We start from the raw sequence: 144,179 nt of genomic DNA, 5'->3' as shown, positions 1-144,179 counted from the left end.
GAGACAAAGGTGGGAAGAAACATGGTTCAGGAATTCTACGCAAATGTGTGGCAAACAGATAGGCAGAGAATGGCTGGAATCGCCTTTTACACCTTTCGAACCATGGTCAGAGGGAAAGCTATTTACTTCCACATTGACAAAATAAGAGAGATCTTCAAGCTGCAGCAACTACAAGATGATCCGGATTCCTTTAGTAAGAGAATGGTGAGATCAGATAAGCACTTGGACCAAGTTCTGAAGGACATATGCATCCCTGGAACCAAGTGGATAACCAACACAAAGGGTGTCCCAAATCAACTCAAGAGAGGAGATCTCAAACCAGTCACTAGGGGCTGGCTGGACTTCATTGGGCGTTCCATATTGCCCATCAGTAACCGCTTTGAGGTTACCCTCAAAAGAGCAATAATGATCCATTGTATTATGCAGGGAAACGAAGTGGAGGTTCAAGATCTAATTTCGTGTGAGCTCTACACAATTGCAAACAAGAACTCCAAAGAAGCCAAATTGGCTTACCCAAGCTTAATATCTCTGCTATGCAAGGATGCTGGGGTAAAGATGGGAGTGGATGAGTATATCTCAGTCGGCACCCAATCACCAAAAAATCAATGGAAGGACAACAGGTGCAAGAAAACTCCATCAAAAGGAGGGCACATGAGTTCCTCCCAGAAATCCCTCAGATTGACTATTGGACCCGCCTAGAGGCCTCTGTCACCAAGATGCAAGAAGCTATGGATCAACTAAAAGAAGAACAGTAAGTTCAAAATAGCATGCTCTGCAAACTGCTGAGGGAACAAGAGGAGCAAGGGCGTGAGCTACAGGAGCTGAAGTGCCAGAAGCTGTCTCTCGAAGGGCCAAGCACCCTATAGACTAAAGGAGCATCCATCTCCCAAAATAAAGGTTGTTGAGTTCTAATCTTAGTCTTAACTCTGTGATAACTTTTACTATAGAAAGCTACCTTAGAAGTTATAAGAGTAGTAGTAATTAGTATCTTTATTTTTTATTTTTCTATCCCCAAATAAGTTATAATTTATCTTTCTTATCATCATTAAACATGAATAAAATAATAGATTTTTAGAATAAGGAGGCAATTTTATTTTCGAGTTTTTAATAAGAAAAATTCAAATTATTTATATGTGGTGGCAATACTTTTTGTTCTCTGAATGAATGCTTGAATAGTGCATATGTCTTTTGAATTTGATGTTTATGAATGTTAAAATTGTTGGCTCTTGAAGAATGATGAAAAAGAGAAATGTTATTGATAATCTGAAAAATCATGAAATTGATTCTTGAAGCAAGAAAAAGTAGCAAAAAAAAAAAAAGCAAAAATACCAGTAACCCTTTAAACCAAAAGGCAAGGGTAATAAAAAGGATCCAAGGCTTTGAGTATTAATGGATAGGAGGGCCCAAAGGAATAAAATCCCGGCCTAAGCGGCTAAACTAAGCTGTCCCTAACCATGTGCTTGTGGCGTGAAGGTGTCAAGTGAAAAGCTTGAGACTGAGCGGTTAAAGTCGTGATCCAAAGCAAAAAGAGTGTGCTTAAGAACCCTGGACACCTCTAATTGGGGACTCTAGCAAAGCTGAGTCACAATCTGAAAAGGTTCACCCAGTTATGTGTCTGTGGCATTTATGTATCCAGTGGTAATACTGAAAAACAAAGTGCTTAGGGCCACGGCCAAGACTCATAAAGTAGCTGTGTTCAAGAATCAACATACTAAACTAGGAGAATCAATAACACTATCTGAATTCTGAATTCCTATAGATGCCAATCATTCTGAACTTCAAAGGATGAATGGAGATGCCAAAACTATTCAGAAGCGAAAAGCTACTAGTCCTGCTCATCTAATAAGAATTTGAGCTTCATGTAAAACTTTGAGATGCTATTGCCTCTTGACCTTCTTTATATCCTGTTTTATTTATCTAGTTTCTTGAGGACAAGCAACAGTTTAAGTTTGGTGTTGTGATGAGCAGATATTTTATACGCTTTTTGGGGGTATTTTCATAGTTTTAGTAGGATTTAGCTACTTTTTAGTATAGTTTTATTAGTTTTTATGCAAAAATCACATTTCTGGACTTTACTATGAGTTTGTATGTTTTTCTGTGATTTCAGGTATTTTTTGGCTGAAGTTGAGGGATCTGAGGCAAAATCTGATTCAGAGGCTGAAAAAGGACTGCAGATGCTGTTGGATTCTGACCCTTCTTCACACGAAATGGATTTTTTTGAGCTACAGAAACCTAATTGGCACTCTCTCAATTGCGTTGGAAAGTAGACATCCAGGACTTTCTAGCAATATATAATAGTCTATACTTTGCCCGAGTTTTGACGACGCAAACTGGCATTTAAACGCCAATTTGCTGCCCTATTCTGAAGTTAAGCGCCAGAAACAGGTTACAAACAAGAGTTAAACGCCACAAACAAACTGCAACCTGGCATTTAACTCCAAGAGAAGCCTCTACACGTGTAAAGCTCATAACTCAGCCCAAACACACACTAAGTGGGCCCCAGAAGTGGATTTCTGCACTATCCATCTTAGTTTACTCAATTTCTGTAAACCCTAGCTACTAGTTTAGTATAAATACTACTTTTAGAGATTTACTATGTATCTCATGGCATTTTACACATTTTATATTGTATTTCTGACGGCATGATTCTCTAAACCCCATGGTTGGGGGTGAGGAGCTATGCTGTGTTTCGATGAATTAATGCAATTACTACTATTTTTCATTCAATCACGCTTGTTTTTATTCTAAGATATTCACTCGCACTTCACTCTGATGAATGTGATGATCCGTGACACTCATCATCATTCTTACCTATGAATGCGTGCCTGACAACCACCTCCGTTCTATCTGCACTAGCTTGAGTGTGTATCTCTTAGCCTCCTGGTTCACGATCAGAGTCTTCGTGGTATAGGTTAGAATTATTGGCAGCCATTCCTGAGATCCAGAAAGTCTAAACCTTGTCTGTGGTATTCTGAGTAGGATTTGGGAAGGGATGACTGTGATGAGCTTCAAACTCGCGAGTGTTGGGCGTAGTGACAGACGCAAAAGAATCAATGGATTCTATTCCAACATGAGTGAGAACCGACAGATGATTAGTCGTGTGGTGACAGCGCATTTGGACCATTTTCACTGAGAGAATGGATGGTAGCCATTGACAACGGTGATCCACCAACATACATCTTACCATGGAAGGAGCCTTGCGTGCGTGAAGAAGAAGACAGTAGGAAAGCAGAGATTCAGAAGACAGAGCATCTCCAAAACCTCAACCTGTTCTCCATTACTGCATAACAAGTATTATTTATTTTATGTTATTTACTCTTCATAAACTCTATCATTTTTATTACTAATTTCCTGACTAAGAGTTACAAAATAACCATAGCTTGCTTCAAGCCGACAATCTCCGTGGGATCGACCCTTACTCACGTAAGGTATTACTTGGACGACTCAGTGCACTTTCTGGTTAGTGGTACTAGTTGTGAAAAGTGTGATTTACAATTTCGTGCACCAGACACCCCACCATGGTAATATCCTTCTAGCTTTCTCTCTTTTACCTTTTGTTTCATGAATAATTGGCTATATTGCTTGGTTGGTTAGATTTATTTTGATGTTTGTTAAGTAATTTTAGTGGAATAATGTGTTTTTGGGAGTTTTATGATGATTTGGGACTTGAAAACCTATTTTGGAAGTCAAGTTTGGTGCCTTAGAACCAAAATTTTCGTTGCAGGAATAGAGACCTGTGCGTGCGCACAGCCTTGTGCGTGCGCACAACTCCCCTGTTTTCCCATTCTTGTGCGTCCGCACACCATCGTGCGCACGCACACCCCTAAACACTCCCTCTGTTCGCAGCACGTGCATGACTTGTGCGTGTGTACACCACCTTCTTTTTCCCTTCTGTGCGTCCGCACACCATGCATGCGGCCGCAAACGTCAAAAAGAAAACCTCTTGTGCGAGCGCATAGCTCTGTGCGCCCGCACAGCCTGCAGCGATCCCCCTGTTCGAGAGGGATGTAATGGGGTTAGGGTTAGGTAGGATGAAATATGGTTAAGTGGACTTAAAGAATTAGTTCTTTGATTAGCTTGAGTGTCCACCTAATCCTACATCACCTATGTACACATGATAATGCAACCTTTCTACCCATTTTCATTTTTTTCTCTATCTCACTTCACTCATGCATTTTCTTTTCAAACATGGCATATGCATCCTTTATTTACTCTTTTTATTCATACTATGTTATGCACAAGTTTTTTTTATGACTATGAATGCATATGTTTTAATTAGTGAAATGCATGAGCATTACCTAATTGCCCAAAAAATTTCCAAATTTGATGACGACCAATTTGCATAGGTTAGGAATTCGATTATCAAAATGGAATTGGCGTTGTAAGTATAGTCCTAAGCCAACAAATTAGCCATCAATCAAATGTTATCACAATACAAAACAAAATATAAACCGAGAGTATTTAGCTCCCGGGTCGTCTTCCTTAGGAGTTGCAATGAAATGTACATTTATTGGCTATGTGAGAGAGCATGGGGGATTGGGAATGGAAGCAAGAGAGCAAGAAATGTAAATAGCAAGAATTGAAAAGAAAGCAATTAAAGGACTCTTGCCAAGAAGTGGGTAATCTAGGTTTTCTATCCAAGTTGTGGACCACAAACATGGCAATTGTGTGGAATCAATCCAAATTAGTCAATCCTCCTTGAGAATTAGTCAAAGGGTGTAATTAATCTCAATCCATAAGTCCTAGTCAACTCACTAATTACTTAGTGAAAGACTAGCGTCAATGGAAACCAAACCAATTAACTATTCTCACACAATGCGGAATGGACATCCACAACTCAATTCCACCCAAACATCCAATTTCTCAACCAAGGAATTAAACGTGCAAGAAATTAAACATCAAAGCAATAACAGTTAAAGCAATTAAATGCAAGGAAAGGAAACTTCAAATGCAAGAAAACATCTTGGCAAGTAATTGAGAGCTAAGGCTACCTATCCTAGATATTGACCACAAACACATGATGATTATGAAGAGTTAATCCTACTTAGTCAACCTTACATCGAAGATAAGTCAAATAGGCATAGTTAATTTCAATCCCTAAGTCCTATGTCAACACTACGGGGGTCACATAGAGTCAAGGGAAACCAAATCAACTAACTACTCTAATATATTAAACAAGAATGGACATCAATGACTCAAGGATTACCAAAGTCAACAATTTCAAGCCAAGAGTGGAGAAAAACTAAGTGAAAACTAAGCCAAGCATTTTATCAAACACTTGGTGTGCATGAGAATAAAATAATATTAAATTGTAATAAAATAAATTCCAAAATACCAAAAGCAAGAAAATGACAATGACAACTAAAGAAAGCAATAAATGACATGGAAACAAAAATTTGCATTAATTGGAATTAAAATAACAAAAGTGTTCATAACATGAAAATTGACATAAAAGAGAAAATAACAAAAGAGATGAAGAAGATAAAGACAATAAAGCATAGAAACATAAATGAAACTACACTAAAACAAGAATTAAAGTGCTGAAATTAAAAGGAAACTAAGCTAAAAATCCTAATTCTAGAGACAGGGGGGAGCTTCTCTCTCTAGAAACTAAGAGAAAACATCATAAAAACTAAACCTAATTGTCCCCCTTCATCCTTCTTCAATTTGGCCTTAAATAGCTTCAAAAAATGAATTAGATTGGGTTTTGGGGGCCCAAAAATCGCTGCCAGTGAGTTGCAATTAATGAGGTCACGTGCAGGGACCTGTGCGGACGCACAGATGTGTGCGTTCGCACACATGCTGAATTCTGACTTATGCGTACGCACACTTAGACTTATGTCCACTATAGCAAATTGCATATCATTTTGATGCCCTGGACGTTAGCTTTCCAGTGCCATTGGAACTGCCTCATTTGGACCTCTGTAGCTCAAGTTATGACCAATTTAGTACAGAGAGGTCAGGGCTGGCAGCTTTCCAAATCCTTCATTTCTTGAATTTTTCCCTTTTGCATGCTCTTTTCACTTTCAAGCACAATTTAGGAAGAAATCTCAAAAGCATGCTATTTAGGTGAATAAATGTGGGTTTATGTGATGGAATCCACTCAAATCAAACCAAAATATATCGTAAAATATGGATTCATCAATTCCCCCACACTTAAACCAAGCATGTGCTCATGCTAAACCAACCAAAGGAGATGAATGAAGGGGGTAATTATTAATGCAACTACCTACATACATGTAACTCTACTAAATGCTATCTATATATATCTACACTATGATTCCTATTGAGTTTGGCAAAAATAAACAAAAGAATCTCAATCAATCCAAGTAGGAACTTAGGGCCAAGACAAGGAAAATATAGCAATATGATCAATGTCCAAAGATTGATTTGAAATTTTCAAAATTAAGTTCAACAACTTGCAAAAAGATACAAAATAAGCAATGAAAACATAGAATTGAGCAATTGAAACCCTCACCGGATGTGTTTACACTCTAATCGCTCAGTGTGTAGGGTTTAATCACTCAATCCTCCTTTAATCATGTTTCTCAAAGATTTGCAAGTCATCTAACAATCAACTAATACTTGATGAATGAATGCAAATATCATGAGGACTTTTGTGGGTTGTAATGGGGCTTAGGTAAGGGTAGGATTAATATGGTTTAGTGGGCTAATAGATTGGATCTTTGATTAGCTCAATTATCCCACCTAATCCTATATCATGCCATATACATAACAAAACAACCTAACTACCCATTTATTCTCTTTCTCACATTCACTCATGCATACTCTTTCCAATTCAACTACATATGCATCTCTTATTTACATTCTTATTATCATTTATCTTTCTTTTCTTTTTCTCTTTTTCTTTTTTTTTTCTTTTTTTTCTTTTCTTTTCTGATTATCAACAAAAAGAGATGCATATGTTTTAACCAATAGATGCATGAGTAGTTACCCATTTTTCCATATTTTCAATGAACACTCAAAGCTAACTAACTACTAATATTTCTCACAAATTTCCCCCACACTTGATTAACACACACACTCAAACCCAAGCTAATCAAGGATACAATCAATAGACATAATGGTTTTTCACTTAGGGTGAATGATGTGCTTATAATGAGAACAAACGGGAATTAAAGGCTCAAAAAGTGGTTTACAAAGATAGATGCAAGGGTTGGCCATATGGGTTAGTGAGCTATGCAAAGATGGCCTCAATCATACTAAATGTAATCCAAAACAACAAATATAGGACATATAGACTAAAGCAAATCTAAGATTACAATCATAAAAGGAGTTTATCACACAAGAACAAAAAATTGTGGTTAAAAATGTGCAACCACACAATTAAAGATCAAATCTCACATGGTATTTGTTCAAGCTCTTTTCTATGTTCCATAAAAAGATACTTCAAGCAAGTTCAAAAACAAGTTTCAAATCTAATCAATGGAATGCCCTAAAAAGGGGTTTCTTGAAAATTCTTTGTTGTTTTACCAAAACTTATTTACTATATGTATGTATGTATGTATGTTGTGATGGATGCAATTTGAAAATCTTTCCTAGTTCTATTCCTAATTTTCAACAAGCAAAAATTAACATGAACAATTAGGACAAAATTGAACCAGGTGCTATACTATTCACGTCATCCAATCATAATTTCTATCTATAAAATATATACTAAGAAAAAGATGCAAAACGCAATAGATATAAACTATGAATAGCCTAAGACATATATACTAGAAGGAAATGCAATGCAATAATCAAAATCACTCCCAATATATACAAGAAACCTACTAAAAGAAGTAAAAATTAAGTGCAAGGTGTTTGGAAAAAGAAAGTTTACACCCCAAAATGGCGAATCCTCTTCCACACTTAAGCGTTGCACGGTCCTCCGTGTACAAACAAAATCCGGGGAGAATGTCTCTCAAGAGCTCCACCTTCGGTTGGCGGATGTGGGGACTTGGATTGTGTGGAGATTGCCAAGTCCATGTATGCTCGGCATCTCCCTCCTCGGTGTCCTCCTCCTCTCCCGGCTCCTTGCCTTTATGTCTCATCCTCAAAAAGAAGAGCAAAGTATAGTTAGGACTCATAGGGCAAGTAGCACAAAAGGGTAAAGGAGAGAGTAAATAAGCATCTAATTGAGAAATTTTGTATAGTGGCATGAAATACACACGACGACCGGCTAATGTGGCATCCACACAATGAAAAAGTAAGCATGAGTTCCTCAACTAAATGGCCTAAGATGCAACTAAGAGATGAGTGTCATTCAAGCACATGCAACTTAGGCAACTACAACAAGAGTGAATTGAATGTAGAAATTATTGGATATTGAAGTTGTGCAACTGAAAGCTCAAGAGTGATACAAAATATCACAATAAACAACAACCAATCCATTAATGAAAAGAAAACTACTTATTCATCATGAAAAACAAGGAAAAAGTCACATGGTATAGGTACTTGTTACAAAAAGTGATACACTTGATAGCAATCAAGTTAGGTCACTCAAACAAATGCAAAGCATTAAAAAGAAACAAGTACCGAACATGTGATCCATATGATATGAAAATCAAGATGAACAAGTAATTTCAACTCAATTCACCAAAGTGAAAGTGCACAATTCAAGATGCCAAACAAGGATAAAGTTTAATGCATATAGTAGCTACAACATATGAATCAAACTCATAATTCATCTAGGCATTTAAACAAGGCTTTTATGCTCAGTGCACATATTTATCAAACTTGAAACCAAATTCAAGCAAGAAGCAACCCAATCAATGTTAAACAAACACTTGCAACTTATTTATTTGTCAAACAACTAAACTAAAGCTAATATAATTACCAAAATAAAAGTGAAATGCAAACAAAACAAAGTAAAACAAGTAGAGAGGAGGGAAAAAGCAAGAGAAGAGAGGGGTGGAAGAGAGAAGAAGAGAAGAAGTAGAGAGAAGAGGAGAAAAGAAGTATAAGGGTGAGAAAACAGGGGTGTGCGTACGCACAGGTAAGTGTGCGTACGCACACTAGGCGAATCAGGGGAGTGTGCATCCGCACCAGGTGTGCGAACGCTATCAGCAGAGAGGGAATCAAGATGCGTGCGTACGCACCTAGGTGTGCGCACGCACAGAGGTGAAGAAATGGAGGGTGAGCGGATGCACAAGTGTGTGTGAGCAATCTGAACAGAGAGGAGATCAAGAAGTGTGTGTGCGCACAAGCGTGTGCGCATGCACAGAACACACTTTTTTTTTGAAAAATAATTAAAGGATCATGTGTGCGTGCGCACACAGGTCCGTGCGCATGCACAGGAGCATAAGGGGGCAGGGGTTCACGCGCACATGCTGTGCCAGCACTGCGGACAGAAGGCAAAATCATACGTGTGCATGCGCACAGATCGGTGCGCACGCACAGGTTGCAGAAAGTAGAAGTTGTGTACGCATGCACGGGTGGGTGCGTACGCATAGATGCCTTGTTTTTCAAAAAATTTTCTTTCAAAATCTAAGGCTCCAAACCTTAGTTCAACCAAAACTCAACACCAAAACATGCAAGAACCCATAAATTCATGATCCAAACCAAAATTAACATAACTAACTCAAAATTAAATTAATTCTAAGCTAACCAAGCATAACAAAAAGCAAATAAGTCAAAATATATACAAAAAGAGAAGAGTTAGAACAATGTTACTAAACACTTTTATTTAATGTCTTTAAGTTAGACAATTGGGAGAGCCCTTGCTATGGTGGCTTGCGCTTGACTTCCCCACCAAATGCTTGAATGTCCAATGTACTCTGGGATCCCAATCCTAACCATCAACAAAGATAATCAAAAAGCAAGCTATTTACATATTAACATATTTACAATAGCCAACAATTTTACACCATTGCAACTCCCCAGCAACGACGCCAAATTTGACGACGACCAATTTGCATAGGTTAGGAATTCGATTATCAAAATGGAATTAGCGTTGTAAGTATAGTCCTAACCCAACAAATTAGCCATCAATCAAATGTTATCACAATACAAAACAAAATATAAACCGAGAGTATTTAGCTCCCGGGTCGTCTTCCTTAGGAGTTTCAATGAAATATACATTTATTGGCTATGTGAGAGAACATGGGGGATTGGGAATGGAAGCAAGAGAGCAAGAAATGTAAATAGCAAGAATTGAAACAAGCATGCAAGGAATTGAAAAGAAAGCAATTAAAGGACTCTTTGCAAGAAGTGGGTAATCTAGGTTTTCTATCCTAGTTGTGGACCACAAACATGGCAATTGTGTGAAATCAATCCAAATTAGTCAATCCTCCTTGAGAATTAGTCAAAGGGTGTAATTGATCTCAATCCATAAGTCCTAGTCAACTCACTAATTACTTAGTGAAAGACTAGCGTCAATGGAAACCAAACCAATTAACTATTCTCACACAATGCGGAATGGACATCCACAACTCAATTCCACCCAAACATCCAATTTCTCAACTAAGGAATTAAACATGCAAGAAATTAAACATCAAAGCAATAACAGTTAAAGCAATTAAATGCAAGGAAAGGAAACTTCAAATGTAAGAAAACATCTTGGCAAGTAATTGAGAGCTAAGGCTACCTATCCTAGACATTGACCACAAACACATGATGATTATGAAGAGTTAATCATACTTAGTCAACCTTACATCAAAGATAAGTCAAATAGGCATAGTTAATTTCAATCCCTAAGTCATATGTCAACACTAAGGGGGTCACATAGAGTCAAGGGAAACCAAATCAACTTTTTGCTATTTTCATTTGAGTCATCCCTAACTTCCTTGTTTGAATTTGAGTTATCTGTTGCTTTAATTTGTGAATTCTCGTTATTTAGAAATTGATCCTCATGTCACTTACTCTAATCCATTTTTATTCCCTAATTTTAACTTCCTAAACTCTTTTTTTTTAAATTCTAACCAAACCTAACCCTTCAAAACATCTCTTCTGGTTTTTCACTTTCTTTTTAACATTCTAACCAAGGCAAGATGATACTTTTTCTAATCAACTTGAATGGAAGTACATTTTGGATTGTTACTTTTTTTCTCAGTATTTTAACTCTTATAAAATCCTTAAATGCAAATTTACTTAACTCAATTTCCTCTTCTATTGCTCCTTTGCCACTTTGTGTTTCTTTTGATTATTTGCCTATTTGTTTTCCTATTTTTATTATATCCTAATTTTCTATTTTTCAGGATGTCTGCCAGCTAAAGAAAAGGAAAAGCAAAGGCAACTACTGGCAAACGTAAAAGAGGAGAATCCTCCATGTCCATCCTGGATATCATGCACGATAACTCCTGGCGGGAGAAACACTTTACCCCGCAGGAGAAGGCTGACCAGCTACTCCCTGCCACTGATCCCCTTAGATTTGCAAACCGATATTGTGAGCTGAAGTATTCGGTGTTTGCAACCTCCAGGAACTTGTACCTGGAGAGGACTTTGAAAATCCCAGAAGAACTCCAGCAATACACCTCTGAGCAAATCAAACAAAGAGGCTGGTTCTTCCTGGAGAGAAACCTGACTGAGGTCAATGTATCTTGGGTAAGGAAATTCTACTGTAATTACTTCAACACTTCCCTAGATGCAGTGAACCTTAGGGGGAAGCAGATTCTGGTCACTGAAGAGGCCATAGAGGATGTTCTGAAGCTTCTGCCTAAATCTGATCAGCTGGATGGCTATCAAAGAGCTGAGGAGGATATGCGCTTCCTGAAATTTGATTGGGATGCAGTCAAGGCCAGGATAGCCCTTGACCCGACCGTTCCATGGATCATGGGTCAGAACACCACCATGCCAAAGGAAATCAAGCGGATTTACTTAAATGATGAGGCTCGGCTATGGCACCAGATCCTGAGTAATTTTGTCATGCCAAGTACCCATGAGATAGAGATACCTGCCGCTATGATCACCCTCCTATGGTGTGTGATGGATGGTAAGGACATGTACCTTCCACGCTTTATCCGGTACTATATGGCCAGGGTCCATGTCTGAGGCACTCTACCCTTTCCTTATCTGATTACACAGCTAGGCCGTCGAGCTGACGTGCCTTGGGAGGATGCTGATGAGAAGCCACCTGCTGCAGAATGCAAGAAGATTATCCCTTACAGCAGGAACTTTCTGGCTTTGGGCTACAGACCTCCATTCCTCACTGCTACTACTGAGACAGCCACACCATCTGCCGGCTCCTCTTCTTCCACAGCAACCCCAGCTACCCCTGCTACCACCACTGCACCTCCACTTGCCTCAGAGCCCATCTATCACCTAGTGCACCACCTATTTCGACGGCTTGACCAGATGGAGCGTCGTAACAAGCGACGCTATGAGCACCTGAAGTTGATGATACGATCTGGCGACATCCCCTCCGAGCCTGACACACTATTCGAGGCATCTGAAGAGGAGGCGGATGATCACGAGGCAGAGACCCATCCACAGAGCGATGCTGCGCAGGCAGGCACAGAGCAGGCCGCATCACATCAGGAGGCTCCGTCTCAGATTCAGGCTGTAGACCCCGAGATCCCTATCCAGTCAGCACCTCCTCTGCAATAGGCAGATCCTCAGACCACCACCACAGAGACTCCAGCTACCCACCCTTCCAGTGATGACACCCCTTCACACCCTGCTTGAGTGAGCATCAGGGACGATGCTTCATTTTAAGTGTGGAGAGGTCACCATCTCTGGCGTATTTTTTGGTGAACCGCTACAGACTCTTTCATTTTATTTTGCTATTTTTTTGTATTTTTCTCTTTATTTTTATTTTTATTCTCCCAGTACTTATACATTGCTATTGTCATGTATTTATACTCTATTTTCTGTATTTCGCACTTTAGTTCATATTTTAGCCATTTAGTTTAGTTGCAATTCTAACTTATTAGTTATAGAAATTGTGGATTAATTAGTATAGTTTACCCTTTTTAGCATAAGATAGCTTAGTTTAATTTGAAAATATAAAAAAGAAGTAAACTAGAGACTTGAACATAATAGAAACAACCCACACCTTGTATATATAGCATTCCATGTTAGCTAGTTAACAACATTTCATCAAGGAGAAACACAAACTTTAAAGCCATTCAAAATAAATTTTACATTGAGAATAATGGGAACTTTTAATTTTACTTGCATGACATACATAATTGATAAATGATTTTTGAGCTAGAGAATACACAGCCTGTGAGTTTTGAGTTTAATTGTATAGTTACATTCAAACCATAATTTTATTCCTGTGTGTTCCGCCCTTCTTACTTATTCTGATGTTCTTTACTTTGTTTTAATCTATATGTCCGATTATAGAATAGAAATACATACCAAGAGAGTGATTGAGGCCATTGTTTGATTTTAGCTCACTTATCCCAAATTAGCCTACCTTTTACATCACCTTTGTCAATCCCCTTGAACCTTTAAACCCCCTCTTATTCTATAAACCACAATACTAGCCTTAAGCAGAAAAACAAAATAAAAATCCCAAGTTGAATCCTTGGTTAGCTTAAGATAGAAAGTGTGTAATTGTTTAAGTATGGGAAACCTATTGGGAACATGGATGATAAAAACAAAAGGTAGAAAAGTTGAAAAGAATAAAATTATTCAAATAAAAATTTTGGGAAGCATGCTCATGTAAAATCAAATAATTGAATTACCATGTGCAATAAAAAAAAATGTTATTTTTCAGTATTTGAATAAAGGGGATACAAAAAAAATTCCCCAAATGCAAATTAAATGCACATGGGACAAAAGTTAAAGTATGAGCATGTAACATCAAAAGTGGGAAAAAGTGGAAAAATAGGTAAAGAAGTTTTGCTTTACAAAGTATGTATGCTAGGTGAGGTCTTAGACTAATCAAGGATTCGCTTAATTAGCTCACTTAGCCTTATACATATACCCTTACCTTTACCTTGGCCTCATTACAACCTTAATTAAAGACCTCATGACTTTGGTATGTCTATACTCTATAATTGTTGATTGGTTAGATGAAGAACAAAGTTATAGAAAGGAAGGATAAAAAGAAGAATAGAGTGATTAACCCAATAAATACTGAGTGACTAGAGAGTAAACACAAAATCCAGTGAGGGTTCAATAGCTCATTAACATATATCTCTGCTTGAATTATTAATTGTCTTGCAAGTTTATAAAATGTTTTTCTCTCCCATCTCAACTATAAAATGCTTTATCATTATCTAAGGTTTGGCTATATATATATATATATATATATATATATATATATGACTCCTTGAGAATGTGAATTAATTCAACTACATGTAAGCTTTATATACAAGTGAATAACAATTAAGAATTGCATGATGCATGTAGGTAGTTGCATTTAGAGTAGATTGCATTGCATGAGATTCCACCACTTTAACCTTAACTTACTCTTTATCTTGGACATAGCATGAGGACATGCTATTGTTTAAGTGTGGGGAGGATGATAAACCCATATTTTATGATATATCTTGTGCTTAATCTGAGTGATTTATTCAATCCTTCACCTACTTATTCATATTAATTGCATGGTTTTACTTTCCCTTCCTTATTATGTGATGTATGTGAAAAACATGTTTCCTATGCTTAAAAATAATTATTTTGATTACCCTTTATTTCCATTCGATGCCGTGATTTGTGTGTTGAGTAGTTTCAGATCTTCTAAGGCAGGAATGACTTAAAGGATGGAAATGAAACATACAAAAATGGAAGGAAAGCACAAAACAGAGTTTTTGAAGAAACTGGCATCCACGCGATCGCATGGGCGACGCGGCCGCATGCCAGCGCGAATCAACAGCGACGCGACCGCATGACTAACGCGATCGCGTGCCACAAGCAAAACACATATGACGAGGTCGCATGACTGAAGCGACCGCCTGACAAGGAAAACTCCAAATGACGCGACCGCGTGACCCACGCGGACGCGTGACAAAGGCCACGCACCAGAAATTGCAGAAAACGCTCCCAGCAATTTCTGAAGCCCTTTTTGGCCCAAATCCAAGTCCAGAAGGCATAGACCAGAGGTTATGAAGTGGGGGAACGCATCCATTCAAAGAAGAGTCTCCAATTAGTTAGTTTTCCATGATTTAGATTTAGTTTTGAGAGGGAGATTCTCTCCTCTCTCTTTAGGATTAGGATTTAGATTTAGGATTTTATTCGCTTTCCAGATTATCTCTTTACCAGGTTCAATATTTCTTTTTATTTTGTTCTCAATTTAATTATGAATTCTTCTATGTTACAGATTACTCTTTGAATTAATGTTATTTGAGGTATTTCAGTTTAATATTGCTTTCTTTTATTTATGTTACTTTTATCCCCAATCTGATGACATTTTTATTCCAGTAGATTTACTTTTTCCCTTTTGGTCTTGGTTAAGAAATTAGTAACTCAGGAGTTATCAAACTCAACATGATTGATAATCGTTATCTTTACTAATTGAATTGAACTTCAATAATCCCAATCTTTCCTTAGGGATTAACTAGGATTTGAGGATCTAACCAATTAGTCACTCGACTTTCCTTTGCTCTAGCAAAGGTTAACTAAGTCGAATTAAGATTTAATTTTCATCATCATTGATAAGGAAAACTAGGATAGGACTTCTAATTTCTCATACCTTGCCAAAAGTGTGTTTTACAATTATTTATTTAATTTACAATCCTTTACTTACTTTAATTGCAATTTAAATCACTTGTTCCTCATCTTCAAAATCCCAATTTACAATCTTCATAACCAATAATAAGAACATACTTCCCTGCAGTTCCTTGAGAAGACGACCCGAGGTTTAAATACTCGGTTATCAATTTTAAAGGGGTTTGTTACTTGTGACAACCAAAACGTTTGTATAAAAGGACTTTTGTTAGTTTAGAAACTATGCTTGCAACGAGGATTTATCTGCAAATTTCTAGACCATGCAAAAGTTCTCTCATCAAGGACGAATGGTAGCCATTGACAACGGTGATCCACCAACATACAACTTGCCATGGACGGGAGCATGCATGATTGGATGAAGACAATAGGAAAGCAGAGGCTCAGAAGCAACAAAGCATCTCCAAACGCTTATCTGAAATTCCTACTAATGAATTACATAAGTATCTTATTTTATTTTATGTTTTATTTATCTTTTAATTATCAAAACCTCATAACCATTTGAATCCGCCTGACTAGGATTTACAGAATAACCATAGCTTTCTTCAAGCCGACAATCTCTGTGGGATCGACCCTTACTCGCGTAAGGTTTTATTACTTGGATGACCCAGTGCACTTGCTGGTTAGTTGTACCGGAGTTGTGAAAAGTGTGATCACAATTCCGTGCACCAGTGTGCATGAGAATAAAATAATATTAAATTGCAATAAAATAAATTCCAAAATACCAAAAGCAAAATAATGACAATGACAACTAAAGAAAGCAATAAATGACATGGAAACATAAATTTGCATTAATTGGAATTAAAATAACAAAAGTGTTCATAACATGAAAATTGACATAAAAGAGAAAATAATAAAAGAGATGAAGAAGATAAAGACAATAAAGCATAGAAACATAAATGAAACTAAACTAAAACAAGAATTAAAGTGCTAAAATTAAAAGGAAACTAAGCTAAAAACTCTAATTCTAGAGAGAGGGGGGAGTTTCTCTCTCTAGAAACTAAGAAAAAACATCATAAAAACAAAACCTAATTGTCCCCCTCATCCTTATTCAATTTGGCCTTAAATAGCTTCAAAAAATGAGTTAGATTGGGTTTTGGGGCCCAAAAATCGCTGCCAGCAAGTTGCAATTAATGAGGTCACGTGCAAGGACCTGTGCGGGCGCACAGATGTGTGCGTCCGCACACATGCTGAATTTTGAATTGTGCGTACGCACACTTAGACTTATGTTCATTATAGTAAATTGCATATCATTTTGAAGTCCCGGATGTTAGCTTTTTAATGCCGCTGAAACCGCCTCATTTGGACTCCTGTATCTCAAGTTATGACTAGTACAGAGAGGTCAGGGCTGGCAACTTTCCAAATCCTTAATTTCTTGAATTCTTCCCTTTTGCATGCTCTTTTCCTCACTTCTTCAACCCATACTTGCCTTGGAAACCTGAAAATTACTTAACAAATACATCAAGGCACTGAATGGGATTAAAGTGAATAAAATTGACTAAATTAAGCACAAAAGAGCATGTTTTCACTTTCAAGCACAATTTAGGAAGAAATCTCAAAAGCATTGTATTTAGGTGAATAAATGTGGGTTTATGTGATGGAATCCACTCAAATCAAACCAAAATATATCGTAAAATATGGATTCATCAATGATGCTGCTATCCAAAATAATCTTAACATTCTGATCCGAGGGGGAATTTGAACTGCTGCACCTCCCTTCTTGATATTCTTGACAAAACTCCTTTGAGCACTATCCAAAAATCTTTGGAGGATTTCCTAGGGAGGATTACCATGTATCAGAAGGATAAGAGGAGGCTGCAGGAGGAAAACAGTAAGCTGAAGGAAGAGCTTAGCCAGGACCGGGAGAGGGAGAGGAAGCTGAAGGGCTAGTGTGTCATGGCGGAGGGTTTGAAGGAGAAGGCCGAACAGAATTACGTTCGCCTTTTTGCAGATAAAATTGAATTGAATGAGGAGCTGGACAAGCTTAAGGAAGGATACCAGGACGTGGAGGAGTCTGTGGCAGAAGGTACTGAGGTTTTGTTTGAGGTGCTAAAGGAACAAGTTCGAGTTCTGGCTCCCGACTTGGATCTGTCTCCTTTGCATCCTGACAAAGCTGTTGCTGATGGTGCCATTGTTTTTCCTCCTTATCCTACTACTGATTCCGAGCTGAAGACAGTGGGGCAGTGTGTAATATAGTCCCCTCCCTGTGAGGCTGATATGCCTTCTTCTTCGGCTACTCCCAAGGTGATTCCAGCTCCTAACGCCGAAGAGTTCCCTCCAACCCCTCCGACTTCCACAGCTGGAGTTCTGACCTCCCATCTTGGTGATGATTCAAACCCCCTCCGTGGTCCTAAATGATTGAAGCTATTAAGGCCCGGCTTGTGGGTCCTTTTCATAAACTCTTTATATTTGTTTGTTAATATCTGTATTGATGGCTCCTGACATTTGATCCTTTTCCATAGGGTCTTAACAACAATTTTCTTCATTTCTGTCCTTTTTTTGGGTAAGGCCTTTTAACAAAGTAGTTTATTTTTATCGTGCATGTTTTTTCTTGCTGCTTGATTAGACTCAACTCACTTTAAATTTTCTTGAAAACTTTTTTGAGAGAGCTCGTACATTTTCTAAGGGTAAACACTTTTACTGCTATGTAAAGTTTTCCGAGAGAAACTGGCTTTGAATAATTTCAGCAAAGGTTTTTCTTTTGTAGAAAACTTTTGTTTTCGATCCTTGAAAGGGAAACAAAAAACGTTTACATAGGGCGACAAACAAGTTCCTACGCAGGTTCTTTGGAGAAAAGCATCAGTGTAGCAACTCGTCCACCTGCACATCTCAGCATGCACCGAGGACGGTGCAATCTTTAAGTGTGGGGAGGTCGATACCGACTTCTGTGGGTTAGTTATTTTCCTCTCAACACCAGTGTTTTATTTTCTTTGTTAGTTCATTGTTGCATTTGCATGTTTGATTGCATGATTGTTTGATTTTGTGCATATTTTACCACCACTTGGTTAAAGTAATATTTTCTTTTTCAAGAAACTTTTTATAACATTTCACTAATTTGATTTAAAATTTTTGATAAACTTGTTTGAAGAAATATTATACTGGAACATGGTTTAGAGCTCGAACACACAAAATCAGTGAGATTTTAAGCCTATTTGATTGGTTGTATTTTATCAACCAATATTTTATTTTTGATGTGTGTTTTTCTCTCTAAAATTGTGATATTTATCTTGCTTAATTCTATATTTCCATGATTTGATGTATGCATGCACTTATATGATTGAGGCCTTTGTTTCACTAAGCTTACATACCCATATGGCCTTACCTTTCATTATCCCACACAACCCAATTTTGAGCCTATTTTACCCCTTTATTCTTTACTTTAACTCATCACTAACTCTAAGTGAAAAAGAATAATGTCCTTAATTTGAATCCTTAGTTAGCTTAGACTAGTGAGAGTGTTCATGATTTAAGTGTGGGGAAGTTGGGTTTGGAAACATTTGGTTTAAGAATTGGGTGTTATATATCTTTATGAAAATGTGAAAGAAATGTTTAGGACATGTTCATGCATTCAATAATTTAATCATATGCATTGAGAAAACAAAAGAAAAAGAAAAAAAATATAGATATATAAAATAAGGAAAAGAAAAATAAATAAAAAAAGAAAAAAAAAGAGAAAATAATAAAAGGGTACAAAATGCCCCAAAGTAAATGGTGAAAGCAATGCATTTGTACTATACTCGAAATTAGGATGCATGAATATGTGGAAAACATGGTTAATGGATAGTTAGGTTTTGTATTTTGATTGCATGGATTGTCCTAAGTTAGGTGGGAAAAGTTTAAGTTAATTAAGGATTCAGATTTTAGTCCACTTGGCCAAATACAATCCTACCTTGACCCTAACCCCATTACAACCCTTAAAAGACCTCTTGATATGTGTATTTATGCATTAAATTTTTGTTGATTGGTAGAAGAAAAGCAAGCCTTAGAAGCAAGGTTAGTAGAAAATTGAGAGAGTCGAACCTTAAACACTTGAGTGATTAGAGTGTATACACTTCCAGTGAGGGTTCGATGCTCGATTCTTTGTTCTCGGCTTTCATGAGCTATTTTCTTCTGCAAGTTTACTTGTACTTTATTCTGTAATTTGAATTAGTGAAATCCAGTTCATGTTTGTTCTTAAAAGATTTGTTTACTTTTAACTAAGTAGGTAGAAATATTTTTGCATTTAGCTACATTCATATAGATAGGTTGCATTTCATAAGTTTCACCATTTCCCTTCACTCTTTTATAGCTTCTCTTGAGCTTAGCATGAGGACATGCTATTGTTTAAGTGTGGGGAGGTTGATAAACCACTATTTTATAATTTATCTTGTGCTCAATTGAGTGTTTTTATCAATTCTTCACCCACTTATTCATATAATTTGCATGATTTTACAATTCCTTCCTTATTCTGTGATATATGTGAAAACATGTTTCCTACGCCTTAAAACTGTTAATTTTAATTATCCTTTATTACCATTCGATGTCGTGATCTATGTGTTAAGTATTTTCAGGCTTCATAGGGCAGGAATGGCTTAGAGGACAGAAAGGAAACATGCAAAAATGGAAGGAACGCACAAAATGAAGTTTTGAAGGAAATGGCAGCGACGCACACGCATGGACAACGCGGACGCGTGCCTCGCGCAGAACACAAGCGACCCGCACGCATGGACGACGCGAACGCGCGCCTAGCAAAAAGCATGAGCGACGCGTACGCGCGTCAAGGAAAATCTCCAAATGATGCGCACGCGTGACCTACGCGTATGCGTGACAGACGCCACGTGCAGAAAATTACAGAAATTGCCCCCGGCGATTTCTGGGCTCCTTTTCGGCCTAAATCTAAGCCCAGAGACACAAAATAGTGATGCACAGAAACTTGTCTCTTAACAAATCTTCCTCGGCAAGTATACCGAATTGTCATCAAGTAAAAACTCACAGTAGAGTGAGGTCGAATCCCACAGGGATTAATTGGTCAAGCAACTTTAATTGGAAGAATGTTCTAGTTGAGCTAAGCAGAAAGTGAGTTGAGAATTGCAGGAAATTAAATGGCGGAAAAGTAAATAGCATAAAATAAATGACAGGAAGTAAATTGCAGAATCTTAAATGGGGAAGGGAAGTTTAGCATGAAAGTAAATGGCATAAAGTAAAGAGAATGGGTAAGATCAGAAATGGGGAATACATTGGGCTTAGGAGATGTTGCATTCTCCGGATCAAGTTCATTTTCATCTCTTCTTTAATCAATGCATTCATTGATCTCCTTGGCAATCTTAAGTGATTGAATTCCAATTCCTTGGTAATTCAATCTCTCAAATCAGATTAATAGCCAATTCCTTGGTCTAATTGCTCATGAGAAGAGATGAAGTGTGGTCACTGATTATACCACATGTATTTCCAAATCAAAGTATTGGGAGAATTATTTGTCACCATATCCGCCCAAACCCCAATTTGGTCCAACATGAGAAAACATTTCTAGCATGATCTCTTCATCCCTTTTCCAAGGTTCAGAAGAGATCCAAGTATGAATAGCTTCTTTTCCAAGATAACTACTCAATTGGATGAAGATTGAAAGCTTTCTAGTAAAATCAAGAGAAAAGAAAGAAGAAGAATAATGAAAACTATTATTGATCCATCAAATTACAACAGAGCTCCCTAACCTAATGTAAGGGGTTTAGTTGTTCATAGCTCTGGGAATGGAAAGCAAAGATGGAGAGTACATTCTGAAAGTTAAACTAGAAGTGCAGAGAAAGTAAAATACAGAGAGTAATTCTAATAATGCCAAAAGCTCCTTTCTAGTTCAATGCTCTCCCTATTTATACTATTCTTCTGATCTTCTAGTTGGCTCTTCAAGTCTTGGATATGGGCCTTTGGATCTTGAGTTGAAGCAGTTATCTTCTTCAGTGGGCTTAGCTTTACTTGCAGAGAAAGTGTGAAGTAGGCAGGGACTTTAGCTTAGGGCGTTAGTGGTGTTAACGTTAAGTGAAAATGTGGGGTTGAGAACGTTAGTGACAATCACCTTTTTCACTAACGTACCTAACCCAAAGTGGTCCACGTTAACTTCAACGTTAGTGGCACTAACGTGACCACTAACGTTGACCATTGGCCCTTCGCAAATGTTACTGGGGTTTACCTTTTTCAATAACGTTGAGAGTACCCCTTTCTCCCTACGTTAGAGTTCACGTTAGAATAGTTAACGTGGCCTTTAACGTAGGCTTGCTAAATCTTCGAGAGCGTTAGTGACACTTATCTTTGTCACTAATGCTTCAGAACGCCCCTACTTCCCACGTTAGGGTTCACGTTAACTAGGTTAACGTGACTTCTAACGTGGTATTGATAGCCATCTCCAACGTTAGTGACAAAGGTGAGTGTCACTAACGTTGGCTGATAAACTCCGATTTTGTGGTTTATCTTGTGCTTATTTTGGCGGATTTTATCACCTTTTCTCACATTTATTCAATAAAATAGCATGGTTTTGTATTCACTTCCCAATATTGCTCTATGATGTAAAACGTGCTTATTTTGCCTTAAAATTGCCATATTTTAATCCTCTTCTATTGCCATTTGATGCCGTGATGTATTTGTTGAGTAATTTCAGGAATTATAGGGTAGGAATGACTTGGAAGAGAGGGAGAAAGCATGTACAAAAGGGAGGAACATGAAGAATTGAGATCTTTGGAAAAGCAGCATCGGCGCGCTCGCGCACTCCACGCGCACGCGTGGATGGGATTGGCTGGAAGCTGCGCGCGAGGATGGACACATCCGCGCGAATCAGGAGAATCTTATCGACGCGCATGCGCACTTGGCGCGCACGCGTAGATCGTAAGAGCAATCGGCGCGCGCGCACGCATGGCGCGCACGCGTGGAAGGCTGCACGTGTCCTCATTATAGGAAATCGTGCCTGGCGATTTCTGAGGCTCATTAGGCCCAATTTTGAGCTGCTTCTGCATGGAAAAAGACCCAAGGATGCTAGGGAGAAAGGGGGGGGGATCAATCATTTTACACTAGGACACAATTTTTAGTAGTTTTTGGGGTTCTTTGGTTATTCTAGAGAGAGAAACCCTTGTTCCTCTCTAGATCTAATTTTAATTTGATCTTCCCTTGTTGATTTGTGACTTGAATCTTGTTAATTACTAGTTTTAATTGTTCAATTTGAATTTCTTGTTACAATTTTGCTTATATCTTGTGATAGTATAGTCTATGAATTCTTATCAATTCTCATTTTATACCCATTTCATGAATGTTGTGAATCTTGACTTGTTGATGTTACATTGATGATTTCCATGCTTAGCTTTGTTGTTTGGATGATTACATGTTGATAATTGTTAGTGGGTATTTGTAGAACTCAATTTAATTACTATTTTAAACATATCTTTTATTAGTTCTTACCAAGTGTTTGATGAATTGTTTACTTTGATTATGGAGTAGTTCTTTTTCACTCTTGGCCTAAGTCAAGGGAATTGGGTAAACTTGAGTCATTGGGTCTAATGGATTTGATGATTCGGGAGCCCTAGGTGGTCAATTTGATACTCATTGACGCCAGCCCACTACTAATCTAATTAGTAGGTAGGTTGGGACTTATGGGTTGATGTGATCAGGGCCATTTGACGTACTTCAAGTCTAGGAGTAGATATCACGTACTTAAGACTTGAGAGTAGACTTAATGAGCTTGGTTCCTTATAATTATCAAGGTATAGTTGTTAGACAAGGATGGTGACCCCAATTCCCGAGCCTAGCCAAGAGTTACCTTTATTATTCATACTTGAAAATCAACTTTCTCAACCAATTGCTTTAGTTGTAGTTTCTTGTTTGGGACATAATAGAATTAAGTGGAATGTTGTTTATTCATTTAAGGTGCTTATGTTTTGTCTAGTTGATTGAATTAATTGTTGCATTTTGAGATTACTTGTTTGTTAGGATTCCCATTTATTTTCATGTTTATAACTCACAACCCCGGATTTCTAACCAATGTCGAAGCACATGATTGCCCATTCTTCGTGAGACGACCCGAGGTTGAATACTTCGGTTATTTCTATTGGGGTTGAACTTGTAACAACCAAATCCCTCTTTTAAATTTGACCCCAGAGGATTGTTGTTGGTAGAGCTATACTTACAACGCGGTTTCTTTTCTTGAAGAGAATCTTTACCAATACATCTTTGGGGTGCCTCTGTGGAAGGGGTGTGTCAAATTTTTGGCGCCGTTGCCGGGGAATGGTTGCAACATATGCCTTGATATTGATTATGTGAATATGTGAATATTGTAGATAGTTTACTTCTTTAATTACTTAGCCATAGTTTAGATTTCCTTTACATTTATGCTATGACTTTCAAGTTTGATGACTCGGTCTCAACCGAACTCTAGCTTGGCCAATTTTGATCCCGAGATCGAAAGGACTTTATTACACACTCGGCAAGCTAGGAGGCGGTTGGACTATACACCTAGTACTTCGGCCTCTCTTGAGGAAAACACCGAATCACTAGACGTTACCGAGAGCAACTTGGAGTCTGCTACTTCCTATTCTTCTGTTGGTATTACTGATACATCTTTGCATCCTACAGGTGAGCCACATATGGCGGAGCCACGCCGGATCACTTTGCATGAGCAAGGAGCTCCGGATATCATACTTCAACCGTTGCAAGCAAGGTATCCTAACCTTGATCCGAACTTTGAGTTGAAGAGTAGCTTGATAAATCTACTTCCTAAGTTTTATGGGTTGCCGGGTCAAGACCCCATCCGACATTTGAAGGATTTTCAAGTTGCTTGTTCTACGGCTCGAAGGCATGGAGCCGATGAGGTAGCTATCATGGTTTTTGCCTTCCCATTCTCTCTTGAAGCACAAGCAAAAACATGGTTCTATTCGCTACCAGATGAGATTGTGACTAATTGGGATTTCTTGAGAAGAGAGTTTCTTGATAAATTCTTTCCATCGGAGAAGACCGACTACATCCGGAAGGAGATTTCGGGCATAATGCAAAGAGACCAAGAGAGTTTGTACGAGTATTGGTCTCGGTTTAAGAGGTTATTAGAGTCGTGTCCACACCATGGAATGACCACTAACTTGCTCATCAGCTACTTTACCGGAGGTCTTTGTACGGAGGATAGAAGATTGCTCACCGCTTCTAGTGGTGGCTCCCTTTCGAAAAACAAGACGGAGGGAGAAGCTTGGGATTTGATAAAGAATGTTGCCGAATCCACACAACACACAAGAGTGAGGAGTAACCCCCTTAAGGGTGTGATAGAACCATCCCCTTCCGAATCAAGCTTAACCAAGTCACTTGGGGATATGACCACCATCCTTACACAAATTCAAAAGGGATCAAAAGGAATACTACTCCATCAAAGCCATCCAAGCCCCACCTCCAGTTGCGTAACTTGAAGGCCCTCCTAGAATTTGTGGTTTGTGCTCTAGCACCACACATTACACCGACCAATGCCATCAAATTCAAGAGGAACATGCTCTTGTGGTAGCCAATGTGAATTGCAACAACCGTCTACCCTACCCTTCTCAAGGTCAAAACAATTACCATCAAGGTGGTAGTCAACATCAAGGGTGGAGAGATAATGCACAAGGAAGCAATCAAAACCAAAGATGGAACAACTTTCCTTCTCATCACAACAACAACCAATCTTCATCCCAATATCACCATAACAACACCAACTACCAAGCCAACCAAAGCCACTCCAACCAAACCCAAAACAACTACACCAAGTACCAAGCACCACATCATAGACAACAAAATCAAAACCCAACTCCTCCATCTTCCAACATCCAAGTTGAAGAGCTTAGAGCCGCTATGGAAAAGCGAGATGAAAGCAACAAGGCTCAATTTGATGCCTTGAGCACTCAATTGGCTAACCTCACCAATTTGCTTTCAAAGATGAACATGTCAAACCACCCACCAAATTCCAATAACAACACCAACCAACCCTCAAGTTCTTCTAACCTTCCATCCCAACCCAAACCAAACCCAAAAGGCGGTCTCAACGCCATCACTCTAAGGTAGGGGACTACATTAGAGGAAATACTTCCAAGGGGAATGGAGGAGATTCATGAGAGAGAGGTAGTTGTTGAAGCTCCACATGAAGAAGAGGTGATAGATAAGAGACTTGAGGAAGAAGGAGTGAACCTCAAGGAGCCCAAGAGGAAAGCTATAGTGGATGAGTCTGTTCTTATTCCATTCCCTTCCATGGTGAAGAAAGCAAAGAAGACACCGGAATTTGATTTGAACATACTTCATGTGTTCAAAAAGGTTGAGGTAACTATACCGCTCCTTGACGCTATTCAACAAATTCCAAAGTATGCAAAATTTTTGAAGGACTTGTGCACACACAAAGATAGGATAGGAGAATTGGAGACATTTTCCTTGGGTAGTTCAATCTCTTCCTTGATGGAACTTATTCCGAGAAAATGTGGTGACCCGAGACCATGCTTAGTGTCTTGTTGTATTGGTGGATACACTTTTCATGATTGTATGTGTGACTTAGGAGCTTGTGTCAGCATCATGCCGCTTTCTATCTATGTGCGGTTGAATTTAGCTCCATTGAAGAAGTCGGTGGCAAGGTTTGCCTTAGCCGATAAAAGTGTGATCACAGTGATGGGAATAGCGGAAGATGTACTTGTGGCAATTAAGGATTTGGTCTTTCCGGTCAACTTCTACATCCTTGAAATGCCCCCAACAGAAAATAGAAGCTCATCCTCCGTTCTACTTGGTAGACCCTTCCTCAAAACCTCCAAATTCAAGCTAGATGTCTTCACCGGTATATACTCCTTTGGGGTTGGAGACAAGACTATCAAGTTCAATTTAGAGGAAGCCATGAAACATCCTCCCGAAGAACATTCTATGCTCCGATGCGATGTAATTGATGAAGTGGTAGCAGAAGTGCAAGAGAAAAATCATGACAAGTTATGCTATCCCACTGTTGAGGAGAAGAATGACCAAGAGGATGAACAAGAAGAAGAAATTGTCAAGAATGAGTCCCATGAGCTTGATGAAAAGGAACCTCATCTTGAGGTAACAAGTGAACTGAAGCCCCTTCCCTCTCACCTGAAATATGCGTTCCTAGAGGAAAACTCAGGGTTTCCAGTCATCATTGCCAGTGAGCTCTCAAGTGAAGAAGAGGAAAAGCTCCTAGACGTTCTAAGAAAGTACAAGAAAGCAATAGGATGGAGCCTAGCGGATATTGTGGGAATTGACCCCCGCAAGTGCATGCATAGGATATTCCTCCAAGATGGAGCCAAGCCGGTTAGGAAACCGCAAAGGAGGCTCAACCCAACCATCCTTGATGTAGTAAAGAAAGAGGTCACTTGATTACTGGATGCGGACATCATATACCCAATTTCCGACAGTGAGTGGGTGAGCCCGGTCCAGGTTGTTCCCAAGAAGTCAGGCATCACAACGGTCAAGAAGGACGATGATGAAATGGTTACTAAAAGGGTACAAAATACGTGGCGAGTATGTATTGACTACAGAAGATTGAATGCCGTCACACGAAAGGACCATTACCCCCTACCTTTCATTGATCAGATGCTAGACCGCTTGGCAGATAAATCTCACTACTGTTTTCTTGATGGATTTACTGGGTATTTTCAGATACATATTGCTCCTGAAGATCAGGAGAAGACCACGTTTACATGTCCGTTTGGCACCTTTGCCTATAAAAGGATGCCATTTGGACTATGTAACGCACCTGCTACCTTTCAGCGGTGCATGACGAGCGTCTTCTCCGATCTAATGGAGAATTGTCTAGAAGTTTTTATGGACGACTTCAGCGTTTATGGTGTCTCATTCGATTGTTGTTTAGAGAGCTTGGCCAAGGTCCTAGCTAGATGTGTTGATGATGAGCGGATATTTTATACGCTTTTTGGGGTTAATTTCATATAGTTTTTAGTATGTTTTAGTGAGTTTTTAGTTTGTTTCCATTAGATTTTAGGAAAAATTCATATTTCTGGACTTTACTATGAGTTGTGTGTTTTTCTGTAATTTCAGGTATTTTTCTGGCTAAAATTGAGGGAGCTGAGCAAAAATCTGATTCAGGCTGAAAAAGGACTGCTGATGCTGTTGGATTTTGACCTCCCTGCACTCAAAGTAGATTTTCTGGAGCTACAGAACTTGAAATGGCGCGCTTCCAATTGCGTTGGAAAGTAGACATCCAGAGCTTTCCAGCAATATATAATAGTCCATACTTTGCTCAAGGATAGATGACGTAAACTGGCATTCAACGCCAGTTCTCTGCCCAATTCTGGCGTCCAGCGCCAGAAAAGGATTAAAAGTTGGAGTTCAACGCCAGAAATGGACCCAAACCTGGCGTTGAACGCCCAAAATAGCCTTATGCACGTGAATTATTTAAGTCTCAGCCCCAGCACACACCAAGTGGGCCCCAGAAGTGGATCTCTGCACCATCTGTCATAGTCTACTCACTTTTTGTAAACCTAGGCTACTAGTTTAGTATTTAAACAACTTTTAGAAACTTATTTTAAATCTCATGACATTTTAGATCTGAACTTTATACTCTTTGATGGCATGAGTCTCTAAACTCCATTGTTGGGGGTGAGGAGCTCTGTTGTGTCTCAATGAATTAATGCAAGTATTTCTGTTTTCTATTCAAACATGCGTGTTCCTATCTAAGATATCCATTCATGCCTAACTATGGAGAAGGTGATGATCAGTGACACTCATCACCTTTCTCAATCCACGAATGTGTGTCTGACAATCACCTCCGTTCTACATCAGATTGAATGAATATCTCTTAGATTCCTTAATCAGAATCTCCGTGGTATAAGCTAGATTGATGGCGGCATTCATGAGAATCCGGAAAGTCTAAACTTTGTCTGTGGTATTCCGAGTAGGATTCAGGGATTGAATGACTGTGACGAGCTTCAAACTCGCGAGTGCTGGGCGTAGTGACAGACGCAAAAGGAGGGTGAATCCTATTCCAGCATGATCGGGAACCTCAGTTGATTAGCCGTGCTGTGACAGAGCATTTGGACCATTTTCACAAGAGGAGGGGATGTAACCATTGACAACGGTGATGCCCCAACACACAGCTTGCCATAGAAGGACGTGCGTGCGTGAATCAGAGGAAAGAGGAAAGCAGAGATTCAGAAGACAAAGCATCTCCAAAACTCCAACATATTCTCCATTATTGCATAACAAGTAATCTTTAACCCATGCTCTCTTGTTTATTCGCAATTCAACTGATAAACACAATTGACTTCCTGACTAAGAATTGCAAGATAACCATAGATTGCTTCAAACCAATAATCTCCGTGGGATTCGACCTTACTCACGTAAGGTATTACTTGGATGACCCAGTGCACTTGCTGGTTAGTGGTACGAGTTGTGAAAAGTGTGATTCACAATTCGTGCACCAAGTTTTTGGCGCCGTTGCCGGGGATTGTTTGAGTTTGAACAACTGACGGCTTATTTTGTTGCTTAGATTAGGAAAATTTTTCTTTTTGGTTTAGAGTCTCTTATTATTGTTCTTGGTTAAAAATATCCTTTTTCAAAACAAGTGTTACATTTATTACCCAATTGGCTAGAGCGTTGGTCTAAGTCCGTGGCAGTTTGGTACACTCTTTTTAAAATCTTTTTCAAAAATAATATTTTCTCTATTAAATTTTGTGCCAAACTTTAAGTTTGGTGTTTTCTTGTTGATTTCCCTTTGATTTTCAAAAATTTTAGTTGGTTTTCTAAAAATTTTAAGTTTGGTGTTCCTTGGTGTTTTCTCTCCAAAATTTTCGAAAACTAAGAGCATTAGATAAAAAAAAAATTTTAAATCTTGTGCTATTTTATTGTTTTTCTCTTTCCTCACTAAATTCAAAAATATCTTTTCTCTCTATTTATAAAACAAATTTTCGAAAATTAATTTCTAAAAATTCAGATTTTTTTTCAAAATTTAAAATCTTTTCCAAATCATACCTTTTTCAAAACCTCCTAACCACTTTCTCTCTCCTCAATTTTTTTCGAAAATATTCACCTATTTTTTTCTCTTTATTTTTTTTATTTTATTTATTTTCTAAATAAGTAAATAAATAAATAAATAAAAATAAATTTTTTATTTGACATCATCTCCCTTTCTCCATCATGGATCTAAGCGGAAATGAACAGTCCAGGAGGACTCTGGGGTCATATTCTAACCCCTCTACTGCTTCATATGGGAGTAGCATCTGCATACCTTCCATTGGAGTTAGTAGCTTTGAGTTGAATCCTCAGCTCATTATCATGGTGCAGCAAAGTTTCCAGTATTCCGGTCTTCCATAGGAAGAACCTACAGAGTTTCTGGCACAGTTTCTACAGATTGCTGACACAGTACATGATAAAGAAATAGATCAGGATGTCTACAGAATATTACTGTTTCCATTTGCTGTAAAAGATCAAGCTAAGAGGTGGTTGAATAACCAACCTAAGGCCAGCATAAGGACATGGAAACAGCTGACAGAAAAATTCCTGAATCAATACTTTCTCCCAAAACGGATGACACAGCTAAGGCTGGACATCCAAGGCTTTAAACAAGGAGATAGTGAATCTCTTTATGATGCCTGGGAGAGATACAGAGAGATGCTACGAAAATGCCCTTCTGAAATGTTTTCAGAATGGGTTCAGTTAGACATCTTCTATTATGGGCTTGCTGAAGGAGCTCAGATGTCTCTAGATTACTCAGCTGGTGGATCTATCCACATGAAAAAGACAATTGAAGAGGCTCAAGAGCTCATTGATACAGTTGCCAGGAATTAGCATCTGCACCTAAGCAGTGACCCTTCCATGAAAGAAGAGGTTAAAACAGCAACTGCTGAACTCAGTCCTGTAAAACAAGCTGCTGAATTCAATCAGCAATTGGACTTTCTAACAAAGCAGTTAGCCGAATTCAAAGAGAGACTACAAGAGACCAGGATGGCTAATATACATATGGAAGAACAGTTTAAGCAAACAAAGCAGCAGCTGTCAAGGCAAATAACAGAAGAATGCCAAGCAGTTCAATTAAGAAGTGGGAAAACATTAAATACCCCACCTCAAGGCAGCAAAAAGCTAAGAAATGAGCAAACCACCCAAAATTCACCTGAGGACAGTAAGAGCCCAGAGAAAAGTAATTCTGGAACTAAAACGCCAGAAATTTGGTGGAAGGCTGGCGCTGAACGCCTAGACCATGCTCAGGACTGGCGTTCAACGCCAGAAACACAGCAGGACTGGCATTCAACGCCAGAAATAGGCAAAGATCTGGCGTTGAATGCCCAAAATGGGCAAGATCTGGCGCTGAACGCCCAAAATGGGCACAGTTCTGGCGTTCAGACGCCAGGAACAGACAAGGAGTTGGCATCTAACGTCACTCCAGTTTCTAACTCTGGCACTCAATTGCCAGTGAGGGATCAGACACACACAAATGCTGATAGCAACCCCTCTAAAAAGGCTTCTTCAACCACTTCTGTAGGCAATAAACCTATAGCAACTAAGGTTGAAGAATATAAAGCCAAGATACCTTATCCTCAAAAACTCCAGAAAGAGGAGCAGGATAAGCAATTTGCTCGCTTTGCAGATTACCTCAGGACTCTTGAAATAAAGATTCCATTTGCAGAAGCACTTGAGCAAATACTTTCTTATGCCAAGTTCATGAAAGAGATCTTGAGTCATAAAAAGGATTGGAGAGAAACAGAAAGAGTTCTCCTCACTGAAGAATGCAGTGCAGTCATTCTGAAGAGCTTCCCTGAAAAGCTTAAAGACCTTGGGAGTTTTCTGATACCATGCATATTAGAAGGTCAATGCACCAAGACAGCTTTATGCGATCTTGGGGCAAGCATCAACCTAATACCTGCATCCACTATCAGAAAGCTTGGCTTAACTGAAGAAGTTAAACCAACCCGAATATGTCTCCAACTTGCTGATGGCTCTACTAAATACCCATCAGGCGTGATTGAAGACATGATTGTCAGAGTTGGGCCATTCGCCTTTCCCACTGACTTTGTTGTGCTGGAAATGGAAGAGCACAAGAGTGCTACTCTCATTCTAGGAAGACCCTTCCTAGCAACTGGACGATCCCTCATTGACGTCCAACAGGGGGAAATAACCCTGAGAGTCAATGATGATGAGTTTAAGTTGAACGCTGTTAAAGCCATGCAGCATCCTGACACATCAAAAGACTGCATGAAAGTTGATCTTATTGACTCTTTGGTAGAAGAGATCAACATGGCTGAGAGTCTCGAATCAGAGTTAGAAAACATCTTTAAAGATGTTCAGCCTGATTTAGAGGATTCAGAGGACATGAAAGAGCCTCTGAAATTTCTTTTGGAAGAAGAAAAACCTCCTAAACCCGAGCTCAAGCCATTACCACCATCCTTGAAATATGCATTTCTGGGAGAAGGTGACACTTTTCCAGTGATCATAAGCTCTGCCTTAAATTCACAGGAAGAGGAAGCACTTATTCAAGTGCTAAGGACACACAAGACAGCTCTTGGGTGGTCCATAGGTGACCTTAAGGGCATAAGCCCAGCTAGATGCATGCACAAAATCTTATTGGAGGATAATGCTAAACCAGTGGTTCAACCACAGAGACGGCTAAATCCAGCCATGAAGGAAGTGGTGCAGAAAGAGGTCACCAAATTACTAGAGGCTGGGATTATTTATCCTATTTCTGATAGCCCCTGGGTGAGCCCTGTCCAAGTCGTCCCAAAAAAGGGAGGCACGACAGTGATTCATAATGAAAAAAATAAACTGGTTCCTACAAGAACAGTTACAGGGTGGCGCATGTGTATTGACTACAGAAGGCTCAATACAGCCACCAGAAAGGATCATTTTCCTTTACCATTCATAGACCAGATGCTAGAAAGACTAGCAGGTCATGATTATTACTGCTTTTTGGACGGCTACTCAGGCTATAACTAGATTGCAGTAGATCCTCATGATCAAGAGAAAACAGCATTCACATGTCCATCTGGAGTGTTTGCTTATAGAAGGATGCCATTTGGGCTGTGTAATGCACCTGCAACCTTCCAGAAATGCATGCTCTCTATTTTCTCTGATATGGTGGAAAAATTTCTGGAAGTCTTCATGAATGACTTCTCAGTATATGGAGACTCATTCAGCTCCTGTCTTGATCACCTGAAACTTGTTCTGAAAAGATGCCAAGAGACCAACCTAGTTTTAAACTGGGAAAAATGTCACTTCATGGTGACTGAAGGGATTGTTCTTGGGCATAAAATCTCAAACAAGGGAATAGAGGTGGATCAAGAAAAAATAGAGGTAATTGAAAAATTACCACCACTTGCCAATGTTAAGGCAATCAGAAGCTTTCTGGGGCATGCAGGATTCTATAGGAGGTTTATAAAGGATTTTTCAAAAATCGCAAAACCTCTAAGCAATCTGCTAGCTGCTGACACGCCATTTGTGTTTAACACAGAGTGCCTGCAGGCGTTTGAAATGCTGAAAGCTAAGCTGGTCACAGCACCAATTATTTCTGCACCAGACTGGACATTACCATTTGAGCTAATGTGGGATGCCAGTGATCACGCCATTGGTGCAGTGTTGGGACAGAGGCATGACAAGCTTCTGCACGTCATTTATTACGCTAGTCGCGTTCTAAATGATGCTCAGAAGAATTACACAACCACAGAAAAAGAATTACTTGCAGTGGTTTACGCCATTGACAAGTTCAGATCATACTTAGTAGGATCAAAAGTGATTGTGTATACTGATCATGCTGCTCTTAAATATTTACTCACAAAGCAGGATTCAAAACCCAGGCTCATCAGATGGGTGTTGCTTCTACAAGAGATAGAAAAGGGACAGAGAACCAAGTGGCCGATCATCTGTCCCGGATAGAGCCAGTAGAAGGGACGCCCCTCCCCTCTCTTGAGATCTCTGAGACTTTTCCGGATGAGCATTTATTTGCCATTCAGGAAACAGCATGGTTTGCCGATATTGCAAACTATAAAGCTGCAAGGTTCATACCCAAAGAGTACAACAGGATACGAAAAAAGAAATTAATTACTGATGCAAAGTACTACTAGTGGGATGAACCCTATCTCTTTAAGAGATATGCAGACGGAATAATCCGTAGGTGTGTGCCAAGAGAAGAAGCACAGAGGATCCTATGGCATTGCCATGGATCTCAATATGGAGGCCATTTCGGAGGTGAGCGAACAGCCACCAAGGTCCTCCAATGTGGCTTCTATTGGCCCACACTCTATAAAGATTCCCGAGAGTTTGTACGTAACTGTGACAGTTGCCAAAGAGCTGGTAATCTGCCTCATGGTTACGCCATGCCTCAACAAGGAATCTTGGAAATTGAGTTGTTTGATGTATGGGGAATTGACTTCATGGGACCTTTCCCACCATCATACTCAAACACTTATATTCTGGTGGCAGTTGAATATGTATCAAAATGGGTTGAGGCCATTGCCACACCCACCAATGATACTAAAACAGTGCTGAAGTTCCTCCAGAAACATATCTTTAGTAGGTTTGGTGTCCCTAGAGTACTAATCAGTGATGGGGGCACTCACTTCTGCAATAAACAACTTTACTCTGCCATGGTTCGGTATGGAATTCGCCATAAGGTGGCTACTCCATATCATCCATAAGCTAATGGGCAAGCTGAAGTCTCTAACAGAGAATTAAAGAGAATCCTAGAACGGACAGTAAGTACCCGGAGAAAGGATTGGGCACGGAGCTTGGATGATGCTCTGTGGGCTTACAGAACTGCATTCAAGACCCCTATAGGGACCTCTCCATACCAACTTGTGTATGGTAAGGCATGTCACCTGCCCGTGGAACTGGAACATAAAGCCTACTAGGCAACCAGATTCCTAAACTTTGATGCCAAATTAGCAGGAGAAAAAAGATTGCTCCAGCTAAATGAGCTAGAGGAATTCAGATTCACAGCTTTCGAAAATGCCAAGCTTTATAAAGAGAAATAAAAAAAGTGGCATGACAGAAAGATGTCATCTAGAATCTTTGAACCAGGACAAAAGGTTCTGTTGTTCAACTCTAGGCTCAGGCTATTCCCCGGGAAACTGAAATCCCGGTGGAGGGGACCATATGTGATTACAAGTGTATCACCATATGGTTATGTGGAGCTTCAGGATATTGATTCTGATAAGAAGTTCATTGTCAATGGACAGAGAATCAAGCACTATCTTGAAGGCAACGTTGAGCAAGAGTGCTCAAGGCTGAAGCTAGATTAAAAGCTCGGCAAGGTCCAGCTAAAGACAATAAAGAAGCACTTGCTGGGAGGCAACCCAGCCATGGGCATCAATCCTCTAAGAATTTTGCCCTATTTTTATTTTTATTTGTTTATATAGAGTTCATTGATAACAAGGTAAAGAATCAATTGCATAAGTTCACAGGGTTACAGAAGGAATCTGCACACAAAACAGAGAAAAAGAGCTCACTGGCAAGAAAACACCAGTAAGAGCCTATTTTGGGCGTTCAGCGCCCAAAAGGGGCAGCCAGTGGGCGCTAAACACCAGTAAGGATAGCAATCTGGCGTTCAACGCCAGAAAAGGGCAACAACTGGGCGTTGAACGCCCAGGAGAGCAGCATTTGGGCGTTGAACGCCCAAAACAGGTAGTGTTTGGGCGTTCAAACGCCAGGATAGTGGGGAGGAGGTAAAAATCATTCTTCTTCATATTTTTTCATTCTAATTTTAAAATTCCATGTTTTTAATTCATGATTTCTTGCATAAACATGTTAAGAATCTTGATTTCGAAAATCCCTCTTTAAAAATATCAAATGTATCTTAATCCATAAGCACCAAGCCTCTTTGCAAATTCAATCCAACTCTTTTCAAATCTTTTTTTTAAAACAAATCTATCTTTTCAACTCATCAATATCTTTTTCAAAATCTCCACTTTATCTTTTTCAAAATCTAGATCTATCTTTTTCAAAAATCTTTCATATCTTTTCAATTTTAAACTATATCCTCTCTTATCATATCTTCTATCTTATCTTTTCCAAATCAATCTCTTTTTTTATCATATCTTTATCTCTTTTTTCGAAAACCCACCCTCCCTCCCTTTAAATTTGGGTTCGGCCTCCCTCCCTTTCCATCAACAATTGCACCTAGCTCTCCTTCTATCCCTCTCCTTTCTTTTCTTTTGCTTGAGGACAAGCAAACCTCTAAGTTTGGTGTGTTTATCCGTGATCACTAAGATCATGGCTCCTAAAGGAAAACAACCCACTCCAAGAGGCAAGAAAGAGAGCGTTCCAAAACCACTTTGGAATCAAGGGAAGTTCTTATCTAAAAAACATTCAGACCATTATAACAAAATAATGGGTCTGAGATCAGTGATCCCGGAAGTTAGATTCGATCTGAAAGAAGATGAATATCCGGAGATCCAGGAGCAAATTCGAATCAGGAACTGGGAAGTCCTAGCTAATCCAGAAACGAAAGTAGGGAGGAACATGGTTCAGGAGTTCTATGCTAATATGTGGCAAAATGACAAGCAAAAACTATCTGGGACTGCTTTCTATGACTATCGGACCATGGTCAGAGGAAAGGTTGTTCATACCCACCCTGACAGGATCAGGGAGATCTTAAAGCTACCTCAGCTGAAAGATGATCCAGACTCCTTCAACAGGAGAATAATGAGAACAGACAAGGGCCCGGATAAGATTCTAGAGGACATATGTATCCCTGGAGCCAGGTGGACCACCAACACAAAGGGTGTCCCAAATCAACTCAAGAGAGAAGATCTCAAACCAGTCGCCAGAGGATGGCTGGACTTCATTGTGCATTCTCTGTTGCCCACTAGCAACCGTTCTGAAGTCACTGTTAAAAGAGCAGTGATGATCCATTGCATCATGATGGGAAAAGAAGTGGAAGTTCATCAGCTAATCTCAGCTGAACTCTACAAAATTGCTAACAAAAATTCTAAAGAAGCCAGGTTGGCTTATCCAAGCGTGATTTCTCTGCTCTGCAAGGACGCTGGAGTAAGGATGGGAATAACTGAGTATATCTCAGTTGAGAAACCAATCACCAAAGCATCAATAGAAAAACAACAAGCACAGGATGATCCCACCAAGAAGAAAACACAGGAATTTCTCTCAGAAATCCCTCAATCTGAATACTGGGAGTATCTTGAGACATCTGTTACCAAGATACGGGAAGCTATGGAACAAATAATAAAAGAACAGAAGAAACACAGTCAAATTCTTACCTATATGTTTAAAGAACAAGAGGAGCAAGGGCGTGACTTAAGGGAATTGAAGCGCCAGAAGTTATCTCTTGAAGGACCAAGCACCCCACGGATCAGAGGAACATCCACTTCCCAGAACAAAGGTTGTTAAATTCCAATTTCTGCTTTAGCTCTGTGATAGTGTCATTATAGAAGTTCACCTTAGGAGTCATATAGTAGTAATTAGTATCTATTTTGATTTTATCTCCAATTAAGCCATAGTTTATTTTTCTCATCATCAGCAAACATGAATAAAATAGTAGATCTTTTGAATAAGAGGCAATAAAATTTCGAGTTTTAATAAGAGAAATTCTAATTAGTTACATGTGGTGGCAATACTTTCTGTCTTTTGAATGAATGCTTGAATAGTGCATATGTCTTTTGAATTTGTTGTTTAAGACTGTTAAATATGTTGGCTCTTGAAAGAATGATGAACATGAGATATGTTATTGATAATCTGAAAAATCATAAAAATAATTCTTGAAGCAAGAAAAAGCAGCAAAAAAAAAGCCAATAACCCTTAAAACCAAAAGGCAAGGGTAATAAAAAGGATCCCAAGGCTTTGAGCATCAGTGGATAGGAGGGCCTAAGGGAATAGAATCCTGGCCTAAGCGGCTAAACCAAGCTGTCCCTAACCATGTGCTTGTGGCGTGAAGGTGTCAAGTGAAAACTTGAGACTGAGCGGTTAAAGTCAAGGTCCAAAGCAGAAAGAAGAGTGTGCTTAAGAACTCTGGACACCTCTAATTGGGGACTTTAGCAAAGCTGAGTCACAATCTAAAAGGTTCACCCAATTATGTGTCTGTGGCATTTATGTATCCGGTGGTAATACTGGAAAACAAAGTGCTTAGGGCCACGGCCAAGACTCATAAAATAGCTGTGTTCAATGATCATCATACTGAAATAGGAGAATCAATAACACTATCTAAATTCTAAGTTCCTATAGATGCCAATCACTCTGAGCTTCAATGGATAAAGTGAGATGCCAAAACTGTTCAGAAGCAAAAAGCTACTAGTCCCGCTCATCTAATTAGAATCTGAGCTTCACTCAAAACTCTGAGATATTATTGCTTCTCAACCTATTAGTCTTCTATTTTATTTGTCTAGTTGCTTAAGGACAAGCAACAGTTTAAGTTTGGTGTTGTGATGAGCGGATATTTTATACGCTTTTTGGGGTTAATTTCATATAGTTTTTAGTATGTTTTAGTGATTTTTTAGTTTGTTTCCATTAGTTTTTAGGAAAAATTCATATTTCTGGACTTTACTATGAGTTGTGTATTTTTCTGTAATTTCAGGTATTTTTCTGGCTGAAATTGAGGGAGCTGAGCAAAAATCTGATTCAGGCTGAAAAAGGACTGCTGATGCTGTTGGATTCTGACCTCCCTGCACTAAAAGTGGATTTTCTGGAGCTACAGAACTCAAAATGGCGCGCTTCCAATTGCGTTGGAAAGTAGACATCCAGAGCTTTCCAGCAATATATAATAGTCCATACTTCGCTTAAGGATAGATGACTTAAAATGGCGTTCAACGCCAGTTCTCTACCCAATTCTGGCGTCCAGCGCCAGAAAAGGATTAAAAGTTGGAGTTCAACGCCAGAAATGGATCCAAACCTGGCGTTGAATGCCCAAAACAGCCTTATGCACGTGAATTGTTTAAGTCTCAGCCCCAGCACACACCAAGTGGGCCCCAGAAGTGGATCTCTGCACCATCTGTCATAGTCTACTCACTTTTTGTAAACCTAGGCTACTAGTTTAGTATTTAAACAACTTTTAGAAACTTATTTTAAATCTCATGACATTTTAGATCTGAACTTTATACTCTTTGACGGCATGAGTCTCTAAACTCCATTGTTGGGGGTGAGGAGCTCTGCTGTGTCTCAATGAATTAATGCAAGTATTTCTGTTTTCTATTCAAACATGCGTGTTCCTATCTAAGATATCCATTCGCGCCTAACTATGGAGAAGGTGATGATCAGTGACACTCATCACCTTTCTCAATCCACGAACGTGTGTCTGACAATCACCTCCGTTCTACATCAGATTGAATGAATATCTCTTAGATTCCTTAATCAGAATCTCCGTGGTATAAGCTAGATTGATGGCGGCATTCATGAGAATCCGGAAAGTCTAAACCTTGTCTGTGGTATTCCGAGTAGGATTCAGGGATTGAATGACTGTGACGAGCTTCAAACTCGCAAGTGCTGGGCATAGTGACAGACGCAAAAGGAGGGTGAATCCTATTCCAGCATGATCGGGAACCTCAGATGATTAGCCGTGCTGTGACAGAGCATTTGGACCATTTTCACAAGAGGAGGGGATGTAACCATTGACAACGGTGATGCCCCAACACACAGCTTGCCATAGAAGGACGTGCATGCGTGAATCAGAGGACAGAGGAAAGCAGAGATTCAGAAGACAAAGCATCTCCAAAACTCCAACATATTCTCCATTACTGCATAACAAGTAATCTTTAACCTATGCTCTCTTGTTTATTCGCAATTCAACTGATAAACACAATTGACTTCCTGACTAAGAATTGCAAGATAACCATAGATTGCTTCAAACTAACAATCTCCATGGGATTCGACCCTTACTCACGTAAGGTATTACTTGGACGACCCAGTGCACTTGCTGGTTAGTGGTACGAGTTGTGAAAAGTGTGATTCACAATTCGTGCACTAGTTGACACTAACCTTGTCTTAAATTTTGAAAAATGTCACTTTATGGTACGACAAGGCATAGTGTTAGGACATGTAGTCTCTAGTGAAGGCATTTCTGTGGACCCGGCCAAGGTCGATGTTATTACTACTTTACCTCACCCCTCATCCGTGAGGGAGGTCCGCTCGTTTTTGGGACATGCAGGATTTTACAGGCGCTTTATCAAGGACTTCAGCAAGATTGCTTTGCCATTGTCGCGCCTACTCCAAAAAGATGTGGATTTTGAGTTCGACAGTAAGTATGTGAAAGAATTTGAAGAGTTAAGGAAAGTTCTCACCATAGCACCGATTGTGCGAGGCCCCAATTGGACGTTGCCATTCGAGATAATGTGCGATGCGTTAAACTATGCTGTAGGTGCCGCGCTTGCACAGCGCGAGGGTAAACTTCCTTATGTTATTGCTTACTCTTCTAAGACACTAGATGCAGCACAATCCAACTATACCACTACCGAAAAAGAACTCTTAGCCATTGTTCATGCTTTAGATAAATTCAGATCTTATTTGCTAGGTTCAAAGATAGTGGTATACACGGATCATGCAGCTTTAAAGTACTTATTGACAAAGAATGAGTCAAAGCCTAGATTCATACGTTGAATCTTGCTTTTGCAAGAATTTGACATTGAGATTAGGGACCGGAGTGGATCTCAAAACCTGGTTGCGGATCATTTAAGCCGCATTGAGAATTTAAAAACTGATCCATTTCCGATCAATGACTCATTCCCATTGGATAGTTTGCATGCTGTGTCGGATAGCCTTCCTTGGTTTGCCCCAATGGCAAACTACTTGGTTGCAAGAATCTTCCCTCCCAACCTTTCAAAAAACCAAAGGGACAAGTTGAGGAGTGATTCCAAATACAATATTTGGGATGACCCTCACTTGTGGAAGAGAGGTGTGGACCAAGTAATCCAAAGGTGTGTCCCAGAATCCGAATTCCAACGAATTCTTGAAGCTTGCCATTCATCCGAATGTGGTGGCCACTTTGGCCCACAAAGGACTGCTAAAAAAGTGTTAGATTGTGGATTCTGGTGGCCAACCTTATTCAAGGATGCTAACCGGTTATGTGTGTCTTGCCATCAGTGTCAGAAGTCAGGAAACGCATCCCAAAGGGATGAAATGCCTCAGCAACCTATGTTGTTCTGCGAGATATTTGATGTATGGGGCATTGACTTTATGGGACCGTGTCCCAACTCTAGTGGGTATCTGTATATTCTGTTGGCGGTTGACTACGTGTCAAAGTGGGTAGAGGCCGTGCCTACCCGCCTTGATGACGCCAATACCGTTGTTTCTTTCATATAGAATCATATTGTGTGCCGTTATGGGTCGCCACGAGCAATCGTGAGCGACCAAGGATCCCACTTTTGTAACAGGAAAGTAGAAGCATTGCTCAAGTGCTATGGAGTGACGCATAAGGTTGCTACTGCTTATCATCCGTAAACAAATGGGCAAGCGGAAGTGTCCAACCGGGAAATCAAGAGAATCTTGGAAAAAGTGGTCAATCCACAAAGAAAAGATTGGAGCCTCCGGTTAGGGGATGCACTATGGGCATATTGGACGGCCTACAAGACCCCGATAGGGATGAGCCCTTTCCGGATCGTCTATGGTAAGGTGTGCCACCTTCCGGTGGAGATTGAGCATCGAGCCTATTGGGCGGTAAAGCAGTGCAACATGGATCTAGCCAAGGCGGGTGAAGCTAGGAAGCTACAACTAGAGGAGCTTGAATGCTTGAGGAATGAGTCATATGAGAATGCCCGAATCTACAAAGAAAAGACTAAAGCATTCCATGACCATCACATTCGGAGGAAGGACTTTCAAGAGGGAGATGACATCCTCCTCTACAACTCAAGGCTCCGATTTATGCCTGGCAAGCTCCGCTCTAGATGGGAAGGACCTTTCAAGGTGAAGGAGATGAAGCCCTACGGAGTTGTAGAATTGTTTGATCCCAAAAGTGAAGCGACTTTCAAGGTGAATGGACATAGAGTGAAGAAATACCATGGTTGCAAGCCTCTAAGGGAGCTAGAGGTGTACATATTGGAGGATGCACCAAGAAGAGAGGAAGCTTAAGAAAAGGACCGTCCAACTTAAGGACGTTAAAGAAAAGTGCTTGGTGGGAGGCACCCCACCATGGTAAGATCTTCCTTGTTTATACCATCTTCTTAGTATTTTTGGTTTCTTGTGAATTTTAGGATCTTTTGTTGATTGATTGAGTGCATAGGGATGTTAGTTTTCCTGATTTTATTGGGTAGAAAAAAAATGTTCTTGTAGATAGGGTGTGTAAAAGTGAAGAAGACAACAATTTGTCTTTGAAAAAGAGCACCGACGCGCCAGCGCAGAGTGCGCGCGCGCGCCGGTAGCAATTCCCAACTCTTGGGCCAATTACCCGAGAGTTATGCCCACTTCATGCCCAAGTCGCTCCAGGCACTCACGCGTCCGCGTACATGCCGCCTGCGCGCACTCTGGAAATTTACCCATCGACGCGCTAGCGCACGGTGCGCGCGCGCGCCAATGGCGAGTATGACTTCTCTGGTACAAAAACCAGAGAGTTGTGCCACAATTGGGCCAACCTTGTGCCAGAACATACGCGTCCGTGCGTAGTGCGCATCCGCGCCAGTGGCGAAACACCTCAAGCACGCGTCTGCGCAGGGTGCGCGCCCGCGCGCCTACCTCACTGACTCACTCTGGTACAAAAACCAGAGACTTGTGCTAACTTTGTGCCACTTTTGTGCCTGAGGCACAACCTCTCTTGCGCACGCGCGCCACTGACGCACCCGTACTATCTGCTATCACTCTCACCGACGCGCCAGCGCACCTTGCGCGCGCGCGCCGGTTGCGCGAGTCAATTTAAGACCTTCGCACCTTGCCTTGTTTTTTTTTCTTTCTTTCAACCCCTTCTCTTCTTTAGTTTCTTTCTCCTCTCAACCCATCGCTTCCCTTCTCTTCTTCTTCTTCCACAACCCACCACCATTGTCTCCGGCCACTCACCGGTGACAACCACCCTTTTCCGGTGGCGCTACACTTCTCCTATTTTCTCTCTCATCTTCACAAAAGAAGATTCAACCTTGCTTTTTCTTACTCATCAAGGTTTAGCTTCTTCCATTTCTTTACTTCCATTTTTTTCCTTACATTATTTCTTCTAATTAGATACTTCTTATTGCGTTACTTAGTTTCCCTTTTATTTAATGATGATGTTTCTTGTTTTTGTTTGCTTACTCTTCCTTTATTTCTCCATGGATATTGAACTTGAGCTTAATTTGCATTACTAGATCTTTTGTCACTCTTTTACCATTGTGTGATGTTTATGTGATGATTGATGTTCCATTTTGGGCTTTGCATTGGTTTAGTATCTCATAATTGCTCATTGCTTGATTATTGCACGCCAAATGTTCGAGGAAATGCACACATCCCATTTTGGCTCAATTTAGCCATGTACTTTTCAATTGTTGCTCCTTCCTCATTCACTTGCTTTCTCTTAAATGCATTGAGCCTAACTTGTGTGCTTGTAGTTGATACTTACCAGTTAAACATTCTTGAATGTGACTTGCTCTTTATTATGGATGCTTGAGACCACTCTTCTCATGCCATTGCATGCATCACTTCCTCTTGCATCCCATGCCAAGTGTTATGACCCTTGCTTTTACACCTACCACGGGCATTACAATTCACTTGCATGTCTTTTGTCAAATTGATTCTTGGGTGTAATGTTTTTCTTCTTTCTCTCCCTTTTTAGGATGGCCACCAAGAAGGCAAGGAGATAGCTCCAAAAAAACCGGCCGCAAAGAGGGCACCCCAAAAATCAAATTCTAAGGCGCGTTCTTCAATAGGAGCCAAAGCCCTATCAAAGAAAGGGAAGACACCCGCTCCTATTGATGAGAATGACAAGGGCAAACCGGCAAGAGACTCTTCAAGGTTCCCCAACCGCTTCTGTGAACTTAAGTTCCCTTCCATAGCCGTAAGGAACTATCACCCTGAGCATCTACTAGCTCCTCCGGACAAGATTGCTCCTTATATTCTACCCCGCATTGAACACCGAGGATGGGAGTTTCTCTTGAGGAAACCAAAGGAAATCAACCTCTCTTGGGTGGAAGAATTTTATACTAACTACCACCTTTCCTCTCTTCAATCGGTATACATGCGCCGGAAGCAAGTCCCAGTTTCAGAAGAGGCTATTCAGCAAGTGCTTAATGTTCTACCAGTGCCAAGTGACATGGATGGCTACCAAGAAGTCTTATGTCAGTGAGAGGAGTATGGATTCAATTGGGACTCGATCCTCCGAGTCATTGCTGAGCCAGAAGCTTCTTGGATCCAAGGTCGACTGCGGATGAGGCCCAAGAGTATTGACGCTCGCTTCCTCACTGTAGAAGCTAGAGCTTGGGCCCAAATCCTATCCCACTATGTGTTGCCTAGCACCCACAAGTCGTCCATCACGGCGGACCTTTCCTTGCTTATGTGGTGTGTTCTCACGGAGAAGCCGGTGAACATTCCACCTCTTGTCAAGCAAGTAATGAGTCAAGTTCACGACCGGGGTAATTTGCCATTTCCAGCGTTGGTGTCTGACTTAATTGCTGCTACGGGTGTTTCTTGGGAAGCCAAAGATAAGAGGATTATGATTCCGGCTAAGGGCGATGTAGTCCCAAGTGGAAAATACTTACACCTTCCCATGAACAAACCAAGCCTCGACATGGCCCCGCCACTTCTTTTTCCTTCTAGCTCATCATCACCACCACTGCGATCCACACATCAAAGGATAGAAGATCTTCACCGAAAGCTTGATAGATATGAGTGGCGCAACCACCGCCGCTATACTTACATCAAGACACTTCTGGGTTTTGTTGCCCCTAGCATGGAGGAACCCGAAATATTCACATCCACCTCGAACCCAACTGATGGGAGTTCTGATGAAGGGGATAGTGAAGGCTCCGGTCCCGACCGTCCCTTGCATATCATTCGTAGCACGGAGGACCGTGCCAAATTCTAAAGTGTGGGGAGGTCGTCTGACCGATCTCCATGGGTAACACTCTCTTCTCCTCAATACCCATGGATTTATTTTTCTCTGTTTATATATTGCATGTGTAGTTAGTCTTGCTTGTAAATACTCTTTGCATGATGGTTAGTTTCTATAGAGTTACCTGGTCAAAACAATAACTTTCTTTCTAAGAAACTGTGTTCTGGGTGACCTACCAAAAAAAAAAATTTTTTTTTGCAGTAAACTTGCTTTAAGAATGTATTTTAGAACATAGTAATTGAGTCAAGAACACAAGCATGAAAATTTTGAGCCTATGGCATGGTTACATCTTTTAACCATTATTTCCATTCTTGTGTGCATATCCCTCTCTCTATGAGTGTGATCCTTGCTTTGTCTAATTCTATATGTCCATTGCTTTATGTATGAATGCATTTACATGATTGAGGCCATCATTTTAAAAGTCACTTTTCCCAAATAGCCTTAACTCTTATATCTACCATTGCTAACCAATTTTGAGCCTTTGATAAATCCTCTTGTTCTTAAATAGAACTCATCAACAACCCTAAGTGAAAAACCATGAATGTCCCTGAATTTGAATCCTTGATTGGCTTAGGTGAGTTAGGATGTGTATCATTCAAATAGGAGGGTATACTTGGGAAATTCGGGTAGATATATAAGCATGTAATTGTAGTGTAATTGAAGATTCTAGGATTTTGGGAATATACTCCTGTGTTAAATGATTACACCGTATGCATTGATACTTTGGTTCACAAAGAAATCCCAAGAAAAGGGGATACATATATATATATATATATATATATATATATATATATATATGCTTAAAAAAAGAGAGAGAGAGAAAAGAAAAAAAATAATAATAAAAAGAGAGAGAAAGCAATGAAGGGGACAAAGACGCCCCAAGATAAAGTAATAAAAACAACGCATACGGATGTGAATTGAAAAAGATGCACGAGTATGCAAAAAGGGTAAAACTAAAGGGTAGCTAGGAATATATTGTAGTTGTATAGGTTGTTCTATGTGTCTAGTGGATCCTAGGTTGATCAAGGACTCAAATTTTGAACCCACTTGGCCATATACATCCTTACCTTCACCCTAGCCCCGTTACAACCCATGAATAAGACCTCATGATACTTGTAAGCATGTATTAAGTAATTGTTGATTGATTAGATGAAAGACAAATCTTGGAAAGCATGATTAGGAGGAGATTGAGTGACGAACCCTAGACACTTGAGCGAATAGAGCGGATACACTTCCGGTGAGGGTTCGATGCTCAATGCTTGTTCCCGGCTTTCACAAGCGTTCGTTCAGCAAGTTGTATGCACTCTTTAGTGATATTCAATTTGGTAGAACTCATGAATTGCATACCATTTTCACCTTATATGCTCACATGTATTCTTGAAGGATAGAATCACTTTTGACCAAGTATATAGATGATTTTACATTAGTTGCACACATCCACTTAGTTAGTTTGCATTTCATAAACCCTTTTTCACCATGATCCTTGGTCTTTTCTTTTTATTTTAAGCATGAGGACATGCTTGGTTTAAGTGTGGGGAGATTTGATAAACCCCGATTTTGTGGTTTATCTTGTGCTTATTTTGAGGGATTTTATCACCTTTTCTCACATTTATTCAATAAAATAGCATGGTTATGTGTTCACTTCCCAATATTGCTCTATGATGTAAAACGTGCTTATTTTGCCTTAAAATTGCCATATTTTAATCCTCTTCTATTGCCATTCGATGTCGTGATGTATTTGTTGAGTAATTTTAGGAATTATAGGGTAGGAATGACTTGGAAGAGAGGGAGAAAGCATGTACAAAAGGGAGGAACATGAAGAATTGAGATCTTTGGAAAAGCAGCATCGGCACGCTCGCGCACTCCACGCGCACGCGTGGATGGGATTGGCTGGAAGCGGCGCGCGAGGATGGACGCATCCGCGTGAATCAGGAGAATATTATCAACGCGCACATGCACTTGGCGCGCACGCATAGATCGTAAGAGCAATCGGCGCGCGCGCACGCGTGGAAGGCTGCACGTGACCTCATTAAAGGAAATCGTGCCTGGCGATTTCTGAGGCTCATTAGGCCCAATTTCAAGCTGCTTCTGCATGGAAAAAGACCCAAGGATGCTAGGGGAAAGGGGGAATCACTCATTTTACACTAGGACACAATTTTTAGTAGTTTTTGGGGTTCTTTGGTTATTCTAGAGAGAGAAACCCTTGTTCCTTTCTAGATCTAGTTTTAATTTGATCTTCCCTTGTTGATTTGTGACTTGAATCTTGTTAATTACTAGTTTTAATTGTTCAATTTGAATTCCTTGTTACAATTTTGCTTATATCTTGTGATAGTATAGTCTATGAATTCTTATCAATTCTCATTTTATACCCATTTCATGAATGTTGTGAATCTTGACTTGTTGATGTTACATTGATGATTTCCATGCTTAGCTTTGTTGTTTGGATGATTACATGTTGATAATTGTTAGTGGGTATTTGTAGAACTCAATTTAATTGCTATTTTGAACATGTCTTTTATTAGTGCTTACCAAGTGTTTGATGAATTGTTTACTTTGATTATGGAGTAGTTCTTTTTCACTCTTGGCCTAAGTCAAGGGAATTGGGTAAACTTGAGTCATTGGATCTAATGGATTTGATGATTCGGGAGCTCTAGGTGGTCAATTTGATACTCATTGACGCCAACCCACTACTAATCTAATTAGTAGGTAGGTTGGGACTTATGGGTTGATGTGATCAGGGCCATTTGACGTACTTCAAGTCTAGGAGTAGATATCACGTACTTAAGACTTGAGAGTAGACTTAATGAGCTTGGTTCCTTATAATTGTCAAGGTATAGTTGTTAGACAAGGATGGTGACCCCAATTCCTGAGCCTAGCCAAGAGTTACCTTTATTATTCATACTTGAAAATCAACTTTCTCAACCAATTACTTTAGTTGTAGTTTCTTGTTTGGGACATAATGGAATTAAGTGGAATGTTGTTTATTCATTTAAGGTGCTTATGTTTTGTCTAGTTGATTGAATTAATTATTGCATTTTGAGATTACTTGTTTGTTAGGATTCCCATTTATTTTCATGCTTATAACTCACAACCCCGGATTTCTAACCAATGTCGAAGCACATGATTGCCCATTCTTCGTGAGACGACCCGAGGTTGAATACTTCGGTTATTTCTATTGGGGTTGAACTTGTAACAACCAAGTCCCTCTTTTAAATTTGACCCCCGAGGATTATTGTTGGTAGAGCTATACTTACAACGCGGTTTCTTTTCTTGAAGAGAATCTTTACCAATACATCTTTGGGGTGCCTCTATGGAAGGGGTGTGTCATTGGCTCATCATCACTCTTCTCCATGTTAGCTTCCACGTTAATGTAATTAACGTGGCAACTAACGTGGCTCATAGTGGCTCAATCCAACGTTAGTGACAAAGGTGAGTGTCACTAACATTGGTGATTCTTGCTCCCTCCACGTTAGAGTCCACGTTAACTAGGTTAACGTGGCTTTTAATGTAGCCAATATGGGCTTAGTCCAATGTTAGTGACAAAGGTGAGTGTCACTAACGTTGGCATCATCTTCTTCTTCCACGTTAGAGCTCACGTTAACTAAGTTAACGTGGCTCTTAACGTGGCCAATTGCCCCTTTTAGAACGTTAGTGGCACTTACTTTTACCACTAACGTTGGAGTTCTACTTCTCTTCCACGTTAGCTTCCACGTTAACATAGTTAACGTGGCAACTGACGTGGGCTATGATGGCTCACGAAGGCGTTATTGGCAATCACTTTTCTCATTAACGTTGCAAGCTAGCCTTTATTCCACGTTAGTGGTCACGTTAGCTAGACTAAGGTCGCTACTAACGTGGTTCTTCCTTGCTTCCTTTGTCCTGAAATCAAGCAATAAAGTGCATCAAAGCTCTAATCTAAGTTATGAGACATGCATCATTCAATTTGTCCTTTAATTCATGCATAATTCTCATGAAATCATGTAAAATTCACAATGTTTGCTTGAATTAAGATGTGAGTGATTATTTACCCAAAACTTGCTTATTTCCTAAGAAAATGCATGAAACTACCTTAAAACCATAAAGAAAAGGTCAGTGAAACTGGCCAAAATGCCCTGGCATCACAACACCAAACTTAAAGCTTTCTTGTCCCTAAGCAAGTACTGGAACAAGAGAATGATGAATGAATCATTATTGTGGAAGTCATGTTCTTGGTTTTATGAGGTTTCATGCATAGCAACTTAGGTTCATTCCTTTACTGGCTTCCAGACCTTTATCATGCCTTGGAATACTCACTTGATTGCACCCTTTGAGACTTTTTTTTATTGATCCCTTTGTCTTTCCAAGGTTTATTTCATCCTTAGGCTAAGTGTTCTGTGAGGGGGCGACTCTTTAAGATAAGCTTTCAACCAACACTCCTGAACCAGTTGGTTCAAGGTGCTAGGTGTTGAAACACCTCTAAGGACTTACTCCATCAAGTCTCTCTCCCCCATACATGCACACTACAGGCACATGGTTTGTTATTTTCTTTCCTTGAGGTCTTGGTGTCCAGCACCTCTTTGGGTTACTAAATGTTCTGTAGCAAGGTTGCTCTTGATAGTGGATTTTCAGTTGATAATCCCGGGTTAGTTAACCCAAGTTACCAAGTGATGAAGCACTCCTAAGAACTTATTCATCCAAGCAGATCCTTGGTACAAGAGCACCACAGACACATCCCTCAAGTTGCAAGCCCTTGGTGCCTAGCCTTATTCTTTATTAACTTTTCTTTCTTTTTCAACTCTTATTGTTCTTTTCCCTTTTCTTATTAGGATCTTATTATTTAGCTAGTCTCATGGGGTGTGTTTCAAGTATGTGATTCAGGACAGATATTTGCCTTCCCACCTTGTTGGTGAACCAACTTAGCTAAGTGATTACTACACCACAAATTTAAGGACCTACTCCACAACTTGAACATCACTCTGGTCTTTCATAAATCTCTTTTTATTGGACTTAAAAGGACAAGCATACAATAAGCAAGATGAAAAGGAAGGCAGGCAATTTGACTAGCAAGCATAGACCTAGGTAAAAGCAAACTTAAAGACAGAATTGAAAATTCCTAAGCTACTATGGAAGCATGTTCTATTTCATACATGATTTTCCTTATTTAAAACTTGAAAAAGATGGGACAGTGAGGGAACTCCACCACCTTTTACTCATGGGGTTGTTTGCGCTCTCCTTCTTGTTTGTCCTCTTTGTGTCCACTTGTGCTTCCTTGCATACGGGCCAGTCTAGCTTTTTCCCAATCTTCAAGTGCCTTCCTTACTGATTCATGACTCTTTTCTACCCTCTCTCTTTCGTCTCGTGCTAATTCATCCTTCACTTCTTCATAGCTTATGATTCCCAGATGTAGTATAGGCAGTTGTCCGACTAAGTATCTGAGCCTGGCTTGAGTGTTCACCTGGTGTCCAGTCTGGCTCATGTAAACTCCTTCTGAAAATGCCCTGTGTTCGTCGAAGAGTTCTGCCTGTTCTAATTGTTTCCGATGCATTTCATGTATGTGTGCACCTTGATGTGCTTGGATGTTGATTAGCTTTTGGATGGCTTCTTGTTGTTGATCCTGCCTTTGTTCCAACCTGTGGAAGGATTCTCCCCATTGTTTTCCTTGCTCCAGTTGCTGCTCCATCAATTGTCTTTGCCACTCCCCTTGTTGATTCATCCATCTAGATAGTGACTCTTCTTGACGGTTTATCAACTGTAGGTGAAGCTCTTTCTGTGCCCCTTGATTTTCCAAGTATTGTCTAGATAAACCATCAATGGCTTCCTGTAGTTGGTGCATGTCCAAAGGGGCTTGCTCCTCTAGGTTCTGTCCTTCTACCACTTGGTGCACTGGCCTCTTTCTTATCCTTCGTTGGGGTAGGGGAGATGCAACAGCATGCATACGCCAGACAATAATTGGGATACCAACTTTTATCCATTCGGGATTTTCATCTTCGAACACCACCCCTGCCTTGTCACACAGGCGGAAAATGGTGCTGGGATAGCCTAACCTTCCCCCAGAATCACTTTTCTCAGCCATCTTCCTAATGCCTTGGGCTATGAGTTCATGCACCTTGATCTCTCCCCCTTTAAGTATACATTGCACCATTGTTGCTCTCTTAAGATTCACCTTTGAATTGTTTCCGGCAGGGAGGATGGATCTCCTTACAATTTCGAACCACCCCTTTGCTTTAGGGGTGAGTTCACCTCTTTTTATGAATTTGGGCTTTCCATTGGGATCTCTCACCCAATCCGCTCCTTGTACGCAGATATCTTTCATAATTTGGTCATAATTAGGACTACCATCTATTCGAGATTGATAGCTTTCTTCCTCGAATGGTATGGTTCGTAGCTTCAACACCCTCATGATGCTCATGGGACTAAAATCCACAGTTACTCCTCTCACAAAGCTTATATAAGATTCCTCTTTCCTATCATACCTCACTGCGTTTGCGTAAAACTCTCTTACGAGCGTTGTATTTATCCTCGCGGTGACTGGATCGGTGAGGAGCTCCCATCTTCTCTTTTCTACCTTCTCTGTGATTTCGGGGCACTCAGTTTTCTTGACTTGAAAGCCTAGCTCATATATGATCTCCTTATCAGCCATCCATCCAAATTGAAGTGCATGGTAAAAAGTTCTAAACTTCTTTTCATCAAAGGGGTGTTGCTCCATAGGCTCCTTCCCCTTTCTTCTTTTAGAGCTTGATGATGCCATGAGTAAGAGTTGATGTGTGAAAATGTTGAGGGGTTGTGGATAAGTGGTGGAATTTGGTTAGGTTTGGATAGGATGTAGCTTAAAGAATTGTACTTCGAGAGTGAGAAGTTTGAAGAAATGGTTGCTGGAATGTGAAGGGAAGTACGGACTAGGAATCACTTATATAGGAAAGTGATGAGTGAATGAAAGGTGTGGATTGATGGGGTGGTTGTGTGATGGACGGATGGGGTTTAGCATGGGATGAGCACAAGGATCATCAACTTTATGATGGTGTTGGTTCAGTTTCTAAGCTTGTTCTTCTTCCAATGTTGCATGGCAACAATTCCCAATGCAATCCCGTTGGAGACACATGTATAGTCTTCTCTTTTTGTGGTGGCCGAACCCTTCAATTGTCCCATCAATTCTCCTACAAAATAAAAGAAATGTGATTAAAAGAAAACTTGTGGAAAGTGGCGGAAAAATTTAGAAAGAAGAGAATAACTACTTTTTAAAGTTTTTGTTTCTAACTACTAAGTGCTGTTCATGAGTGCAAACCAACTGACTAACTGAATATCCATGTATGCAACGTTGGCGACACCAAACTTAGTTTGGTGCTATGTGGTGTAAAAGATTTGTTCAAGGCTCTAAGAGTGACATGATATGGGTTACATTTATGTTCTCTTAGTGTGCCCTGAACACCAAACTTGTTCTTCACTATATGTTGCACAAAAGGGCTCATTCAAGTGCATGTCGAAGTTGATTTGAAATTCATGAACCTTGCTTTATTAACTACTTTAAAAGCATGTAAAACATGGGTTGCCTCCCATGAAGCGCTTCTTTAGCGTCAATAGCTTGACGTTATGCCTTTGTCATGGTGGTTGGTAATGCTTCAGATCTTCCCCTCTTGCAGTAAACCTATATCCATTGGCTTCATCAATGATCTCTATATGTTCTAGGGAGAGAACTTTGTTGATGGTGAAAACCTTAGGTAACTAAGATGGGATGGTGGGGAGATGAGGTGGGATATCTAGGAAGTAAGCTAGATCACTTTATCCCCTGGAGAGAAATCTTCTGTAGGAATTTTTTTGTTCCTCCATCTCCTTAGTATCTTCTTCTTTGTTTCTTGTGCTGTTATCCTGCTCTTTGTGGTCTCTTTTCCTAGGGGGATTTTGTTGTTGGTCCCATATGATTCTAGTGGTTTTGGCTCCACTTGAGTTTCCTTTAGCTGTGACAGCTACTGATTATTTTGTTCATCACCCAAAGCAATTCCTGAGTGTACAGCTTGTGCCTCAATGCTTGTTTCTCCCACCATTGCTCTGTCATGCTCTGTCCTTAGTTCCTTGCCTTCCTGACTTGCTTCTTGTGAGGGTTTGAAGACATTGAAGGTGAGTTGTTCATCATGTACCCTCAGTATTAGCTCTCCTCGCTCCACATCTATGAGCGCTCTGGCTGTAGCTAAGAATGGTCTTCCCAATATGATTGGGTGAAGATGACTTTCTTCCATTTCCAGTATCACAAAGTCTGTGGGAATGAAGTAGTTCCCAACCTTCACCAGCACGTTTTCAACCACTCCTATTGCTTGTTTTTGAGTTTTGTCTGCCAGCATGATGACTACGTCTGTGGGCATCAGCTCATTGATTTGCAGCCTCTTCATAAGGGATAAAGGCATTAAGTTGATGCTTGCTCCCAGATCACAGAGTCCTTTATCAAACATTGTTTCTCCTATGGCACAGGGGATGTGAAAACTCCCTGGGTCCTTCCTTTTTGTAGGTAGCTCTGGTTGAATGAGAGCACTGCACTCCTTATTCATCACTATGTTTTGTCCTCCCTTGAGTGAGCTTTTCCTGGTCAGCAACTCCTTCATGTACTTAATGTATGAGGGCATTTGTTGGAGGGCCTTGATGAATGGTATGTTTACATGGAGAGATGCAAATATGTCAAGAAACCTTGAGCATATTCTCTTCTCAACACCACCATTGAGTAATTGGGGAAAGGGTGCATAGAGTCTCAGCAGCTCCTTCTGTGTAATTGTGGTTTCTTGATGCTTCTCTTCCTGCTTTCCTGCTGATGTATCTTCAGGTTGTTCTGATGGTTTGTTCGGCTCTTTCTCAGTCTCCTTATCACTTATAGTAACCATCTTGCAATCTTCTCATCTGACTTTCTTTGCTTCACCTCTTGGATTTTTCTCTGTGTCACTTGGGAAGCTATCAGTAGGTTTGGGAATCTTCTCAGATAGGTATCCCACTTGAAATTCCAGCCTCTTGATGGTGTCTCCCTGATTCTTGATATTGGCTCGCACCTCCTCTTTGAACACCTTGTTATCTTGAATCTCCTTGCATACGCCTTCAAGTAGAGTCTCAATCCTTGATAGTCTTTCTTCCAATGATGGAGAGTTGAGATTGGAAGGATGAGAAGGGCCATTTTGACTTTGGTATGGATGTTGAGAGGTGTTGTTGGGTGGGTGTTGGTATGACCTCTGTGTGGAGTGTTGTTGAGTTGCATTGTTGTTGGGGTTATTGCATCTCTGATCTTGGCCTTGGTCTTGTTGATTTTCCCACCCAAAGTTTGGGTGGTTCCTCTAACCAGGATTATACATTTTGGAGTATGGGTCATGATTCTGCCTAGGTGAATTCCTAATGTAGTTGGCTTGTTCCTGATCACCCTCTACTTCTTCATTCACTCCTTCTTGGGTTGCTGCTGAAGTGGTGATTGCTGCTACTTGATTCCTCTCCATCTTCTTGGTGAGGTCAGCTAATTACTTGGTAATCATCTTGTTTTGAGCTAGCAGTGCATCCACATTGTTCAGCTCCATCACTCCTCTAGTGTTGCCTCTTTCAGAAGCATAGAAGTAGTCATTCTCTGCTACAGTCTCAATGACATCTATGACTTCTTCAATGGTCTTCTTCTTGTTCAGAGATCCCACGGATGAGTGGTCTACTACCTTCTTTGATTCATACGAAAGGCCTTCATAGAAAATGTGCAACTGCACCCATTCATTGAACATATCTGGCGGGCATCTTCTTGTCAAGTCTTTAAACCTCTCCCACGCTTCATATAGAGTCTCACCATCCTGCTGCCTGAATGTTTGTACCTCAGCTCTCAACCTGTTGATCCGTTGAGGAGGATAGAATCTTGCCAAGAACTTGTTCACCACATCTTCCCAGGTTGCTAAACTCTCCTTTGGAAAGGATTTCAGCCATTTAGATGCTTTTTCCTTGAGCGAGAAGGGAAATAGAAGTAGTCTATAGGTGTCAGGATGAACACCATTAGACTTCACAGTATCGCATATCCTCAGGAAGGTGGTTAGATGTTGATTGGGGTCTTCTTGGACACTTCCTCCGAATGAACAATTGTTCTGAATAAGGGTGATGAGTTGTGGCTTTAGTTCAAAGTTGTTGGCATGTATGGTTGGTGATAAACCACTATTTTATGGTTTATATTGTGTGGTTTTATCATGATCCTTACCCACTTATTCATTAAATTAGCATGCATTTAGATTTCCTCCCTGAATTTATTACATGTTTGAAAACTGCTTCCTAGAGACTTTAATTATTTATTTTTAATTCTCTTTTATTCCATTCGATGCCGTGATCTGTGTGTTAAGTGTTTCAGACTTTATAGGGCATGAATGAGTTGGAGAGTGGAAAGGAAGCTAGAAAAAATGGAAGGAACACAAGAATTTGAGGAGATAACCAACGAGAAATGACGCGGTCGTATGGCTCACGCGACCGCGCGAAGGAGAGCAAATCGCAGCGACGCGGCCGCATGGCTTGCGCGGCCGCGCGGATTGAAAAGCGCAAGCGACGTGGTAGCGTGGACGACGCGAACGCGTGGAGAGGAAAAAGCGCAAGCAACGCGTCCGCATGGATAACGCGATCGCGTGACATGTGCGATCTGCATAATCTGCAGAATTCGCTGGGGGCAATTTTGGACCTTATTTCGGCCCAGTTTTCGGCCCGGAACAGCAGACTAGAGTCAGAGAATATGCAGAAACAACACAGACATTCATTCAGTAGTTTGAGATCTAGTTTTACTCTCTTAGATTTTTCTCTCTAAGTTTTTAGGATTCTAATTTTGAATTGATCTGAGCATTAGAACATTGAGAAGAGTTATTTCCTCATCCAGACTTCATCATTCTAGTTTGTTTTCTTAACTTGGTTTTATTCTTCCATGTTCTTTGTTTTGTTCAATTTTGTCATTCAGATACTTTTATGATTATTTAATGTAAGGATTATTTCTTTTTAATTCAATTTCAATTCCAATAATCATGTCTTCTTTTAATTCCCTTTCATGTGCTATGGATTCTTTATTTACAATGCGTGAGTAGTTTCCTTACTTGATGGGGAGTTGATTAAAAGGAACTCTTGAGTTGGAAGGATTGAAAAAAAATTTGTAGTTGGGTTAAATGTTGGATTGCTATCCTGTCACCAACGCCAATCCCTTTGAACTAAGTGGGTTACAACTTGTGAACAGATCTGGCATTCCAACTTGTTTGACTTTCCCTTACCTAGTAAAGGATAACCAAACAGAGTAACCGTTAATTATAAATCAATCTTAAAAATCACTCCATCAATGATAGAGATTCTAACAAATCAATTCTCAGTCAAGGCTTTTATTTATATTATTTAAAATCCCTCAATTTAAATTCCAATTTACTTAGCTCAACTTCTTGGAACATTTGATTAATAAAACAGCACACTTTTCTGCAACTCGTTGGGAGACGACCTGGGACTTAAAACTCCCAGTAATTTTAATTTAAACTCTCTGTGACATATTTCTAAATTGATAGGCAGATTTTCGGTGAGTTAAGAACTATACTTGCAACGTAACCATTTTAATAAATTTTTAATTCACCAGCTTCTGCGTCCCATCAATTTTTGGCGCCGTTGCCGGGGAGTTGCAATAGAGTGCTAATTTTATTAATTAGAATTTATTTATTTTGCATTTTTTATTAATTAGAATTTATTTATTTGCATGTTTCTTCCGTCAAATGACACGTTCACTTCCTGATCCGCGCTTGCTAATATTCGATCCTGAAATTGAAAGAACAATTTCACGAATAAAGCGAGAACAGCGTAGGTTAGCCCGCTCTGAGGGCGGATCTGAAAGTGAATCTGAGGAAGAAACCAGCCCCCGTTCTACTGATTTGGTTGTTTTATGTACAGAAAACATGGCAGCTAGAAGAGTCACCATTCAGGAGGAAGGAGCTCCTGATTTTACAATGCAACCGTTTCAAGCGCATCATCCAGCGGTAGCTACGGATTTTGAAATAAATACCGCACTGTTAAATTTGATGCCCAAGTTTCATGGCCTACCTGCTCAAGAGCCTATCAAGCACTTGAGAGATTTCCAGGCAGCCTGTTCTACTGTCAGGCGTGATGGCACTGATGAAACTTCAATTCTGCTGAAAGCTTTTCCGTTCTCTCTTGAGGGAAAAGCAAGAGAGTGGTACTACACTCAACCTATAGCAAATGTATCCAACTAGGATACACTCAGAAAGGAGTTTCTGGAGAAATTCTTTCCATCTGAAGTTACTGATAAACTGAGGAAGGATATCTCTACAATTGTTCAGGATGACAATAAAACTCTCTTTGAATACTGGGAGTGCTTCAATAATCTTCTGGAGGCATGCCCCCACCACATGATTGACAAGATCGTGCTACTCAGCTATATCACACAAGATATGAGGCCCCAAGATAAGACCACATTGGAAAGTGCCAGCAATGGGTCTATGAAGAAGTACAAGACCACTGATGAAGCTTGGCAATTGATCAGTGATTTAGCTGAATCTACTCAGAACCACAGACAGAAGCAAGGCCGTTCAAAAGCCGTTGCAGAAGTATCTTCTGGCAGAGAAACTGCTGCTCTAACTCAAAGCATCTGTGAGATGACCAACCTGCTGAAGCAAATGCAGTTGAATCAACAAGCTCAGCAAACCCAACCGCAGCAAAACCAACAACTAGTCCCACAAAGAATTTGCGGAATTTGTGCTGATTACAGCCATTACACTGATGAATGCCCGTAGCTCTAACAAGAAGACAACATGGTGGCATCCACTCACAACTTCTATGACCGCCCCAACCAAGGGTACAATCAAAGTGGAAATAATAACCATGGATGGCAGGACAATTCAAACCAGAATTGGAGGGACAACAATAATAGGGGAGGCAGAGATAATCAGGAAAATCAGAGGTGGAATAATAACAACAACAGACAACAAAATCAACCTTACCGAGCACCTCACCTGAGGCAAAACCAAGGACCACCGAACAATCAGCAGCAAACCTCTCAATTTACTCATTCTTCTGTATCTTCTAATGAAGATTTATTACAAGCTTTTGAGAAAAGACAACTGGCCATGGAAAGTACCATCGTGAACACTATTAACGCCAGTCTGAATGGTCTCACCTCTACTCTGCAAGCTTTTATGACACAGCTTGGTTCAACACAAAATTCCAGCAACCAACCTTCAAGCACCACTGGAATCCCCTCCCAACCGTTACCCAATCCAAAGGGAGGCATTAATGCTATCACCCTGAGGTCCGGAACCACACTGCAGGAGAGGAATCAGGAGGAACCAAGCTCACCAGAATACGCCTCAGCTGAAGAGGTGGTAGAAGTCGAAGATGTTGAAAAGGAAGAGGATATACAGGACATAGCTGAAGAAGAGATAGCTCAACCACAGGAAGAAGCACCAAAAGGCGTAGGCACCACAGAATCCACTGTTCCCATTCCATTTCCACAACTTGCAAGGAAGTCCAGGAAGCAGCTGAAACCTGATCCTAAAATGGTAGAAATATTCAAAAAGGTTGAGGTAACTGTTCCCCTTTTTGATGTTATTCAGCAGGTACCTAAATATGCAAAGTTTCTAAAAGACTTATGTATCCATAAAGACAAAATTAATGAATTAGAAACTATTCCTTTAGGTAGTTCTATATCTGCTTTAATGGGAGGATTACCTGAAAAATGTAGTGATCCAGGTCCTTGCATAGTTAGTTGTACTATTAGTGGTGTAGTAATTTATGATTGCATGTGTGATTTAGGAGCATGTGTCAGTATAATGCCTTTGTCTATATATGATGTTTTAAGGCTCCCTCCCTTAAAAAGGTCGGCAGCTCGTTTTGTGTTAGCAAATAAAAGCATTATTACAGTAGCTGGAGTTGCTGAAGATGTTTTGGTGAATATTAAAGGGCTCACATTTCTCACTGATTTTTATATCTTGGAGATGCCTCGTAATGATTCAGATAAGCCATCATCGATCCTACTTGGAAGACCATTCCTGAAGACATCAAAACTCAAATTGTATGCTTTTTCAGGAACATACTCTTTTGAAATAGATGGCCGCATAGTGATCTTCAATCTGAATGGAGTCATTGACAACCCCCCAGAAGATCGTTCTATCTTCCAGTGTGATGTCATAGACGAAAGTGTGGCTGAAGTTCAAAAAGAAGAGTTTGAAGAGAGGCACACTGGACAAGGTCCAAGTGTGGGGGCCCTCTTAACTGACAATGAGGACACTTCGCCATTTTCACAAGCCCCAGATAATCCAGAGCCTACCCATGATCAAAAGTTAGAATTGAAACCCCTCCCTCCACATCTCAAATATGCTTATCTTGAGGATGAGCAGAAGCTTCCGGTTATTATTGCAAGAGAACTGACTTCTCAACAAGAAGAGCAGTTACTTGATGTGCTAAGGAAGCATAAGAAGGCAATTGGGTGGAGTTTGGCAGACATAGTGGGAATTAACCCTCAAGTATGCGAGCACAAAATATTTTTGGAAGAGGGAGCAAGACCTGTCCGTCAACCCCAAAGGAGATTGAATCCCACCATCTTGGAAGTTGTCAAAAAGGAGGTGACCAGACTATTGGAGGCCGGTATCATATATCCCATTTCAGACAGTGAATGGGTAAGCCCAGTACAAGTGGTGCCCAAGAAGTCCGGAGTCACTACAGTGAAGAATGAGCATGGAGAGCTCATAGCAACTAGAGTTCAGAATGCTTGGAGAGTCTGCATTGATTACAGGCGCCTCAACCAAGCTACTCGTAAGGATCACTACCCACTTCCATTCATTGATCAAATGCTGGATTGCCTGTCAGGTAAGTCACATTATTACTTTTTAGATGGTTACACATGTTATTTCCAGATTCATATAGCTCCTGAGGATCAGGAAAAGACTACTTTTATGTGTCCTTTTGGGACTTATGCTTATAAGAGAATGCCCTTTGGCTTGTGCAATGCACCAGCCACCTTCCAAAGGTGCATGATGAGTCTTTTCTCTAATCTTATTGAAGACTGTATGGAAGTTTTTATGGACGATTTTAGCGTTTATGGTGATTCTTTTAACCTTTGCTTAGATGGATTATCTAGAGTATTAGATAGATGTGTTAATACAAACCTTGTATTGAATTTCAAAAAATGCCACTTTATGGTAAAGCAAGGGATTGTATTAGGACATGTGGTATCTAATAATGGCATTTCTGTAGACCCAGCAAAGGTGAATGTTATTTCTAGTTTACCTTACCCCTCTTCTGTGAGGGAAGTCCGTTCGTTCCTTGGCCATGCAGGTTTCTACAGGAGATTTATTAAGGACTTTAGTAAGGTAGCACTTCCCTTATCTAGATTACTGCAGAAGGACATTGAGTTCGAGTTCAGTGAGGATTGCAAACAAGCATTCGATAAGCTGAAGATTGCTCTAACTCAAGCCCCAATTGTGAGAGGACCCGACTGGAGCCAGCCGTTTGAAATCATGTGCGATGCTTCCAACCATGCAGTAGGAGCAGCGCTGGCTCAGCGTGAAGGTAAGGATCCTTTTGTTATTGCCTATGCGTCTAAGACTTTAGACACTGCCCAGTCTAATTATACTACTACTAAGAAAGAGCTACTTGCTATTGTTTTTGCTCTGGATAAATTCCGGGCTTATTTACTTGGTACTAGAGTAGTAGTGTATTCGGACCATGCAGCTCTAAAGTATCTATTAGCTAAAAAGGAATCCAAACCAAGACTTATATGTTGGATACTGCTGTTACAAGAATTTGATTTAGAAATAAAGGATAGGAGTGGTAATCAAAATTTAGTAGCAGACCACTTGAGTCGCCTTGAACATATTAAGGATGATTCTACTCCTATAGATGATAATTTTCCTTTTAATAACCTACAAGCAGTATCTGAGGTAGTCCCTTGGTATGCACCTATTGCTAATTATTTAGTTAGCCACACATTTCCTCCACATCTTTCTAAACATCAAAGAGACAAGCTGAAAAGTGAGTCTAAATATTATATATGGGATGACCCATATTTATGGAGATGTGGCGCTGACCAGATAATTAGACGTTGTGTGCCTTAATCAGAATTCCAGTCTATTTTAGAGGCCTGTCACTCATCTGAGAGTGGAGGACATTTTGGCCCTCAACGAACAGCTAGAAAGATCTTATACTGTGGATTTTGGTGGCCTACTCTTTTTAGAGACGCTGCTGAGTTTTGTAAATCTTGTCACCCATGCCAGAAATTTGGTAACATATCCAAGAGGGATGAGATGCCTCAACAATATATGCTTTTCTGTGAAATTTTTGATGTTTGGGGCATTGACTTCATGGGTCCATTTCCAAATTCTAGTGGATATTTTTATATATTGTTAGCTGTGGATTATGTTTCCAAATGGGTGGAAGCAATTCCTACCCGCACTGATGATGCTAACACTATTGTTTCCTTTGTGAGAAACCATATTATATGCCGCTTTGGATCACCACGAGCAATCGTGAGCGATCAAGGCACCCATTTTTGTAACAAGAGACTAACAGGATTGATGAAGAAGCATGGAATAATCCATAAAGTTGCAACAGCTTACCATCCCCAAACTAATGGGCAAGCCGAGGTGTCAAACAGAGAAATTAAGCGTATCTTGCAAAAGATAGTAAAGCCTCATAGAAAAGACTAGAGTACCAGACTACAAGATGCACTGTGGTTATACAGAAAAGCATACAAGACACCCATTGGGATGAGTCCCTTCCGCTTGGTTTATGGAAAAGCTTGTCATCTCCCAGATGAAATAGAACACAGAGCCTTCTGGGCAGTTAAGGAGTGCAACATGGGAATTGAGAATGCTGGAGCTGAAAGAAAGTTGCAACTGCAGGAACTGGAGAACCCTCGCCTGGAGGCTTATGAGAACTCCAGAATATACAAGGAAAAGATGAAAGCTGTGCATGATCAAAACATCAAGAAGAGAGAGTTCCAACCTGGAGATTTTGTTCTCCTTTACAAATCTCGACTGAGGCTCATGCCCAGTAAGTTGAGATCAAAATGGGAAGGTCCATACAGAATAGAGAAGGCTGAACCGTACAGAGTTTATCACCTAAGCCATCCTTCAAGATCTGAACTTATTAAGGTTAATGGACACCGCCTAAAGCTATACCATGGTGAGAAGGTGCAGAAAAATAAGGAGCTTGAGATCTTCCACTTAGAAGACCCCCACATCGTAGCAGATTGAGCTATTGGAGCGTCCAACTTACGGATGTAAAAGTAAAGTGCTTGGTGGGAGACAACCCACCGCGGTATGATCGTTCTTTTCTTCACTTTTAGTTTTTCTTCTTTAATAACTCTTCTCTTTATTAGTGCCTTCATGCTCTTTCAATTACATGTCTTTATCTTTCCTTAAAAAAAAAATATTTTCGCCGAGTGACGCGATCGCACCAGCGACACGTCCGCGTGGCAGGGGGAGTAAAGAAAAATAAAAAATGAACAGAAAGTTACGCAGGAGCAGCGCTGGAGTCGTGCCAATGGCACAAATTACCCCACGCGACCGCATCACTGACCCGACCGCGTCGCATGGAATCATGGCCTCCCACGCGACCGCGTGCCCTGAGCTTTCAACGTAAAAGGGTGCACAGTCGCATTCTGTGCGAGAGTGATGCTGGATTGGTGCTGGAAGCACAACCCTTGTCACGCGACCGCGTTGCTGACGCGGCCGCGTCACCCATTTTATCACGCACACTCATGCGATCGCGTGACCCACGCGATCGCGTCACCCAATTTTGGCAATTAAAATGAATCGAACAGAGAGTTGTGCTGGAGCGAGGCTGAACTCGTGCCAGCAGCGCAACATCGGTCACACGACCGCGTGACCGACGCGATCGCATCACCTTACCTGGAGCGCAACCACGCAAACGCGTGCCTTCCGCGGCCGCGTCGCATGCACTGCACAGCTCAACCTAAATTGCCAAATTATCTTATCTTTCTTTCCTCCAAATCCTATTTTTTCTTTTCCCTCCTTATCTCTTCCTTCTTCCTTCCCATTTCTATCTCACCTTTCACTCTCTATCTCTCTCACCACCATTAACAAGGTTTTACCTTCTTCTTCCTTCTTCTCTCTTCCATCATTCCTCTTATATTATATATATTTTTATTTTATTTTTCTTTTCCTTTTTACTTGGTGTTATCTATTTATGTGAGTCATTATTTATCTTTATATGCTTATGGTTTGTTATAAATTTGTTTGACAATCATATATATTAATTTTTTTAAGGGATTGCTTGCATGTTCAAATTCATACTTTCAAGAGCTTATTCTACATGCATGCTATGTGTTTGTGAAAAAGCCCATATGGCATTATGCACTTCTTCACATTATTTTACTCTAATATGCAATGCTTGCTTTTCACAAATTCTCTTTCATATTTTATTAATTAAATTTAATTGTCAATACAAATGTAACGGCTAGTTTGTTACAAATGGTAATCTAAATTGGACATTGAATGTTTGATATATGCTACTCATGCCTTTGCCTGCATGCCAATAAACCTCTTGCATTCCATTGTCCTACATGCACTTGCTATATTTCCATTGATGAGCTTTTCACATGTAATCCGGACCATGTGTTAATGCCATTTATCTTTATTGTGCATTGACTATCACTTACAATACCCTCTTCTTTGCTCTATCTCTTTGAATTTAATTTCCTTTCTCTTCCCTTCTTTCAGGATGGCCACCAAGAAAGGAAAAGAGAAAGCTACTTCCAAACCACCAACAAGAAGAGGAACTAAAAGAGCATTAGTGGCAGAGCCTTCTTCAACCACAGTCAAGCCCTCAACAAAAAGAGTTAAGCGGATAATAAAGGTTGACGAAAAGGAGAAAGCCTTTCCAGCAAGGGATGCTACGCGATTTCTGAATCGCTACTGTGAGCAGATGTTCCCTATCCTAGCAGAAAGGAACTATAACAATGAATACCTTCTTATCCTCCCATCCAATATTGCCTCCTTTGTTGAGCCGCAAATTGAACGAAGACAATGGGGTTTCTTACGGAGACAGCCGAGGCAGGTCAATCTCTCTTGGGTAGTTGAGTTCTACTCCAACTTCTACATACCGACCCTGCAGTCTGTTTATGTCCGGCAGAAGCAAGTACCCATTACAGAAGAGGCCATCCAGCAAGCTCTGAGTCTTCCCCCTTTTCTAGCAGGAATGGACGCTTTTCAAGAAGCCACCCTTTAGCGCCAGAGATACCAATTTGATTGGGATTCCGTTCTCGGAGTCATCGCATTACCTGGCAGCCGTTGGTTCTATGGATACCACCGTACCTGCCCTAAGGGAATCTTGGCTTCCGTACTTACCTTGGAGGCTCGCGTATGGGCACAGATCATGTCCCATTACGTCTTTCCGAGCACTCATGAGTCCTCCTTCACTGCAAACATGGCTGTTCTACTATGGTGTATCCTTACAGACCAGCCTCTGAATCTCTCAAGACACATCCGGAATGCTATGGAGCATGTACAAATCGCGGGCAACCTACCATTTCCCGCCCTGGTCTCAGATCTTGTTTCAGCAGCCGGGGTCTCCTACAGAGCTGGGGACACCAAAGCCATGCTTCCACGGGATGATCAATATGTCCCTAACGGGAAATACCTCAGACTTTCAGCAGCCACTACAAGCCAGCCTACTGAGCCAGTTGAAGATATTCCTTCTTCAATACCACAAGCATCTACAACTGAGAAATTGCTCCAGCAGATACTTGAAAAGTTGGATCGGCATGAATAGAAAGCTAAGATGAGAGAGCGCCGATTCACATACCTCAAGGAACTGATCATGGGCAAATTCAAGGACTCAGACACTCCGGACTCCACTTCTTTTACCAGCACCGGGAGCCATGATAGTCCCGACTGTGGAGATACTGCTACCAGCCCACCCCTGTTCCTGACAGATGGCACCGAGGACGGTGCAAAGCCTTAAGTGTGGGGAGGTCGGTCAGTACCTGACTTCCGGAGGTAATTTATCTTCTCTGTGCACCAATAATTAGGATATTTTAGTTAGATTTTCTTTCCTTTATAAAATAGAATAAATTGCATAGGTTAGAATAGTTGCATGCATGTTCTACTTGATTAAAAAGACAATAAGTTTCTTTTAAAAATCTATCTTTGGAATAAAATTTCACTAATTTTTCAAAACTTTTATGATAAATTTGCTTGAGTTGTATTTGGAACATGATGTTTGAGCTAAAGAACACACAACCTGTGAAAGATTTGAGCCTTTATGTATGGTTACATTATTTAACCATAATTATTTTATTTTTGTGTGTTTACTTCTCTATGATTGTAATCTATATTTTGTTTTATCTTATATGTCCAATATTTATTATATTTACATGCTTGCACATGATTGAGGCCATTATTTGTTAAACTCACTTATCCAAATCAAGCCTACCCTTTTCAATTACCTTTGTTAACCACTTTGAGCCTTTAAAACCCCATTTGTTCTATATTTTACCACATTACTAACCTTAAGCTGAAAAATAATTGCATATCCCAAATTGAATCTTTGGTTAGCTTAAGAGAGAATTGTGTGTGCTAGTTAAGTATGGGAAATTGTGGGAACAAAAGTTGTTAAGGGGATGTGTCATGAAAATTTAAAGGGAATTTGGATACCTATTCATGTGAAACTATAAGAATAAAAAATCTATGTGCGTTGATAAGCTTTATTTATTTCAATTCAAAAAAAAAAAAAAGATGATAAACAAATAAATAAGGGGACAAAATTACCCCAATGTTAAATTCAGAATTCAAAGATCAATGCACATATGATAGAATTAAAATACAAAGTTGAAACATGAGTATGGGTTGAAAAAAGGAATTATGGGTAGCTAGGCATGAATTTAAAAGTATATAGAATATATGTATATTAGGTGAGAGCTTAGGTTAATTAAAGATTCAATTTATAAAGCTCACTTAGCCATATGTACACCCTTATCTGCACCTTGGCCCCATTACAACCCTGAAAAGACCTCATGATGTTTGCATTGGTATATTAACTGTTGTTGATTGGTTAGGAGAAAAACAAAAGTTAAAAAACATGACTAGAGAAGAATAGAGTGATCACCCTATACACTAGAGATTAGAGCGTACATACATTATCAGTTAGGGTTCAATACTTGAATTTTCATGTTCCCTGCTTTCATGAGCTATCTTCTTGCGCTTTTATCCATTTTATTGTATAATGATAGAATTAGTGGAATTTGATTTGTAATTGTTTTGAAGGGATTATTTACTTTTGATCAAGTGGACAAGAATCATATAGTTGCATTTATTTATATGTATATAGGTTTGCATTGCATTTCATGAGTTTCTACATGTTCATACTTATTTCCTTATCTCCTTCAATTAAGCATGAGGACATGCTAATGTTTAAGTGTGGGGAGGTTGATAAACCACTATTTTATGGTTTATATTGTGTTTAATTGTGTGGTTTTATCATGATCCTTACCCACTTATTCATTAAATTAGCATGCATTTAGATTTCCTCCCTGAATTTATTACATGTTTGAAAACTGCTTCCTAGAGACTTTAATTATTTATTTTTAATTCTCCTTTATTCCATTCGATGCCGTGATCTATGTGTTAAGTGTTTCAGACTTTATAGGGCATGAATGAGTTGGAGAGTGGAAAGGAAGCTAGCAAAAATGGAAGGAACACAAGAATTTGAGGAGATAACCAACGAGAAATGACGCGGTCGCGTGAGCTAGCAAAAATGGAAGGAACACAAGAATTTGAGGAGATAACCAACGAGAAATGACGCGGTCGCATGGCTCACGCGACCGCGCAAAGGAGAGCAAATCGCAGCGACGCGGCCGCATGGCTTACGCGGCCGCGCGGATTGGAAAGTGCAAGCGACGCGGTAGCGTGGACGACGCGAACGCGTGGAGAGGAAAAAGCGCAAGCGACGCATCTGCATGGATGACGTGATCGCGTGACATGTGTGATCTGCATAATCTGCAGAATTCACTGGGGGCGATTTTGGACCTTATTTCGGCCCAGTTTTCGGCCCAGAACAGCAGACTAGAGTCAGAGAATATGCAGAAACAACACAGATATTCATTCAGTAGTTTGAGATCTAGTTTTACTCTCTTAGGTTTTTCTCTCTAAGTTTTTAGGATTCTAATTTTGAATTGATCTGAGCATTAGAACATTGAGAAGAGTTATTTCCTCGTCAAGACTTCATCATTCTAGTTTGTTTTCTTAACTTGGTTTTATTCTTCCATGTTCTTTGTTTTGTTCAATTTTGTCATTCAGATACTTTTATGATTATTTAATGCAAGGATTATTTCTTTTAATTCAATTTCAATTCCAATAATCATGTCTTCTTTTAATTCCCTTTCATGTGCTATGGATTCTTTATTTACAATGCGTGAGTAGTTTCCTTACTTGATGGGGAGTTGATTAAAAGGAAATCTTGAGTTGGAAGGATTGAAAAAAAATTTGTAGTTGGGTTAAATGTTGGATTGCTATGCTGTCACCAACGCCAATCCCTTTGAACTAAGTGGGTTGCAACTTGTGAACAGATCTGGCATTCCAACTTGTTTGACTTTCCCTTACCTAGTAAAGGATAACCAAACAGAGTAACCGTTAATTATAAATCAATCTTAAAAATCACTCCATCAATGATAGAGATTCTAACAAATCAATTCCCAGTCAAGGCTTTTATTTATATTATTTAAAATCCCTTAATTTAAATTCCAATATACTTAGCTCAACTTCTTGGAACATCTGATTAATAAAACAGCACACTTTTCTGCAACTCGTTGGGAGACGACCTGGGACTTAAAACTCCCAGTAATTTTAATTTAAACTCTCTGTGACATATTTCTAAATTGATAGGAAGATTTTCGGTGAGTTAAGAACTATACTTGCAACGTAACCATTTTAATAAATTTTTAATTCACCAGCTTCTGCGTCCCATCAGTTGGCCTTTGGATGCTACTTCCACAGTTTTCTGGGTTTGGGTTGATGTAAGAACCCAGAACTCTTCTATCTTGTCCAACCTGATGCACTGGACCTTCTCTGCCATGGTTGTGAGCCTCTTTTTCATGATGGTTCTCCATATTCTCCTCCATGTCTGGTTCAAAATACTCTTCCTCTTCCTCAGCACCAACTACTCTCTTTCCTCTTGCTTCCCTCCTTAATCTAAGGAAGGTCCTCTCAGGTTCAGAATCAAAGGAAGTTGAAGCCCCGCTTCTTCTACCTGTCATACAACCAACAAGGCAAAAGCAAGAAAGATAGATGCAGACAGTAATTTCTACAGAAATGCTGTTAGTGTGAGTGATGCAATATATCAAACAGTTAGTGGGTTAGTGACTGAATTGTAAACAACTAAGAAAATGGGTAGGGGAAAGGGGAGAAAATAGCTACACTGAAAGTAAATTACTCAACTGAACTTAAATCAAACAAAATAAAAACAAATGCTCAATCTAGTTATCCACCAATTTAATCATTATTGATACAAAATCAATCCCCGGCAACGGCGCCATAAACTTGATGCACGGAAACTTGTCCCTTAACAAATCTCCCTCGGCAAGTATACCGAATTGTCATCAAGTAAAAATTCACAGTAGAGTGAGGTCGAATCCCACAGGGATTGATTGGTCAAGCAACTTTAATTGGAAGAATGTTCTAGTTGAGCTAAGCAGAAAGTGAGTTGAGAATTGCAGGAAATTAAATGGCGAAAAAGTAAATAGCAGAAAATAAATGACGGGAAGTAAATTGCAGAATCTTAAATGGGGAAGGAAAGTTTAGCATGAAAGTAAATGGCATAAAGTAAAGAGAATGGGTAAGATCAGAAATGGGGAATTCATTGGGCTTAGGAGATGTTGCATTCTCCGGATCAAGTTCATTTTCATCTTTTCCTCAATCAATGCATTCATTGATCTTCTTGGCAATCTTAAGTGATTGAATTCCAATTCCTTGGTAATTCAATCTCTCAAATCAGATCAACAGCCAATTCCTTGGTCTAATTGCTCATGAGAAGAGATGAAGTGTGGTCACTGATTATACCACATATATTTCCAAATCAAAGTATTGGGAGAATTATATGTCACCATATCCGCCCAAACCCCAATTTGGTCCAACATGAGAAAATATTTCTAGCATGATCTCTTCATCCCTTTTCCAAGGTTCAGAAGAGATCCAAGTATGAATAGCTTCTTTTTCAAGATAACTACTCAATTGGATGAAGATTGAAAGCTTTCTAGTAAAATCAAGAGAAAAGAAAGAAGAAGAATAATGAAAACTATTATTGATCCATCAAATTACAACAGAGCTCCCTAACCCAATGAAAGGGGTTTAGTTGTTCATAGCTCTGGGAATGGAAAGCAAAGATGGAGAGTACATTCTGAAAGTTAAACTAGAAGTGCAGAGAAAGTAAAATACAGAGAGTAATTCTAATAATGCCAAAAGCTCCTTTCTAGTTCAAAGCTCTCCCTATTTATACTATTCTTCTGATCTTCTAGTTGGCTCTTCAAGTCTTGGATATGGGCCTTTGGATCTTGAGTTGAAGCAGTTATCTTCTTCAGTGGGCTCAGCTTTACTTGCAGAGAAAGTGTGAAGTAGGCAGGGACTTTAGCTTAGGGCGTTAGTGGTGTTAACGTTAAGTGAAAATGTGGGGTTGAGAACGTTAGTGACAATCACCTTTTTCACTAACGTTCCTAACCCAAAGTGGTCCATGTTAAATTCAACGTTAGTGGCACTAACGTGACCACTAACGTTGACCCTTGGCCCTTTGCAAACGTTACTGGGGTTTACCTTTTTCAATAACGTTAAGAGTACCCCTTTCTCCCTACGTTAGAGTTCACGTTAGAATAGTTAACGTGGCCTTTAACGTAGGCTTGCCAAATCTTCGAGAGCGTTAGTGACACTTACCTTTGTCACTAACGCTTCAGAACGCCCCTACTTCCCACGTTAGAGTTCACGTTAACTAGGTTAACGTGACTTCTAACGTGGTATTGATAGCCATCTCCAACGTTAGTGACAAAGGTGAGTGTCACTAACGTTGGTGATTCTTGCTCCCTCCACGTTAGAGTCCACGTTAACTAGGTTAACGTGGCTTTTAACGTAGCCAATATGGGCTTAGTCCAACGTTAGTGACAAAGGTGAGTGTCACTAACGTTGGCATCTTCTTCTTCCATGTTAGAGCTCACGTTAACTAAGTTAACGTGGCTCTTAACGTGGCCAATTGCCCCTTTTGGAACGTTAGTGGCACTTACTTTTACCACTAACGTTGGAGTTCTACTTCTCTTCCACGTTAGCTTCCCCGTTAACATAGTTAACGTGGCAACTGACGTGGGCTATGATGGCTCACGAAGGCGTTATTGGCAATCACTTTTCTCATTAATGTTGCAAGCTAGCCTTCATTCCACGTTAGTGGTCACGTTAGCTAGACTGACATGGCTACTAACATGGTTCTTCCTTGCTTCCTTTGTCCTGAAATCAAGCAATAAAGTGCATCAAAGCTCTAATCCAAGTTATGAGACATCCATCATTCAATTTGTCCTTTAATTCATGCATAATTCTCATGAAATCATGTAAAATTCACAATGTTTACTTGAATCAAGATGTAAGTGACTATTTACCAAAAACTTGCTTATTTCCTAAGAAAATGCATGAAACTACCTTAAAACCATAAATAAAAGGTCAGTGAAATTGGCCAAAATGCCCTGGCATCAAATAGAGGCTATAAAGTGGGGGAATAAAATTATTCATTGAAGCCAACATTCATACTCATAATTTTAGGTTTTAGATGTAGTTCTCTTGAGAGAGAGGCTCTCTCCTCTCTCTTAGGTTTTAGGATTTAGGATTTCTTCTTTCAATTTGTTCTCAATTCCAGGTTCAATGTTCCTTTAATTTAGTTTATCTTCTACTTTTATTTATTCTAGTACTTTGGTTTATCTATTTCTCTTGGTAATTACTTATTTAGCCAAATTGGCTTATGAACTCTTCATGTTAGATTTTAATTTCTATTTAATGCAATTTGAGGTATTTCAGATTTATGATTGCTTTCTTCTATTTATGATATAAATAATTTAGATTTTTCCCCCTTTGCTTTGGTTAAGTAATTGGTGATACTTGAGTTATCAAACTCAGCTGTTGATTGAAAATTAGAATTTACTGATTGATTTGGATCCCTCTAAAGCCAGTCTTTCCACAGGAGTTGACTAGGACTTGAGGAATCAAATTAATTAGTCCACTTGACTTTCCTTTATTTAGTAAGGGTTAACTAAGTGGGAGCAATAAATAATTCTCATCACACCTGATAAGGATAACTGGGATGGGATTTCCAGTTCTTATACCTTGCAATGGTGTTCATGATAATTAATTTACTTTATTGCCAGTTTATTTTCCTGTTCCCTATTTCAAAAACCCAAAAATATATATTTTTCCATAACCAATAATAAATCATACTTCCCTGTAATTCCTTGAGAGACGACCCGATGTCTCAATACTTCGGTTATCAATTTTATTGGGTTTGCTTAAGTGACAACCAAAACTTTTGTACGAAAGGATTTTAGTTTGTTTAGAAACTATACTTACAACGGGAATTTAATTGTGAAATTCTTTACTAGCAGAAATCTGATCGTCAAAAATGGCGCCGTTGCCGGGGAATTACAATTGTTTGCCTTATTATTGGTTATTGTAAATATTTTCTTTTGCTTAATTGTTTTTATTTTTGTTTTTAATTTTTATTAGCTACTATGAGTTCTCACCCCTCTGGATTTAAGTTTAGTTCCAATGTTGTTGTAAGGAATGGAAGATATAATAGGAACATGCATCAAGGTCAAAACAATCAAAGATGGAAGGAGCCACGAGGATCTGATCAACCCTTTCGGCAACAACACTTTCCAAGATACCATGGACAACGACCATTCTACGATGCATACCAAGACAATAGTTATGGTGGACTGGTGCACGAAATTGTGATCATCAATGGCGCCATCAACATGGTACGCTCAATTGTAATCTCAACTTGTTATCACAACTTCGCACAACTAACCAGCAAGTGCACTGGGTTGTTCAAGTAATAAACCTTACGCGAGTAAGGGTCGATCCCACGGAGATTGTTGGTATGAAGCAAGCTATGGTCATCTTGTAAATCTCAGTCAGGCGGATATAGAATGGTTATGGAGTTTTCGAATATTAATAATAAAATAGGGATAGAAATACTTATGTAAATCCTTGGTGAGAATTTCAGATAAATGCATGGAGATGCTTTCGTCCCTCTAAACCTCTGCTTTTCCTGCTGTCTTCATCCAATCAGTCTTACTCCTTTCTATGGCTGGCTTTATGTAAGGACATCACCGTTGTCAATGGCTACTTTTGATCCTCTCTGGAAAATGGTCCGATGCGCTGTCACTGCATGGCTAATCGTCTGGAGGCGTCACCCTTGCCAATGGCTGCATCCTATCCTCTTGTGAAAATGGTCCAAATGCTCTGTCACAGCACAGCTAATCATCTGAGGTTCTCGATCATACTGGAATAGGATTCACCCTCCTTTTGCGTCTGTCACTACGCCCAGTACTCGCGAGTTTGAAGCTCGTCACAGTCATTCAATCCCAGAGTCCTACTCGGAATACCACAGACAAGGTTTAGACTTTCTGGACTCTCATGAATGGTGCCATCAATCTAGCTTACACCACGAAGATTCTGATTAAGAGATCCAAGAGATACTCATTCAATCTGAGGTAGAACGGAAGTGGTTGTCAGGCACGCGTTCATAGGGAATGATGATGATTGTCACATTCATCACATTCAGGTTGAAGTGCGAATGAATATCTTAGAAGCGGAACAAGTTGAATTGAATAGAAAACAGTAGTACTTTGCATTAATCTTTGAGGAACAGCAGAGCTCCACACCTTAATCTATGGAGTGCAGAAACTCTACCGTTGAAAATACATAAGTGAAAGGTCCAGGCATGGCCGAATGGCCAGCCCCCAAACATGATCAATAGGATCAAAATATAATCCAAAGATGATCCAAAGATGTCTAATACAATAGTAAAAAGTCCTATTTATAATAAACTAGCTACTAGGGTTTACAGAAGTAAGTAATTGATGCATAAATCCACTTCCAGGTCCTATTAGGTATGTGCTTGGGATGAGCTTGAATGTTACACGTGCAGAGGCTCTTTCTGGAGTTGAACGCCAGGTTGTAACGTATTTCTGGCGTTCAACTCTGGTTTGTGACTTGTTTCTGGCGTTTAACTCCAGACGACAGCGTAGAACTGGCGTTCAACACCCTTTTACGTCGTCTAAACTCGTTCAAAGTATAGACTATTATATATTGATGGAAAGCCCTGGATGTCTACTTTCTCACGCAATTAGAAGCGCGCCATTTTAAGTTCTGTAGCTCCAGAAAATCCACTTTGAGTGCAAGGAGGTCAGAATTCAACAGCATCAGCAGTCCTTCTTCAACCTCTGAATCTGATTTTTGCTCAAGTCCCTCAATTTCAGCCAGAAAATACCTGAAATCACAGAAAAACACACAAACTCATAGTAAAGTCCAGAAATGTGAATTTAGCATAAAAACTAATAAAAACATCCCTAAAAGTAACTAGATTCTACTAAAAACATACTAAAAACAATGCCAAAAAGCGTATAAATTATCCGCTCATCACAACACCAAACTTAAATTGTTGCTTGTCCCCAAGCAACTGAAAATCAAATAGGATAAAAAGAAGAGAATATACTATAAATTCCAAACTATCAATGAAACATAGCTCCAATCAGATGAGCGGGACTTGTAGCTTTTTGCCTCTTGAATAGTTTTGGCATCTCACTTTATCCATTGAAGTTCAGAATGATTGGCTTCTATAGGAACTCAGAGTTCAGATAGTGTTATTGATTCTCCTAGTTCAGTATGATGATTCTTAAACACAGCTATTTTATGAGTCTTGGCCGTGGCCCTAAGCACTTTGTTTTCCAGTATTACCACCGGATACATAAATGCCACAGAAACATAATTGGGTGAACCTTTTCAGATTGTGACTCAGCTTTGCTAAAGTCCTCAATTAGAGGTGTCCAGGGTTCTTAAGCACACTCTTCTTTTGCTTTGGACCTTGACTTTAACCGCTCAGTCTCAAGTTTTCACTTGACACCTTCACGCCACAAGCACATAGTTAGGGATAGCTTGGTTTAGCCGCTTAGACCAGGATTTTATTCCTTTAGGCCCTCCTATCCACTGATGCTCAAAGCCTTGGGATCCTTTTTATTTGCCCTTGCCTTTTGGTTTTAAGGGTTATTGGCTTTTTGCTCTTGCCTTTTGGTTTTAAGAGCTTTTGGCTTTTTCTGCTTGCTTTTTCTTTTTCTTTCTATTTTTTTTTTCTGCAAGCTTTGTTCTTTGCTGCTTTTTCTTGCTTCAAGAATCTTTTTTATAATTTTTCAGATTATCAAATAACATGTCTCCTTGTCATCATTCTTTCAAGAGCCAACATATTTAACATTCTTAAACAACAACTTCAAAAGACATATGCACTGTTCAAGCATTCATTCAGAAAACAAAAAGTATTGTCAACACATCAATATAATTAAACTAAGTTCAAGGATAAATTCAAAACTCATGTACTTCTTGTTCTTTTGAATTAAAACAGTTTTCATTTAAGAGAGGTGATGGATTCATAGGACATTCATAACTTTAAGACAAAGTTACTAAATACTAATGATCATGAAGCACTTAACATAGAGAAAACGAAAAACAGAGAAAGTAAGAACAAGGAATGAGTCCACCTTAGTGATGGTGGCGTTTCCTTCTTGAGGAACCAATGATGTCCTTGAGCTCTTCTATGTCTCTTCCTTGTCTTTGTTGCTCCTCCCTCATTGCTTTTTGATCTTCTCTTATTTCATGAAGGATGATAGAGTGCTCTTGATGTTCCACCCTTAATTGTCCCATGTTGGAACTTAATTCTCCTAGGGAGGTGTTGATTTGCTCCCAATAGTTTTGTGGAGGAAAATGCATTTGAGGCATCTCCGGGATCTCATGGTGATGAGCTTCCTGCGCCTCTTGAGCTCCATGAATGGGCTCTCTTGCTTGCTCCATCCTTTTCTTAGTGATGGGCTTCTCTTCCTCAATGGGAATGTCTCCTTCTATGAAAGCTCCAGCTGAGTAACATAGATGGCAAATAAGATGAGGAAAAGCTAGCCTTGCCATGGGGGAGGACTTTTTGGCTATTTTGTAGAGTTCAAGGGAGATGACTTCATGAACTTCTACTTCCTCTCCAATCCTGATGCTATGAATCATGATGGCCCGATCCACAGTAACTTCGGATCGGTTGCTAGTGGGGATGATGGAGCGTTGTATGAACTCTAACCATCCTCTAGCTACAGGCTTGAGGTCCAGTCTTTTTAGTTGAACCGGCTTGCCTTTGGAGTCAATCTTCCATTGAGCTCCTTCTACACATATGTCCATGAGGACTTGGTCCAACCTTTGATTAAAGTTGACCCTTCTAGTGTAGGGGCGTGCATCTCCTTGCATCATAGGCAAGTTAAACGCCAACCTCACATTTTCCAGGCTAAAATCTAAGTATTTCCCCCGAACCATGGTGAGATAATTCTTTGGGTCTGGGTTCTTACTTTGATCATGGTTCCTAGTGATCCATGCATTGGCATAGAACTCTTGAACCATTAGGATGCCGACTTGTTGGATGGGTTTTGTTAGAACTTCCCAACCTCTTCTTTGGATTTCATGTCGGATCTCCGGATACTTATTCTTCTTGAGCTTGAAAGGGACCTCGGGGATCACCTTCTTCTTGGCCACAACATCATAGAAGTGGTCTTGATGAGCTTTGGAGATGAATCTTTCCATCTCCCATGACTCGGAGGTGGAAGCTTTTGTCTTCCCTTTCCCTTTTCTAGAGGATTCTCCGGTCTTGGGTGCCATCAATGGTAATGGAAAAACAAAAAGCTTATGCTTTTACCACACCAAACTTAGAAAATTGCTCGCCCTCGAGCAAGAAAAGGAAGAGTAGATGAAGAAGAAGAAGAAATAGAGGAGAGGGAGAATGGGTTGTGTTTCGGCTAAGAAGAGAAGAAAGGGTTGTGTTGTGTGAAAATGAAGAAAAATGGAGGGCTTTATATAGGGAAGGGAGGGGGGTAAGGTTCGGCCATAAGGGTGGGTTTTGGGTGGGAAATTGATTTTGAATTTTGAAGGTAGGTGGAGTTTATAAGGTAAGTTTATGGGGAAGAGTGGATGGATGTGAGTGGTGAAGTGGTGATAGGGAAGAGAGATTGAGGTGATTGGTGAAGAGTTTTGGAGAAGAGTGTTTATGGGATTGTGTGAAAGAGGGGTGAGAAGAAGTGAGTGGAGGTAGGTGGGGATCCTGTGGGGTCCACAGATCCTGAGGTGATCCTGTGGGGTCCACAGATCCTGAGGTGTTCAAGGATTTACAACCTTGCACCAAATTAGGCATGAAAAATGCCCTTGCACACAACTCTGGGCGTTCAGCGCCAGATTGGTGCTTGTTCTGGGTGTTGAACACCCATTTATTGCCCATTTCTGGCGTTGAACGCCAGAACCATGCTTGTTCTGGGCGTTCAGCGCCAGCTCTTCTCCAGGGTGCAATTCTGGCGTTCAAACACCCAGATGCTGCCCATTTTGGGCGTTCAGCGCCAGAACCATGCTCTGTTCTGGCGTTGAACGCCAGCCAGATGCTTCTTACTGGCGTTTAAACGCCAGTAAGGTCTTCCTCCAGGGTGTGATTTTTCTTTCGCTGTTTTTGATTCCGTTTTCAATTTTTATATTTATTTTGTGACTCCACATGATCATGAACCTAATAAAACATGAAAGAACAAGAAAAATAGAATTAGATAAAAATTGGGTTGCCTCCCAACAAGCGCTTCTTTAATGTCAATAGCTTGACAGTGGGCTCTCATGGAGCCTCACAGATGTTCAGAGTATTGTTGAGACTCCCCAACACCAAACTTGGAGTTTGGATATGGGAGTTCAACACCAAACTTAGAGTTTGGTTGTGGCCTCCCAACACCAAACTTAAAGTTTGACTGTGGGGGCTCTGGCTGACTCTGCAGTGAGAGAAGCTTTTTATGCTTCGTCTCCAATGGTACAGAGAGAGATCCTTGGGTTTTAAACACAAGGTTGTCCTCATTTAATTGAAGGATCAGTTCTCCTCTTTCCACATCAATCACAGCTCTTGCTGTGGCTAGGAAGGGTCTTCCAAGGATGATGAATTCATCATCATCCTTCCCAGTATCTAGGACTATGAAATCAGTAGGGATGTAAAGGCCTTCAACCTTTACTAACACGTCCTCTACTTGTCCATAAGCCTGTTTTCTTGAATTGTCTGCCATCTCTAATGAGATTTTAGTGGCTTGCACCCCATAGATTCCCAGTTTCTCTATTACAGAGAGGGGCATGAGGTTTATCCCTGAACCAAGGTCACACAGAGCCTTCTCAAAGGTCATGGTGCCTATGGTACAAGGTATTAAGAACTTTCCAGGATCCTGTTTCTTCTGAGGCAATCTCAGTTGATCTAGATCACTTAGTTCATTGGTGAACAAGGGAGGTTCATCTTCCCAAGTCTCAATACCAAATAATTTGGCATTCAGCTTCATGATTGCACCAAGAAACTTGGCAGCTTGCTCTTCAGTAACATCCTCATCCTCTTCAGAAGAGGAATACTCATCAGAGCTCATGAATGGCATAAGGAGGTTTAATGGAATCTCTATGGTCTCTAGATGAGTCTCAGATTCCTTTGGTTCCTCAAAGGGAAGCTCCTTATTGATCACTGGACGTCCTAGGAGGTCTTCCTCCTTGGGATTCACGTCCTCTCCTTCCTTCACAGGTTCGGCCATGGTGATTAATTCAATGGCCTTGCACTCTCCTTTTGGATTTTCTTCTGTATTGCTTGGGAGAGTACTAGGAGGGATTTCAGTGATCCTTTTACTTAGCTGGCCCACTTGTGCCTCCAAATTTCTAATGGATGACCTTGTTTCATTCATAAAACTCACACTGGCCTTAGATAGATCAGAGACTAAGTTTGCTAAATTAGAGGTATTTTGTTCAGAGTTCTCTGTCTGTTGCTGAGTGGATGATGGAAAAGGTTTACTATTGTTAAACCTATTTCTTCCACAATTATTAAAGCCTTGTTGAGGATTTTGATTCTTCCATGAGAAATTTGGATGATTTCTCCATGATGGGTTATAGGTGTTTCCATAAGGTTCACCCATATAATTTACCTCTGCTATTGCAGGGTTTTCAGGATCATAAGCTTCTTCTTCAGAAGATGCCTCTTGAGTACTGTTGGATGCGGCTTGCATTCCATTCAGACTCTGAGAAATCATATTGACTTGCTGAGTCAATATTTTGTTCTGAGCCAATATGGCATTCAGAGTATCAATTTCAAGAACTCCCTTCTTCATAGGCGTCCTATTACTCACAGGATTCCTCTCAGAAGTGTACATGAACTGGTTATTAGCAACCATGTTAATGAGTTCTTGAGCTTCTGCAGGCGTTTTCTTTAGGTGAATGGATCCACCTGCAGAAGTATCCAATGTCATCTTAGCCAATTCAGATAGACCATCATAGAATATATCCAGGATGGTCCATTCTGAAAGCATGTCAGAAGGACACTTTTTGGTCAGTTGCTTGTATCTTTCCCAGGCTTCATAGAGGGATTCACCTTCTTTCTGTCTGAAGGTTTGAACATCCACTCTAAGCTTGCTCAGCTTTTGAGGAGGAAAGAACTTGGCTAAGAAAGCCGTGACCAGCTTGTCCCAAGAGTTCAGGCTATCTCTGGGTTGAGAGTCCAACCACACTCTAGCTCTGTCTCTTACAGCAAAAGGGAAAAGCATGAGCCTGTAGACTTCAGGATCTACTCTATTAGTCTTAACAGTATCACATATCTGCAAGAATTCAGTTAATAACTGAAAAGGATCTTCAGATGGAAGTCCATGAAACTTGCAGTTCTGCTGCATCAGAGAAACTAATTGAGGTTTCAGCTCAAAGTTGTTTGCTCCAATGGCAGGAATGGAGATGCTTCTTCCATGTAAATTGGAATTAGGTGCAGTAAAGTCACCAAGCATTCTCCTTGCATTATTGTTGTTGGGTTCGGCTGCCATCTCCTTTACTTGTTCGAAATTTTCAATAAGGTTGTCTCTGGATTGTTGTAATTTAGCTTCTCTTAGTTTCCTCTTCAGAGTCCTTTCAGGTTCTGGATCAACTTCAACAAGAATGCCTTTTTCCTTATTCCTGCTCATAAGAAAGAGAAGATAACAAGAAAAGAAGAGGAATCCTCTATGTCACAATAAAGAGGTTCCTTATTGTTAGTAGAAGAAGAAAAGGAATAGGGGTGAAGAAGAATGAAGAATCCAAACACAAGGGTAAGGATAGGAGCAGTGATGTGAGATGAAGAGAAGTGTTAGTAGATGAATAAATAATTAGAAGGAGATGAGGGAGAAGGATTTTCGAAAATTATTTTTGAAAAAGGGTTAGTGATTTTCGAAAATAGTTTTTGAAAAAAGGTTAGTTTTCGAAAATTAAAATAAAAAATTAAAATAATTAGTTAATTAAAAAGAAATTTTGAAAAAGAGGGAAGATATTTTCGAAAATTAGAGAGAGAGAGAGAGAGTTAGTTAGGTAGTTTTGAAAAAGATAAGAAATAAACAAAAAGTTAGTTAGTTAGTTGAAACAAAATTTGAAAAGATAAGAAGTTAGGAAGTTAGAAAAGATATTTTGAAATCAAATTTTTGAAAAAGATAAGATAAGAGGATATTTTTGAAAAGATATGATTGAAATTAGTTTTGAAAAAGATTTGATTTTTAAAATCACAATTAATGACTTGATTCACAAGAAATCACAGGATATGATTCTAAAACTTAAAGTTTGAATCTTTCTTAACAAGCAAGTAACAAACTTGAAATTTTTTAATCAAAACATTAATTGTTGATATTATTTTCGAAAATTAATAGATAAAGATAAGAAAAAGGTTTTTGAAAAATATTTTTATAATTTTCGAAAATAAATAAGAAAAAATGAAAAAGATTTGATTTTTGAAAAAGATTTTGAAAAAAGATGAGATTTTTAAATTGAAAATTTGATTTGACTCATAAAAACAACTAGATTTTAAAAATTTTTGAAAAAGTCAAATCTAATTTTCGAATTTATGAGAGAGAAAAAGGGAAAGAAATTTTTTTTTTATTTTTGAAGTTTTTATGATGAGAGAGAGAAACAAGAAAAATGATGCAAGGCATGAAAGTTATGGATCAAAACAATGAATGCATGCAAGAATGCTATGAATGTCAAGATGAACACCAAGAACACTATGAAGATCATGATGAACATCAAGAACATATTTTTGAAAATTTTTATATGCAAAGAAGACATGCAAGACACCAAACTTAGAAATCTTTCATGTTTAGACACTATGAATGCAAAAATGCACATGAAAAACAAGAAAAGATGCAAAACAAGAAAACATCAAGATCAAACAAGAAGACTTACCAAGAACAACTTGAAGATCATGAAGAACACCATGAATGCATGAATTTTTCGAAAAATGCAAGATGAACATGCAATTGACACCAAACTTTAAATCTGACTCAAGACTCAAACAAGAAATACAAAATATTTTTTTGATTTTTATGATTTTATGATTTTTTTGTATTTTCTTTTAATTTTTTCGAAAATCATTTTGAAAAAGAAAAATAAGGATTCCAAAATTTTTAATATGAATTCCAGGAATCTTATGCACTTTAGTCTAAAGCTCCAATCAAAGGGTCAGGCATGGCTTAATAGCCAGCCAAGCTTTAGTATGTAACTCAGACATGACACGCCTGACATTCCCTACCCAGAAGGATTAGACATGGCTTTACAGCTAGCCAAGCTTCAACATGCTTCATGAAACACTAGAATTCATTCTTAAAAATTCTGAAGAAAAATATGTTTTTGAAAACATTTTTATTTTAAAATTTTTTTCGATAACAAAGGAGAAATTTTTGAAAGATTTTTTTTTTAAAAAATTTTTTGAAAATAAAACAAAAAGAAAATTACCTAATCTGAGCAACAATATGAACCGTCAGTTGTCTAAACTCGAACAATCCCCGGCAACGGCGCCAAAAACTTGGTGCAGGAAATTGTGATCATCAATGGCGCCATCAACATGGTACGCTCAATTGTAATCTCAACTTGTTATCACAACTTCGCACAACTAACCAGCAAGTGCATTGGGTCGTCCAAGTAATAAACCTTACGCGAGTAAGGGTCGATCCCACGGAGATTGTTGGTATGAAGCAAGCTATGGTCATCTTGTAAATCTCAGTTAGGCGGATATAGAATGGTTATGGAGTTTTCGAATATTAATAATAAAATAAGGATAGAAATACTTACGTAAATCCTTGGTGAGAATTTCAGATAAATGCATGGAGATGCTTTCGTCCCTCTAAACTTCTGCTTCTCCTGCTGTCTTCATCCAATCAGTCTTACTCCTTTCTATGGCTGGCTTTATGTAAGGACATCACCGTTGTCAATGGCTACTTTTGATCCTCTCTGGAAAATGGTCCGATGCGCTGTCACTGCATGGCTAATCGTCTGGAGGCGTCACCCTTGCCAATGGCTGCATCCTATCCTCCTGTGAAAATAGTCCAAAGGCTCTGTCACAGCACGGCTAATCATCTGAGGTTCTCGATCATACTGGAATAGGAATCACCCTCTTTTTGCGTCTGTCACTACGCCCAGTACTCGCGAGTTTGAAGCTCGTCACAGTCATTCAATCCCAGAGTCCTACTCGGAATACCACAGACAAGGTTTAGACTTTCCAGACTCTCATGAATGCCGCCATCAATCTAGCTTACACCACGAAGATTCTGATTAAGAGATCCAAGAGATACTCATTCAATCTGAGGTAGAACGGAAGTGGTTGTCAGGCACGCGTTCATAGGGAATGATGATGATTGTCACGTTCATCACATTCAGGTTGAAGTGCGAATGAATATCTTAGAAGCGGAACAAGTTGAATTGAATAGAAAACAGTAGTACTTTGCATTAATCTTTGAGGAACAGCAGAGCTCCACACCTTAATCTATGGAGTGCAGAAACTCTACCGTTGAAAATACATAAGTGAAAGGTCCAGGCATGGCCGAATGGCCAGCCCCCAAATGTGATCAATAGGATCAAAATATAATCCAAAGATGTCTAATACAATAGTAAAAAGTCCTATTTATAATAAACTAGCTACTAGGGTTTACAGAAGTAAGTAATTGATGCATAAATCCACTTCCGGGGCCCACTATGTATGTGCTTGGGCTGAGCTTGAATGTTACACGTGCAGAGGCTCTTTCTGGAGTTGAACGCAAGGTTGTAACGTATTTCTGGCGTTCAACTCTGGTTTGTGACTTGTTTCTGGCGTTTAACTCCAGACAGCAGCGTAGAACTGGCGTTCAACGCCCTTTTACATCATCTAAACTCGTTCAAAGTATGGACTATTATACATTGCTGGAAAGCACTGGATGTCTACTTTTCAACGCAATTAGAAGCGCGCCATTTTGAGTTCTGTAGCGCCAGAATATCCACTTTGAGTGCAAGGAGGTCAGAATCCAACAGCATCAGCAGTCCTTCTTCAACCTCTGAATCTGATTTTTGCTCAAGTCCCTCAATTTCAGCCAGAAAATACCTAAAATCACAGAAAAACACACAAACTCATAGTAAAGTTCAGAAATGTTAATTTAGCATAAAAACTAATAAAAACATCCCTAAAAGTAACTAGATTCTACTAAAAACATACTAAAAACAATGCCAAAAAGCGTATAAATTATCCGCTCATCACAACACCAAACTTAAATTGTTGCTTGTCCCCAAGCAACTGAAAATCAAATCAGATAAAAAGAAGAGAATATACTATAAATTCCAAACTATCAATGAAACATAGCTCCAATCAGATGAGCGGGACTTGTAGCTTTTTGCCTCTTGAATAGTTTTGGCATCTCACTTTATCCATTGAAGTTCAGAATGATTGGCTTCTATAGGAACTCAGAGTTCAGATAGTGTTATTGATTCTCCTAGTTCAGTATGATGATTCTTAAACACAGCTATTTTATGAGTCTTGGCCGTGGCCCTAAGCACTTTGTTTTCCAGTATTACCACCGGATACATAAATGCCACAGAAACATAATTGGGTGAACCTTTTCAGATTGTGACTCAGCTTTGCTAAAGTCCCCAATTAGAGGTGTCTAGGGTTCTTAAGCACACTCTTCTTTTGCTTTGGACCTTGACTTTAACCGCTCAGTCTCAAGTTTTCACTTGACACCTTCACGCCACAAGCACATAGTTAGGGATAGCTTGGTTTAGCCGCTTAGACCAGGATTTTATTCCTTTAGGCCCTCCTATCCACTGATGCTCAAAGCCTTGGGATCCTTTTTATTTGCCCTTGCCTTTTGGTTTTAAGGGTTATTGGCTTTTTGCTCTTGCCTTTTGGTTTTAAGAGCTTTTGGCTTTTTCTGCTTGCTTTTTCTTTTTCTTTCTATTTTTTTTTTCTGCAAGCTTTGTTCTTTGCTGCTTTTTCTTGCTTCAAGAATTATTTTTATGATTTTTCAGATTATCAAATAACATGTCTCCTTGTCATCATTCTTTCAAGAGCCAACATATTTAACATTCTTAAACAACAACTTCAAAAGACATATGCACTGTTCAAGCATTCATTCAGAAAACAAAAAGTATTGTCAACACATCAATATAATTAAACTAAGTTCAAGGATAAATTCAAAACTCATGTACTTCTTGTTCTTTTGAATTAAAACAGTTTTCATTTAAGAGAGGTGATGGATTCATAGGACATTCATAACTTTAAGAGAAAGTTACTAAATACTAATGATCATGAAGCACTTAACATAGAGAAAACGAAAAACAGAGAAAGTAAGAACAAGGAATGAGTCCACCTTAGTGATGGTGGCGTTTCCTTCTTGAGGAACCAATGATGTCCTTGAGCTCTTCTATGTCTCTTCCTTGTCTTTGTTGCTCCTCCCTCATTGCTTTTTGATCTTCTCTTATTTCATGAAGGATGATAGAGTGCTCTTGATGTTCCACCCTTAATTGTCCCATGTTGGAACTTAATTCTCCTAGGGAGGTGTTGATTTGCTCCCAATAGTTTTGTGGAGGAAAATGCATTTGAGGCATCTCCGGGATCTCATGGTGATGAGCTTCCTGCGCCTCTTGAGCTCCATGAATGGGCTCTCTTGCTTGCTCCATCCTTTTCTTAGTGATGGGCTTCTCTTCCTCAATGGGAATGTCTCCTTCTATGAAAGCTCCAGCTGATTAACATAGATGGCAAATAAGATGAGGAAAAGCTAGCCTTGCCATGGGGGAGGACTTTTTGGCTATTTTGTAGAGTTCAAGGGAGATGACTTCATGAACTTCTACTTCCTCTCCAATCCTGATGCTATGAATCATGATGGCCCGATCCACAGTAACTTCGGATCGGTTGCTAGTGGGGATGATGGAGCGTTGTATGAACTCTAACCATCCTCTAGCTACAGGCTTGAGGTCCAGTCTTTTTAGTTGAACCGGCTTGCCTTTGGAGTCAATCTTCCATTGAGCTCCTTCTACACATATGTCCATGAGGACTTGGTCCAACCTTTGATTAAAGTTGACCCTTCTAGTGTAGGGGCGTGCATCTCCTTGCATCATAGGCAAGTTAAACGCCAACCTCACATTTTCCAGGCTAAAATCTAAGTATTTCCCCCGAACCATGGTGAGATAATTCTTTGGGTCTGGGTTCTTACTTTGATCATGGTTCCTAGTGATCCATGCATTGGCATAGAACTCTTGAACCATTAGGATGCCGACTTGTTGGATGGGTTTTGTTAGAACTTCCCAACCTCTTCTTTGGATTTCATGTCGGATCTCCGGATACTTATTCTTCTTGAGCTTGAAAGGGACCTCGGGGATCACCTTCTTCTTGGCCACAACATCATAGAAGTGGTCTTGATGAGCTTTGGAGATGAATCTTTCCATCTCCCATGACTCGGAGGTGGAAGCTTTTGTCTTCCCTTTCCCTTTTCTAGAGGATTCTCCGGTCTTGGGTGCCATCAATGGTAATGGAAAAACAAAAAGCTTATGCTTTTACCACACCAAACTTAGAAAATTGCTCGCCCTCGAGCAAGAAAAGGAAGAGTAGATGAAGAAGAAGAAGAAATAGAGGAGAGGGAGAAGGGGTTGTGTTTCGGCTAAGAAGAGAAGAGAGGGTTGTGTTGTGTGAAAATGAAGAAAAATGGAGGGCTTTATATAGGGAAGGGGGGTAAGGTTCGGCCATAAGGGTGGGTTTTGGGTGGGAAATTGATTTTGAATTTTGAAGGTAGGTGGAGTTTATGAGGTAGGTTTATGGGGAAGAGTGGATGGATGTGAGTGGTGAAGTGGTGATAGGGAAGAGAGATTGAGGTGATTGGTGAAGAGTTTTGGAGAAGAGTGTTTATGGGATTGTGTGAAAGAGGGGTGAGAAGAAGTGAGTGGAGGTAGGTGGGGATCCTGTGGGGTCCACAGATCCTGAGGTGATTCTGTGGGGTCCACAGATCCTGAGGTGTTCAAGGATTTACAACCTTGCACCAAATTAGGCATGCAAAATGCCCTTGCACACAACTCTGGCGTTCAGCGCCAGATTGGTGCTTGTTCTGGGCGTTGAACGCCCATTTGTTGCCCATTTCTGGCGTTGAACGCCAGAACCATGCTTGTTCTGGGCGTTCAGCGCCAGCTCTTCTCCAGGGTGCAATTCTGGCGTTCAAACGCCCAGATGCTGCCCATTTTGGGCGTTCAGCGCCAGAACATGCTCTGTTCTGGCGTTGAACGCCAGCCAGATGCTTTTTACTGGCGTTTAAACGCCAGTAAGGTCTTCCTCCAGGGTGTGATTTTTCATCTGCTGTTTTTGATTCCGTTTTCAATTTTTATATTTATTTTGTGACTCCACATGATCATGAACCTAATAAAACATGAAAGAACAAGAAAAATAGAATTAGATAAAAATTGGGTTGCCTCCCAACAAGCGCTTCTTTAATGTCAATAGCTTGACAGTGGGCTCTCATGGAGCCTCACAGATGTTCAGAGTATTGTTGAGACTCCCCAACACCAAACTTAGAGTTTGGATATAGGAGTTCAACACCAAACTTAGAGTTTGGTTGTGGCCTCCCAACACCAAACTTAAAGTTTGACTGTGGGGGCTCTGGTTGAATCTGCAGCGAGAGAAGCTTTTTATGCTTCCTCTCCATTGGTACAGAGAGAGATCCTTGGGTTTTAAACACAAGGTTGTCCTCATTTAATTGAAGGATCAGTTCTCCTCTGTCCACATCAATCACAGCTCTTGCTGTGGCTAGGAAGGGTCTTCCAAGGATGATGAATTCATCCTCATCCTTCCCAGTATCTGGGACTATTAAATCAGCAGGGATGTAAAGGCCTTCAACCTTTACTAACACGTCCTCTACTTGTCCATAAGCCTGTTTTCTTGAATTGTCTGCCATCTCTAATGAGATTTTAGTGGCTTGCACCCCATAGATTCCCAATTTCTCTATTACAGAGAGGGGCATGAGGTTTATCCCTGAACCAAGGTCACACAGAGCCTTCTCAAAGGTCATGGTGCCTATGGTTCAAGGTATTAAGAACTTTCCAGGATCCTGTTTCTTCTTAGGCAATCTCAGTTGATCCAGATCACTTAGTTCATTGGTGAACAAGGGAGGTTCATCTTCCCAAGTCTCAATACCAAATAATTTGGCATTCAGCTTCATGATTGCACCAAGAAACTTGGCAGCTTACTCTTCAGTAACATCCTCATCCTCTTCAGAAGAGGAATACTCATCAGAGCTCATGAATGGAATAAGGAGGTTTAATGGAATCTCTATGGTCTCTAGATGAGTCTCAGATTCCTTTGGTTCCTCAAAGGGAAGCTCCTTATTGATCACTAGACGTCTTAGGAGGTCTTCCTCCTTGGGATTCACGTCCTCTCCTTCCTTGACAGGTTCAGCCATGGTGATTAATTCAATGGCCTTGCACTCTCCTTTTGGATTTTCTTCTGTATTGCTTGGGAGAGTACTAGGAGGGATTTCAGTGATCCTTTTACTTAGCTGGCCCACTTGTGCCTCCAAATTTCTAATGGATGACCTTGTTTCATTCATGAAACTCACAATGGCCTTAGATAGATCAGAGACTAAGTTTGCTAAATTAGAGGTATTTTGTTCAGAGTTCTCTGTCTGTTGCTGAGTGTATGATGGAAAAGGTTTGGTGTTGTTAAACCTATTTCTTCCACCATTATTAAAGCCTTGTTGAGGCTTTTGATTCTTCCATGAGAAATTTGGATGATTTCTCCATGATGGGTTATAGGTGTTTCCATAAGGTTCACCCATATAATTTACCTCTGCTATTGCAGGGTTTTCAGGATCATAAGCTTTTTCTTCAGAAGATGCCTCTTGAGTACTGTTGGATGCGGCTTGCATTCCATTCAGACTCTGAGAAATCATATTGACTTGCTGAGTCAATATTTTGTTCTGAGCCAATATGGCATTCAGAGTATCAATTTCAAGAACTCCCTTCTTCATAGGCGTCCCATTACTCACAGGATTCCTTTCAGAAGTGTACATGAACTGGTTATTAGCAACCATGTCAATGAGTTCTTGAGCTTCTGCAGGCGTTTTCTTTAGGTGAATGGATCCACCTGCAGAAGTATCCAATGACATCTTAGCCAATTCAGATAGACCATCATAGAATATATCCAGGATGGTCCATTCTGAAAGCATGTCAAAAGGACACTTTTTGGTCAGTTGCTTGTATCTTTCCCAGGCTTCATAGAGGGATTCACCTTCTTTCTGTCTGAAGGTTTGAACATCCACTCTAAGCTTGCTCAGCTTTTGAGGAGGAAAGAACTTAGCTAAGAAAGCCGTGACCAGCTTGTCCCAAGAGTTCAGGCTATCTCTGGGTTGAGAGTCCAACCACACTCTAGCTCTGTCTCTTATAGCAAAAGGGAAAAGCATGAGCCTGTAGACTTCAGGATCTACTCTATTAGTCTTAACAGTATCACATATCTGCAAGAATTCAGTTAATAACTGAAAAGGATCTTCAGATGGAAGTCCATAAAACTTGCAGTTCTGCTGCATCAGAGAAACTAATTGAGGTTTCAGCTCAAAGTTGTTTGCTCCAATGGCAGGAATGGAGATGCTTCTTCCATGTAAATTGGAATTAGGTGCAGTAAAGTCACCAAGCATTCTCCTTGCATTATTGTTGTTGGGTTCGGCTGCCATCTCCTTTACTTGTTCGAAATTTTCAATAAGGTTGTCTCTGGATTGTTGTAATTTAGCTTCTCTTAGTTTCCTCTGCAGAGTCCTTTCAGGTTCTGGATCAACTTCAACAAGAATGCCTTTTTCCTTATTCCTGCTCATAAGAAAGAGAAGATAACAAGAAAAGAAGAGGAATCCTCTATGTCACAATAAAGAGGTTCCTTATTGTTAGTAGAAGAAGAAAAGGAATAGGGGTGAAGAAGAATGAAGAATCCAAACACAAGGGTAAGGATAGGAGCAGTGATGTGAGATGAAGAGAAGTGTTAGTAGATGAATAAATAATTAGAAGGAGATGAGGGAGAAGGATTTTCGAAAATTATTTTTGAAAAAGGGTTAGTGATTTTCGAAAATAGTTTTTGAAAAAAGGTTAGTTTTCGAAAATTAAAATAAAAAATTAAAATAATTAGTTAATTAAAAAGAAATTTTGAAAAAGAGGGAAGATATTTTCGAAAATTAGAGAGAGAGAGAGAGTTAGTTAGGTAGTTTTGAAAAAGATAAGAAACAAACAAAAAGTTAGTTAGTTAGTTGAAATAAATTTTGAAAAGATAAGAAGTTAGGAAGTTAGAAAAGATATTTTGAAATCAAATTTTTGAAAAAGATAAGATAAGAGGATATTTTTGAAAAGATACGATTGAAATTAGTTTTGAAAAAGATTTGATTTTTAAAATCACAATTAATGACTTGATTCACAATAAATCACAGGATATGATTCTAGAACTTAAAGTTTGAATCTTTCTTAACAAGCAAGTAACAAACTTGAAATTTTTTAATCAAAACATTAATTGGTGATATTATTTTCGAAAATTAAGAGATAATGATAAGAAAAAGGTTTTTGAAAAATATTTTTATAATTTTCGAAAGTAAATAAGAAAAAATGAAAAAGATTTGATTTTTGAAAAAGATTTTGAAAAAAGATGAGATTTTTAAATTGAAAATTTGATTTGACTCATAAAAACAACCAGATTTTAAAAATTTTTGAAAAAGTCAAATCTAATTTTCGAATTTATGAGAGAGAAAAAAGGAAAGATATTTTTTTTTGAATTTTTTTATGATGAGAGAGAGAAACAAGAAAAATGATGCAATGCATGAAAGTTATGGATCAAAACAATGAATGCATGCAAGAATACTATGAATGTCAAGATGAACACCAAGAACACTATGAAGATCATGATGAACATCAAGAACATATTTTTGAAAATTTTTATATGCAAAGAAGACATGCAAGACACCAAACTTAGAAATCTTTCATGTTTAGACACTATGAATGCAAAAATGCACATGAAAAACAAGAAAAGATGCAAAACAAGAAAACATCAAGATCAAACAAGAAGACTTACCAAGAACAACTTGAAGATCATGAAGAACACCATGAATGCATGAATTTTTCGAAAAATGCAAGACGAACATGCAATTGACACCAAACTTTAAATCTGACTCAAGACTCAAACAAGAAATACAAAATATTTTTTTGATTTTTATGATTTTATGATTTTTTTGTATTTTCTTTTAATTTTTTCGAAAATCATTTTGAAAAAGAAAAATAAGGATTCCAAAATTTTTAATATGAATTCTAGGAATCTTATGCTCTTTAGTCTAAAGCTTCAATCAAAGGGTCAGGCATGGCTGAATAGCCAGCCAAGCATTAGTATGTAACTCAAACATGACACGCCTGACATTCCCTACCCAGAAGGATTAGACATGGCTTTACAGCCAGCCAGGCTTCAACATGCTTCATGAAACACTAGAATTCATTCTTAAAAATTCTGAAGAAAAATATATTTTTGAAAATATTTTTATTTTAAAATTTTTTACGATAACAAAGGAGAAATTTTTGAAAGATTTTTTTTTAAATTTTTTGAAAATAAAACAAAAAGAAAATTACCTAATCTGAGCAACAATATGAACCGTCAATTGTCTAAACTCGAACAATCCCCGGCAACGACACCAAAAACATGGTGTACGAAATTGTGATAATCAATGGCGCCATCAACATGGTACGCTCAATTGTAATCTCAACTTGTTATCACAACTTTGCACAACTAACCAGCAAGTGCACTGGGTCGTCCAAGTAATAAACCTTACGCGAGTAAGGGTCGATCCCACTGAGATTGTTGGTATGAAGCAAGCTTTGGTCATCTTGTAAATCTCAGTCAGGCGGATATAGAATGGTTATGGAGTTTTCGAATATTAATAATAAAATAGGGATAGAAATACTTACGTAAATCCTTGGTGAGAATTTCTGATAAATGCATGGAGATGCTTTCGTCCCTCTAAACTTCTGCTTTTCCTGCTGTCTTCATCCAATCAGTCTTACTCCTTTCTATGGCTGGCTTTATGTAAGGACATCACCGTTGTCAATGGCTACTTTTGATCCTCTCAGGAAAATGGTCCGATGCGCTGTCACTGCATGGCTAATCGTCTGGAGGCGTCACCCTTGCCAATGGCTGCATCCTATCCTCTTGTGAAAATGGTCCAAATGCTCTGTCACAGCACGGCTAATCATCTGAGGTTCTCGATCATACTGGAATAGGATTCACCCTCCTTTTGCGTCTGTCACTACGCCCAGTACTCGCGAGTTTGAAGCTCGTCACAGTCATTCAATCCCAGAGTCCTACTCGGAATACCACAGACAAGGTTTAGACTTTCCAGACTCTCATGAATGCCGCCATCAATCTAGCTTACACCATGAAGATTCTGATTAAGAGATCCAAGAGATACTCATTCAATATGAGGTAGAACGGAGGTGGTTGTCAGGCACGCGTTCATAGGGAATGATGATGATTGTCACGTTCATCACATTCAGGTTGAAGTGCGAATGAATATCTTAGAAGCGGAACAAGTTGAATTAAATAGAAAACAGTAGTACTTTGCATTAATCTTTGAGGAACAGCAGAGCTCCACACCTTAATCTATGGAGTGCAGAAACTCTACCGTTGAAAATACATAAGTGAAAGGTCCTGGCATGGCCGAATGGCCAGCCCCCAAATGTGATCAATAGGATCAAAATATAATCCAAAGATGATCCAAAGATGTCTAATACAATAGTAAAAAGTCCTATTTATAATAAACTAGCTACTAGGGTTTACAGAAGTAAGTAATTGATGCATTAATCCACTTCCGCGGCCCACTTGGTGTGTGCTTGGGCTGAACTTGAATGTTACACGTGCAGAGGCTCTTTCTGGAGTTGAACGCCAGGTTGTAACGTATTTCTGGCGTTCAACTCTGGTTTGTGACTTGTTTCTGGCGTTTAACTCCAGACAGCAGCGTAGAACTGGTGTTCAACGCCCTTTTACGTCATCTAAACTCGTTCAAAGTATAGACTATTATACATTGCTGGAAAGCCCTGGATGTCTACTTTCCAATGCAATTAGAAGCGCGCCATTTTGAGTTCTGTAGCTCCAGAAAATCCACTTTGAGTGCAGGGAGGTCAGAATCCAACAGCATCAGCAGTCCTTCTTCAACCTCTGAATCTAATTTTTGCTCAAGTCCCTCAATTTCAGCCAGAAAATACCTGAAATCACAGAAAAACACACAAACTCATAGTAAAGTCCAGAAATGTAAATTTAGCATAAAAACTAATAAAAACATCCCTAAAAGTAACTAGATTCTACTAAAAACATACTAAAAACAATGCCAAAAGCGTATAAATTATCCGCTCATCATGGACCCTTTCGTGACAAACCACCTCCATCAAATTACTATGGTCAAGAGCCATTCCGAGATGCGTACCAAGATGATAGATATGGTGGACCCCCTTGTAGCTACCAACAAGCCCCATCATATGCCCATAAACCACCTCCTCAACATAGCTTTGAACCACCATACTCACAAGCTAACTACAACCATTCACCACCATATGACCCTAACCTTTATCCACCCCAATTCCAATCCAATTACTCCCAAGAACCACCACTTCCATATGCACCATGTCCATATCCATCGACCCAAGAATCACAAGCTCGTCTCAAGGAAACAGTAGATCAATTTCATGCAACCCTTCATCAGTTGGAGTAAGCGATAAATCAATTGGCTTCCCGACGTTCGGACACTCAAGGAACTCCCATGGCTTCATGCGGAGAATCTAATGAAGATCGCAGCCTGAAGGAGATACTAGAAACTCCAAAGGACAGTAAGGGGCATGACTTTGTACTGGAACAAGTAGAGGAAGCTACAATTATCGAAGAAGAAGAATTGGTTGAAGACTTAGGAGACGCTGAATCTCCATAAGAATCAAGAATTGTAGATAATTTTGCCAAGAAATTTGCAATCGATGCTAAGGAGGATAGTGCACAACACCCAAAGCATGTATCTTATGAAGAACTGGACGGAACAGATCAAGAAGCAAGTTTCCTTGATAATGATGATCATGAATCAAGCTCTCCTGATGATGAAGTTGCATCCGAATTTGAACTCCTTGAGCTTGACGAATCTTCCCCAAGTGAATATGAAGATGATGTGGAGGTAGATTTTTCTCAACCTCCAACTTATGACTTGAGTGATGAGGAAGAATTCGAAGACTTTGATCAAGACGTGGTTGCAGTTGAAGAGGTTTGCAAGGAAGTGGCAGAATTCACAAAAGAGTACAAGGAAGTGAAGTTTGAAAGACCACTGGAAACACCTCTCCCAAGGCCATTACCACCCAATACAAACTTCAAGTGGGTAAAATCCTTAGCCTTTATCTTTACCTTTCCACTTGAATACGGTTTGCTTGAAACCGATGGCCAGCTTAGAGCTCTTTGTGGCTTTAAGAGTAAGCGGGAGATGGTTAGTAATAGGAGTTGGCACCCAAGGTTTAATACGATTCCATGCTCCAATTGGAAGTGCAAGGATTGGTATAGAGCTCGATTGAATGGGTCGCGGAAGATGTTTGGGTATCTCAGTGAGAGTTCAAATTACTTATCACCTGGTTGGAACAAAGATGGTCAACAAGAAGACGGGTACAAAAGCAAGGTTTGGGATCCTGGAATTCATTTTGATAATCAACACCCCTGGGACCTAAACACCTGCTTTGACTTGCTCTAAGGCTTTACGTGCCTAGTTTGGGACCTCGGAGGCTATTGGAATTGCAAACGTTGGTGGAGATTCTTGGATGAGTTCAAGCACAAGCCACCATAACAAGGGACTCACTAAATGTCCAACTTAAGGACTTTAACTAAAAGTGCTAGGTGGGAGACAACCCACCATGGTATATTCTTTCTTTTTTATACTTAGTTTTATTTTATTTTATTTTCATTCGTGTTCATTCATAATTTCTGCATAGTCATCTGCATTCTACATTTTGCATTCTGCATACTTCAAAAAAAAATATTTCGCACGCGACGCGCAAGCATCGCTGACGCGTACACGTCATATGTGCATGCGAAACAAAGAAGAACTAAACAGAGAGTTGCGCGGGAGCGTGGCTGGAGGCGTGCCTTAGGCACAAACACACCTACGTGAACGCGTCCCTGACGCGTCCACGTCAAATTGCAAAATCAACCTTCCACGCGTACGCGTGCCCTACAAATCGGCGTAAAAATGTGTTTAGACAGAAAGTTGTGATGGTGCGGTGCTGGAATGGTGCTAGGAGCACAAGCAACATCACGCGTGCGCGTCCCTGATGCGAACGCGTCATTTTCCCTTCCAGGGCCATCCACGCGTGCGCGTCCCTCACGCGCACGCGTCGGTTCAAATTTTGGCAATGTGCGCATTAAAACAGAGAGTTGTGCGTGCGCGAGGCTGCTCTCGCACCAATAGCACAATTCAGACCACGCGAACGCGTCCCTGACGCGTCCGTGTCACTTGAAAATAGCCCAATCCACGCGAACGCATGCCCCACGCGTCCGCGTCGCATGCGACAATCCAAATCAGTGCCAGAATTCCTATCTTTTCTTCTCCAATCCTACTTATCTTTCTATTATCATTCTTTCTTCTTTCTTCTATCTTTTCTTAGTCTTTCTTCTTCCTTTCTTACTTTCTTCTTCTTCATCTCTTTAACTTCTCATCCTTCTTCACTTTCATTCTATTTTACTTAATTTATTTGCATACTTCCATCCATTGCATTTTAATTTTGTGCATATTTTTATTTTTTTTTCTAAATTTATTATTTTTTCATTGGTGTTAAATTTTCTTTTTCAACCGTTGTCTCTTTTCTGGTATTATTTTGGTGCTTAGTGACTTGTTTTACATTGTTGGATGATATTATTTATCTGTCACTGCCAATCTTTTATGTTACCTGTATCCCTTTTGCATTGACATGAATTTATATTTTCTTACATTACCCACACTCTCTTCCCCATTGTTGCAAATTTTTGCACTCTTGATTTGCCATGTGCTTCTACTGTTTTCTCACTTGCATGTTGTAGCTACCATGTAATTGAGACTCTCATCATTTGGCATTAACCCAACCATATTTTAAATTATTTCCTATCTTTGTTTTTGGGTTACTTTTCTTCTTTTTCCTCATCTTTCAGGATGGCCACCGAGGAAGGGAAACAGAAAACGTTTACATGGGGCGACAAACAAGTTCCTACGCACTTTCTTTGGAGAAAAGCATCAGTGTAGCAACCCGTCCACCTGCACATCTCAACATGCACCGAGGACGGTTGATGAGCGGTTAATTTATACGCTTTTTAGCATTGTTTTTAGGTAGTTTTTAGTATGATTTAGTTAGTTTTTAGTATATAATTATTAATTTTTAAATAAAAATCACATTTCTAGACTTTACTATGAGTTTGTGTGTTTTTCTATGATTTCAAGTATTTTCTGGCTGAAATTGAGGGACCTGAGCAAAAATCTGATTCAGAGGCTGAAAAAGGATTGCAGAAGTTGTTGGATTCTGACCTCCCTGCACTCGAAGTGGATTTTCTGGAGCTATGGAAGCCTAATTGGCACGCTCTCAATTGCGTTGGAAAGTAGACATCTTGGGCTTTCCAGCAATATATAATAGTTTATACTTTGCTCGAGATTTGATGGCCCAAACTGGCGTCCAAAGCCAGCCTAAAACTTTCTGGCGTAAAATGCCAAAACTGGCACCAAAATTGGAGTTAAATGCCCAAACTGGCACCCAAGCTGGCGTTTAACTCCAGGAACAGCCTATGCACGTGTAAAGCTCAATGCTCAGCCCATAGCATCATGATTGGAGAGGAAGTAGAAGTTCATGAGGTCATATCTCTAGAACTCTACAAAGTGGCTGACAAAACCTCCACTTTGGCAAGGTTAGCCTTCCCTCATCTCATCTGTCACCTATACAATTTAGCTGGAGTTGTCATAGAAGAAGACATCCTCATTGAAGAGGACAAGCCCATCACTAAAAAGAGGATGGAGCAAATAAGAGAGCCAACTTATGGACCTCAACAAGAGCATGAGGAAGTCCCTCATCAAGAAATCCCTGAGATGCCTCAAGGGATGCACTTTCCTCCATAAAACTATTGGGAGCAAATCAACACCTCCTTAGGAGAATTAAGTTCCAACATGGGACAACTAAGGGTGGAACACCAAGAGCATTCTATCCTCCTCAATGAAATTAGAGAAGATCAAACAGCCATGAGGGAAGAGCAACAAAGGCAAGAAAGAGACATTGAGGAGCTCAAGCACTCCATAAGATCTTCAAAAGGAAAAACTAGCCGCCATCAGTAAGGTGAACCCGTTCTTTAATTTCCTTGCTCTTTATTTTCTGTTTTTCGTTTACTATGCTCTATGTTTATTCATGTTTGTGTCTTTATTACATGATCATTAGTATTTAGTGTCTATGCTTTAAAGCTATGAATGTCCTATGAATCCTTCACCTCTCTTAAATGGAAAAAAATGTTTCCTGAAAAAGAAAAAGAAGTACATGAATTTCGAATTTTAAAATAGTTTAATTATTTTTATATGGTGGCAATACTTTTTGTTTTTCTGAATGAATGCTTGAACAGTGCATATTTTTTATAGTGAAGTTTATGAATGTTAAAATTGTTGGCTCTTGAAAGAATGATGAAAAGGAGAAATGTTATTGATAATCTGAAAAATCATAAAATTAATTCTTGAAGCAAGAAAAAGCAGTGAAAAAGAAGAAGCTTGCGAAAAAAAAAGTGGCGAAAAAAATAAAGAAATAAAAAGAAAGAAAAAGAAAAAGCAAGTAGAAAAAGCCAGTAGCCCTTTAAACAAAAAGGCAAGGGTCAAAAAAGGATCCAAGGCTTTGGAAATTAATGGATAGGAGGGCCACAGGAATAAAATCCTGGCCTAAGCGGCTAAACCAAGCCGTCCCTAACCATGTGCTTGTAGCGTGAAGGTGTCAAGTGAAAAGCTTGAGACTGAGCGGTTAAAGTCGTGGTCCAAAGCAAAAAGAGTGTGCTTAAGAGCTCTAGACACCTCTAATTGGGGACTCTAGCAAAGCTAAGTCACAATCTGAGAAGGTTCACCCATTTATGTGTCTATGGCATTTATGTATCCAGTGGTAATACTGGAAAACAAAATGCTTAGGGTCATGGCCAAGACTCATAAAGTAGCTGTGTTCAAGAATTAACATACTAAAATAGGAGAATCAATAACACTATCTGAATTCTGAGTTTCTATAGATGCCAATCATTCTGAACTTCAAAGGATAAAGTGAGATGCCAAAACTGTTCAGAAGCAAAAAGCTAATGGCCCTGCTCATCTAATTAAGACTGATCTTCATAGACGTTTTCGGAATTTATTGTATATTCTCTTCTTTTTATCCAATTTTGTTTTTAGTTGCTTGGGGACAAGCAATAATTTAAGTTTGGTGTTGTGATGAGCAGATAATTTATACGCTTTTTAACATTGTTTTTAGGTAGTTTTTAGTATGATTTAGTTAGTTTTTAGTGTATAATTATTAGTTTTTAAATAAAAATCTCATTTCTGGACTTTACATTGAGTTTGTGTGTTTTTCTGTGATTTTAGATATTTTCTGGCTGAAATTGAGGGACCTGAGCAAAAATCTGATTCAGAGGCTGAAAAAGGACTGCAGAAGCTGTTGGATTCTGACCTCCTTGCACTCAAAGTGGATTTTCTGGAGCTACAGAAGCCCAATTGGCACGCTCTCAATTGCGTTGGAAAGTAGACATCCTGGGCTTTCCAGAAATATATAATAGTCTATACTTTGCTCGAGATTTGATGGCCCAAACTGGCGTTCAAAGTCAGCCTAAAATTTCTGGCGTAAAACGCCCAAACTGGCACCAAAGCTGGCGTTTAACTCCAGGAACAGCCTATGCACGAAAAAGCTTCAATGCTCAGCCCAAGCACACACCAAGTGGGCTCCGAAAGTGGATTTCTGCATCATTTACTTATTTCTGTAAACCCTAGGCTACTAGTTCATTATAAATAGGACCTTTTACTATTGTATTTTCATCTTTTAATATTTTATCTTTTGGAACTTGTATGTTCACGTTTGGAGAGGCTGGCCTCACGGCCATGCCTAGACCTTTCACTTATGTATTTTCAACGGTGGAGTTTCTACACTCCATAGATTTAGGTGTGGAGCTCTGCTGTTCTTCATGAATTAATACAAGTACTATTGTTTTTCTCTTCAATTCACGCCTACTTCTTCTCTAAGATATCCACTCGCACTTCAACCTAATGAATGTGATGATCCGTGACACTCATCATCATTCTCACCTATGAGCGCGTGCCTGACAACCACGTCCATTCTATCTGCAATAGCTTGAGTGTGTATCTCTTGGGTTTCTAATCTAAGATTAGAACCTTCGTGGTATAGGCTAGAATTATTAGCAGCCATTCCTGGGATCCGGAAAGTCTAAATCTTGTCTGTGGTATTCCGAGTAGGATCTGAGAAGGGATGATTGTGACGAGCTTCAAACCTACGAATGTGGGGCACAAGTGGGACAATGGTCCTATTCCGATGCTAGCAGGAACCGACAGATGATTATCCGTGCGGTGACAGTGCATATGGAATTATTTTCATCCGAGAGGATCATACAGCTTGCCATGGAAGGAGGTAACGCATGGTTGGAAGAAGGCAATAAGAAAGCAGAGGTTCAGAAGAAACAAAGCATCTCCATACGCTTATCTGAAATTCCCACCAATGAATTACATAAGTATTTCTATTTTATTTTGTGTTTTATTTATATTTTAAGTATCAAAACCTTATAACCATTTGAATCTGTCTGACTGAGATTTACAAGGATGACCATAGCTTGCTTCAAGCCGACAATCTCCGTGGGATCGACCCTTACTCACGTAAGGTTTATTACTTGGACGACCCATTGCACTTGCTGGTTAGTTGTGTGAAGTTGTGAAAAAGAGTTGAGATTACAATTGTGCGTACCAAGTTGTTGGAGCCATTGAGATCACAATTTCGTGCACCAACGGTGCAATCTTTAAGTGTGGGGAGGTCGATATCGACTTCTGTGGGTTAGTTATTTTCCTCTCAACACCAATATTTTATTTTCTTTGTTAGTTCATTGTTGCATTTGCATGTTTGATTGCATGATTTTTTGATTTTGTGCATATTTTACCACCACTTGGTTAAAGTAATATTTTCTTTTTCAAGAAACTTTTTATAACATTTCACTAATTTAATTTAAAATTTTTGATAAACTTATTTGAAGAAATATTATACTGGAACATGGCTTAGAGCTTGAACACACAAAACCAGTGAGATTTTAAGCCTATTTGATTGGTTGCATTTTATCAACCAATATTTTATTTTTGATGTGTGTTTTTCTCTCTAAAATTGTGATCTTTGTCTTGCTTAATTCTATATTTCCATGGTGTGATGTATGCATGCACTTATATGATTGAGGCCTTTGTTTTACTAAGCTTACATACCCATATGGCCTTACCTTTCATTATCCCTTGCAACCCAATTTTGAGCCTATTTTACCCCTTTATTCTTTACTTTATCTCATCACTAACTCTAAACGGAAAATAATAATGTCCTTAATTTGAATCCTTAGTTAGCTTAGACTAGTGAGAGTGTTCATGATTTAAGTGTGGGGAAGTTGGGTTTGGAAATATTTGGTTTAAGAATTGGGTGTTATATATCTTTATGAAAATATGAAAGAAATATTTAGGACATGTTCATGCATTCAATAATTTAATCATATGCATTGAGAAAAATAAAAGAAAAAGAAAAAAATATAGATATATAAAAAAAAGGAAAAGAAAAATAAATAAGAAAAAGAAAAGAAACAGAGCAAATAATAAAAGGGGACAAAATGCCCCAAAGTAAATGGTGAAAGCAATGCATTTGTACTATACTCGAAATTAGGATGCATGAATATGTGAAAAACATGGTTAATGGATAGTTAGGTTTTGTATTTTGATTGCATGGATTGTCCTAAGTTAGGTGGGAAAAGTTTAAGTTAATTAAGGATTCAGATTTTAGTCCACTTGACCAAATACAATCCTACCTTGACCCTAACCCCATTACAACCCTTAAAAGACCTCTTGATATGTGTATTTATGCATTAAATTTTTGTTGATTGGTAGAAGAAAAGCAAGCCTTAGAAAGCAAGGTTAGTAGAAAATTGAGAGAGTCGAACCTTAAACACTTAAGTGATTAGAGTGTATACACTTCCGGTGAGGGTTCGATGCTCGATTCTTTGTTCCCGGCTTTCTTGAGCTATTTTCTTCTGCAAGTTTACTTGTACTTTATTCTGTAATTTGAATTAGTGAAATCCAGTTCATGTTTGTTCTTGAAAGATTTGTTTACTTTTAACTAAGTAGGTAGAAACATTTTTGCATTTAGCTGCATTCATATAGATAGGTTGCATTTCATAAGTTTCACCATTCCCCTTCACTCCTTTATAGCTTCTCTTGAGCTTAGCATGAGGACATGCTATTGTTTAAGTGTGGGGAGGTTGATAAACCACTATTTTATGATTTATCTTGTGCTCAAATGAGTGTTTTTATCAATTCTTCACCCACTTATTCATATAATTTGCATGATTTTACAATTCCTTCCTTATTCTGTGATATATGTGAAAACATGTTTCCTACGCCTTAAAACTGTTAATTTTAATTATCCTTTATTACCATTTGATGATGTGATCTGTGTGTTAAGGATTTTCAGGCTTCATAGGACAGGAATGGCTTAGAGGACAGAAAGAAAACATGCAAAAATGGAAGGAACGCACAAAATGGAGTTTTGAAGGAAATGGCAGCGACGCGCACGCATGGACAACGCGGACGCGTGCCTCGCGCAGAACACAAGCGACCTGCACGCATGGACGACGCGAACGCGCGCCTAGCAAAAATCACGAGCGACGCATACGCGTGACTGATGCGTACGCGCGATAAGAAAAATCTCCAAATGACGCGCACGCGTGACCTACGCATATGCGTGATAGACGCCACGTGCAGAAAATTGCAAAAGTCGCCCCCGGCAATTTCTGGGCTCATTTTCGGCCCAAATCCAAGCCCAGAGACACAGAATAGAGGCTATAAAGTGGGGGAATTAAATCATTCATTGAAGCCAACATTCATACTCATAATTTTAGGTTTTAGATGTAGTTCTCTTGAGAGAGAGGCTCTCTCCTCTCTCTTAGGTTTTAGGATTTAGGATTTCTTCTTTCAATTTCTTCTCAATTCCAAGTTCAATGTTCTTTTAATTTAGTTTATCTTCTACTTTTATTTATTCTAGTACTTTGGTTTATCTATTTCTCTTGGTAATTACTTATTTAGCCAAATTGGCTTATGAACTCTTCATGTTAGATTTTAATTTCTATTTAATACAATTTGAGGTATTTCAGATTTATGATTGCTTTCTTCTATTTATGATATAAATAATTTAGATTTTTCCCGCCTTGTTTTGGTTAAGTAATTGGTGACACTTGAGTTATAAAACTCAGCTGTTGATTGAAAATTGGAATTTGCTGATTGATTTGGATCCCTCTAAAGCCAATCTTTCCACAGGAGTTGCACTACACCAGAAGTGGAAGTTTGCGGCGAGTAAATAGAAGCGGTTTAAAAACACCACTGTTAAATGGCAATGTTGCGGCAATTGTGCGTCAGTTTGGAGATGTGCAGCAAAATCACTGAAACTGGCAGCGGTTGAATGTCAACCCGATGCTAAACCAACTGGCTTTATCAATTAAACCCCAACCCTCATGTGTTTTCTCTAAAGTGTTTTGTCTTCTTTCTCTCAATCACTCTTGCATTGCAAGCTCATCAGCCGCAGCATCATTGTGCCCTTCTTGATCCTCTATCACCCTTCATTCCTCCACCCATGTACACCCTTGCCATCATGCCTTAGTTCATCTATGCCTCTCCATTGTCTTGATCGGTGCCTCCTTCCGTCTATCCTATTGTGCGCTGTGAGATTTTTAGCCCCCTGCACCCTTTGCCCTCCTTTCCTCTCTCTTTCCCTCTCTCGCAGCCACCAATCCGTCATCGTCTTGTGGGCTGTAGATCACACTTTGCGTAGTCGTGATCCTCCGCGTCGGGGTCTTTCGCACAGTCACAGTTGTAGTCATCGCTCCCTCCATGCAGTTTGCAGCCGCCATCATCTTCCGCGTAGTTCATACCCGCTGACGGTACCATCCTTGACTCTGTTTATGTTCTCATAATCTTAGATATAGTTCTAACTCATTATCTTGTATATTTTGATGTTTTTATGGAATATGCACACAAACTGTTTGCTAGTTTTCCTCAATGAATAGAGGAGGAGATTTAGTTTTTATTTTCATAGATTTTAATAAGCAATTATGTGACACTTCCTCTTTCAAAGTTATAGTTCGATTGTTCTATTTTAATTTGAAATGAGTGTATGTCGAATGGTACCATTGATGGTGTGGTTATGAGTTTATCAAAAGATTGATCATGCTTAGTTCATCCACTATTGTGCTTAATGTGATCTTTTTTCCTGACACTGATAATGTTGAAGTGATGCATTCCTGTGTAACTGCTTATGAATAATTACTTTTGTCTTATGAATATTACTTATGGGTGGGAATGACAAGAGACTTGCTTGAAATAATTAAAGCCGTTCATATTAACATGATTATTTATTAACATATTTTCATAGTGATCTGTCGCTTAGTGACATAATGCTGCCACTGTTATGCTCGACGGCGAGGCCAAGAGATACAGTCAACAGTATGGCAAGTAAGTTTTTTTTTCAATTTTATTTTTAACTTTACCTCAAATTTTAGGTTTAAATTTCTGGGACAGGTAAATTTCATGAGCAATTTTTAAGTGATAGAAATTCGAAGGGAGATTCTGGAACACGTTACTTGAAGAAGCAATTCGAGTCATGATAAGCATAAGAAACGGTGCATATGGGTATCGAATAGGGCATAATATGGTCTAGCTCTAGCATATCTATAAAACAAATTTTTTTTGCGTGGATTATGTCAAAAATCATGCGAAATGGAGTAAAGAAGTTGCTTATGATAAACATATGTTATTTTCAGAAAGAATAGAAGCTTAGTATTCGTCAAATTCTCTATGATTTGCACCTTTGTGTAAAATTTTAAATATTAGAGTATGATTGTGAGCTAGGAAGTAGCAAATGTTGTGTAAGTAGTATCTGATGACTGATGATGAGCTAGGTAGAGTATGTGACAAGATTTTGGGTTGTATTTGTTGGATACTTGTTGACATTGTAGATAGTAATTTAATGCTCTAATTGTAGGTCAATTTTTTGACAAGTTTCACGTGTTGTCGGATTTTGATGAAGGTAAACGTAGCTGTAGAAGAAAGTTAGAGCGCCATAACAATAGGAGGCAAAGAAAGCCAGCAGATTCAAGAGCTGAAGCTTCTCATGAACCTCTACCTGTTGCACAAAATGAGGATTCAAATAATGATGGGGAAACAGGAAAAGGTTTAGGTATTACTATGCCAATGGTTTTGTGACCTTTTCACCCCACTTCTTTTTTTCCACTATTTCATTAAATCCCGTGTCTATATGTTAGAAGAATGCTCATTGGCTGCTCATAATAATAATAATAGAATGCTTGTTGGCTGGGTTTGCATAATGCAGATTCTTCAAATTTGAGTTGTGAAATAAATGAAAAAGAAGCGTCACTGGATCTTGAAGATGAACCAGTTGCCAATCTGAACTCAGCTCCTGATATGCAGAATATTACAAATGACAGTGTTATGACTTTTCTTACTTCTGGGGAAACACAAGTGAATAGTGGAAAAGATGCTTCCAACCTCTCTAACTCTCCTTCATATTGTGACAATAAGAGTGCTTATTCATCTTTGGTTGGTTGCCACACCTGTTTGTTGGTTGTCTTAATTATTACTTTGGTATAAGAAATTATTTTTGTTGTTTGCTAATTGGAAGTTCATTTGTAGTGCCAAACAGGTCGGATTTCTTTCAAGCTTTATGATTGGAACCCTGCAGAATTTCCTAGAAGGCTACGCCACCAAGTATTTTAAGCTTTATTATTACAGTTTAGTATTTAAAAGTGTTAACCTAACATGCCATTTAAGTTTTCGTAACTGATTAACAAGTAGTTAAATGCATTTATAGATATTCCAATGGTTGGCGAGTATGCCTGTTGAGCTTGAGGGATATATCCGCCCAAGGTGTACCATCCTGACAATTTTTCTTGCCATGCCAAAGAATATGTGGATATATGTAAGAATTCAACTCGACGTTCATCATGTTATATGTTCTAAGCTCATATTTTTAGTAGTTTGTAGACCAAATGCGTTGCTTTTTGTTAATGGTAAACTGCTCTCATATTAAACTATATTGGTCTGTTTACTCATTCTTGTGGTTGCTCTTCTTTTCCAAATTGAGTTGGTTCTGATCCTCACATGTACTCTAATTTGTTTAAGATATCTTTTCCCTTTTTTCTTTTGAAAAGAGGGCCTCATATCTCACATAGTTAACCTGACCAAGTTGGGGCAAGACTTGATTATTGTTGATGTGTTTGTGTTTCCTTACTTTTCCCCCCAGAATTTAATTTATTCTCTTTTATGCACCAGTTATAGGAAGACCCTATGTACTATGTGCGCGATCTTGTTGCTCCTGGAAAGTTCCTATCTGCTAGAGGCAATGCACTAATTTATCTGAATGATATGTTCTTCCGCGTTATGAAAGGTTAGTCGTGATTCCATTGTTCAATCATCAGTGAAGAATCTTCAGTTAAATGCATATATGTTTGCATGCATATTTTTTGCATTATATGTGAGGTTAGATCAGAGTGTATTCAAGTTTATCTAGTTTATTTTATACTATGATTTTTGTTTCACCTTGTGACAATATTAATGACTATGTTTGATGTGTATTCCATCTTTGCCAATAGAAGTAATGGGATTTTCTATTTCTTTTGAGATGTAACATTTAAGTGTTTTCTTAAAAAAAATCATATCTAATTTGTGAATCTTTAAATTTGTTTGAATTCATCAGCATATTTCATGGTTTCAGATGGAACTTCTATGACAAAATTCAAGGTAAATATGCAGGCACCAAGGCTTCACTATGTTCATCCCACATACTTTGAGGCTGGAAAACCTCTGGAGTTTGTTGCTTGCGGAAGTAACTTAATGCAGCCTAAGTTTCGGTATATTAAAGTTACCTTGTCTAAACATACATTGAAATAGTTGCTTACTGAATAATTTACACAATAGACATTATGCTTTTGTGTACTTAGCAATGTTGGGGTATGCACCAATGACAGAAGAGAGACGTGGAATTTTATGGTTTGGTAGAGAGAGGTTGAAGTATCCTTTGTGCTCACCAAATGTAAAGCCCAGGTGATTTGTGTTTTGAGAAGAATTCAGGCATTGCATAACCTGAAATTGACTGTATACATTGTCTTCATAGTGTTTATAATTGTTTGTTGTGGAGTGGCGGGTGCATGTGAAAGTGCTGTTTCAGCGTTGTTACTGTGGTTTTAATGTTTCATCTTTGTACTTGGTAGTTTATTTTCTTTTTCACTGGCCAATATCCTTCTGGTTTTAATGAGGTTGTCATCATGCCAGGCTTCTTGTATCTTTTTCTGGAAAGTATCTGAAGTGTGAATATTGTGTTCCATCTCCACATAACTGGACTGGGAACAATATGTCATGTGCTTTTGAGAATCAGTTATACAAGATATATGTCCCTCATACAGAGGAAACTCTCTTTGGGCCTGCATTTATTAAGGTGGGAATTCTCTTATTTTTGTGTTTCCTTTACTATGTGATGATGACGTGGATTTTTTTTCCTGACCATGATGCTTTTTGGCCGGTTGAATGTGATTTCTTTTCTTTCTGATTCACTAACTTGTGCCTTTTTATACAAACAAATTTGGTTGGATTATAATATTTCAACATTTGTGCATAAAAAACGTCAATATTTGTGATTGTTTCGGTTGCTGTTTGTCTTGCAGTATGTGTAGCCGTCCTTTACCGGGGGAGGGTTAGTGAGTTAGCTGTATCCATTAAAAGGTGCTTGTTTAACTCTTAGTAGATGTTGACAAGTTTTTGTACTTGCTCTTCTATTTGGTACATATTGTTGTAACACTAAATAACCAGGGTCCAGGGATGTTGATGTTATTACTTATTAGTGATAGAGTGGGTGGTTCATTAATGGAGGAAAAATTAGTTTACAACTACTTTGATACTTCTTCATTATCAGTATAGTTTTCCCCCTCCTATATGATTATTGTATGCATTCTTCAGTATCTGAGTTTCTAGTTCTGCAGGTAAAAGAAGAGGCACAACAACTTGCTCAAATTTTTTAAACAGTTGGGTCTTTCAAGGTGAAGCGAAAATATGGTAAAGGAAAACTAATTTTTGGAAGGTGAGGCTTGTTCTGTGCAATTTTGAACTATTGATTTATGCTATATATGGATTATGCTTCTAAATTTGCTTGTTATTCAGTGTTACAGCTCAAGATCTTGTTGACATTATCAAGGCGCAGCTTCAAAGGTACTATCTGTCTGATGTACACAAGTCTTTCTCTTTTAGAATTGGGAGTACTAACTAGTCTTAGGTAACATTTTATTCTACTTTAAATGTGAATGATTATTCTTTTCTTCTTCCTTTGAAGCACTAAAATATTAAGGAATAAGTGTGTTTATGAATAATTGTCATGTGATCTTTTGTGATTTTCATAGGGAGGTGGACAAGAGAATTGTCGAACTTCTAGAGATACATGAAACCGGAGAATATATCGCAGAGTTAAAGCTTTATCCGGAAGTTACAGTGAGAATAAGGTTGAATGTCTTTGCTAACTAAAGCACGAGTATGAAGTTCTATATGCTAATAATGCACATTTGGAGCTACCGGCTTGCATTAGTTCAAGGTGAATAACCACTGTATGAATCTTCAAACATCAAGCTTTATGTGACTTTTTCCCAAAGTTCATATTTCCTCTTTGAATGTGTATTCAAGTTTTAGGACCTTTGTTTGGAATGTACTATTTTCATGAAAGTTATGTAATTATTATAGAGTAGTCTCCTTTTAAGGTTATGAAAGCTAGAATTTGTAAAAATCATATTCTAGTTTAAAACTGTCAGTTTTTTTAAGCTCATGTATGATAATTGCGGCGGTTCAAAATCGTCGCATTTTTTAAAAAAACCCACCCAAATCTGCGGCGGTTTTAAAACCGCCACATATTTTTTTTAAATCCACTTACCAAAATAGCGGCGGTTTCACAACCGCTGCAAAATCAATTATCTGATTTGCAGCGGTTGTGCCAGCGGTTTTCCAAAATTGCTGCAAAATCAAATCTCCACCCCTTAACAGGCAACGCTTGTGGAACCACTGGAATTTCATTTTGCGGCGGTTAAAAACCGCCGTAAATCCCTAAAAAAACCGCCACTATTCGGCGTGTCTCTTGTAGTGTTGACTAGGACTTGAGGAATCAAATTAATTAGTCCACTTGACTTTCCTTTATTTAGTAAGGGTTAACTAAGTGGGAGCAATAAACAATTCTCATCACACCTGATAAGGATAACTGAGATGGGATTTCCAGTTCTTATACCTTGCAATGGTGTTCATGATAATTAATTTACTTTATTGCCATTTTATTTTCCTATTCCCTATTTCAAAAACCCAAAAATATACCTTTTTCCATAACCAATAATAAATCATACTTCCCTGCAATTCCTTGAGAGACGACCCGAGGTCTCAATACTTCGGTTATCAATTTTATTGGGTTTGCTTAAGTGACAACCAAAACTTTTGTATGAAAGGATTTTAGTTGGTTTAGAAACTATACTTACAACGGAAATTTAATTGTGAAATTCTTTACTAGCAGAAATCCGATCGTCAGTGCTCTACCAAGGTGAACTGGTGCTTGATCTTCATACTTGCTACCAGATTTCTAAATGTAGAGTCGGTAAATTGAGTACCATTGTCGGTGGTAATGGAGTGGAGAACTCCAAACCTTGCAATGATATTTCTATAAAGGAACTTCTGACTCCTTTGAGCTGTAATAGTGGTCAAGGGTTCTGCTTCGATCCACCTCGTGAAATAATCCACTCCTACTATGAGGAAGGACTACAAATGCTGTTGGATTCTGACTTTCCTGCACTCAAAGTGGATTTTCTGGAGCTACAGAACTACAAATGGTGCGCTCTCAATTGCTTTGGAAAGTAGACATCCAAGGCTTTCCAGAAATATATAATAGTCCGTATTTTGCCCGAGTTTAGACGATGCAAATTGGCGTTCAACGCCAGTTCCATGTTGCATTCTGGAGTTAAACGCCAGAAACAGGTTACAAACTGGCGTTCAACTCCAAGAGAAGCCTCTACACGTATAAAGCTCAATGCTCAGCCCAAGCACACACCAAGTGGGCCCCGGAAGTGGATTTCTGCATCATTTACTCATTTCTGTAAACCCTAGTAGCTAGTTTAGTATAAATAGGACTTTTTACTATTGTATTTACATCTTTAGTTACATCTTTGGACGTTTAGTTCTGAGATCATGGAGGCTGGCCTCTCGGCCATGCCTAGACCTTGTTCTTATGTATTTTCAACGGTAGAGTTTCTACACACCATAGATTAAGGTGTGGAGCTCTGCTGTTCCTCAAGTATTAATACAAAGTACTATTGTTTTTCTATTCAATTCAAGCTTATTCCTATTCTAAGATGTTCATTCGCACCTAAGAACATGATGAATGTGATGATTATGTGACGCTCATCATTATTCTCACTTACAAACGCGTGCCTGACAAACACTTCCGTTCTACATGCAAACAAGCTAGAATGAATATCTCTTAGATATCTAATACAGAGGACTGAGTCCAAGATATTAGAATCTTCATGGTATAAGTTAGAACCCATGGACGGCCATTCCTGAGATCCGGAAAGTCTAAACCTTGTCTGTGGTATTCCGAGTAGGATCTGGGATGGGATGGCTGTGACGAGCTTCAAACTCGCGAGTGCTGGGCGTAGTGACAGACGCAAAAGGATAGTAAATCCTATTCCAGCATGATCGAGAACCGACAGATGATTAGCCATGCAATGACAGCGCATTGGACCATTTTCACAGAGAGGACGGGATGTAGCCATTGACAACGGTGATGCCCAACATACAGCTTACCATGGAAAGGAGTAGGAATGATTGGATGAAGACAGGAGGAAAGTAGAGGTTCAGGAGGAACGAAAGCATCTCTATACGCTTATTTAAAATTCTCACCAATGAATTACATAAGTATCTCTATCCTAGTTTATATTTTATTTATATTTTTATTATCAATTCACCATAACCATTTGAATCTGCTTGACTGAGATTTACAAGGTGACAATTGCTTGCTTCAGGCCGACAATCTCCGTGGGATCGACCCTTACTCACGTAAGGTTTATTACTTGGACGACCCAGTGCACTTGCTGGTTAGTTATGAGAAGTTGTGACAAAGTGTGATTCACGTTTGAGAGCACCAAGTCTTTGGCACCATTGTTGATGATCGCAATTTCGTGCACCAAGTTTTTGGTGCCGTTGCCGGGGATTGTTCGAGTTTGGACAACTGACGGTTCATCTTGTTGCTCAGATTAGGTAATTTTATTTTATTTTTAAGCTTTTTTATTTCTTATTTTCAAAAATAATACAAAAAAATTTTCTTCTTTTTCGTTTTTCCCAAAATAATTTTCGAAAAAACCAAAAAAATTTAATAAAATCATAAAAACCAAAAATTTGATGTTTCTTGTTTGAGTCTAGTGTCAAATTTTAAGTTTGGTGTCAATTGCATATTTTTTTAATTTTTCCTTAAAAAATTTTTTTTTCGAAAATTCATGCATGTAGTTCTTCATGATCTTCAAGTTGTTCTTGATAAGTCTTCTTGTTTGATCTTTAAAATTTCTTGTTTTGTGTCTTTTCTTATTTTTCATATGCATTCTTGAATTCTTAGTGTCTAAATATTAAAAATTTCTAAGTTTGGTGTCTTGCATGTTTTCTTTTATTGAAAATTTTTCAAAAATACATACTTGATGTTCATCATGATCTTTAAAGTGTTCTTGGTGTTCATCTTGACATTCATAGTGTTCTTGCATGCATCATTTAATTTGATCCAAAATTTTCATGCATTAAGTCTTTTTGGTGTTTTTCTCTCTCATCATTAAAATTCAAAAATAAAAAAAATTTATGTTTTCCTTTTCTACTCATAATTTTCGAAACTTTGAGTTGACTTTTTCAAAAATTTTTAAAATCTAGTTGTTTCTTATGAGTCAAATCAAATTTTCAATTTAAAAATTCTATCTTTTTCAAATCTTTTTCATTTTTCTTTTATGATTTTCGAAAATTTCAAATTGATTTTCAAAAATATTTTTCTTATTTTATTTCATAATTTCAAAATCTTTACTAACAATCAATGTGATTGATTCAAAAAATTTTCAAGTTGTTACTTGCCTATTAAGAAAGGTTCAATCTTTAAATTTGAAAATCATATCTTTTTGTTTCTTGTTAGTCAAGTAATCAACTTTAATTTTCAAAATCAAATCTTTTTAAAGTTCTTTTTCAAATCTTTTTTAAAATAAATTTCAATCATATCTTTTTCAAAATTAATTTCAAAATCTTTTCTAACTTCTTATCTTTTCAAAATTTGATTTTCAAATCTTTTTCAATTAACCACTTAACTTTTTGTTTGATTCTTATCTTTTTCAAAACTACCTAACTAATTTTCTCCCTCTAATTTTTGAAAATCACCTTCCTCCTTTTCAAAATTCCTTTTTAATTAACTAATTGTTTTAAATTTTAATTTAATTTCATTTTTTTAATTTTCAAATTTTATTTTAAATTTAATTTAAAAACAAAAATATTTTTCTTTTCTTTTCAATGATGTTCGAAAATTCTTCCCTCTCATCTCCTTCTAATTATTTATTTATTTACTAACACTTCTCTTCATCTTAAAATTTGAACCCTCTCTTTCTCTTGATGTTCGAATTCCTCTTCTTCTATTCTTTTCTTCTTCTACCCACATAAAGGAATCTCTATACTGTGACATAGAGGATTCCATATTTTCTTTTGTGTTCTCTTCTTTTTCATATGAGCAGGAACAAGGATAAGAACATTCTTGTTGAAGTCGGTCCTGAACCTGAAAGGACTCTGAAAAGGAAGCTAAGGGAAGCTAAAGCACAACTCTCTGGAGAAAATCTGACAGAAATTTTTGAAAAAGAAGGAGATATGGCCGAAAATAATAACAATGCAAGGAAGATGCTTGGTGACTTTACTACACCAAATTCCAATTTACATGGAAGAAGCATCTCAATCCCTGCCATTGGAGCAAACAATTTTGAGCTAAAGCCTCAATTAGTTTCTCTGATGCAACAGAACTGCAAGTTTCATGGACTTCCATCAGAAGATCCTTTTCAGTTCTTAACTAAATTCTTGCAAATCTGTGATACTGTTAAGACCAATGGGGTTGATCCCGAGGTCTACAGGCTTATGCTTTTCCCATTTGCTGTAAGAGACAGAGCTAGAATATGGTTGGACTCTCAACCTAAAGATAGCCTGAACTCTTGGGATAAGCTGGTCACGGCTTTCTTAGCCAAGTTCTTTCCTCCTCAAAAGCTTAGCAAGCTTAGAGTGGATGTTCAAACCTTCAAACAGAAAGAAGGTGAATCCCTCTATGAAGCTTGGGAGAGATACAAGCAACTGACCAAAAAGTGTCCTTCTGACATGCTTTCAGAATGGACCATCCTGGATAAATTCTATGATGGTTTGTCTGAATTATCTAAGATGTCATTGGACCATTCTGCAGGTGGATCCATTCACCTCAAGAACTCATTGACATGGTTGCAAATAACCAGTTCATGTACACTTCTGAAAGGAATCATGTGAATAATGGAACGCCTCAAAGGAAGGGAGTTCTTGAAATTGATACTCTGAATGCCATATTGGCTCAGAATAAAATATTAACTCAGCAAGTCAATATGATCTCTCAGAGTCTGAATGGATTGAAGGAATCATCCAACAGTACTATAGAGCCATCTTCTGAAGAAGAAGCTTATGATCCTGAGAACCCTGCAATAGTAGAGGTGAATTACATGGGTGAACCCTATGGAAACACCTATAATCCCTCATGGAAAAATCATCCAAATTTCTCATGGAAGGATAAACAAAAGCCTCAACAAGGCTTTAATAATGGTGGAAGAAACAGGTTTAGCAATAGCAAACCTTTTCCATTATCCACTCAGCAACAGACAGAGAATTCTGAGTAGAACCCATCTAGCTTAGCAAATATAGTCTCTGATCTATCTAAGGCCACTGTGAGTTTTATGAATGAAACAAGGTCCTCCATTAGAAATTTGGAGGCACAAGTGGGCCAGCTGAGTAAAAGAGTCACTGAAACTCCTCCTAGTATTCTCCCAAGCAATACAGAAGAGAATTCCTAAAGAGAGTGCAAGGCCATTACGTTACTTAGTGTGGCTGAACCCAAAGAGGGGGAGGAGGACGTGAATCCTAGTGAGGAAGACCTCCTGGGACGCTTAGTGACTTATAAGGAGTTTTCCTTTGAGGAACCAAAGGAATCTGAGGCTTATCTAGAGACCATAGAGATTCTATTGAGCCTCCTTCTGCCCTTCATGAGCTCTGATGAGTATTCTTCTTCTGAAGAGAATGAAGACGTTATTGAAGAGCAAGTTTCTAAGTACCTTGGTGTAATCATGAAGCTGAATGCCAGATTATTTAGTAATGAGACTTGGGAAGATGAACCTCCCTTGCTCACCAATGAACTGAATGCATTGGATAGTCAGAAATTACCCCAAAAGAAACAGGATCCTGGCAAATTCTTAATACGCTGCACCATAGGCACCATGACCTTTGAGAAGGCTCTGTGTGACCTGGGGTCAGGAATAAACTTAATGCCACTCTCTGTAATGGAGAAACTTGGGATCTTTGAGGTGCAAGCTGCCAGAATCTCATTAGAGATGGCAGAAAATTCAAGAAAATAGGCTTATGGACAAGTAGAGGACGTGTTAGTAAAGGTTGAAGGCCTTTACATCCTTGCTGATTTCATAATCCTAGACACTGGGAAGGATGAGGATGAATCCATCATCCTTGGAAGACCCTTCCTAGCCACAGCAAGAGCTGTGATTGATGTGGACAGAGGAGAATTGATCCTTCAACTGAATGAGGACAACCTTGTGTTTAAAACTCAAGGATCTCCTTCTGTAACCATGGAGAAGAAGCATGAAAAGCTTCTCTCACTGCAGAGTCAACCAAAGCCCCCACAGTCAAACTCTAAGTTTGGTGTTGGGAGGCCATAACCAAACTCTAAGTTTGGTGTTGAACCCCCACATTCAAACTTTAAGTTTGGTGTTAGGAGGTTCTAACAATGCTCTGAACATCTGTGAGGCTCTATGAGAGCTCACTGTCAAGCTATTGACATTAAAGAAGCGCTTATTGGGAGGCAACCAAATGTTATCTATTTATATTTATTTATTTTCTATTGTTATTTTATGTTTTCTTTAGGTTGATGATCATGTGAAGTCACAAAAACTACTGAAAAATAAAAAACATAATGAAAAATAGAATGAAAAATAGCACACCCTGGAGGAAGAGCAGTCTGGCATTAAACGCCAGAAACAAGCATCTGTCTGGCGTTTAACGCCAGAAACAAGCACCAAGCTGGCGTTTAACGCCAGAAACAAGCATCTGCCTGGCGTTAAATGCCAGAAACAGGCTACATTTGGGCGTTTAACGCCAGAAACAAGCAGCAGTCTGGCGTTAAACGCCAGGATTGCACAGTAAGGGCATTTTACACGCCTAATTGGAGCAGGGATGTTAAGTCCTTGACCCCACTTGATCTGTGGACCCCACAGGATCCCCTCAGGATCTGTGGACCCCACAGGATCCCTACCTTTTCTTCTCTCCTCTTCACACCTTTTTATAACCCTCTTTCCTAAATACCATTCACCAATCACCTCAATCACTCTTTCCCATCACCCCCTCATCATTCACATCCATCCTCTCTTCCCCATAAACCCCTCTCCTCCATTCTTTTTCTTTTTCTTCTTCTTTTTCTCTTCTTTTGCTCAGGGACGAGCAAACATTTTAAGTTTGGTGTGGTAAAAATTATTGCTTTTTGTTTTTCCATAACAATTAATGGCACCTAAGGCCAGAGAATCCTCAAAAAAGAGGAAAGAGAAGGCAATTGCTTCTACCTCTGAGCCATGGAAGATGGAGAGATTCATCTCAAAGGTCCATCAAGACTACTTTTATGAAGTTGTGGCCAAGAAGAAAGTGATCCCTGAGGTTCCTTTCAAGCTCAGAAAGAATGAGTATCCGGAGATCCGACTTGAGATCCAAAGAAGAGGTTGGGAAATTCTCACCAACCCCATTCAACAAGTCGGGATCTTAATGGTTCAAGAGTTCTATGCAAACGCATGGATCACTAGGAACCATGATCAAAGTGTGAACCCAAATCCAAAGCATTGGCTTACCATGGTTCGGGAGAAATGCTTAGATTTTAGTCCGGAAAATGTAAGGCTGGCGTTCAACTTGCCAATGATGGAAGAAAACGCACACCCCTACACTAGAAGGGTCAACTTTGATCAAAGGTTGGACCAAGTCCTCATGGACATATGTGTAGAAGGAGCTCAATGTAAGGTTGACTCAAGAGGCAAGCCGGTTTAATTAAGAAGGTTGGACCTTAAGCCTGTAGCTAGAGGATGGTTGGAGTTCATTCAACGCTCAATCATTTCTACTAGCAACCGGTCTGAAGTTACTATAGACCGGGCCATCATGATCCATAGTATCATGATTGGGGAGGAAGTAGAGGTTCATGAGATTATACCTCAAGAACTCTACAAGGTGGCTGACAAGTCCTCCACTTTGGCAAGGTTAGCCTTTCTTCACCTCATTTGTCACCTCTACAATTCGGCTGGAATTGACATAGAGGGAGACATCCTCATTGAAGAGGACAAGCCCATCACTAAGAAGAAGATGGAGCAAACAAGAGATCATGGACCTCAATAAGAGCATGAGGAAATTCCTCACCATGAAATCCCTGAGATGCCTTAGGGGATGCACTTCCTTCCACAAAACTATTGGGAGCAAATCAACACTTCCCTAGGAGAATTAAGTTCCAACATGGGACAACTAAGGATGGAGCACCAAGAGCACTCCATCATCCTCCATGAGATTAGAGAAGATCAAAGAGCTATGAGGGAGGAGCAACAAAGGCAAGGAAGAGACATAGAGGAGCTCAAAAGCACCATTGGTTCTTCAAGAAAAGGAAGACGCCACCCTCACTAAGGTGGACTCATTCCTTAATCTCCTTGTCTATTTATTTTACTATTTTTCGATTTTTGAGCTTTATGTTTTATTTATGTTTGTGTCTTTACTACATGATCACTAGTGTCTAAGTGTCTATGCCTTAAAGTTATGAATGTCCTATGAATTCATCACCTCTCTTAAATGAAAAAATGTTCAAAAAAAAAAAACAAAAGAACAAGAAGTACATGGTTTCAAATTCATTCTTGAAACTAATTTAATTATTTTGATGTGGTGACGATACTTTTTGTTTTCTGAATGAATGCTTGAACAGTGCATATGTCTTTTGATATTGTGGTTTATGAATGTTAAATATGTTGGCTCTTGAAAGAATAATGAAAAGGAGAAATGTTATTGATAATCTAAAAAATCATAAAAATTGATTCTTGAAGCAAGAAAAAGCAGTGAATAGAGAAAAGCTTGCGAAAAAAAAGGAACAAAAAGAAAAAGCAAGCAGAAAAAGGCAAAAGCTCTTTAAACCAAAAGGCAAGAGCAAAAAGCCAATAGCCCTTAAAACCAAAAGGCAAGGGTAGTAAAAAAGATCCAAAGCTTTGAGCATCAGTGGATAGGAGGGCCTAAAGGAATAAAATCATGGCCTAAGCGGCTAAACCAAGCTGTCCCTAACCATGTGCTTGTGAAGTGAAGGTGTCAATTGAAAAGCTTGAGACTGAGCGGTTAAAGTCGTGGTCCAAAGCAAAAAGAGTGTGCTTAAGAGCTCTAGACACCTCTAATTGGGGACTTTAGCAAAGCTGAGTCACAATCTGAAAAGGTTCACCCAGTTATGTGTCTGTGGCATTTATGTATCCGGTGGTAATACTGGAAAACAAAGTGCTTAGGGCCACGGCCAAGACTCATAAAGTAGCTGTGTTCAAGAATCAACATACTGAACTAGGAGAATCAATAACACTATCTGAATTCTAAGTTCCTATAAATGCCAATCATTCTGAACTTCAATGGATAAAGTGAGATGCCAAAACTATTCAAGAGGCAAAAAGCTACTAGTCCCACTCATCTGATTGGAGCTAAGTTTCATTGATATTTTGGAATTCATAGTATATTCTCTTCTTTTTATCCTATTTAATTTTCAGTTGCATGGGGACAAGCAACAATTTAAGTTTGGTGTTGTGATGAGCGGATAATTTATACGCTTTTTGGCATTGTTTTTACATAGTTTTTAGTATAATTTAGTTAGTTTTTAGTATATTTTTATTAGTTTTTAAATAAAAATCACATTTCTAGACTTTACTATGATTTTGTGTGTTTTTCTGTGATTTCAGGTATTTTCTGGCTGAAATTGAGGGACTTGAGCAAAAATCAGATTCAGAGGTTGAGGAAGGACTGCAGATGTTGTTGGATTCTGACCTCCCTGCACTCAAAGTGTATTTTCTGGAACTACAAAACTCCAAATGGCGCGCTCTCAAATTCTTTGGAAAGTAGACATCCAGGGCTTTCCATCAATATATAATAGTCCATAATTTGCCCGAGTTTAGATGACGCAAACTGTCGTTCAACGCTAGTTCCATGTTGCATTCTGGAGTTAAACGCCAGAAACAGGTTGCAAAGTGGAGTTAAACGCCAGAAACAGGTTACAAACTGGCGTTCAACTCCAAGAGAAGCCTCTACACGTGTAAAGCTCAATACTCAGCCCAAGCACACACCAAGTGGGCCCCGGAAGTGGATTTCTGCATCATTTACTCATCTCTGTAAACCCTAGTAACTAGTTTAGTATAAATAGGAGTTTTTACTATTGTATTTACATCTTTAGTTTCATCTTTGGACGTTTAGTTCTGAGATCATGGAGGCTGGCCTCTCGGCCATGCCTAGACCTTATTCTTATGTATTTTCAACGGTAGAGTTTCTACACACCATAGATTAAGGTGTGGAGCTCTGCTGTTCCTCAAGTATTAATGCAAAGTACTATTGTTTTTCTATTCAATTCAAGCTTATTCCTATTCTAAGATGTTCATTCGCACCCAAGAACATGATGAATGTGATGATTATGTGACGCTCATCATCATTCTCACTTACGAACGCGTGCCTGACAAACACTTCCGTTCTACATGCAAACAAGCTAGAATGAATATCTCTTAGATATCTAATACAGAGGACCGAGTCCGAGATATTAGAATCTTCGTGGTATAAGTTAGAACCCATGAACGGCCATTCCTGAGATCCGGAAAGTCTAAACCTTGTCTGTGGTATTCCGAGTAGGATCTGGGAAGGGATGGTTGTGACGAGCTTCAAACTCGCGAGTGCTGGGCGTAGTGACAGACGCAAAAGGATAGTAAATCCTATTCCAGTATGATCGAGAACCGACAGATGATTAGCCATGCAGTGACAACGCATTAGACCATTTTCACAGAGAGGACGGGATGTAGCCATTGACAATGGTGATGCCCAACATACAGCTTGCCATGGAAAGGAGTAGGAATGATTGGATGAAGACAGGAGGAAAGCAGAGGTTCAGGAGGAACGAAAGCATCTCTATACGCTTATCTGAAATTCTCACCACTGAATTACATAAGTATCTCTATCCTAGTTTACATTTTATTTATATTTTTATTATCAATTCATCATAACCATTTGAATCCATCTGAATGAGATTTACAAGGTGACCATAGCTTACTTCAGGCCGACAATCTCCGTGGGATCGACCCTTACTCACATAAGGTTTATTACTTGGACGACCCAGTGCACTTGCTGGTTAGTTGTGCGAAGTTGTGACAAAGTGTGATTGACGTTTGAGAGCACAAAGTCTTTGGCGCCATTGTTGATGATCGTAATTTCGTGCACCACTGACACTTCTTCACAAAGTCGGTGGCATTTTTCTGTAAGGTCAGCCAGAAGAACTCCCAGCTCGGATAACTTTCCTGGCTAAAGGCCTTGCTCCTAGATGATTTCTGCAGATGCCGTTATGTACTTCATCTAGGACTTCTTCCGTCTTAGAAGTCGGGACGCACTTCAGCAATGGTGTCGATATTCCCCTTCTATAGAGGATATTTTTCACCATTGTATAATTTTGTGCTTCCCTTTGGATCTTTTTGGCCTCTTTTTGCTCCTTAGGTAAGATGTCAAATTTTAAATATTCGACTAAGGGAGCCATCCATCCAAGGTCTAGGCTGGAAACTTCTAAGGCGTCTTGTCTAATTTTATTCTTCACAACTGAGGGCTCTTGGAGAGTTTCTTGAATCAGGATTTTATTGTTTCCTCCTGGCTTGGTACTTACTAACTTGGAAAGAGTGTTCTGCTCTGCTATTAAGCTCCCGAGGTATATGTCAGACCTCGGTTTTTGGGAAGCGCTTGAGATGTTCCTTAGTTTTTTCTAAGTACCTTTTCATATTTGGATCTTTAGCCTGATAGTCTCCATTGATTTGAGAAGTTACTACTTGAAAGTCACTGAAGACTACTACTTTGGTCGCGCCGACTTCTTCAACTAGCTTCAGCCCGGCAATTAAGGCTTCATATTCTGTATGATTATTGGAGGCTGAGAACTCAAACTTCAGAGAGACCTCTATTTGAGTTCCTTCCTGATTGGCCAATATGATTCCCGCACCACTTTCGACTTTATTGGATGAACCGTTGGTGCACGAAATTGTGATCATACTTTTCACAACTCTGCACAACTAACCAGCAAGTGCACTGGGTCGTCCAAGTAATACCTTACGTGAGTAAGGGTCGATCCCACGGAGATTGTCGGCTTGAAGCAAGCTATGGTCATCTTGTAAATCTTAGTCAGGCAGATTCAAATGGTTATGAGGTTTTGATAATTAAAAGATAAATAAAATATAAAATAAAATAAAGATACTTATGTAATTCATTGGTGGGAATTTCAGATAAGCGTTTGGAGATGCTTTGTTGCTTCTGAACCTCTGCTTTCCTATTGCCTTCTTCCAATCACACGTGCTCCCATCCATGGCAAGCTGTATGATCCTTTTGGATAAAAAATATCAGGTATGGTTTCTGCACGGCTAATCAACTGTCAGATTTCTCGTCTCGGATGAAAAATACCAGGTACAGCTACCGCACGGCTAATCATCTATCGATTCTCACTAGCGTCAGAATAAGATCTCTCTATCCTTTTGCACACTGTCACTGCGCCCAACATTCGCAAGTTTGAAGCTCATCATAGTCATTGATAAACAACTATTTTATGGTTTATCTTGTGTGTAAAACCTATGCACAATTACTCAAGAGGGGGGGTGAATTGAGTATTGCAACAACAATGAATCTTTTTGCGAAAGTTAAAGACAATATACAAAAGTGTTATTGTACTAGTATTTTTCCAAGAGCTTAACTCAATTGCTAAGCATTTATAAGGAGCTTTTACTTTCCAATAGACACCAACTCAATTAAATTGATCAAGCTTTTCACCAATCGGACTTAAGCTATTTCTTAAGTACTTACGAAGCTACTTTTCAATCACAATTTATTTGCTCAAAGGTAAAAGACAATAATATAGAAGAGATGAGTTTGGAGAGATGCAAACGCTATTTAGAGTGGTTCGGCACAATCCTTGTCCTACGTCCACTTTCTTTCTCAATCGCTATTGAGAAGTTCCACTATTGCCAAGCTTCAAGGTGCTCGCGCAAAACCTTTTACAATCCGAGTCCTTAGTTTCTAACACCTCACGGTATATGATCACCACTCGTATACTAACCCACTCCACTTAGAGACTCCTTCTCTAAGATTTGCCTTGAGTACTTAGTATACTTCTTTGGTATCCTCACCGACTATAGTGTTTATAACTCTTGACTCAACCTTGGAGATCACACTCCAATTTACAAAGTGTTACAAGAAAACAATTCTCAAAGACTTGTTGAGATGAAATGAGTACTCTCTAGAAGAGTGTATGATTACAAGTTTAGTACTATTGAACCAATTGATATTGCTCTCTCAAATTGTGTATTATAACACCTTAAAAATGTGTAGAATGAAAGAATATGAACAAGATAGTTTGCAAATACTCACTTGTGTGAAATAAGGCTTTAATCCATCTATTTATAGACTTCCCAAACCTTAGAAACGTTTGGGAGTTAATGGGATGGAGCCGTTTTGTTAAAACTAGCCGTTTTTTATGTTTTTGAATCATTTGCATCGATGCATAACACTTTGCATCGATGCAAATGTGTCTTTGAAGCTGAAATTTGAATTTTCAGCTAGGTTGCATCGATGCAAACATCTTTGCATCGATGCAACAAGTCGTTGCATGCTTTGCATCGATGCAAGATGAGTGTGCATCGATGCAAACCTTAAAGAATGGCTTAAAATCACTTCAAACTACTTAGGATTGATCTCAAACTTGTTGGAGTCAATTCCTATGCTTTTGTACCTTTGAAAACAAGTTTTTAAACCATTTGGCTAGCATCGAATTGCAAGATGTGCATCAAAACATTTTGTGAGTGTGTGTTGAGAGATTTAGCAATTGGTTCTTAACAAGAAGTTACCTAAGTCCTAAGACACTATACTTGTCTTCAAATGTTGTGGACTTGAGTTTCTTGTTGTTGTTGTGTTGCTTTCAACTCTTCATTCCTCAACGTTGAATGTTGGTTGATCTTTCAATATGCTTGTTCATTCAAGTTGTTTGTTGGTTTGTCTTTCATGTCGTTTGTTGGTTTGTCATTCATCAAAACCTATGAATACAAACTTCGCATACAAGCAACATGATTTACAATTTCCCCCTTTTTGATAATGATAAACCAATTTTGAGGATATGCATTTATAAATGATTTTGAAAGCAACAATAATGCACTTTGTTTTATAGAAAGCTTTGGAGAAGACTTCACAAAAAAATTTTTGCAGGAGTTCCCCCTAAATATGTGCATTTGTTCCCTTAATGGGCGTTTATCAAAGAAAACAATTTAGATATCAAAGTTTTTGCTTAGCGGAAGTCTTTTTGAAAACATTGTTTCGCAAACTTATTTCTTCTTTTCAAATCCTTAAACTTCTTCTTTTTCAAAAGTTTAAAATTTCAAATATCCTCAAACTTCTCTTCCCCCTTTTGACATTATCAAAAAGAAAGGATTTTGAAATGTGTCATAGAAGCATGCATAAAACAATGAAAATAGATATTTCCCCCTTTCAAAAAGAATTTGATTTCCTCTTTTTTATATATAAAACAAGCATGCATAATTCCCCCTAAATAAGTGAAATATATTAAAGCATGCTCATTAACTTAAAATAGGGGTACCAAGCCTATTTTGAGTTATTCACCAAATAAGCATACAAGCATTAATCATTAAACAAAATTATGAAGAGCATATCAAAATATTAAAACCATAATAGAAATCCTTAGCTTACTAGGAGTTAGTTTAACAATTCATATAATGAAATAAACATAAAGCAATAAAAAGTGACTTGATGAAGAGGAGACAATCAATCTTTGTCTTCATCATCATCAGTGTCCTCTTCATATGGTAGGTGGATCCCGAAATGCTCATATAAGTCATCAATACGACGATCCAAGCGACCCGTGCGACGATCTACACGAGACACACGACGATTAAGTGCTTCAAGTTGCCTACCATGCTCTACGTCAATCCTTTGGATGTTTTGGTTGATGGATTGTAATTCTCTCATTATATCAACCAAGGAGGGTGGTTCTTGAGCTTGAGGTGCTTGTGGAGGAGCTTCCTCTTGAGGACCTTGTTCATCAACATTTCTTCTTCCCATTTTGTTGAGAATATGAGTGTTGATACAAGATTGAGGTGGTACTTCCTTGGTAATCTCATTTGATACATCAATACCAACATAATCAAAGACTTTAGACCATAGGCAAAGGAATCCTAATCCACCATTCCTATCCTTCATCTTGAGCCTAACCATATGTTGTATTATAAAGTATGGCCAATTAATCTTAATTCCATTCATCATAGCCCACATGACAATCAAATCTTCATCATTTACATTCGCATGCCCGGATATTCTAGGTTGCAATACATAGGTGACTAGATATAACAAAGTTCTATGTTCCGCACTCATTGAATTGCAACTAATTTTGGAATGAGCTCCTTGTACAAGATTGAACAAATGCATGGCATTGTCCTTTGAATAACCCCATTCATCAATTGGGGTTTTACCACCTTGAAACAAGTCACCTTGATTTGGCAGCTCCCAAATGGTGGCTAACTCATCACCATCTAGCCTATAATCCTTTCTTCCTATCTTGAAGAATAATGTGAAACTTGATTCATCTTCCTCATCAATCTCAATCATGAGTGTACTATAGGCTATGGCAACTAAATCCGGATAAAATTTACTCTTAATTTGAACAAAATCCATGAGACCTTGATGAACTAGAATAGCCTTAAGAGTATCAAAGTTATGAATGACAAGAAGGGTCGGATCCAAATACCTCAGAGGAATTTCCTTTCTTCCGGCGAGCCTTGCCTCATAGAATTGAAGATCTTCATTAGAAGCAAAGTACCTTGCCAAAGGATGATTATTTGGAGGTGGAACCACACTTGAAGAACCTTTTGACTTCTTGACGGTTCTCTTGATTCTAGGCATTGTGGATGATTTTGTTTTATGGGTTTTGTAGAGGAGAATGTGGGGACTTCAAATATGTAATTTGTTTGTAGTGGGTATCTAAGTTTTGTGAGTTGTATGAAGCTATATGTGAGCTTGTTTTGGAGGTAATGGAGGTTTGGAGGTGGAGATATGAGTTGTGAGGTTGAAGATGATGAAAAAGTGGGGTTTTGTTGCACAAAAATGCCAAATTTACGTGTTTTTATGCAATTTGGTCTTGTTTGCATCGATGCAATGGGCTTTGCATCGATGCACATAGCACGTCGTGTGCTTTGCATCGATGCAAAGCTTGGTTGCATCGATGCAACATGCATCATTTTGCCCAAAATCACCAAATTTTCATCCTTTGGTGGTTCTTTCTTCAATCCTTTGAGTTCCATCATGTATATACTCATTTAAACTATTATAAACTTCAATTTGTTGATCCTCCATTGTTTATAATCTTCAAATTCTTTAATCTACCTCAAAATTAATCACTCATTCATCAACTCATAAACCTACAAAACAATGGCTAATTGGATATCTCCAATGCTTAAGTTAGTAAGAGATAAAATAGCAATATAAATACAATGAATTCAAACAAATCATATTAGATTAGAATCCAAGATACCAAGTTCATTTCGGATGTTAAAAAAACTTTCTTTACATAAAGGTTTAGTGAAGATGTCCGCTAGTTGTTTACTAGTTTCGACAAATTCAATAACCACATCACCCTTTTCAACATGGTCTCTTATGAAGTGATGTCTAATCTCAATATGCTTGGTTCTTGAATGTTGAACCGGATTCTTGGTTAAATTTATTGCACTAGTATTATCACATTTGATAGGAATGTGATCAAGCATGAGTCCATAGTCCACAAGTTGTTGTTTCATCCATAAAATTTGGGCGCAACAACTACCGGCGGCTACATACTCGGCTTCGGCGGTAGATAAGGCTACACTTACTTGTTTCTTGCTATGCCATGAAACAAGAGAGTTTCCTAGCAAGTGACAAGTGCCGCTAGTGCTTTTCCTATCCAAATTGCAACCGGCAAAATCGGAATCGGAATAACCAATCAAATCACAAGTGGATCCTTTCGGATACCACAATCCAACATTTAATGTTCCTAGGAGATACTTCATAATCCTTTTCACCGCACATAAGTGAGATTCCTTAGGATTAGTTTGGTATCTCGCACACATGCATACACTAAACATGATATCTGGCCTACTTGCCGTTAGATAAAGCAATGATCCTATCATGCCTCTATACTTCTTTACATCTATGTTTTTACCTTGTTCATCTTTGTCAAGGTAGCAAGTAATGCTCATTGGTGTGTCCATTGCCTTAGCATTGTCCATTCCAAATCTTTTGAGCAATTCCTTGCAATATTTGGTTTGGCCAACGAAAGTTCCTTCTTTTCCTTGTTTGATTTGAAGACCAAGGAAGAAGTTGAGTTCGCCCATCATGGACATTTCAAATTCACTTTGCATGAGGTTTGAGAAAAACTTGCAAAGTGATTCGTTAGTTGAACCAAATATTATGTCATCGACGTAAACTTGTACCAAAAGGATATTTTTGTTTTCAATCATGATAAATAAAGTTGTATCAACCTTCCCTCTTCTAAAACCCTTTTCTATTAAAAACTTGCTCAAACGTTCATACCAAACTCTTGGAGCTTGTTTAAGACCATAAAGAGCTTTCTTGAGTTTAAAAACATGATTAGGATTTTCATAATCCTCAAAACCGGGAGGTTGTTCAACATATACTTCTTCTTGAATGAAACCATTAAGAAAGGCACTCTTAACATCCATTTGATAAAGTTTGAAGTTATAAGAGGATGCAAAAGCAAGTAACATCCTAATAGCTTCTAATCTAGCTACGGGAGCATAAGTTTCGTCATAATCAATGCCTTCCTCTTGATTATAACCTTTAGCTACTAATCTAGCTTTGTTTCTAACAATTGTACCATTTTCATCGAGTTTATTTCTAAAAACCCATTTTGTTCCGACAATTGTTTGATTACTTGGTTTAGGCACCAATTCCCAAACGTCATTTCGTTTGAATTGGTTAAGCTCCTCTTGCATTGCCATAACCCAATGTTCATCATCAATTGCGGACTCAATGGTAGATGGTTCAATTTGAGAAACAAAAGCACTATATGTAAATAAATTTCTAAAAGAGGATCGAGTTGTTACCCCTTTCGAAACATTACCAATGACGTTGTCTAGAGGATGATCCTTTGAAGTACGCCAGTCCTTTGGAAGTGCATTTATTTGTGCTTGTGATGGTACAATTTCTTCAACTTGAACATTATCCTTTGTTGTAGATGCTTTATTTAAATCTTTTTCTTTGTCTTCACCATTCAAATTTAGTGAATCAAAGTTTTCTACATTTTCATCAAAATCTTTTCTAGCATAACAACGGTTAGTTTCATCAAAAGCGACATGAATACTTTCTTCCATAGTCATGATGCGTTTATTATATACTCTAAAAGCTTTGCTAGTTAAAGAGTAGCCTAAGAAGATTCCTTCATCAGCCTTAGCATCAAATTTGCCTAAGTTATCTTTTCCATTATTTAGAATAAAGCATTTACAGCCAAAGACGTGAAGGTGGGAAATATTTGGCTTTCTTCCTTTGTACAATTCGTACGGTGTTTTCTTAAGAATAGGTCGAATGATAATCCTATTCATAACATAACACGCGGTACTAACCGCATCCGCCCAAAAGTACTTAGGAATATTAGCCTCATTGAGCATAGTTCTCGCCATTTCTTCTAAATGACGATTTTTCCTTTCAACCACACCATTTTGTTGTGGTGTTCTAGGAGAGGAAAAATTATGCTCAATGCCATTTTCTTCACAAAAAGTTTCAAAAAGATTGTTTTCAAATTCTCCACCATGATCACTTCTAATAGATGATATATGCAAATTCTTTTCATTTTGAATAACTTTGGCTAATCTTTTGAATGCTCGAAATGCATCACTCTTGTTTGCTAGAAACAAGGTCCATGTAAATCGAGAGTAATCATCAACAATAACTAAAGCATAGTAATTGCCACCAAAGCTCATAGTCCTGGAAGGACCAAATAAATCCATGTGCAAAAGTTGTAATGGCCTTGTTGTCGAAACAATGTTTTTAGATTTAAAAGAGGCCTTTACTTGTTTTCCCTTTTGACATGCGTCGCAAAGGATGTCTTTTTCAAAACGTAGCTTTGGTAAGCCAATTACTAACTCTTTAGAGACCAACTTGCTAAGATGGTCCATGTTAGCATGAGCTACTCTACGATGCCATAACCAAGTTTCATCATTTTTACTAACAAGGCATTTCACATCATTTGAGGAAACTTCATCTATATTAATCATGTATACATTGTCAACACGGTGTCCAATTAGCACAATTTCATTAGTGTCTTGCCTTTTTATCAAACAACATTTTGAGTCAAAGGTAACTAAGTTTCCTTTTCTCACAAAGTTGGCTAACACTAATGAGATTATGTTTGAGACCTTTGACAAGTATAACATTATCTATGGAGGTAGAAGAGTTTTTACCAACTTTTCCAACGCCGATTACTTTGCCGGTGTTGTTGTCTCCATAGATCACATTTCCTCCGTTTGTAGGCTCTATTGCGGTGAACTTTGATTCATCGCCGGTCATGTGTTTGGAGCATCCACTATCAACATACCAATTTGTATCCTTAGCTCCAACACGTACCTACAAAACAATTAAAATTGGGATTTAGGTACCCAAGTGAATTTGGGTCCTTGATGGTTAGTATGAGCATAATGCCCATAAGGTGCCCATCTCGTATCTTGACTACGAAAGTTTATATGTTTAATTCTAGTAAAGCATACGGGTGCTATATGACCTACTTTATTGCAATAATGACATATGACATTTGGATTATGCATCCTATGCATGTTTCTAAATGGTTGCCTAGGTTGTTTCCTAAATGCAACATCTTTTGATCTATATGCATTGTGATTATAATTTCTAAATGAAGCATGTTGAGGAGGATGTTTAAAGGCTTCATTCCTTTTAGGCATGCTTGCCTTTTGGGCTTGCGGTTGCCTAATAGGAGTTTTAGTATTTTTAAATTTTCCTTTTTCAAAACCTAAACCTTCCTTATTATGAACATGCTTTTGATTTTTCAACATTTTATCTAAGTTCTTTGAAGATTCATTGAACTTAGCTAAAGTGTTCTTAAGATTTGTAATTTCATTTTCATGCATTTTACAAGATTTGTATGGATCACTACTTGTGCTACACTTATCTTTTCCAAGATTGATATTCTCATTTTTCAACATCTCATTTTGTTTTAAAAGATCCATATTCTTTTTCTTTAGGAGAGAATAATCTTGGGTAAGTTTTGTGTACACCTCAAGTAAGGCATCATATTCATCTTGTAAATTAAAAGAAGTGGAGTTGTCATTACTAACCTTTTCTTCGCTTGCCATTAAGCAAAGATTTGCAACCTCGTCGTCATCGGAGTCAGATTCATCCTCGTTCTCCCATGATATGTATGCTTTCTCCTTCTTCTTAAATTTCTTGTTTTTGTCCTCCTTTTGAAGTTTTGGACAATTGGGTTTAATGTGTCCAACTTCTCCACACTCATAGCATTTTGGTACCTTTGTTTTGCTCTTGAAGTTTTTCTTCATTGCAAACTTATTGAATCTTTTTAATAAGAGTGCAAATTCTTCATCTCCTTCTTCTTCATTATCATCACTCTCTTCTTGTAGTGATGTTGTTTTAAGGGCGAGACTTTTCTTCTTGCTTTCTTCACCTTTTTGTCTATTTAGCATAGTCATCTCATAGGTGAGAAGATTACCTCGTAGTTGATCAAATGTAAGTTGATCATAGAGCCTTCCTTCCACAATGGCGTTCACTTTGGAGTTCCATTTTGGTGTAAGGCTTGTAAGCACCTTGGTCACAATTTGTTTATCATTGTATTTTGTGCCAAGCATGCTTAGGTTGTTGAAGATCTTGGAGAGTCTTTCAAGAGCTTCTTCAATGCTCTCTTCATCTTTCATTTTAAAATTTTCCCATTCATGAACCAACATAAATACCTTTGATTCTTTAACGTGGTCGGTTCCTTCGTAAGTGATTTGGAGTTTATCCCAAATCTCTTTAGCGGTTTCACATGTAGAGATCTTCATATAATCATGCTCGTTAAGTGCACAATGAATGAAGTTGATGGCTTTATCATTCATTGCCACTTTCTTCCAATCATCGTCATTATATTCACTTTCTCCTTTCGGTACTTGCTTTAAGACGGAGACTTCTCCTTCTTTAGCGCTTGTTGTCTTTGTTGGAATGTGATTTCCATTCTCAATCACTTTCCAAATTCTCACATCTTGAGAACGGATCCAAATTCTCATCTTATTTTTCCAATAAGAGTAATTTGTTCCGCTAAAAAGAGGAGGTCTAGCGGTTGAGTTACCTTCACTAGTGTTGTTGTTGTTAAAGCTTGTGCTTGCCATGATCTTTTCCCTTAAACGGTTAAGTCTTTCAAAGGGTTAAGCTCTGATGCCACTTGTAAAACCTATGCACAATTACTCAAGAGGGGGGGTGAATTGAGTATTGCAACAACAATGAATCTTTTTGCGAAAGTTAAAGACAATATACAAAAGTGTTATTGTACTAGTATTTTTCCAAGAGCTTAACTCAATTGCTAAGCATTTATAAGGAGCTTTTACTTTCCAATAGACACCAACTCAATTAAATTGATCAAGCTTTTCACCAATCGGACTTAAGCTATTTCTTAAGTACTTACGAAGCTACTTTTCAATCACAATTTATTTGCTCAAAGGTAAAAGACAATAATATAGAAGAGATGAGTTTGGAGAGATGCAAACGCTATTTAGAGTGGTTCGGCACAATCCTTGTCCTACGTCCACTTTCTTTCTCAATCGCTATTGAGAAGTTCCACTATTGCCAAGCTTCAAGGTGCTCGCGCAAAACCTTTTACAATTCGAGTCCTTAGTTTCTAACACCTCACGGTATATGATCACCACTCGTATACTAACCCACTCCACTTAGAGACTCCTTCTCTAAGATTTGCCTTGAGTACTTAGTATACTTCTTTGGTATCCTCACCGACTATAGTGTTTATAACTCTTGACTCAACCTTGGAGATCACACTCCAATTTACAAAGTGTTACAAGAAAACAATTCTCAAAGAATTGTTGAGATGAAATGAGTACTCTCTAGAAGAGTGTATGATTACAAGTTTAGTACTATTGAACCAATTGATATTGCTCTCTCAAATTGTGTATTATAACACCTTAAAAATGTGTAGAATGAAAGAATATGAACAAGATAGTTTGCAAATACTCACTTGTGTGAAATAAGGCTTTAATCCATCTATTTATAGACTTCCCAAACCTTAGAAACGTTTGGGAGTTAATGGGATGGAGCCGTTTTGTTAAAACTAGCCGTTTTTTATGTTTTTGAATCATTTGCATCGATGCATAACACTTTGCATCGATGCAAATGTGTCTTTGAAGCTGAAATTTGAATTTTCAGCTAGGTTGCATCGATGCAAACATCTTTGCATCGATGCAACAAGTCGTTGCATGCTTTGCATCGATGCAAGATGAGTGTGCATCGATGCAAACCTTAAAGAATGGCTTAAAATCACTTCAAACTACTTAGGATTGATCTCAAACTTGTTGGAGTCAATTCCTATGCTTTTGTACCTTTGAAAACAAGTTTTTAAACCATTTGGCTAGCATCGAATTGCAAGATGTGCATCAAAACATTTTGTGAGTGTGTGTTGAGAGATTTAGCAATTGGTTCTTAACAAGAAGTTACCTAAGTCCTAAGACACTATACTTGTCTTCAAATGTTGTGGACTTGAGTTTCTTGTTGTTGTTGTGTTGCTTTCAACTCTTCATTCCTCAACGTTGAATGTTGGTTGATCTTTCAATATGCTTGTTCATTCAAGTTGTTTGTTGGTTTGTCTTTCATGTCGTTTGTTGGTTTGTCATTCATCAAAACCTATGAATACAAACTTCGCATACAAGCAACATGATTTACATTGTGCTCAATTGAGTGGTTTTTATCAATTCTTTACCCACTTATTCATATGATTTGCATGATTTTATGTTTTCCTTCCTGATTTTGTGTTATGATTGAAAACATGCTTCTTTGGCCTTATATTTGCTAATATTAATCCTCTCTTATTATCATTCGATGCCGTGATATGTGCGTTAAGTGATTTCAGGGATTACAGGATAGGAATGGCTTAGAGGATGGAAAGGAAGCATGCAAAAGTGGAAGGAATACAAGAAGCTGAAGGAACTGCAAAAGCTGTCCAACCTGACCTCCTAATACTAAATTGACCATAACTTGAGCTACAGAGGTCCAAATGAGGCGGTTCCAGTTGCGTTGGAAAGCTAACATCTAGGGCTTTGCAAAGATATATAATTTTTCATAGCTTCCCTGAAGATAGGCGACTTGCACGCATAGATCACACGGATGCGTGACCTGGAAAAAATGCAATCCGCGCGAACGCGTGGACGACGCGTACGTGTGGCTCTGCAGCGACCTGTACGTACCAGAAATCGATGGGGGAAATTTATGGGCTGTTTTTGACCCAGCTTTTGGCCCAGAAAACACATATTAGAGGCTATAAAGTGGGAAAATGCATTCATTCATTACACACAACATTCATTATTCACAATTTTAGGTTTTAGATGTAGTTTTAGAGATAGAGAGGCTCTCTCCTCTCTCTTAGGATTTAGGATTAGGATTTCTCTTAGATTTTAGGATTAGGATTCCTTCGTTTTCTCCAATTCTAGGTTCAATGTTCCTTTAATTTATGTTTCTCTTCTACTTTTATTTACTCTAATGCTTTTACTTGTTAATTACTTATGTTGCCAAATTGGCTTATGAACCTTCCCATGTTAGATTTGAATTTATGTTTAAATGCAATTTGAGGTATTTCAGATTTATGATTGCTTTCTTCTATTTATTATATAAATAATTTAGATTTTCCCCCTTTGCTTTGGTTGAGTAATTGGTGACACTTGAGCTATCAAACTCAGCTGTTGATTGAAAATTGGAATTTGCTGATTGATTTGGATTCCTCTAAAGCTAGTCTTTCCATAGGAGTTGACTAGGACTTGAGGAATCAAATTGATTAGTCCACTTGACTTTCCTTTATTTAGTAAAGGTTAACTAAGTGGGAGCAATAAACAATTCTCATCACACCTGATAAGGATAACTAGGATGGGATTTTCAGTTCTCATACCTTGCCAAGAGTTTTCTTAACTATTAATTTATTTTTCTTGTCATTTAATTTACTTGTTCTTTAACTCAAAAACCCCCCCAAAAATATACTTTTTCTCATAACCTATAATAAATCATACTTCCCTGCAATTCCTTGAGAGACGACCCGAGGTTTAAATACTTCGGTAATAAATTTTATTGTGTTTTGTTACTTATGACAACCAAACTTTTGTGCAAAAGGATTCTTTGTTGGTTTAGAAACTATACTTACAACGCGATTATTTTTATAAAATTCTTTACTAGCAAGAATCCAATCGTCAAAATGGCACCGTTGCCGGGGAATTGCAAACGTGTGCCTTATTATTGGTTACTATAAATATTTTATTTTGCTTGTTTATTTATTTTTATTTTTGTTTTTAATTTTTATTAGTTACTATGAGTTATCACCCCCGTCACTTTGAGTTTGGTTCTAATGTTGTTGAAAGGAATGGAAGCTATAACAGGAACATGCATCAATGTCGAAACAATCAAAGATGGAAGGAGCCACGAGGATCTGATCAACCCTTTTGGCAACAACACCTTCCAAGGTACCATGGACAACGACCATCTTACAATGCATGCCAAGACAATAGTTATGGTGGACCTTTTCGTGACAACCAACCTCCACCAATTTACTATGGTCAAGAGCCATTCCAAGGTGCGTACCAAGATGATAGATATGGTGGCCCCCTTGTAGTTACCAGCAAGCTCCATCATATGCCAATGAACCACCTCCTCAACATAGCTTTGAACCACCATACTCACAAGCCACCTATAACCATTCACCACCATATGACCCTAACCCTTATCCACCTCAATTCCAATCCAATTACCCCCAAGAACCACCACTTCCATATGCACCATGTCCATATCCATCGACCCAAGAATCACAGGCTCGCCTCAAGGAAACAGTTGATCAATTTCATGCAACCCTTCATCAACTGGAATAAGCAATAAATCAATTAGCTTCCCGACGTTCAGACACTCAAGGAACCCCCATGGCTTCATGTGGAGAATCTAATGAAGAATGTAGCATGAAGGAGACACTAGAAATTCCGGTGGATAGTAAGGAGCATGACTTTGTAGTGGAACAAGTGGAGGAAGCCGAAATTATTGAAGAGGAAGAAGTGGTCAAAGACTTAGGAGATGCGGAACGTCCATGAGAAAGCCCAGTCATAGAACCCCCTTCTAAGGAGTTTGAATTTGATGTTGAGGAGGGTGTACAACCTCCAAGGCATATCATGGTTGAAGACTTTGAAGGGGATGATCAAGAGATTGATTCAATCATTGATGAATTCTTATCTACATTTGAATCCTCTCCCATTGGACTTGACATGGAGATTAAAGAAGAAGAAGCACAACCTCCCATGCCCTTGGTGAACAATGAAAAAGAGATCGAATTGGAAGAAAGCTACCAAGAAGAAGAGGTTGAAATTGAAGAAGCTTGCAAGGAGATGGAAGTTGTCAAGGAAGAGCTCAAGGGAATGGAGCTAGAAATCACCTTGCCAAGGTTGTTGGAGACCTCTCCCCCAAAGCCATCACTATCCATCCCTACATTAAAATGGGTAAATCTCTCATCTCTAAGCTTAATTAGCTCACTTGAATATGCTTTGCTTGAGACAGATGGGCAACTTAGAGCTCTTTGTGGCTATAAGAGTAAGAGGGAGATAGTTAGTGGTAAGAATTGTCATGCAAGGTTGATGAGCGGATAATTTATACGCTTTTTGGCATTGTTTTTACATAGTTTTTAGTATGATTTAGTTAGTTTTTAATATATTTTTATTAGTTTTTAAATAAAAATCACATTTCTAGACTTTACTATGAGTTTGTAAGTTTTTCTGTGATTTCAGGTAATTTCTGGCTGAAATTAAGGGACTTGAGCAAAAATCTTATTCAGAGGCTGAAGAAGGACTACAGATGCTGTTGGATTCTGACCTCCATGCACTCGAAGTGGATTTTTTGGAGCTACAGAAACCCAATTGGCGCGTTCTCAATTGCGTTGGAAAGTAGACATCAAGGTCTTTCCAGAAATATATAATAGTCCATACTTTGCCTGAGTTTAGATGACTCAAACTGGCGTTTAACGCCAGCTTTCTGCCCTATTCTGGCGTTAAACGCCAGAAACAAGTTGCAAAGCAGAGTTAAATGCCAGAAACAAGTTACAAACTGGTGTTTAACTCTAAGGAAGACCTCTACACGTGAAAGCTTCAATGCTCAGCCCAAGCACACACCAAGTGGGCCCAGAAGTGGATTTCTGCATCATTTACTTATCTCTGTAAACTCTAGTAACTAGTTTAGTATAAATAGGACCTTTTACTATTGTATTTACATCTTTGGATCATCTTTTGATCTTTTGATCATCCTTTAGAGAGCTTCATTTCATATTTGGGGAGGTTGGCCATTCGGCCATGCCTAGACCTTCATCGCTTATGTATTTTCAACGGTAGAGTTTCTACACACTATAGATTAAGGTGTGGAGCTCTGCTGTTCCTCATGAATTAATGCAAAGTACTATTGTTTTTCTATTCAACTCAAGCCTATTTCTTCTCTAAGATATTCATTCATAAACAAGAACATGATGAATGTGATGATTATGTGACGCTCATCACCATTCTCACCTAAGAACGCGTGCCTAACAACCACTTCCGTTCTACATGCAAACAAGCTTGAATGTGTATCTCTTGGGTTTCTAATCTAAGATTAAGACCTTCGTGGTATAGGCTAGAATTATTGGTGGCCATTCTTGAGATCCGGAAAGTTTAAACCTTGTCTGTGGTATTCCGAGTATGATCTGGGAAGGGATGACTGTGACGAGCTTCAAACTCGCGAGTGTTGGGCGTAGTGACAGACGCAAAAGGATCACTGGATCCTATTCCAACATGATCGAGAACCGACAGATGATTAGCCGTGCGGTGACAGTGCATTTGGACCATTTTTACTGAGAGGACGGAAAGTAGCCATTGACAACGGTGATGCCTAGCATACAGCTTGCCATAGAAAGGAGTATGAATGATTGGATGAAAGCAGTAGTAAAGCAGAGGTTCAGAAGGAACAAAAGCAACTCCATACGCTTGTCTGAAATTCTCACCAATGAATTACATAAGTATTTCTATCCTATTTTATATTTTAATTATCAAATCTCCATAACCATTTGAATCCACCTGACTGAGTTTTCCAAGGTGACCATAGCTTGCTTCAAGCCGACAATCTCCGTGGGATCGACCCTTACTCACGTAAGGTTTATTACTTGGACGACCCAGTGCACTTGCTGGTTAGTTGTATCAAAATTGTGAAAAAGAATTTAAGATTGCAAACGTGCGTGCTAAGTTTTTGGCGCCATTGATGGGGAATGAACAATCACGATTTCGTGCACCAATTTTTTGGCGCCGTTGCCGGGGATTGTTCCAGTTTGGACAACTGACAGTTCATCTTGTTGCTCAGATTAGGTAATTTTATTTTAATTTTTGTTTTTATTATTTTTATTTTTGAAAAAAAAATTATTCGATTTTCTTCAGAATTTTTAAGAATGAATTCTAGAGTTTCATGAGATATGTTGAATCCTGGCTGGCTGTTAAGCCATGTCTAATCTTTTGGACCGAGGTTTCAACTATCCTGAGAAGAGCTTCTTTGTCTTTCTCAGCAATTTAGCTATTGTATGTAATGATCTGCTAAAGCTTGGCTGGCCATTGGCCATGTCTAGTGTTTTGGACCGGAGCTTTCACTGAAAGCTTGGCTGGCTAGTAAGCCATGTCTAATTCCTGGACCGGAGTTTTAGACTAACATTGCATGATTCCTGGAATTTTCATTAAGAATTTTGAAATCCTTATTTTTCTTTTTCAAAATAATTTTCGAAAAGTACAAAAAAAATTTTTACAAAATCATAAGAACCAAAAATATTTTGTGTTTCTTGTTTGAGTCTAGCATCAAGTTTTAAGTTTGGTGTCCATTGCATGTTTGTAATTTTTTCTTAATTTTCGAAAATTCATCATATGTTCTTCATGATCTTCAAGTTGTTGTTGATGATCTTCTTTGTTTGATCTTTGCATTTTCTTGTTGTGCATCTTTTCTTGTTTTTCATATGCATTTTCAATTTGTTAGTGTCTAAACATTGAAAATTTCTAAGTTTGGTGTCTTGCATGTGTTTCTTTTCTTAAAAATTTTTAAAAACATGTTCTTGATGTTCATCTTGACATTCAAAGTGTTCTTGGTGTTCATCTTGACGTTCAAAGTGTTCTTGCATGCATTTATTGTTTTGATCTTAAATTTTTATGTTTTGTTTCATTTTTGCTGTTTAAAGAGAAAAACAACAAAATGATATATTTTTTTCTCTCTCTTCATAAAAATTCAAAAATAAAAAAAATATCTTTCCCTTATTCTTCTCATAAATTTCAAAAATTTTGAATTGATTTAGTCAAAAAGTTTTAAAATTTAGTTGTTTCTTATTAGTCAAGTCAAAATTTTCAATTTAAAAATCCTATCTTTTCAAAACTTTTTAAAAAAATCAAATCTTTTTCAATTTTCTTCTTAATATTTTCGAAAATTTCAAAATGATTTTCAAAAATCTTTTTCTTATTTTTGTTTCATATTTTCGAATTCATTGCTAACTTTTAATATTTTGATTCAAAAATCTCAAGTTGTTACTTGCCTATTAAGAAAGGTTCATTCTTTAAATTTTAAAATCCTATCTTTTAGTTTCTTGTTAGTCAAGTAATCAACTTTAATTTTCAAAAATAAAATCTTTTTAATTTCTGTTTTAAATCTTTTTCAAATTAAATTTCAATCATATCTTTTTCAATTTCAATCATATCTTTTTCAAAATCAATTTCAAAATCTTTTCTAACTTCTTACCCTTTCAAATTTGATTTTCAAATCTTTTTCAATTAACCACTTAACTTTTTGTTTGATTTTAAAAGTTTACTATTTCAATCATATCTTTTTCAAAACCACCTAACTACTTTTCTCTCTCTTATTTTCGAAAATCACTAACCTCTTTTTCAAAAAATTTCTTTTCATTAACTAATTGTTTTAAATTTTAATTTAATTTTATTTTCCTCCTTAAATTTCGAATTCTAATTAATAGTCAAAATAAAAATAATAAATCTTTTTATTTTATTTTATTTTTAATTTTCGAATTCTTCCCCCTCTCATCTCTTTCTATTTATTTATTTATCTACTAACACTTCTCTTCTACTCATAATTCGAACCCCCTCTTCTCCCCTGTGTTCGAATTTTTTTTCTCTTCTCTTCTTCTACTCACAAAAGGGAATCTCTATACCGTGACATAGAGGATTCCATATTTTCTTTTCTGTTCTCTTCTTTTTCATATGAGCAGGAACAAGGATAAGAACATTCTTGTTGAAGCTAAGCCTGAACCTGAAAGGACTCTGAAGAGGAAGCTAAGGGAAGTTAAAGCACAACTCTCTGGAGAAAGCCTGACAGAAATTTTCGAAAAAGAAGGAGACATGGCCGAAAATAATAACAATGGTGGAGATGCAAGGAAGATGCTTGGTGACTTTATTGCACCATCTTCTAACTTCTATGGAAGAAGCATCTCACTTCCTGTGATTGGAGCAAACAATTTTGAGCTTAAGCCTCAATTAGTTTCTCTAATGCAGCAGAATTGCAAGTTTCATGGACTTCCAATGGAAGATCCTCATCAGTTTTTAGCTGAATTCTTGCAAATTTGTGACACTGTGAAGACCAATGAAGTTGATCCCGAGGTCTACAGGCTGATGCTTTTCCCTTTTGATGTAAGAGACAGAGCTAGAACATGGTTGGATTCACAACCTAAGGATAGCCTAAACTCTTGGGATAAGCTGGTCAGTGCTTTCCTGGCCAAATTCTTTCCTCCTCAAAAGATGAGCAAGCTTAGAGTGGAAATCCAAACCTTCAGACAGAAGGAAGGAGAATCCCTCTATGAAGCTTGGGAAAGATATAAGCAACTGATCAAAAGGTGTCCTACTGACATGCTTCCAGAATGGAGCATCATAAGTATATTCTATGATGGTCTATCTGAGTTGTCAAAAATGTCATTGGACCATTCTGCAGGAGGATCTCTTCACGTGAAAACCCCTGTAGAAGCTCAGGAACTCATTGAAATGGTTGCAAATAACCAGTTCATATACACCTCTGAGAGGAATCCTGTGAACAATGGGACGCCTCAGAAGAAGGGATTTCTTGAAATTGATACTCTGAATGCCATATTAGCTCAGAACAAAATATTGACTCAGTAAGTCAATATGATTTCTCAGAGCTGAATGGATTGCAAGCTGCATCTAACAGTACTAAAGAAGCATCTTCTGAAGAAGAAGCTTATGATCCTGAGAACTCTGTAATGGCAGAGGTGAATTACATGGGAGAACCCTATGGAAACACCTATAATCCTTCATGGAGAAATCATCCAAATTTCTCATGGAAGGACCAATAGAAGCCTCAACAAGGCTTCAATAATAATGGTGGAAGAAATAGGTTTAGCAATAGCAAGCCTTTTCCATCATCTTCTTAGAAACAAACAGAGAATTCTGAACAGAGCCATTCTGGCCTGGCAACCATAGTCTCTGATCTATCCAATACCACACTAAGTTTCATGAATGAAACAAGGTCCTCCATTAGAAATTTGGAGGCACAGGTGGGTCAGCTGAGTAAGAAGATTACTGAAACTCCTCCCAGTACTCTCCCAAGCAATACAGAAGAAAATCCCGAGAGTGCAAGGCCATAACCTTACTTGGCGTGGCCGAATGCCCAGAGGAGGAGGAGGACGTGAATCCCAGTGAGGAAGACCTCTTGGGACGTCCTCTGAATAGAAAGGAATTCCCATTTGAGTAACCAAAGGAATCTGAGGCTTATACAGAGACCATAGAGATTCCATTGAACTTCCTTCTGCCATTCATGAGCTCTGATGAATATTCTTCCTCTGAAGAGGATGAAGACATCACTGAAGAGCAAGTTGCTAAATATCTAGGAGCAATCATGAAGTTGAATGCCAGTTTATTTGGTAATGAGACTTGGGAGGATGAACCCCCCCTTGTTCACCAATGAACTGAGTACATTAATGAGGCAAACTTTACCTCAGAAGAAATCGGATCCCGAAAAGTTCTTCATACCTTGTACCATAGGCACCATGACCTTTGAGAAGGCTCTATGTGACCTTGGGTCAGGGATAAATCTCATGCCACTCTCTGTAATGGAGAAACTGGGAATCTTTGAGGTACAAGCTGCAAGAATCTCATTAGAGATGGCAGACAAATCAATGAAAAAGGCTTATGAACTAGTAGAGGACGTGCTAGTGAAGGTTGAAGGCCTTTACATCCCTGCTGATTTCATAATCCTAGACACTGAGAAGGATGAGGATGAATCCATCATCCTTGGCAGACCCTGCCTAGCCACAAAAAAAGCTGTGATTGATGTTGACAGAGGAGAGTTGGTCCTTCAGTTGAATGAGGACTACCTTGTATTTAAGACTCAAGGTTCTCCTTCTGTAACCATGGAGAGAAAGCATGAGAAGCTTCTCTCAATACAGAGTCAAACAAAATCCCCACATTCAAACTCTAAGTTTGGTGTTGGGAGGCCACAACCAAACTCTAAGTTTGGTGTTGAGAGGCCACAACCAAACTCTAAGTTTGGTGTTGAGGGGCCCCAACATTGCTCTGATTTTCTATGAGGCTCAATGAGAGCTCACTGTCAAGCTATTGACATTAAAGAAGTGCTTATTGGGAGGCAACCCAATGTTATTTAATTATATCTATTTATTTTCCATTGCTATTTTATGTTTTCTTTAGGTTGATGATCATGTGAAGTCACAAAAACTACTGAAAAATCAAAAACATAATGAAAAATAGCATTAAAAATAGCTCACCCTGGAGGAAGAGCTTACTGGCATTTAAACGCTAGTAAGAAGCATCAAAGTGGCGTTAAACGCCAGAAACAAGTACCAGACTGGTGTTTAACGCCAGAACAGAGCATGGAATTGGCGTTTAACGCCAAAAATGGGAGAAAAGCTGGCGTTAAACGCCAGAAACAAGCAGCAAGCTGGCGTTTAATGCCAGACATGCATTCTAAGGGCATTTTACACGCCTAAATAGAGCAGGGATGCTAAGTCCTTGACCCCTCTGGATCTGTGGACCCCACAGGATCCCCACCTCTTCTTCTCTCCTCTTCACATCTTTTCATAACACTCTTCCCCAAATACCCTTCACCAATCACCTCCATACCTCTTCCCCATAAACCCCACCTACCTCCAAAATTCAAATTCTTTTCCCTCCCAAACCCAACCCTAATGGCCGAAACCTACCCTTCCCCCCACCCCTATATAAACCCCTCAACACCACTCCACTTTCACACATTACATCCACCACTTCTCCCCCTTGGCCGGATACACCTTCTCCCTCCATCTCCTCTATTTTCTTCCTCTTCTACTACTTTCTTTCTTCTTTTGCTCGGGAACGAGCAAACCTTTTAAGTTTGGTGTGGTAAAAGCATTGCTTTTTATTTTTCCATAACCATTAATGGCACCTAAGGCCAGAGAAACCTCAAGAGAGAGGAAAGGGAAGGCAATTGCTTCCACCTCTGAGTCATGGGAGATGGAGAGATTCATCTCAAAGGTCCATCAAGACCACTTCTATGAAGTTGTGGCCAAGAAAAAGGTGATCCCTGAGGTTCCTTTTAAGCTCAAAAAGAGCGAGTATCCGGAGATCCGACAAGAGATTAGAAGAAAAAGATGGGAAGTACTCTCCAATCCTATTCAACAAGTCGGAATCTTAATGGTTCAAGAGTTCTATGCAAACGCATGGATCACTAGGAACCATGATCAAAGTATGAACCCGAATCCAAAGAATTGGCTTACAATGGTTCAGGGAAAATACTTAGATTTCAGTCCGGAAAATGTAAGGTTGGCATTCAACTTGCCAATGATGCAAGAAAACGCACGCCCCTACACTAGAAGGGTCAACTTTGATCAAAGGTTGGACCAAGTTCTCATGGACATATGTATAGAAGGAGCTCAATGAAAAGTTGACTCAAGAGGCAAACCGGTTCAATTGAGAAGACCGCACCTTAAGCCTATAGCTAGAGGATGGTTGGAGTTCATCCAACGCTCTATCATTTCTACTAGCAACCGATCCAAAGTAACTGTGGATCGGGCCATCATGATCCATAGTATCATGATTGGGGAGGAAGTGGAAGTTCATGAGATTATACCTCAAGAACTTTACAAAGTGGCTGACAAGTCCTCCACTTTAGCAAGGTTAGCCTTTCCTCACCTCATTTGCCACCTCTGTAATTTGGCTGGGATTGACATAGAGGGAGATATCCTCATTGATGAGGACAAGCCCATCACTAAGAAAAGGATGGAGCAAACAAGAGATCATGGACCTCAACAAGAGCATGAGGAAATTCCTCACCATGAAATCCCTGAGATACCTCAAGGGATGCACTTTCCTCCACAGAACTATTGGGAGCAAATCAACACCTCCCTAAGAGAATTAAGTTCCAACATGGGACAACTAAGGATGGAACACCAAGAGCACTCTATCATTCTCCATGAGATTAAAGAAGATCAAAGAGCTATGAGGGAGGAGCAACAATGACAAGGAAGAGACATAGAGGAGCTCAAGAACACCATTGGTTCTTCAAGAGGAAGAAGACGCCACCCTCACTAAGGTGGACCCGTTCCTTAAACTCCTTGTTCTTAGTTTTCTGTTTTTCATTTACTATGCTCTATGTTTATTTATGTTTATGTCTTTATTACATGATCACTAGTGTCTAAGTGTCTATGTCTTAAAGCTTTGAATGTCCTATGAATCCATCACCTTTCTTAAATGAAAAATGTTTTAATTACAAAAGAACAAGAAGTACATGAATTTTGAATTCATCCTTGAAATTAGTTTAATTATTTTTGATGTGGTGACAATACTTTTTGTTTTCTGAATGAATGCTTGAACAGTACATATGTCTTTTGAATTTGTTGTTTATGAATGTTAAAATTGTTGGCTCTTTAAGAATAATGAAAAAGGAGAAATATTATTTGATAATCTGAAAAATCATATAATTGATCCTTGAAGAAAGAAAAAGCAGTGAATAACAAGGCTTGCGAAAAAAAAAAGAAAGAAAGAAAGAAAAAAAAGAAAAGCAAGCAGAAAAAGCAAATAGCCCTTAAAACCAAAAGGCAAGGGTAATAAAAAGGATCCAAGGCTTTGAGCATTAATGGATAGGAGGGCCCAAAGGAATAAAGTCCTGGCCTAAGCGGCTAAACCAAGCTGTCCCTAACCATGTGCTTGTGGCGTGAAGGTGTCAAGCCAAAAGCTTGAGACTGAGCGGTTAAAGTCGAGGTCCAAAGCAAAAAAAAAAAAAGAGTGTGCTTAAGAACCTTGGACACCTCTAATTGGGGACTCTAGCAAAGCTGAGTCACAATCTGAAAAGGTTCACCCAGTTATGTGTCTGTGGCATTTATGTATCCGGTGGTAATGCTGGAAAACAAAGTGCTTAGGGCCACGGCCAAGACTCATAAAGTAGTTGCGTTCAAGAATCAACATACTGAACTAGGAGAATCAATAACACTATCTGAATTCTGAGTTCCTATAGATGCTAATCATTCTGAACTTCAAGGGATAAAGTGAGATGCCAAAACTGTTCAGAGGCAAAAAGCTACTAGTCCCGCTCATTTAATTGGAGCTAAGTTTCATTGATATTTTGGAGTTTATAGTATATTCTCTTATTTTTATCCTATTTGATTTTCAGTTGCTTGGGGACAAGCAACAATTTAAGTTTGGTGTTGTGATGAGCGGATAATTTATACGCTTTTTGGCATTATTTTTACATAGTTTTTAGTATGATTTAGTTAGTTTTTAATATATTTTTATTAGTTTTTAAATAAAAATCACATTTCTGGACTTTACTATGAGTTTGTGTATTTTTCTGTGATTTCAGGTAATTTCTGGCTGAAATTGAGGGACTTGAGCAAAAATCTGATTCAGTGGTTGAAGAAGGACTGCAGATGCTGTTGGATTCTGACCTCCCTGCACTCGAAGTGGATTTTTTGGAGCTACAGAAACCCAATTGGCACGCTCTTAATTGCGTTGGAAAGTAGACATCCAGGACTTTCCAGAAATATATAATAGTCTATACTTTGCCCGAGTTTAGACGATGCAAACTGGCGTTTAATGCCAGCTTTCTGCCCTATTCTGGCGTTAAATGCCAGAAACAAGTTGCAAAGCAGAGTTAAATGCCAGAAACAAGTTACAAACTGACGTTTAACTCCAAGGAAGACCTCTACACGTGAAAGCTTCAATTCTCAGCCCAAGCACACACCAAGTGGGCCCGGAAGTGGATTTCAGCATCATTTACTTATCTCTGTAAACCCTAGTAACTAGTTTAGTATAAATAGGACTTTTTACTATTGTATTTACATCTTTGGATCATCTTTTGATCTTTTAATCATCCTTTAGAGAGCTTCATTTCATATTTTGGGAGGCTGGCCATTCGGCCATGCCTAGACCTTCATCACTTATGTATTTTCAACGGTAGAGTTTCTACACACCATATATTAAGGTGTGGAGCTCTGCTGTTCCTCATGAATTAATGCAAAGTACTATTGTTTTTCTATTCAACTCAAGCCTATTTCTTCTCTAAGATATTCATTCTCACACAAGAACATGATGAATGTGATGATTATGTGACGCTCATCACCATTCTCACCTATGAACGCGTGCCTGACAACCACTTCCGTTCTACATGCAAACAAGCTTGAATGTGTATCTCTTGGGTTTCTAATCTAAGATTAAAACCTTCGTGGTATAGGCTAGAATTATTGGCGGCCATTCTTGAGATCCGGAAAGTCTAAACCTTGTCTGTGGTATTCCGAGTAGGATCTGGGAAGGGATGACTGTGATGAGCTTCAAACTCGTGAGTGTTGGGCGTAGTGACAGACGCAAAAGGATCACTAGATCCTATTCCAACGTGATCGAAAATCGACAGATGATTAGCCATGCGGTGGCAGCGCATTTGAACCATTTTCACTGAGAGGATGGGAAGTAGCCATTGACAACGGTGATGCCCAGCATACAGGTTGCCATGGAAAGGAGTATGAATGATTGGATGAAAGCAGTAGGAAAGCAGAGGTTCAGAAGGAACAAAAGCAACTCCATACGCTTGTCTGAAATTCTCACCAATGAATTACATAAGTATTTCTATCCTATTTTATATTTTAATTATATTTTAATTATCAAATCACTATAACCATTTGAATCCGCCTGACTGAGATTTACAAGGTGACCATAGCTTACTTCAAGCCGACAATCTCCGTGGGATCGACCCTTACTCACGTAAGGTTTATTACTTGGACGACCCAGTGCAGTTGCTGGTTAGTTGTATCGAAATTGTGAAAAAGAATTTAAGATTGCAAACGTGCGTGCTAAGTTTTTGGCGCCGTTGATGGGGAATTAACAATCACGATTTCGTGCACCAAAGGTTCAATATGGTTGCATGCTCCAAATTGAAGTATAAGGGTTGGTATAATTCTCAATTGAATGGGTCTACGAAATTGTTTGGATGTCTCGGTAAGAATTCCGACTGTTAACCACCCAAGTAGAAAAATGATGATCAACAAGAAGACGGGTGCAAAAGCAAGGTTTGGGACCCCGGAATTCATTCTGGCAATCAACACTCTTGGGGCCTTGTCACTTGCTTAATCTTGCTTGAAGGCTCTTTGCGCCTAGTTTGGGATCCCGGAGGCCATTGGAATTACAAACATTGGTGGGAATTCCTGGATGAGTCCAAGCACAAACCACCATAACAAGGGATTCACCAAATGTCCAACTTAAGGACTTTAAGTAAAAGTGCTAGGTGGGAGACAACCCACCATGGTATATTCTTTCCTTTTTGTTCTTAGTTTTATTTTATTTTATTTTCATTCATTTTCATTCATAATTTCTGCATAGTCATCTGCATACTGCATAAAAAAAAAATTTCACACGCGACGCGCAAGCGTCGCTGATGCGTCTGCGTCAAAGGTGCTTTCGAAACTTGAAGAAAAGAAGCAGAGAGTCACACGAAAGCATGGCTGGAGGTGTGCCTTAGGCACAAGCATGCCCACGCGTAAGCGTCAATGACACATCCGCGTCATTTGAAAAATAGCCTCCCACGTGTGCGCATCGCCCATGCGCACGCGTGACCCTGCGAATTCAACGTAAATGGGTATATGGCAGAGAGTTATGATGGAGTGGGGCTGGAATGGTGCTGGAAGCACAAGCCCTATCACGTGACCGCATGCCCCATGCGTCCGCCTCATTTTTCAAAAGATGGCCATTCACGCAACCGCGTCACCCATGCGAACGCGTCACCCTAAATTTTGGCATTATGCAAACGAAACAGAAAGTTGTGCGTACGCGAGGCTGATCTCGCGCCAATGGCACAGTTCATTTTACGCGAACGCGTGACCCACGCGTCCGCGTCACTTAAAAATCGCGCCACCCAGGCGAACGCACGCTCCACGCATCTAGGTCGCCTACGCCGCACAGTTTATCCAGATTAGTGCCAGATATCTTATCTTTTCTTCCCCAATCCTAATTTTACTTCTCCCTTCTTATTTCTTTCTTCTTCCTTCTTTCTTCTTTATTCTTTCTCAATTTTTTTTTTACTTTCTCCCCCCTTCTTTTTCACATTCATTAGCAAGGTTCTTTTATTTTCTTCTTCCTTTTTTTTTACCTCTTCATTATTATTTTTATTTATGTTTTCCTCTTCTTTTTCTTTTTACTTTCATTATCTATGTTTTCTTTTTCTTTCTTTTTCTTTTTACATTATTTTACTTGGTGTTAGAAATCTAATTGGGTGATTATTTTCTTCTATAATTGCTAGTGGATTATTAAGGAGTTGTTTGACAATTATCAATAATTATTTTTGGGTTGTTTGCATGTTCAACTTTAATACTTTCCCTAACATATTTTACATGCATACCAAGTGTTTGTGAAAAGCCCGTATGGCACTCCAAACTCTTAACTTTTCTATTCTTCTACACTATTGCCTGTTTTT

The 144,179-nt window shown here is 38.9% G+C and overlaps 1 long non-coding RNA gene, 5 other non-coding genes and 1 pseudogene across 6 annotated transcripts; 5 read left to right on the top strand and 2 right to left on the bottom strand.

The window, feature by feature from the left end:
- Nucleotides 1–54,229: 54,229 nt before the first annotated feature.
- LOC112739161 (small nucleolar RNA R71) lies at nucleotides 54,230–54,336 on the top strand. The gene has a single exon (XR_003170099.1). It is a non-coding gene; the product is annotated as a small nucleolar RNA R71 (small nucleolar RNA).
- A 23,756-nt stretch (nucleotides 54,337–78,092) lies between these two features.
- On the top strand, nucleotides 78,093–78,200 carry LOC112739488 (small nucleolar RNA R71). Its single transcript, XR_003170424.1, has one exon. It is a non-coding gene; the product is annotated as a small nucleolar RNA R71 (small nucleolar RNA).
- A 9,039-nt stretch (nucleotides 78,201–87,239) lies between these two features.
- Nucleotides 87,240–87,347, top strand: LOC112739296 (small nucleolar RNA R71). The gene has a single exon (XR_003170228.1). It is a non-coding gene; the product is annotated as a small nucleolar RNA R71 (small nucleolar RNA).
- A 14,425-nt stretch (nucleotides 87,348–101,772) lies between these two features.
- LOC112735133 (squamosa promoter-binding-like protein 7) lies at nucleotides 101,773–105,064 on the top strand (annotated as a pseudogene).
- Nucleotides 105,065–105,386: 322 nt separating this feature from the next.
- On the top strand, nucleotides 105,387–106,037 carry LOC140178172 (uncharacterized). The gene is made up of 3 exons (XR_011870421.1): nucleotides 105,387–105,468; nucleotides 105,549–105,596; nucleotides 105,785–106,037. It is a non-coding gene; the product is annotated as an uncharacterized lncRNA (long non-coding RNA).
- A 4,647-nt stretch (nucleotides 106,038–110,684) lies between these two features.
- Nucleotides 110,685–110,792, bottom strand: LOC112738530 (small nucleolar RNA R71). The gene has a single exon (XR_003169487.1). It is a non-coding gene; the product is annotated as a small nucleolar RNA R71 (small nucleolar RNA).
- Nucleotides 110,793–136,021: 25,229 nt separating this feature from the next.
- LOC112739587 (small nucleolar RNA R71) lies at nucleotides 136,022–136,129 on the bottom strand. Its single transcript, XR_003170517.1, has one exon. It is a non-coding gene; the product is annotated as a small nucleolar RNA R71 (small nucleolar RNA).
- Nucleotides 136,130–144,179: the final 8,050 nt, after the last annotated feature.

This window comes from Arachis hypogaea, chromosome 13, assembly GCF_003086295.3.
Source record: "Arachis hypogaea cultivar Tifrunner chromosome 13, arahy.Tifrunner.gnm2.J5K5, whole genome shotgun sequence".
NCBI classification, from domain to species: domain Eukaryota; kingdom Viridiplantae; phylum Streptophyta; class Magnoliopsida; order Fabales; family Fabaceae; genus Arachis; species Arachis hypogaea.
This window is presented reverse-complemented; position numbering and strand designations above follow the sequence as displayed.